This window comes from Scyliorhinus torazame, chromosome 25, assembly GCF_047496885.1.
Source record: "Scyliorhinus torazame isolate Kashiwa2021f chromosome 25, sScyTor2.1, whole genome shotgun sequence".
Classification (NCBI taxonomy): Eukaryota; Metazoa; Chordata; class Chondrichthyes; order Carcharhiniformes; family Scyliorhinidae; genus Scyliorhinus; species Scyliorhinus torazame.
Genome location: NC_092731.1, coordinates 25,432,096 through 25,576,274, shown reverse-complemented (window position 1 = coordinate 25,576,274; position 144,179 = coordinate 25,432,096). Strand labels below are relative to the sequence as shown.

General features: G+C 49.5%; 1 protein-coding gene across 2 annotated transcripts; it reads left to right on the top strand.

Annotated features, from left to right (window-relative positions):
• The first annotated feature begins 34,203 nt into the window (after window positions 1-34,203).
• On the top strand, window positions 34,204-93,786 carry sympk (symplekin). 2 transcript variants are annotated; one of them, XM_072490224.1, is made up of 26 exons: window positions 34,204-34,368; window positions 41,126-41,191; window positions 42,877-42,930; window positions 43,605-43,678; window positions 43,770-43,896; window positions 50,440-50,689; window positions 53,603-53,773; window positions 56,677-56,916; window positions 62,871-63,022; window positions 70,298-70,448; window positions 71,029-71,239; window positions 72,430-72,577; window positions 74,765-75,000; window positions 76,370-76,451; window positions 76,703-76,816; window positions 78,192-78,339; window positions 78,780-78,940; window positions 80,196-80,304; window positions 81,490-81,590; window positions 82,470-82,560; window positions 82,718-82,822; window positions 83,919-84,106; window positions 86,393-86,569; window positions 89,250-89,339; window positions 90,991-91,752; window positions 92,506-93,786. In XM_072490224.1, the coding sequence occupies exons 1-26, from the start codon at window positions 34,255-34,257 to the stop codon at window positions 92,809-92,811; spliced, it is 4,428 nt and encodes a 1,475-aa protein (XP_072346325.1). In that variant the 5' UTR covers window positions 34,204-34,254; the 3' UTR covers window positions 92,812-93,786. The 2 variants fall into 2 exon arrangements, with proteins under 2 accessions (XP_072346325.1, XP_072346324.1); XM_072490223.1 differs by having other exon boundaries at window positions 82,715-82,822.
• The last annotated feature ends 50,393 nt before the right edge of the window (window positions 93,787-144,179 follow it).

The following is a 144,179-nucleotide window of genomic DNA, read 5'->3' as shown; positions in this document are numbered from 1 at the left end:
ACACGGGCAGAATGTGCAAACTCCACAGAGACAGTGACCCGGGGCCAGGATCGAACTGATCGAATCGATTTGATGCCATGGGGCAGCAGTGCTAACCACTGCACCATATTGCCGCCTGATGAGCTAACCATCCCTGCAGGAACGGCTAATTCAGAGGTAATAGAAAGGGTGGAATTTTGAACAATCAGCATCAATAGGGAAACAGTCTCCACAAACTATTGGGAATGAAGGCAAACAGGTTCCCAGGACCTGATGGCCTACATCCGAGGGTGTTACAGGAAGTGGCAGCGGAGATAGCGGATCCATTGGTTATAATTTTCTAAAATTCCCTGGACACGGGAACTGTTCCAGTGGATTGGAAAAATGCTGAACACAGAATCCCTCCAGTGCAGAAGGAGGCCATTCGGCCCGTCGAGTCTGAACTGACTCTCTGAAAGAGCACCCTACCTAGGCCCACTCCCCCAACCTATTCCCATAACCCGATAAACCCACCTATCCTTTTGGACACTACGGGGCAATTTATCATGGCCAATCCATCTAACCTGCAGAGGTGTTCACCTACGCATCGGGCATCGCGGAGGCTTACACGGCCGGCGTGTAGGAATAGAGTGCCCCCACGGCACAGGCCCGCCCGCGGATCGATGGGCCCTGATCGCGGGCCAGGCCACCGCGGGGGCACCCCCCGGGGCCAGATCGCCCGAGGACCCCGGAGCCCACCCGTGCCGCCAGGTCCCGCCGGTAAGGGACCAACTCCAATTTACGCCGGCGGGACCTGCATAGAACAGGCGGGACTTCGGCCCATCACGGGCCGGAGAATCGCCGGGGTGAGCCCGCCGACTGGCGCGGCGCGATTCCCGCCCCTGCCAAATCTCCGGCGCCGGAGAATTTGGCAGCCGGCGGGGGCGGGATTCACGCCACTCCCCGGCAATTCTCTGACCCGGCAGGGGGTCGGAGAATCCCGCCCCCGTTGTTGTGAAATTGTTAGTACTTTCTAAAAACGTGAATCTGGCGGAAGGGCTTCTCTGGGGAGCTGAGGAGGTGAGTAGCCATTTTGCTCACAGGCAAAGAGCCCGGGGGCGCTGGGGCTTGCCAGCCCGTGCTCAGCAGTGGGTGGGGTCTCTCGGCTGGGGATGGGGGACCCTCCTCAGGTGTGGGATGCCATGGAAGGGTGGGAGAGGGGCAACCGTGCGTGGAACCTCCATGCCCACCTCACCCCCGGTCTCTTCAAGGATCACCCCAGGATGGGGGGCTGGCTCTTGAGGGGTAAGGGGTACCTGCTGAGGACCTGGCTAATGATGTCAGTACAGAAGCCGGAGACAAAAGCAGAGACCAGGTACAATGAGGCCCATGCGGCCACCCGGGCAGTCATAGAGTGATGCATTTGACTCCTCAAGATGCGGTTCCAATGGCTCGACCGCTCCTGTGGTGCACTCCAGTACACTCCCCAGAAGGTCAGCCACTTTGTGGTGGTCTGCTGTGTCGTCCACAACCTCACACAGTTGCAGCTTGGAGATGAGGAACATGTGCCCACCTCCGAGGAGGAGCAGGAGAACGAGGATGATTAGGCGGCGCCGGACCAGTAGGGCTGGAAGACGAGCCCAGGGAGGAACCAGAGAACCAGCCGGAGGCTGCAGGACAGGCAGCAGCGGCAAGGGTCGGGCAAGACCTGAGGGCCATGGAGGCCCTCATACATGCCCGATTCACTAACGACCTGGCCTTTCCCATCACCCACCCCCCATTCCCATCTCCCACCCTCCCACCCTCCCAGGGTATGTGTCACATCACTCCAGGGTGCTGGGACTGTGTCAGAACCGTCAGCAGTCACTGTCAAGGGCAGGGAGGTGATGATAACTCGCAGAGTGCTGAGAACCAGTGTTCCTCAATCTATGCCATAGTCTGAACTCCTGCCTGTCTGCTGCGTGCTCGCTCACACCCATCACCTGCCAGCAGTGTGCCCAGTGGGGAAGGGTTCTGCCTGGAGAGATGGGCCAAGGGTTCGAAGGTCGGCCTGCATTGCAAAAGAAAGTGTCAGAGGCGTCATACTGGTTGTGCTCAAGGGTGTTTAATGTGTAATACAATTCCCCACTCTCCTGATTGTGCTGCCCACCCCACTCTACCCTCACTCCTTACCGAACACCCCTCCCCGGTGCCCTCAGTGATCCTCGATATGCCTTGCCTTCCCAGCACTACCGTTATGTCTAGGTGTGACCCCAGGATGCACATCAGAGGTGGAGGCAGCCAGCTGCTTGCCACATCCCGTGGCCTTCGATTCCCCTGGCGGGCGTCCTCTGGAGGCTCTGGTGGCGGAGGGCCCCGACTCACATGTCAGCTGCACATGTGCAACCGTGCCGACCTGTTCTGGATGCTGAAGGGAGGGAGGTGTCATGTTGGGTGGAGGGAGGTGTCGTGTTGGGTGTTCTGGTCTACAAACAGGTCAACACGGCTGGAGATGGTGTAACTCTATTTTATTAACAACTCAGCTGTAATAACATACTGTAAGCTTGGGTACGTGCATTACCAGCTTATCTGTGGACCCTGTCCTATCACTATATAGGTGAGGCACTCAGCACATGGTGAATGTCTGAGAAGCAGGCTGTGAGCTCTGTGCTCTGAGCTGGCTGCTGCTAGAATCAGCGGGAACTCTGGTGTCCCCTGTCTTTATAGTGCGTGTGCTCTCACTGGTGATTAGCTGCGATGTTGTGTATGCTGGTTGGTACTACTGTATGTCCATCAGTGTGTCAGTGTGTGTGTGATTGCACCATGATATGCTGATGTATATCATGACATCCCCCCTTTTTCGCAAAGAATATGTGCCGACATGAGAATAAATAAAGTGTAGTGAGTGTGTCTGATCATGTGTGTGCATTATTTACATCAATATGTACATGTGGCTATGCTATATACACGGGAAGGTGCCAGGTGCAGAGGAAAACTATGTTACACCAAGAACAAACAAATGCTATTAACAAACGATGAAAAACTATTAAACAGTACGGCAGAACAAGTCAGTGAGTCCAATAGTGCAAGGATTATAAATCAAGTCTTTGGGGTGGGTGACAAATTCGGGTTGACCGCCTCAAGGGTGGTTCAGGATCCACCGGCTGAGGAATGGGCCGGGCCACGGTCGAGTGAGGAGGAGGCAGGGTGTCCGGAAGGTCAACAAAGTCCATTGCAGGGACAACAGGAGGGCGTGGCACCGGTGCAGAATTTTGTAGCGAGCGTGGAACCAGACGAAGAGCGCGCCGATTGCGGCGGCGAATGGAGCCATCAGGCAAACGAACCAGAAACGAGCGGGGAGCCACCTGTTTAAGAACCTCAGCGGTTGCCGACCAGCCACCCTCCGGAAGATGTATGCGGACATGATCTCCAGGCACCAGGGCAGGAAGATCAGTCGCCCGAGCATCATGAGCCGCCTTGTGTTGCTCACGCTCTTGTTGCATCCGCCGAAGTACCGGAGCATGGTCGAGGTCTGGGACGTGAATGGACAGCACAGTGGTCCTGAGGGTGCGACCCATAAGCAGTTGGGCCGGCGCAGGCCCGTGGGCAGTGGGGCCGAGCGATAGGCTAGCAAGGTGAGGCAGAAGTCAGATCCTGCATCAGCAGCCTTGCAGAGAAGCCTTTTATAATGTGGACGCCCTTCTCTGCTTTGCCATTTGACTGAGGGTGCAGGGGACTGGACGTCACGTGTGCAAAGTTGTATGCACTAGCGAAGGAAGACCATTCCTGACTCGCAAAGCAGGGGCCATTGTCTGACATCACGGTGAGCGGAATGCCGTGGCGAGCAAAGGTCTCTTTGCAGGCCCGGGTAACAGCCAATGACGTGGTGTCGTGCAGGCGTATGACCTCAGGATAGCTGGAAAAGTAGTCGATGATGATGATGTAGTCCCTGCCGAACGCATGGAACAGGTCCACGCCCACCTTTGACCAGGGGGACGTGACCAACTCATGGGGCTGAAGGGTCTCACGTGGTTGTGCCGGCTGGAACCGCTGTCAGGTGGGGCAATTGAGCACAGTGTTGGCAATGTCCTCATTTATTCCCGGCCAGTACACAGCCTCTCGGGCCCTCCGTCGGCACTTCTAAACGCCGAGATGGCCTTCGTGCAGTTGTTCTAAGACAAGCCGGTGCATGCTGTGTGGGATCACGATGCGGTCCAGCTTCAGGAGGACACCATCCACGACTGCCAAGTCGTCCTGAATGTTGTAAAACTGTGGGCATTGTCCCTTGAGCCACCCATCCGTCATGTGGTGCATTACACGTTGCAGAAGGGGGTCAGCCGCAGTCTCACGGCGAATGTGGGCAAGGCGTTCGTCAGTGGCCGGCAGATTGGCAGAAGTGAAGGCTACATGTGCGTTGACTTGGCCAACGAACCCCACTGGGTCGGATGGAGTGTCGACTGCCCTGGACAGAGCGTCTGCTATGATTAGGTCCTTACCCGGGTTGTATACAAGTTGCAAGTCGTACCTCCGGAGTTTGAGCAGAATGCATTGGAGGCGAGGGGTCATGTCATTAAGGTCCTTTTGGATGATGCCAACCAACGGGGGATGGTCGGTCTCCACAGTGAACTGGGGAAGGCCATACACATAGTCGTGGAACTTGTCAACGCCAGTCAACAGGCCTAGGCACTCCTTCTCAATTTGCGCATAGCACTGTTCTGTGGGGGTCATGGCACGTGACGCATAGGCGACTGGGGCCCATGATGAGGCATCATCCCGTTGCAGGAGGACCGCCCCAATGCCGGATTGGCTGGCGTCAGTTGAGATCTTCGTCTCCCTTGCAGGATCGAAGAACGCCAGTACCGGGGTGATGGTGAGCTTGACCTTGAGCTCCTCCCATTCACGCTGGTGGGTGGGAAGCCACTGGAATTCAGTTGTCTTCCTGACAAGGTGCCGGAGAGCTGTGGTGTGGGAAGCGAGGTTAGAGATGAATTTTCCCAGGAAGTTGACCATTCCTAGGAAGCGTAGCACCGCCCTCTTGTCTGTGGGCTTCTGCATAGCTGTGATGGCTGCACCCTTGTCGGCATCCGGCCGCACACCCAACCGGGAGATGTGGTCCACCAAGAACTTGAGCTCGGTTTGGCCAAAAGAGCATTTGGCTCTGTTAAGGCGCAGGCCCTGGTCCTGTATCCATTGAAAGACGCGTTGGAGGCGACTGATATGCTCCTACGGTGTGGTAGACCAAATAATGATATCGTCCACATAGACGCGCACGCCTTCGATGCCCTCCATCATCTGTTCCATGATGCGATGGAAAACTTCAGAGGCCGATATGATTCCAAATGGCATCCTATTGTCGCAGTATCTGCCAAATGGAGTGTTGAAGGTACACAGCTTCCTGCTTGACTGATCCAATTGAATCTGCCAGAAGCCCTTTGAGGCATCAAGCTTGGTGAAAATTTTTGCCCGAGCCATCTCGCACGTGATCTCCTCATGTTTGGGTATGGGGTAATGTTCCCTCATTATATTGTGATTTAAGTCTTTCGGGTCAATACAGATCCGGAGCTCTCCGGAAGGCTTCTTGACGCACACCATGGAGCTGACCCATGCAGTTGGCTCCGTCACCCGGGAAAGCATTCCTTGGTCCTGAAGGTCCTGCAGCTGCTGCTTGAGGCGGTCCTTGAGGTGCTGGGACTCTGCGGGGTGCATGAACTACCGGGGTGGCATCCTGTTTGAGCAGGATTTTGTATGTGTAGGGCAGTGTACCCATGCCCTCGAAAGCATCCTGGTTGTGAGAGAGGATTCAGTTGAGTTGCGCCCTGAATTCCGCATCTTGGAAGTCAGACGTGTCTTCTGGAGAGAGAGAGTGTACTCGCTGAACGAGGTGGAGGAGTTTGCACGCCTGTGCGCCTAGCAGAGAGTCCTTTGAAGAGCCCACGATCTCGAAGAGTAGGATGGCTTTACGCGAGTTGTGCGTCACTTCGAGTTGGCACGACCCCGTGGTGGGGATGACGTTGCCATTATAGTCGACCAGTTGACAGATGGATGGAAGAATTGCTGGTTTGACCCTCAGGGTTTGAAGTGCTGACCATGCGAGGAGATTTGCGGAAGCACCCGTGTCCAGGCGGAATGTGATCTGGGATCGGTTGACCGTCAGGGTGGCACACCACTCGTCGTCCAGATCAATGCTGTGCACCGACAGCGGCTGGTGCGTTCGACTCGGGGACAGCTTGTTCTTGTTGATGACAGCAATGCGGAAAGGCTCCTTGTCCTCAGTGTCACTGGTCTGTATGATGTCAGGATCGGACTCGCTGAACGTGGGTAGAATTGCCCGAACATTTTTGCGAGGCTGGTTAAACTGTTGCGAGTTGGCAGGCTGAGGTGCTCGACAGCAGGCAGCATAGTGGCCAAGCCTGCCACAGCGTAGGCATTGTCGCGCTTTAGCCGGACATTGCTGCTTTAAATGGGCAGAGCCACAGTTGCCGCACGTCATGACGTTAGTGCGTTCGTTGCGCACCGCGCATGCGCGGTGCGGTCTTCCATAGTGCGTGCCTGTGCATCGCGTTCCTCCACGTCAACGTCCCCTCTTTTGGCGCGTACAAGCGTGGGAGGCCTCGGAAAGCGCGCGAAACAGCCGCCCTCCTCCGGGCCGCCAGCCGGGAGGTACTCGATCGCCTGGACCCGCTCTGCCACGTGGGGCCCCTGCCGCGCCGTTTCAGCCGCCTGGATGTGTGAGTACCGGCTGGTGGTGTTCTCATGCAGGACGCAGGTCTCGATGGCCGTCGCTAGGGTGAGTTGCTTGATTTTAAGGAGTTGCTGGCGCAGGGTGTCCGACGTGACCCCGAAAACTATCTGGTCGTGTATCATGGAGTCAGAGGTGGGCCCATAGCCGCAGGACTGTGCGAGGATGCGGAGGTGCGCTAAATAAGACTGGAAAGGCTCGTCCTTACCCTGCAGGCGCTGCTGGAACAGGTACCTTTCGAAGCTTTCGTTAACTTCAACGCTGAAGTGTCCATCAAATTTTAGGAGCACTGTCTTGTATTTGGTTTTGTCCTCGCCGTCCGCGAATGTAAGGGAGTTAAAGATGTAGATGGCGTGTTGCCCTGCCATGGAGAGAAGAAGGGCAACCTTCCTGGTGTCCGATGCATTCTCCCTGTCTGTGGCCTCTAGGAAGAGCTGGAAGCGCTGTTTAAAAAGCTTCCAATTCACCCCGAGATTGCCAGCGATGCGTAGCGGCGGCGGCGGGTTGATGTTCTCCATGCTGCAGGATGGTGGATTGCTGATACGTTGCAGGTAGGTCTCACAGGGGCTAGTATGCGTCCACTCCTGGAATCATGTCGTGTTGGGTGTTCTGGTCTACAAACAGGTCAACACGGCTGGAGGTGGTGTAACTCTATTTTATTAACAACTCAACTGTAATAACATACTGTAAGCTTGGGTACGTGCATTACCAGCATATCTGTGGACCCTGTCCTATCACTATCTAGGTGAGGCACTCAGCACATGGTGAATGTCTGAGAGGCAGGCTGTGAGCTCTGTGCTCTGAGCTGGCTGCTGCTAGAATCAGCGGGAACTCTGGTGTCCCCTGTCTTTATAGTGCGTGTGCTCTCACTGGTGATTGGCTGCGATGTTGGGTATGCTGGTTGGTCCTACTGTATGTCCATCAGTGTGTCAGTGTGTGTGTGATTGCACCATGATATGCTGATGTATATCATGACAGGAGGGTTGGGTGTCGCATGGAGAGTTGGGGCAAAACGGTCTCTCGGTGGGCGGGCAGAGGACACGTCAGCATCTACTCACTCGTGCTGTCTGGTGTAGGTCGTTGACCTTTTCGGCACTGGAGGCCAGTCCTGGTCACACTCCTGGAACTTACAGCTGCCGCCACCCCGTCCCAGGTAGCACTGGCTGCCCTATGGCTGACCCTCCGGGACCCCCGGGGAACAGGACATCTCTCCTGGCCTCCACAGCGTCCAGCAACCTCCTTAGGTCTGCGTCCCCGAATCTTGGGCCGGTCTCCTGGGAGCCATTGTTGCGAGCTGGCTGGGGTTGAGTGAGCATGTGCTGCTCGACCTTGTTAGCCTCGGGCTGGTGAGCCTACATTTGCAGCGTGAAGCCCACGTGGCCTCATTAAGTGGACCAATTAATGTTGGCTAGCATTGCCGGCCTCGCTGGGCTGAGAGCCGGGAAGCTCGCGGTAGTTCCCACTCGCAACCACACTTAGAAATCCTTCTGGAGAATTGCACTCATTGTTAACTGCGCCAATCCAGATTTCACAAATATACAGCTGGTCAACGATGGCTGTTTCTGTGCACTGGGTGGAAATGGAAAAACAGCCAGTGGATGGCACTGACAGATAAAATATGTAAAAAAAAACCTCTCTCTGAAGCCAAGATGTGGATGTTTGCGCTGGCTGAGAATCAGCAATCTTTTGCTCTGGTGCAAAGCAGAGAGAAGACATTCCTTAGAAAGACAGGACCTGCTTCTCTATCATCTATTTGTACACAGCAAGACCCCACAATGGCAGTGATATAATGACCAGGTTTGTTTTTGTTCTCAGCATCCAATTTTTTAACTCATTGCATGTACCCAACCTCACGAAACACCCGCCCATCCGCACAGTTCAAAGATTTTTTAAAAAATCTTTTTATTCTCCACATTTTCATCATTTTCATCAAACCAACAACAGAAGAAAAACAAACAAAATAACAATCCCAAAGAACAACAGCTCCCTCAAATTTCACCTTCTCCAGGATTAGGAATTCCAGTAGGTCCCCCACCACACCGAGGCACAGGGGGGAGAAGCTGACCTCCACTCCAACAGGACCCACCTCCGGGCAATCAGTGAGGCAAAGGCTAAAACATCTGCCCCCGCACCCGCCTGCAGCTCGGGCCGGTCCGACAACAGCTCTAGTGGACCTGGTTCCAAGTCCACATGTAGTACCCCCGAGATGATGCTAAAGAGCTCCCTCCAATATCTCTCCAACTTCGGGCAAGACCGAAACATACGTACTTGGTTTGCGCGCCCCTCCCGCACGGCTCACAGACATCCTCCGCTCCCTCAAAGAGCCGGTTCATCCTCGCTTTCGTGAGGTGCGCCCTACACGACCTTCAGCTGTATTAGCCCCAATCTACAGCGTGAGGTTGAGGTTTCCACCTTTCATAGCATCTCACACCACAGACCTTTCTCCATATAGATCTCCCCCAACCGTTCTTCTCATTTGGCCTTAATCCCTTGCTTGGACACCCTGTCCTCCTCCAGAATCTTCCTGTAAGTCACCGACTCCACCCCCTTCTCCAATCCCCCTGCCGACAGTATCTCTTCAAACAGCGAGGGGGCCAGCACTATTGAGACGCTCGGAAACTCTTTCCCTACAAAGTCCCGGAGCTGCAGGTACTTAAACCCTTCCCCTTGTGCCAGCCCGCACTTCTCCCCCAATCCCTCCAACTTCGCAAAACACCACCCCAGGAACAGGTCTTTTATTACTTTGATCCCCATTATCCCCAACTCCGAAGTCTCCCGCCCAACCCTCCCGGTTCAAACCTATGATTCCCCTAATCAGCAGCCCCCAACTTAAAAGTGCTGACTCCAAATCTTCAGCGTTGCCACCACCACCCAGAGTATTTACCCGGCATCAACGGAAGCGGTGCCGTTCCCAGCACCCTCAATTCCAACAGTTACTTCCTCCATCCTAACTTCATCGGGACTCAACCCCCCCCCCCCCCCCCCAACGACCAAACCCCTCACCTTCTCTGCGTTCGCTACCCAATAGTAATGTAATACGTTTGATAGGCCCCCCACTCTTAGCCATGTCATGTACACCACACCAAACCGGACTCCGCTTTTATACAGGGCAGCTTTGACCTTCTTGATGCCGCCCGCTTCTTTGCCAGCTCCACTCCTTTTATGATGTCACGGAGAGTTCATACCGAGTTGTATCAAAGAAACTTTGGTTCATTTACAAGACATAATGTGGTAGTCACCACTAGCTGTATTATATGTATTACAGTAGGACACATATACTAGAGGTACATGGGTAAATACCTGCCTGCTGGCTCCGCCCAGTAGGCGGGGTATAAATGTGTGTGCTCGCCGGTGCTGCAGCCACTCTGGTTCCAGCTACAGGAGGCACAACATCTTTGCTCAGTAAAGCCTTGATTATTCCACTACTCTCGTCTTTGTGGTAATTGATAGTGCATCAATTTATTGAGCAAAGATTTTTAAAATGATGGATCTTCGCATCAAACCGGATAACCTGCAGCTGAGCCCTCAAGCAGCCAACGCTACGTCCACTTTTGACCACTGGCTAGCCTGCTTCGAAAGCTACCTCAGGACATCCGCTGAGGAACCCTCATACGCGCAGAAGCTCCAAGTCCTTTATTCACGAGTGAACCCTGACATTTTTCCTCTCATCCGGGATGCGCCCACTTACTCCGAAGCAATGGAGCTCCTGAAGGGACATTACGTTCGGCCAGTCAACCAACTATACGCCAGGCACCTCCTGTCCGTGAGGCAGCAACTCCCTGGTGAGACCCTAGATGATTTCTGGCGTGCCCTGCACATCCTGGGGGAGGAACTATGACTGCCAGGCAGTTTCGGCAGTCCAGCACACAGAATGGATAATCCGAGACGCCTTCTTTACGAGCATGAGGTTTGCGTACGTCCGCCAGAGCCTTTTGGAAGGGGGTACGCTTGATCTTGCGGGAACCAAGCAGCTCGTGAACTCGTTAACAATGGACTCCCGTAACATCCAGTCGTACGCCCCCGACCGCACGGCACCCTCATGGACATCGGGGGGCCCACCAGCTACCGACTCCAGCTCACCGCAAGCCTGCACCGCGCGGCAGCCAGCCAACCCCGGGGGGGCCCAAATGCTATTTTTGCAGGCAGAGCGCAACCTGCAACGGATGCGGAAAGAAGGGACACTTTGTTTCTGTGTGTCAGGCCCGGTCGGTCACCGCTGTTTCTAGGCCCAGCGTTCCTACACCCCCCACGTGCAACCCAGGGGCGCCGCCATTTTCCTCCTCGCAAGCCACGTGCGGCCCGTAGGCGCCGCCATCTTCTTCCCCGCAGGCCACGTGCACCATCTCTAACGCCGCCCGCCATGTGCGCCCAGTGGGCGCCGCCATCTTCGGCGCCATTTTGGACGGCGCCTCAGGACCCCTGCTTGTCTGGAAGCTCGTCTGGCCATTCATCACCTGCCGCTTCCTCCACCACCGCTGACCAGCCCGGGGCCTCCCAGCATCTGCCGCAGAACGCCTCAATTACCCTGGACCAGTCCCTGCCCCGCAACCTCGCGACCGAAATGACAACAGTGAAAATTGATGGGCACAAGACGTCATGCCTTTTTGACTCCGGGAGCACAGAGAGCTTCATCCACCCCACGACGGTAAGGCGCTGCTACCTCATGGTACACCCCGTTACCCAGAAAATCTCGCTGGCCTCCGGATCCCATTCCATGGAAATCCGGGGGTACTGCATCGTGACCCTCACCGTCCAAGCCGTAGAGTTCAGCAACTTCCGGCTCTACATCCTCCCCCACCTCTGCGCTGCCCTCGGCCTGGACTTCCAGTGCCACCTCCAAAGCTTAGCCTTAAAATTCGGTGGACCCCTACCCCCCCCTCACCGTATGCGGCCTCACGACCCTTAAGGTCGATCCACCTTCCTTGTTTGCGAACCTCAACCCGGATTGCAAACCCTTCGCCACCAGGAGCAGACGGTACAGTGCCCAGGACAGGACCTTCATCAAGTCGGAGGTCCAACGGCTTCTGCGGGACGGCATCATTGAGGCCAGCAACAGCCCCTGGAGAGCTCAAGTGGTAATAGTAAAGACTGGGGACAAGCACAGGATGGTCATTGACTATAGTCAGACCATCAATCGGTACACGCAGCTCGATGCGTACCCCCTCCCATGCATATCTGACATGGTCAATCAGATTACACAGTATCGGGTCTTTTCCACAGTGGACCTGAAGTCCGCCTACCACCAGCTTCCCATCCGCCCGGAGGACCACCAATGCACTGCGTTCGAAGCAGATGGCCGCCTCTATCACTTCCTTAGGGTTCCTTTCGGCATCACTAATGGGGTCTTGGTCTTCCAATGTGAGATGGACCGAATGGTTGACCGGTACGGACTGCGGGCCACCTTCCCGTAACGAGGCAACATCACCATCTGCGGCCACGATCAGCAGGACCACGACACTAACCTCCTAAAATTTCTCCAGACCGCCAAGCTCCTTAATCTCACGTACAATTAGGAGAAATGCGTGTTCTGCACCAACCGCTTAGCCATCCTTGGCTATGTCATAGAAAATGGAGTTCTAGGGCCCGACCCCATGCGCCCCCTCATGCAACTCCCCCTCCCCCACTGCCCCAAGGCCCTGAAACGATGCCTGGGTTTTTTCTCCTACTGTGCCCAGTGTCTTGTTATGCTCTAGGCGTAGCATAAGCGGCTTCCTTGTGGTGCACTTGCCAAAGGAAGGTTCAGATGTGGAGATAACTTCAACACGTTTATTAAACTATTTACACTTCTCCTACTCGGGTTCGCCACTACTGTTAATCCTTCTATAGCTACTCAGACTGACTAACCAGTTGCTGCAATCCACGTGGTGTCTCCACTGGAAAGAGGAAGATCATGTGTGTTGTGTCCTTTATATGTGGGTTGGTGGTCGTGTCACCTCTGTGTGTATCGTGAATGCCCGTTGGTCGTGTCCTATCTAACTGTTCTATTGGTTGAGTCTCTGTGTGTCATGTCTCTGGTGCTCCCTCTAGTGTCTAGCTAGTCTACATGTATTTACATTAACCCCTTGTGTCTTTACAGTGATGCATATCACCACACCCAGTGGGTCCCTAACTATGCGGACAAGGCCCACCCACACATTCAGTCCACAGTTTTTCCCCTGACGGCTGAGGCCCGCCAGGCCTTCTACCGCATCAAGGCAGACATTGCCAAGGCCACGATGCACGTGGTCGACGGGTCCCTCCCCGTTCAGGTCGAGAGCATAGCTCTGGCCACCACCCTCAACCAGGCGGGCAGGCCCGTGGCCTTCTTTTCCCGCACGCTCCATGCCTCCGAAACTCAGCACTCCTCTGTTGAAAAGAAGGCCCAAGCCATTGTGGAAGCTGTGCGGCATTGGAGGCATTACCTGGCCGGCAGGAGATTCACTCTCCTCACTGACCAACGGTCGGTTGCCTTCATGTCCAATAATACACAGCGGGGCAAGATCAAAAATGATAAGATCTTGAGGTGGAGGATCGAGTTCTCCACTATAATTACGAGATTTTGTATTGCCCCGGAAAGCTCAATGAGCGCCCTGACGCCCTATCCCGCTGTACATGTGCCAGCGCACAAGTGAACCGACTCCGGGCTCTCCACCCGGGGATCACCCGGTTCTTCCATTTCATCAAGGCCCGCAACATGCCCTACTCCATTGAGGAGGTCAGGACTGTCACCAGAGACTGCCAAGTCTGCGCAGAGTGCAAGCTGCACTTCTACCGGCCAGATCGAGCGCACCTGGTGAAGGCCTCCCGCCCCTTTGAGCACCTCAGCATGGACTTCAAAGGGTCCCTCCCCTCCACTGACCGCAACACGTACTTTCTGAACGTGGTCGATGAGTATTCCCGGTTCCCTTTCGCTATCCCATGCCCCGATATGACGTCTGCCACGGTCATTAAAGCCCTCCACAGTATCTTCACTCTGTTCGGTTTCCCCACCTACATCCACAACGATCGGGGATCCTCCTTTATGAGCGATGAGCTGCGTCAGTTCCTGCTCAGCAAGGGCATTGCCTCGAGCAGGACGACCAGCTACAACCCCCGGGGAAACGGGCAGGTGGAGAGGGAGAACGGGACGGTCTGGAAGGCCGTCCTGCTGGCCCTGCGGTCTAAAAATCTCCCGGTCTCCCGCTGGCAGGAGGTCCTCCCCTACGCGCTCCACTCCATCCGATCGCTCCTCTGCACCGCAACTAACGAAACCCCCCATGAACGTCTCTTTGCCTTCCCCAGGAAGTCCACCGGGATCTCGCTCCCAACATGGCTGACAGTTCCTGGACTCATCCTCCTTCGCAAGCATGTGCGGACCTATAAGTCGGACCCTTTGGTCGAATGGGTCCACCTCCAACACGTGAACCCGCAGTGCGCCTACGTGACGCACCCCGACGGGCACCAGGACACAGTCTCCCTCTGGGACCTGGCACCCGCTGGATCCCCACCCACGGCCCCCGACCCGACCCCCCTCCCACACCCCCTCTCCGGTTGCCTCATTCACCCCTGCATCACTACCCCTCCCCCCAGCGAACCTCACCGCAGCCCCCGCCCCAGGAGGATCCGTCCTCCCACTGGTCCCACTCAGGGATGACAAAGACGAGGACAACACGCTCCCAGAGTTAGCGGTGACCAAGTCGACGCCCACATCACCACCAGGACTGAGGCTATCACAGAGGAGGATCAAGGCCCCCGGCAGACTGAACTTGTAAAAGTTTTTTCCACCACCCCCGCCGGACTCTTTTTTTTAACAGGGGGTGAATGTGGTAGTGACCACTAGCTGTATTATATGTATTATGGTAAGACACATATACTAGAAGTACATGGGTAAATCCCTGCCTGCTGGCTCCGCCCAGTAGGCGGTGTATAAATGTGTGTGAAAAGTTTCTTCCTGTCTATTCTATCTATGCCCCTCATAATTCGCCGGTGCTGCAGCCATTCTGGGAGCAGCTACAGGAGGCACAACATCTTTGCTCAATAAAGCCTCGATCATTCCACTACTCTCGTCTTTGTGGTAATTGATAGTGCATCACATAATACACAGCTCGGCCCGATAAGTCCCAGACGGGTCTTAATAGGTCGGTGCCAAATTCTCCGACATTATACACAACATGGATTGAGTTTCCCCCGCCCCCTTAACGAGGGAGCTCATATTCTGCAAGGAACAGGGGAAGACAATCATTCCCACCCCTACGTTCCGTGTGGGTTACAACAGCTCCCATATCCTGATAAAACTTGATAACATGGCGTTCCCATTTGTAGTCTCGATGCTCCTTTGCCGATCTCAGGATCCGCTCTTTTTCTTGGAAGCTGTGAAAATTCACGATTACTGCTCGCGATGGTTCAACGGGACGAGGCTTCTGTCGAAGAGTCCGATGGGCATGGTCCAACTCGGATGGGACGTGAGTCTACCCACCCCCAGCATCTTCCCAAACATCTTCACAATATACTCTGTGAGAGTTGGGTCTTCCATCTCCTCTGGCAACCCTACATTTCATGTATTTTGCTTCCTGGAGCAACTCTCCAAATAATAATATTATAATCTTTATTGTCACAAGTAGGCTTACATTAACATTGCAGTGAAGTTACATTCACTTTGTACTTTATTCACATCAGCCATCAGAGACGTCTCCGCTTCCAGATAAGAGATCTGGTCGCTATGACTCGAAAGGTCTACCGCCATGCCTCGCCAAGCACCTTTACCGTTTTGTTGGTCCTCTCCAACGGCAAACAAATGGGAGCCAAGGCCTCTTCCATCGATTTGTGGAGGTCCTCGACACAAACTGCCAATGTTTGTCACATTCTGCTGCCAAGGTGCGAGGAAGCATTCCGGCCGTTAGTGGAGTGGCCGGAGTCACAGAGGCTGCCTCTGCCATTTTCTCCACCGACGAGCCCTGAGAGGGTCCGATTCAGTCGCTGAACTTCTACTTTCAGACTTTTCCCCCTGGGTTTTCTGGGCATTTCACCTGTGTAGGTTCCTTAGTACATTACACAAGTGGGTTTTTAAACAGAAATACCCCATGAATCTAAGTGAAATGGACTAAATGAACAGGACCTGAGCGGGAGCCACCTCGTGCACATCACAGAACCACAGAATTCCAACAGTGCAGAAGGAGGCCATTAGGTCTGTCGAGTGTGCACCAACCGACAACGCCACCGGAAGTCAACCTATTGCAAAGCTGACCAAATCCAACAACCCTACACATGTTTTCGCAGTAATCCTAACTCTAACACATTTACTGGGATGCTGAGCTATACAACTCGGTCAGTAAATTCACACTCCGATATTTGAGGGACATCATTAATCTGATCATTGTGACTAAATAAATTGGAGTGGGAATTGTGCTGGACTTACAGCTGAGTGACTCGGTCCGAGTGCTGATAGCTGAGTGCAACCTATAAAGTGACTCTGTCTCAATGTCCTCACTTCTCAGTATTTTGCTCAGAGAATCTAAGCCTACAAGCCAGAACAACAGGTTCCTCAAACCTCTCACACGTTGGCCAACAGCAAAAATATTTGAATCAGCAGCCTAGGATTCATCACACTATTTGCATTTTCTGAGCTAATCATAGCTGAGTTGATTTCCATTGGCTGAGCTGATGTGATGAGCTAACCATCTCTTTTTTTAATAACTTTAGAGTACTTCATTCTCTTTTCTAATGAAAGGACAATTAAGTGTGGCCAATCCACCTACCCCGCATATCTTTGGGTTGTGGGGGTGAGACCCAAGCAGACACGGGCAGAATGTGCAAACTCCTCAGGGACAGTGACCCGGGGCCAGGATTGAACTGGGGTCCTCGGCGCTGTGAGGCAGCAGTGCTAACCACTGTACCATATTGCCGCCCAATGAGATAACCATCCCTGTAGGAACGGCTAATTCAGAGGTAATAGAAAGGGTGGAATTTTGAACAATCAGCATCAATAGGGAAACAGTCTCCACAAACTATTGGGAATGAAGGCAAACAGGTTCCCAGGACCTGATGGCCTACATCCGAGGGTGTTACAGGAAGTGGCAGCGGAGATAGCAGATCCATTGGTTATAATTTTCTAAAATTCCCTGGACACGGGAACTGTTCCAATGGATTGGAAAAATGCTGATCACAGAATCCCTCCAGTGCGGAAGGAGGCCATTCGGCCCATCGAGTCTGAACTGACTCTCTGAAAGAGCACCCTACCTAGGCCCATTCCCCCAACCTATTACATAACCCAATAAACCCACCTATCCTTTTGGACACTACGGGGCAATTTATCATGGCCAAACCATCTAACCTGCACAGCTTTGGACTGTGGGAGGAAATCGGAGCACCTGGAGGAAATTCACTAGACGCGGGGAGAATACCAAACTCCACACAGACAGTCACCGAAGGTCGGTCTTGAACTCAGGACCCTGGCACTTTGAGGCAGCAGTGCTAACCACTGTGTCACCGAATGTAACGCCCTTATTCAAAAAGAGAGGGAGGCAGAATGTAAAAAATTACAGACCAGTTAGTTTAACATCTGTTGTTGTGAAATTGTTAGTACATTTTAAAAACGTGAACCTGGCGGAAGGGCTTCTCTGGGGAGGTGAGTAGCCATCATTGCTCACAGTAAATCCCTTGCTTGGACACCCTGTCCTCCTCCAGAATCTTCCTGTAAGTCACCGACTCCACCCCCTTCTCCAATCCCCCTGCCGACAGTATCTCTTCAAACAGCGAGGGGGCCAGCACTATCGGGAAGCTCGGAAATTCTTTCCCTACAAAGTCCCGGAGCTGCAGGTACCTAAATCCTTCCCCTTGTGCCAGCCTGCACTTCTCCCCCAATTCCACCAACCTTCCAAGGAACAGGTCTTTTATTTCTTTGATCCCAATTACCCGATCTCCGAAATCTCCCGTCCAACCTTCCCCGTTCAAACCTATGATTCCCCCCAATCAGCGGCCCCCAACTTAAAAGTGCTGTCTTCAAATCTTCAGTGTTGCCACCACCACCCAGAGTATTTACCTGGTGTCAAACGGAAGCGGTGCCGTTCCCAGCACCCTCAATTTCAACACAGTTACTTCCTCCATCTTAACTCCATCGGGACTCCCCCCCCCCCCCCACTTGCCGCCCTCTCTGCAGGACCACCTTCTTAACCCTGGCTACCTTTCCCCCCCAAAATGAACGAGGTGACCACTTTGTCCACTTCCTCAAAAAAATAACCTGGAGAAAAAGACCGGCAGGCACTGAAACAAAAACAAAAATAATGGCAACACGTTCATTTTAATCGCTGCACCCAACCCGTCAATGACAGGAAGATTGTCCCACCTTGCCAAGTCGGCTTCACCCTCTCCACTAAGCTAGTGAAATTATACCTACGGAGACCCCCCCCAGTCAGGCGCCACCTACACCCCCAAATACCTAAAGTGGGTTGCCGCCCTGCGAAATGGCACCCCTCCCCCAAATGGCACAACTCCTGCCCCCATAACTGCCCCCACTCCTGGCTGGGAAACCATAAAATACTCACTTTTCTCAAAATGTAGTTTATACCCTGAAAATATCCCGAATCTTTGGAGAAGTCCCATTATGTGCCCCACCGACATACTCAGCTCTGAAATATACAGCAATAAATCATCCGCGTACAAGTATACCCTATGTTCCCCTTCCACAGTCCCAAACTCCTTAAAGCGAAGGCCAATGGTTCTGTCGCTATGCAAATAACATGGGGGACATGGGACACATCTGCCTCGTACCCCAGTGAAAAGCCAAGTGCCCCGAGCTCATGTTATTTGTGCAAACACTCGCCATCGGTTCCCTACACAATAGCCGTACCCATTCCGTAAACCTCGGTCCAATCCCAAATCTTTCTCGGACCACTACCAAGTACCCCCACTCTACTTTATCGAATGCCTTTTCTGCAACCAGCGACACCACCATCTCCTTCCCTCGGCCGGCGTCATGATCATGTTTAAAAACCTTCTGACATTCGAAAATAGCTGCCTTCCTTTCACAAACCCTGTCTGGTCTTTTTTATCACCTTCGGGAGGCACTCCTCCAGCCGAGCCCCAGTACCTTTGACTGTATCTTGGCGTCTACATTCAGCAATGATATGGGCCTATACATCCCACACTCCGTCGGGTCCTTGACCTTTAATAACAGGGAGATCGAGGCCTGTCCCAACATTTGTGGTAGTACCCCCCTCCCTATTGCCTCCTCAAACATCCCCACAATCAGCGGCACCAACTTGCCTTTGATTTTCCTGTAATACTCCACTGGAAACCCATCCGGCCTGCCGTCTTCCCCGATTGCATCTTCCCAATTGCATCCTTCACCTCTGTTTCCTCCACCAACCCCACCAACCTGACCCTATCTTCCTCCCCCAGTCTCGGTACTCCAACCCGTCCAGGAACATCTTCATTCCTCGTTCCCCTCACGGGGGCTCCACCTCTACAGCTTTTCATGAAACTCCTCAAACATTTTATTAATCTGCTCCTGAGCCACCACTAATTTCCCCATCCTATCCCGCACCTGGACTATCTTCCTCACCGCCGCTACCCTCCAAAGCTAGACTGCCAGCATGCACTTACCTTCTCCCCATGTTCAGAAACTGCTTCCCTCACCCGCCTCAATCACCTTTCCCATAGACAACCGGTCAAAACTAGTCTGGAGTTCCTTCCTCCTGTCCAGAAGGGTCGGATCTGCACTCCCTGCATACCTCCTATCCACCTCCAACGTCCCTTCTACCAACCTTTGACGCTCCTTTCTCTCCTCTGTATCCAGCTTGGCCTTAAATGATATCACTTCCCTCTCACTACCACCTTCAGGGCCTACCGCTGTCTTTGATACTTCCCCTGCACAGTCAAATCCTCCATGCTCCTCAATCACTTTCCCGATCTTATCACAGAAGCTTCGGTCCCCTAACAACCCCACATTCATTCTCCACCCCGGCCTCTGGGCTTCCACTCTCTCCAGGACCACATCCACCCAATGTGGCGCATAGTCTGAGATGCTATCGGCGAATACTCGGATCCCCTAATTCCAGCCAACAAATCCTTCCTCCCATCTATCCTCGAATATACTTCAAGGGCAGCATGGTAGCATTGTGGATAGCACAATTGCTTCACAGCTCCAGGGTCCCAGGTTCGATTCCGGCTTGGGTCACTGTCTGTGCGGAGTCTGCACATCCTCCCCGTATGCGCGTGGGTTTCCTCCGGGTGCTCCGGTTTCCTCCCACAGTCCAAAGATGTGCAGGTTAGGTGGATTGGCCATGATAAATTGCCCTTAGTGTCCAAAATAGCCCTTAGTGTTGGATGGGGTTACTGGGTTATGGGGATAGGGTGGAGGTGTGGACCTTGGGTAGGGTGCTCTTTCCAAGAGCCGGTGCAGACTCGATGGGCCGAATGGCCTCCTTCTGCACTGTAAATTCTATGATAATCTAAATTCTATGAATCAGGGAAAAGAATGAGTACTCTCGCTCCCTTGGGTGCGACAGCCTCCAAGGATCCACCCCTCCCCTCTCCCTCATAAGCCCAGTCAGCATCTTCGCACCCCCTCCCCCCATCTCCCACCCCCACTGGCTGGGCCAGTGATCATGGTTGTGATTTGTCCATCCTCGGCTCTTGCACCATATTCCAATCTCGTCCTACTATTAGCTCGTGTGAGTCCAAGTCCAGGATGGCCCCCTCCTCATAAACCCTGCATCATCCCAGTTGGGGCCAGATACACTCGCCATTGCCACCAACCTTCCCTGTTAAAATCATATACCATATGTACCATATATATCATATAATCATATCCCGTACCAGCCTCCCCGAACAGGCGTCGGAATGTGGTGACGAGGGGCTTTTCACAGTAACTTCATTGAAGCCTATTTGTGACAATAAGCGATTTTCATTTTCATTTCATTATATCCCCCTGGTACCTTCTCAATCTGGAACCTCACTCTCTTTCCCACCAACAGCCCCACCCTGCGAATCCTACTATTGAACCCCGAATGGAATACTTGGCTCACCCAGCCCTTCCTGAGCCTCAGCTGGCCTTTCATCCTCAGGTGGGTCTCTTGCAACATGACTACATCGGTGTTTAAGCTTTTTAGGTGTGCAAACGCCAAAGATCTCTTCACGGGCCTCCCCAAACTCATCACATTTCACTTACTATTCTGATTGAGGGTCTCTCATTCCCCCCGCCTCTCCTATCCACCATCATCATGAGCTTTAACAAAGGGTCTTCTGGACTCAAAACATTAGCTCTTTTCTCTCCCTACAGATGCCGCCAGAGCTGCTGATATTTTCCAGCATTTTCTCTTTTGGTATCATAACTCTGGGCCGTGCCCACTGGGCCTGGCCCGCCCCGGCCCTTTGTTGCCATCAAATCCTTCCCTCCCTACCAGAATCCCCCTATCCATTTCCTCTCGAAAACGTCTCTCCCAGTATCGATCCCATCTCCCTACCATTCACACCACCCAGGCCCAGCGAAACCTGTTCAACCAGGCTCCAATGGCCATGGTCCCTCTCCTCACCACACTCACGTTCGCACGCCAACTTAAGCTTGCTAGTGTGGAGGCCCCTGCCCAGGCCCCCCTCCTCCAAACCCCTACCCTATGCCCAGTCCCTGAAAAGATATCCATCGGATAAACAGCTAAACAAACCCAGTGCAAACACAAATGCCAGAAAACCGCCATTGTGAAACATCCCAACTCCTACCCTTCCCAAACAGGCAACTTCACACCCTTAAATCACAAATAAAAACAAGAAATAGAATTATATACAGCCTTCCACCACCCTACGCTTGGTCCAAGACCAATCCCCAGTCCTTCTGCCTTCACAAAAACCTCCGCCGCCTCCACCCTCTCGAAGTAAAAGTCCTTTAAGTTGTAGGTCACCCTGAACTTTACTGGATACACCACGCCAAACCTCACACCACTGCTGTACAGTGCTGCCTTCACTCGACCGAAGGCCACCTGCCTTCTCGCCAGCTCCACGGGTAAGCCCTGGTATACGCGTATGCCAGCTCTTGCCCACTGTACCTCCCGCTTCTGTTTTGCCCAAATCAGGACCTTCTCCTTCATATGGTACCTGTGAGATTATTACCACCCTTGGCTAGCGGCGGCACAGTGGCTTCACACCACTGCTGCCCCATGGCGCTGAGGATCTGGGTTCAATCCCGACTCTGGGTCACTGTCTGTGTGGAGTTTGCACACCCGCCCCGTATCTGAGTGGGTCTCACCCGCACAACCCAATCGATGTGCAGGGTAGGTGGACTGGCCTCGCTAGATTTCCCCTTAATTGGAAAAAAAAGAATTGGATACTATAAATGTATTTTTTTTTAAATTAGCACCCTTTGCGGTCCATTTGCCTTCGGTTTAGGCTTCAACGACCGATGAGCCCAATCCAGTTCAAGCCAGTTCCCTCTCCCCCAGCAGCTTCGCCAACATCTTGGCAAAGTACTCAGTTGGCCTCGGGCCCTCCACCCCTTCAGGCAGACCCACAGTTCTTCAGTTCTGCCACCTAGACCTATTTTCCAGGTCGTCCACCTTCGCACTCAGTCCTTTGTTGGCCTCAACCACCCTCCACAGCTCCTCACCCATCGAGGTGAACTGGTTGCTATGCTGCGCCAAAGCCTCCTCCACCCCATTCAGCTTCTCTCCCCGCTCGCGCACCTCGGGCAATGTCTTCAACACTGCCACCTTCACCGGGGCAATTGCCTCGTCCCCCAATACCTTCATTGCTGCCATCCTTTCCTTCCTCATCACCTCCATGTGCTGGACAAACTGTTTCTCAAATTTCACGGCCATCACCTCGGTCATCTTCAGTGAAGGGCGCGGCCCCACCCAATGATCCAACTTCCACCATCTTTCCTGCTGCCGGGCTGACCCTTTCGCTTGACGGCAAACCTTCGCTTGCCCCCTTCTTCCCGACGGCTTTCTTCTGGTTTTTAGATATCTCCTTCTTTCCTTGTTCGCTTGTTCGTCTGAAAATTGCCCCTGGGACTAGGCATTAAATTCCGTAAAACCGAGCCTCATGCAGGAGCTATCCAACGTGTGACTTCCACCGACATGCCCCCACCAGAGTCCACCTATAATGGCCACGTTGATATATTTTACTGATATTAGTTGAGGGATAAATGCACCTTGTGCTGTTTGCCACTGGTACCCTGGGTTCCAGTTCAGTGCTAGAAGCAACATCCCTCAGTCATTCCTATAAATAGTGTCATTTATCTGGGCCACCAGGGAGGCAAAGGCCAGGGTGTCGGCCTCTCTCACCCCCTGGGCTCACGGATCTTCCGATACACCGACACCACCCTCACTTTTAATACCACTGATATGACATCAGCAAATCCCTGCTAGAAACCCCTCAGCCTCGGACATGCCCAAAACATATAGACATGGTTCGCAGGACACCCGCACAGCATCCACACCTATCCTCCACCTCAAAGAACCTGCTCATCCGGGCCACAGTCCTGTGGACCACATTAAACTGTATCAGGCTGAGCCTGGCGCACAATGAGGATGGGTTAACTCTCTCAGGGCCTCTTCCCATAACCCGGATTCCAATCCCCACCCAGCTCTTCCTCCAACTTTCTCTTCACCTCCCCTATTGAGGCTCCCTTCCACTCTATCAGCTCCTTATATATCTCCGAGACTGTCCCCTCTCCTACTCCTACTCTCGACATCACCTTATCCTGTAGCCCCCTGGGGCGGCAGGTGCGAAAAGTCAAAACCTGCCTCCGCACAAAATCTCTCACCTGAAGATACCGGAACCCATTCCCCCCGGCAACTCAAACTCCTCCAGCCTGGGAAACCTCATCAATAAAGAGATCCCTAAATCTCTCAATCTCCTACCGCTGTACTTCCGAAACCCCCCCACGCCCGCCCAGTCCCCAAGAGCGAACCGGTGCTTATCGCAAGTCGGTGCCCACCCCGACGCCCCCTCCAACACCATGTGCTGCCTCCACTGTCCCCACACCCTCAGTGCTGTCACTGCTACTGGGCTTGTGGAGTAGTGAGCCGGCGAGAACGGCAGAGGTGCAGTTAACAATGCCCCCAACCGCGTGTCCTTACATGATGCTGCCTCCACACGAACCCGCACTGACAACCCCCCCCCCCACTTCCTGACCATTGCAATGTTTGCCGGCAAGTAGTAATTAATGAAATTCAGAAGAGCCAGCCCCGCCCCCCCAATGACAACAGGAGTGCATACCAACCCGGAAATTCCGCCCTCATCTGTTCTACCAACTAACCCAAGTTCAGTTTATGCAGCTGCTCCCACTCCCCCACCACCTGGATACCCAAACATTGAAAGCTCCCACCCACCACCTTAAACGGTATCTCACCCAATCTCTTTTCCTGCCCCCTCACCTGGATCGCAAAGATCTCAATCTTACCCATATTAAATTTGTATCCTGAAAACTGGCCAAATTCCTTTAATACCCCCATAATACCGCCCCACCCTCCCCCCAGCGGGTCCAATATGTACAGAGGTAGATCGTCCACGTAGAGCGAGACCCTATGCTCCAACAACCACCCCCCGCCCCTGCACCATCCCCCGCCAGAACCTCAACATTCTCAATTCCAATGCCAACAGCTCTATAGCCAAGGCAAACAACAGTGGGGAAAGTGGACACCCCTGCCTCGTCTCCCGGTGCAACCTGAAGTAATCTGATCTCATCCGATTCGTCCGCACATTCGGCATCGGTGCCTGGTATAGTAACCGGACCCAGTCCACAAATCCCTGCCCAAACTGCCCAAGGATCTCCCACATGTATTGCCACTCCACCCGATCAAATGCTTTCTCTGCGTCCATGGCCACCACCAACTCCAGCTCGCGCCCCTCTGAAGGCATCATAATTACATTAAGCAATCTCCTAATGTTGGTCGCCAAATACCGCCCCTTAATGAACCCTGTCTGGTCCTCCCCTATCACCCCTGTGACGCAGGCTTCGATCCTCATGAGCAAGATCTTTGCCAATAATTTGGCATCTACATTTAACAGGGAGATAGGCCTGAATGACCCACAGTTTTCCAGGTCCTTATCCCGCTTTAAAATGAAGGAGATTGACGCCTGGGACAACGTTGGGGGGAGCACTCCCAACTCCTTTGCTTCATTGAAGGCCTTACCAACAATGGCTCCAAAACCCCTGAGAATTCCACCAGGTACCCGTCCGGACCCGGGGTCTTACCCAATTTCATCGCTTCCAACCGCTCTACTTCTTCTACAAGCCCAATTGGGGTCTCCAGGCCTTCCACCAGCTTCTCATCAACCTTCGGGAACTCCAACCCTTCCCAAAAACCACCTCATCTCCTCTTCCGTAGCTGGGGGTTCCGACTTGTACAATTTACTATAAAACTCCCTAAACACCCCATTCACCCCCGTTGGGTCCAAGATTGTATTCCCATCTGTGTCCTTCCCTTTCCCAATCTCTCTAGACGCCTCCTGCTTCCTCAACTGGTGCGCTAACATCCTGCTCGCTTTCTCCCCATATTCATATACCGCCCCTCACCCTTCTCAACTGCCCTACCACCTTATCCATAGATAACAGCCCGAATTCCATTTGCAACCTCTGCCGTTCCTTTAGCAGCCCTTCCTCCAGGGCCTCTGCATATCTCCTGTCCACCTTTTCAGGATTTTTTCCGCTAGCCTTTCTATCTCCGCCTGCTCCGCATTTTCCCTGTGTGCCCAAATCAAAATAAACTCCCCCCTGACCACTGCCTTCAGTGCCTCCCACAGCGTACCTGCCGAAACCTCCCCGTGTCGTCAATCTCAACATACCTCCGGATGGCCTTCCTCACCCGCTCACACATCTCTTCCTCCGCTAACAGTCCCACATCCAGCCTCCATTGCGGGCACTGGGGCTCCCCTTGTTCACTCGTAAATCCACCCAGTGCGGGGCATGGTCTGTCACCACTATTGCCGAATACCACCTACCATCTACCACCCCTACCAACAACGTCTTGTCCAATACAAAGAAATCTATTTGTGAGTACACCTTGTGCACATGAGAGTGAAACAAAAATTATTTCGCCCCAGGCCTCCCAAATCTCCATGATCCACCCCCCTCCCCATGTGCTCCATGAACCCCCGAAGCTCCTTAGCTGTAGCCGACACCGTCTCCAACCTCGGGCTTGACCGGTCCAGTCTCGGATCTAGGGCCGTATTAAAGTCCCCCCCCCCATAATCAGCCGATGAGAGTCCAGGTCCGGAATCTTCCCCAGCACCCGCCTCATAAATTCCACATCATCCCAGTTCGGGGCATAGATGTTTACTGACACCACTGGCATCCCCTCCAACTTCCCGCTTACCAAACGTACCTTCCCCGAGAGTCGCCACTATACTTCCCACCTCAAACTTAACCAAAATTGCCACCCGCTTTGTTTTAAAGTCCAATCCCAAATTAAATACTTGCCCAACCCATCCCTTCCTCAGCCTAATCTGGTCCCCCACCTTCAGTTGAGTTTCTTGCAGCATGGCCACATCCACCTTCAAAGGCTTGAAGTGTGCGAACACACGGGCCCTCTTGACTGGCCCATTCAATCCTCGCACGTTCCATGTGACTAGCCTGGTCGGGGGCGCCCTGACATCCCCCCCCCCCAAGGCTGATCAACCATAGTGCCTCTTGGGCCAGCCTCCAGCCCGTGTCCCGCACCTCCCCAGGCCTGCCCTCCGGCCCCATCGTCATCAATTCTCCTCCCCTTACACTTTAAAAGTCCTTCCCCTGTCGGCAGTACTTCCCCTCCCCCACAGTAGCCCAAACCTCACCCCCTTCTTATAGAGGGCTGCCTTGACCTTGTTAAAACTCGCTCTCCTCTTGGCCAGCTCTGCACCCAGGTCCTGGTACACTCGGATTTCATTGCACTCTCAGTGCAGTGCCTCGTCTACCTGACCCACCTTATTATTTGCTCCTTGTCTAGGAACCGATGCACCCGCACCACCGTCGCCCTTGGCGGCTCATTCCCCTGGGCTTCCTCATTAGCGCCCTGTGCGCTCAATCCAAAGGCCTTACGAATACACCCTCTCCTAGCAGCTTCTCCAGCATCCTCCCCACAGATGCGCCAGCATCGGCTCCTTCACTCTCCTCCGGCAGGCCCACGATCCTTATGTTCTGCCTGCGTGACCTGTTCTCTAGGCCTTCAACCTTCTCCTGGAGCCACCTCTGCTGATCTTCGCATCAGCCTCACCTCCACTGCCATTGAGGCGAACTGCTCCTCGCGTTCCCCCACCACCTCCTCCATCTTCTGGATCGCCTGACCCTGGGCTGCCAGCTTCGTTTCCAAGCCCCTTCAGAGCCCTCCCTCTCCATCCATCTCCAACAGTCAAACACACTCTAACCCAGGCTTTTAACCTTTACTGCACAAAATACCTAGAATTCAATGTTTCTGAAATTCCTACATTCATCACAAAGAGTAGGCCACTCGGCCCCTCGAGCCGGCTCCGCCATTCAAAACGTTTATGGCCGATCCTTGCCTCAATTCCTCTTTCTCGCCCGCTCCCCACATCCTTGATTCCCTGAGTGACTAAAACTCTGTCCATCTCAGCCTTACAACCAATGGATACAGGAGAGACTCCCAACAATGTCAGGGTGGTGACCTCCTCCCCTGTTGGTCACCCTGCTCCAGGGCAGCTGGTTAGTTTACCTCCTGCTGAGGGTCATTTCCTGGCCCTTTCCAAACTCTTGGAGATGAGGCTGTGGGTGGGTCAGGAGACTGAGATTCAATTGGAGGGTAAAGACATCTTCCACGTTATGTCATCCTCCCAGCTCCAGAATGTCACCATGGCAGCCGGATCAGGGAGAGCTTGCTGTTTCTGGGGCCCGGTTAGAAGTTGAAGCGATGAGAAATTGCCCTTTGCTGTCTGACCATGAGTTCATTTAAAGATGAGGTTGTAGTGAAATAAAGCAGAGTGAGGTAGCCTCTCTGCTGCTCTCACTGATTGGAGCCTGCAATGCTGGCAGTGGGAATGTTTGTTAATTACAGATACAGTAATCGCTTTTGGCTCCGCTTGTCAGGACCCTGGGGGAGACGAACAACAAGGTGGCCATTTTGATGAACTAAATAAGACTGTAAGTCAGTAGAAATAAATTAGCAGTAATTTGCATCATAGTCACCATTTGAAATCCTCATTTACGTAAACAGGGAACAGGCAGACCCAGTCATCGCCTGTCATTTGAATTTGTTATCCTGAAATACCATTGCCAATTCCAAAGTACATGGGCAGGATTCTCCATTTCTGAGACGAAATGATACCGGCGCAGAATTCGTGAAGTTCCATGGCAGCAAAACTGGCGCCTCACCTAGACTGATTCAACAGTCGTTAAAGGGCTACCTCCAGCGTCACGTGGAACACAATCGATTCCAATGAGAAACGGTGCGGGAGGCTGACAAGTTGCAGCCACATATACACAACGCACTCCCCACACACACCATCCCAGCCAACAAGATGGCAGCAAGACATGCAGCCCCAAGCTTCACAGATGCCGAGCTGGACATCCTCCTGGACACGGTGGAGCAGAGGTGGATGACCCTGTACCCCGACCCGGGAAGGAGGCTGCCAGCCGCCACTATCCACCGTGCATGGGCACAGGTGGCAGAGGCATGAGCGCCATGGGCAACGCCGTCCGGACTGGCTGGGAGTGCCGGAAAAAACTGCACAACATCCTCAGGGGGCCAGGGTGAGTAGGTAGCACTGTGCCCTGGCACAAAATCCCCTTCCAAATACTTGTAACCCTAGCCACCAACCCGGAGAGATGGGTATGGTGAATCCATGGGGCTTTCAGAACACAGGGGGAAGGGAGTATTCCTTCTTTTCACACGTCTATAAGGTGTATTCAAGGATTGATTAATTTGGAGTCGGGTGGTTTCAGTTGGGTTGGAGGGGGCAGAGTATGTGGGGATAGTTCTCTCAGATCATGCACCCCACTGGCTGGAGATTCGGTTTAGATCGGGATGAGAGCAGAGGCCGGGGTGGAGTCTTTCATTCAGGAGTAGGAGTAGGGGGGGTGGTGGTATTGATAAACAAGCGGGTGGCGTTTGAGGCGGGGGAATATAGTGACAGATTCGGGAGGAAGGTTTGTGATGGTGAGTGGGAAGCTGGAGGGGATGCCAGTGGTCTTGATTAATGTTTATGCTCCGAATTTGGACGATGTTGAGGCAAGTGCTGGGGAAGATCCCAAACCTGGATTCGCACCGGTTTGGGGGGGGGGACAACTTTAACATGGTCATTGAACCAGGTTTGGACTGGTTGAGGCCGAGGTCGGGGAAGGTGTCGGCGATGGCGAAAGAGATGCAGGGGTTTATGGATCGCATGGGGGCAGGGTGGATCCGTGGAGGTTTGGGAAGCCGAGGACGAAGGTGTTCTCGTACTTCTCCCATGTGCACAGGGTGTACTCGCGAATTGATTCTTTAGTGGTGGGAGTGGTACTTGGCGATTGTGGTTGAAGACCATGCGCTACACTGGGTGGACCTGCAAGCGGACCAGGGGGTGGGGTGGGTGGGGCCAGTGGCCACGGTGGAGGTTAGATGTGGGGTTGCTAGCGGATGAGGAAGTGTGTGAGCACGAAAGGCTGCAATCCGGGGGTACATGGAACTGAATGATACAGGTGAGGTCTCAGCTGTCACGCTTCGTGAGGCGCCCAAGGCATTAGTCAGGGAGGAGTTCATATCGATCCGGGAGCATAGGGAAAAGGTGGAACGAGCAGAGATGCCAAGGCTGGTGGACGAGATTCTGCGGGTGCATAAGAGGTACTCGGACGCCCCGGAGGCAGGTTTGTTGAAGGAGTGGCAGAAGCTTCAGATGGAGTTTGGGTTGGTGTCCATGGGGAAGGCAGTGGGGGAGTTGCGGAGGCCCAGAGGATCAGTGTATGAGTACGGGGAGAAGGTGAGTAAAATGCTGGCTCACAATGTAGGAAGCAGGAGGCGGCGAGGGAGATCAAAAGGATGAAGGACAGGAGGGGAAGAGTGGTACTGGACCGGGTGGAGGTGAATGGGGCTTCTGAGGAGATTTTTTAAGAGGCTCCATGAATCAGAGACCCCGGCCAAGGGGGCAGGGGAGGGAATGTGGCAATTCCGAGACGGGTTGGAGTTCCCCAAGGTGGAGGAGGACCTGATGGAGAGGCTGGGGGCCCCCATTGGACTGGTGGAGGTGATGGAGGGCATGGGAGTGACACAGGCAGGGAAGGCCAGGGTTGGATGGGTTCCCTGTAGAATGTTATAAGAGGTTTTCTGGGCATTTGGGCCCCCTGCTGGTAAGAGCATATAATGAGGCAAGGGATAGGGGGGAGCACTCCCTACGCAATCGCAGGCATATGCCTAATATTAAAGAAGGATAAAAACCTGGAGTGTGGGCCCTATTGCCCGCTATTATTGCTAAATGTGGATGCCAAATTACTGGAAAAGGTCTTGGCCTCGTGAATTGAAAACTGTGCGCCGGGGTGATAGGAGAAGATCAGACCTGGGGCGACATTCTCCAACCCCCCCGCGGGTCGGAGAATCGCCGGGGGCTGGTGTGAATCCCGCTGGCACCGGAGATTCGGCGGGGGCGGGAATCGCGCCGCGCCGGTTGGCGGCCCCCCCCGCTCGATTCTCCGGCCCGGATGGGCCGAAGTCCCGCCGATAAATTGCCTGTCCCGCCGGCATAAATTAAATCACCTACCTTACCGCCGGAAAAAGGCGGCGTGGGCGGGCTCTGGGGTCCTGGGGGGGGCGCGAGGTGATCTGACCCCGGGGGGTGCCCCCACGGTGGCCTGGCCCACCGATCCGCAGGCGGGCCTGTGCCGTGGGGGCACTCTTTCCCTTCCGCCTCCGCCACGGTCTCCACCATGGCGGAGGTGGAAGAGACTCCCTCCAGGCCACCTTGGGGGCACTCCCCGGGGCCAGATCGCCCCACGCCCTCCCCAGGACCCTGGAGCCCGCCCGCGCCGCCAGGTCCCGCCGGGAAGGGACGTGGTTCAATTCATGCTGGCGGGACCGGCATAAAAGCATCGGGACTTCGGCCCATTGCGGGTCAGAGAATCGCCGGGGGGGGGGGGGCGGCGTGAATCCGCCCCCCCCCCCGCCGACCCCCGGATTCTCCGGCACCGGTGGGGGCGTGAATCACGGCGTGCCGGTCGGCGGGCCCCCCCTCGGCGATTCTCTGGCCCGCAATGGGCCGAAGTCCCGATGCTTTTATGCCGGTCCCGCCGGCATGAATTGAACCACGTCCCTTCCTGGCGGGACCTGGCGGCGCGGGCGGGCTCCGGGGTCCTGGGGAGGGCACGGGGCGATCTGGCCCAGGGGAGTGCCCCCAAGGTGGCCTGGCCCATGATCGGGACCCACCGATCCGTGGGTGGGCCTGTGCCGTGGGGGCACTCTTTTCCTATGCGCGACCGTCAGCCCTCGCCATGGCTGACACGTAGGAGACACCCCCCCCCCGCGCGCATGCACGGGGATGACGTCTGCAGCCGCTGACGCTCCCGTGCGTGCGCGGACTCCCGCTGGCCAGCGGAGTCCCTTCGGCCCCGGCTGGCGTGGCGCCATAGGCCTTCCACGCCAACCGGTGGGGCACCTTTGGAGTGGCCCGACGCCGGAGTGGTTACCGCCATTCCATCCCGCCGGGACCCCCCGCCCCGCCGGGTAGGGGGGAATTCCGCCCCATATCTTTCGTTTTTAAAAATATGTTTATCCAAGGCTTTCAGCTAAATATAATCAAGATATCAAAAGAACAAGAGAGTAACAAAAGAGCATCACAACAACCCATTCAACAACCCCAACCTTCCTGTCCCTCTGACACCGACCCCTTATCACATCCCGCCTTCCCCCTTTTTAACCTCCCCTTACGCACGCCTCAAAAGCCTTACTGACCTCTCAATCCGAGTGAACCCTTCTACCGACCCCTGCAGAGCAAACCTGATTTTCTCTAACTGCAGGGATTCTGTCAGGTCACTCGCCCACACCCGTCTCTGAGTCTCTCCAACATAACAAAATCCATCTCCGGGCTCTCAGTGAGGCAAAGGCCAATACTTCCCACTTCAGCCTCTCTCCCCATCTGCACTCCCAGTTCTTCCAACACTCAAATATCACCACCTCCGGACTCGGAACCACCTCTACACCCAGAACCTTGGACATCACGTCTGAGAACTCCTGCCAGAATCTCCTCAGTCTTAGATTCACCCAGAATATGTGGACGTGATTTGTGGCCCCTCCCCTCCCCGCACACCACCCACACCTATCATCCACCCCCTCACAAAACCTTCTCATCCCCGTCATATGGGCCCTATGCACGATAAAACTGGATGAGGCTCAGACTCACACTATGAGGACGCATTCACCTTCCGCAAAGTCTCAGCCCACGCCTCAGCCCCCAGCTCCTCTCCCAACTCATCCCCCCACTTGTGCTTATCATTCTCCACCCAGGCGCCCTCCCACTCTACCAGTTCCTTGTAAATATCCAAAATCTTCCTCTCCCTATTTCTTCCTCCGTCAGAAGCTTATTTTGCAGCACCGGAGACGGCAACCCTGGGAAAGAGAGCACCGCTCTCCTCACAAAATCCTGAACCTGCAGGTACCTGAATCCATTACCTTCAGGCAACTCAAAAAATTCCTCCAACTCATCCAGCCCCGCAAATTTTCTCCATACAAACAGGTCCCTGTAATACCCAATCCCCAACTGCCGCCACCCTTGAAACCTCACATCAAGTCTCTTCGGCCTATGTAGCTGGGCCCAGCTCCGCGCCATCTGGATACTGAGGTATCTGAAGTCATCCCCACCACCCTAAATGGCAACTCCCCGAACCTCCTTTCCTGCATTGATCAGGAACACCTCACTCTTTCCAATATTTAATTTATACCCCCAAAACCAGCCAAATTCCCCCAATGCAGCTCAATGGGTCTGAAATATAAAATAGCAAATCATCTGTACACAACGAACCCCTATGCTCGACTCCCCCCCCCCCCCCCCCCCCACCGCTCAATCCCTCTCCAATCCCTCTACGCCCTAAGCGCATTGGCCATTGCCAGCAGCTCTATCGCCAAAGTGAAAAGCAGCGGGGAGAGCGGACACCCCTGTCTCGTCCCATGGTGTCACCCAAAGTACCCCAAACTCACTCAGTCCATCCGCCCACACCCCTGTCTTCAAACTCACTCGCCACCAGTGCCTGATATAGCAACCGGACCCAATCCACAAATCACTGCTCGAACCCAAACCTCCCCAACACCTCCAACAAATATGCCCATTCCACCCAATCATGCCTTCTCCGTGTTCATCGGCACAGCTTTTCAACCTTCTGCCCCCCGAGGGCATTATAATCACATTCAATAGAATCCAAACATTTGCTTACAACTGCCTTCCTTTCACAAAACACATCTGATCCTCTCCAATCAACCCCGGAACACAGTCCTCAATCCGCGATGCAAGCTCCTCCACCAACAACGTGGCATCAACATTCAATAACGATATCGGACGGTACGACCCACATTGCTCCGGGTCCTCATCCTTTTTAAGAATCAAGGAGATAGAAGCCTGCGACAAAGTAGGGGGGAGCTCCCCGCTTGCCCTCGGCTCATTAAACGTCCTCACCAGAATTGGCCCCAGCTCCGCCCCAAACCTCTTACAAAGCTCCACTGGGAACCCGTCCAGACCTGGGGCAGGCGGGGAACACTTCAGTAGTCAAGGGAATTCAGCCTCTGATCTTCGGATAAGCGTTCTTCAAGGCAGCCTTCAGGACGCGCGGCAACGCAGAATTGCCGAGAAGAAGCTTATAGCCAAGTTCCGCACACATGAGTGCGACCTCAACCGGGACCTGGGATTCATGTTGCATTACATTCATCCCCCACCATCTGGCCTGCAAAATCCTACCAACTGTCCTGGCTTGACACAATTCACACCTCTTTAACCTGGGGTTACCCCATCTCTGGATCTGGAAAGATTTAATCACCTGCTAATGGGGCAGCACGGTAGCATTGTGGATAGCACAATTGCTTCACAGCTCCAGGGTCCCAGGTTCGATCCCCGGCTTGGTTCACTGTCTGTGCGGAGACTGCACATCCTCCCCGTGTGTGCGTGGGTTTCCTCCGGGTGCTCCGGTTTCCTCCCACAGTCCAAAGATGTGCAGGTTAGGTGGATTGGCCACGCTAAATTGCCCTTCGTGTCCAAAATTGTCCTTAGTGTTGGGTGGGGTTATTGGGTTATGGGGATGGGGTGGAGATGTTGACCTTGGGTAAGGTGCTCTTTCCAAGAGCCGGTGCAGACTCGATGGGCCGAATGGCCTCCTTCTGCACTGTAAATTCTATGATGATGCTCGCATTCCAAGCATTGTCTGGCATCTTTGAATCTGTCTATATATATGTTTCTGGAACATACCTCTTCATTCACCTGAGGAAGGAGCAGCGCTCCGAAAGCTAGTGACATCGAAACAAACCTGTTGGACTTTAACCTGGTGTTGTAAGACTTCATAAAGTGGGTTGGCGTTGACCCCCGCACATGCGCAGTGTGTCTCCACACACCCAGACTCCTGCACATGCGCAGTGGGACACTGCGCATCCTGACTCCCACACATGCGCAGTGGGACTCCGCGCACCCTGACTCCCGCACACGCGCAGTGCCGTTGCTGTGAGTGGAGGCCTCGGGACTCAGGCTCTGAAATGGCGGCGAGTCTGCCGGCCGCGGAAAGCGGCTCCTCCCGCCGCTGCCTTGCTACGCAGTACTTCAACGAGGAGGAGAACAACGCGATGGAAAGCCTGACAACCAGCGAGCGGGTGAGAGTTATTGAGGGGTTTTGGGGGGGGGGTGGTGAGGGGTTTTTGGGGGAGGGATGAGGGGTTTTTGGGGGAGGGATGAGGGGTTTTTGGGGGAGGGATGAGGGGTAAGGGGGGGGTGAGGGGTAAGGGGGGGGTGAGGGGTAGGGGGGTGAGGGGTAGGGGGGGTGAGGGGTAAGGGGGGGTGAGGGGTAGGGGGGTGAGTGGTAGGGGGGGTGAGGGGTAGGGGGGGTGAGGGGTAGGGGGTGAGGGGTAGGGGGGTGAGGGTAGGGGGGGTGGGGGGTGAGGGGTAGGGGGGGTGAGGGGTAGGGGGGGTGAGGGGTAGGGGGGGTGAGGGGTATATGGGGGGGGTGAGGGGTATATGGGGGGGTGAGGGTATATGGGGGGGGTGAGGGGTATATGGGGGGGGTGAGGGGTATATGGGGGTGGGGGGTGAGGGGTATATGGGGTGAGGGGTAGGGGGGGTGAGGGGTAGGGGGGGTGAGGGGTAGGGGGGGTGAGGGGTAGGGGGGGTGAGGGGTAGGGGGGGTGAGGGGTAGGGGGGGTGAGGGGTAGGGGGGGTGAGGGGTAGGGGGGGTGAGGGGGAGGGGGTGAGGGGTAGGGGGGGTGAGGGTGAGGGGTAGGGGGGGTGAGGGTGGGGGGGGTGAGGGGTAGGGGGGGTGAGGGGTAGGGGGGGGTGAGGGTGAGGGGTGGGGGGGGTGAGGGGTGGGGGGGGTGAGGGGTAGGGGGGGTGAGGGGTGGGGGGGTGAGGGGTAGGGGGGGTGAGGGGTGGGGGGGTGAGGGGGAGGGGTACTGGGGAAGAGCATGGGATATGGAAAAGAGTGCGGGGTATGGGGGAAGAGGGAGGGAGGGATATCTTCTTCGGTGGTCACTTGCTGACCTGTGTGATTGTCCACCGAATAAACTCTGTGTTCCTGGTCTGTGGGTTCTTGCATGGCTGATGAGCCCGATTCTAGATCCGCATCTTCTGCCGCACACCTGGCAGGTGTTTCCGGGAAGTGGGATCGGTCCTTGGACTCTGGGTCGCTGGTAATCCTTTCTCAGGCTAGTTTTCTGGGCTTCCATTTGCCATTGGGTGCCCTCGAAGAATTGTGTCCCTTTAATCAGAAGGTTTCTCCAAGTGGGTCTCTTCTGAGCAAAGGTTTCCAAGGCAATGACATCAACGTTGCATTTCTTCAGGGTGTTTTTTGAAGCTCTTTCGTATTCCTACTGGTTTGGGAGCCTTCCTTGAGCTGGGCAAAGAAGGTTTGCTTTGAAAGACGGGACCCTGGCATCCGAAGCACATGGCTGGCCAGTGGAGTTGGTTTTGGATGATCATGGCGTTGATGCTGGTGCCCTTGGCACCTTCAGGGACACTGATGTTAGTACACCTGTCCTCCCAGCTTATGTGGAGAATCCATCTCAGACAGCGTTGATGGTACCTCTCCAGGACCTTGAGGTAGCGTCTGTACTTAGTCCAAGATTGTGTGCTGGATAGAAGAGTTGGGAGAATGTCTGCCTTGTACACAAGGATTTTGCTGTCAAATATGGATGGGGCGGGCGTCAGAGACCCCCGTCCTTAGGAATCCGAAGAAGTCGTTTGCAGATTGATACGATGTTGGATCTCCACATCGATGCCAGGTTTAGAGGTGGCTCCCCAGCTATTATAAATGTTCCACCTTTACAAAAGGTTTCTCCATAAATCCTGATCGAGGTAGAGACCAGATCTTGCCCTGGGAAGGGTTGGCAAAGGACTTGTGTCTTTCGAGGTTGAGACCGAGTCTTTTGTAGGCTTCTGCGAAGGTATCAAATATGGCTTAGGGATTCTCTTCTTAGAGAGTGGAAATGGCAGTGTCATCCACTAGTGGTGTCAGCGTTGCCTTCTTCTTGGATTTCAACCAGTTGAGGTTGAAAGGTTTTCTGTCCATCCTGCAGACGTTGTCTGCTTGTAAGCTTGTTCTTGACAAGGTAACGAACGGGTGGTGGCGATGAAGAAATGGGGGTGGGGGGGAAGGAGAAAAACGTGTGGGATGTGAGCTGGAAGTGAGGGGACCATTCAGCCCATCATTCAATAAGATCATGGCTTGATCTGATCATCCTCAACTCTACTTTCCCACCTTATCCCCATAACCCTGAGTCGAGGCCCAATCTACTCGATCTCCCCTCATAAGAAAATCCCTCCATAACCAATATAATCCAGTGAACCTTCTCTGCACTGCCTCCAATGCCAGCATAACTTTTCTTGCATAAAGGGGCCAAAATTGTTCACAGTATTCGCGAAGTGGTCTACCGAGTGCCTTGTACAGTTTTAGCAGGACTTCCCTATTTTTATACTCCATTCCCTTTGAAATAAAGGCCAACAGTCTTTTTGCTTTCCCAATTAACTGCTGAACTTGTATGCAAGCTTTTTGTGATTTATGCACAAGGACCCCCAAAATCCCCCTGTGCTAGCTACAGCTGTCTGCAGTCTTTCTCTATTTAAATAATCAGTCCTTTATTTTTCCTACCAAAGTGCATAATTTCACATTTCCTTCACAATTCCGACATTATATTCCATCTGTCAAGTTTTTGCCCATTCGCCCAACCTGTCTATATACCTCTGTAGACTCTTTGTGTCATCCTTACCACTTGCCTTCCCAATTATATTTGTGTCATCTGCAAACTTGACAATAATGTATTCACTTCCCTCGTCCAAGTCATTAATATATATTTTGAATAATTGTGGTCCTAGAACTGATCCATGTGGCACTTCACAAGTTACAGGTTGCCATCCTGAAATTGCCCCTCTATCCCAACTCTCTGACCTCTAGCAGTTAGCTAATCCTCTATCCAAATTGATATACTGCCCCCAACATCTTATTAAGTAGATTTTTGTGTGGTACCTTATCAAAGCCTTTTTGGAAATCCAAGTATGTTACATCTACCAGTTCCCCTTTACCTATCCTGCTCGTTACCTATCCTGCATGTTACCATCTCAAAGAATTCTAATAAATTTGTCAGGCATGATTTCCCCTTCATGAAGCCATGCTGACTCTGCTTGATTATATTATGCATTTCTAAATGCTCTGCTATGACATCTTTTAGAATGGACTCTAACATTTTCCCAATTACAGAAGTTAAGCTAACCGGCCTATAGTTACTTGCTTTTTGTCTTCCTCCTTTTTGGAATAAAGGTGTTACATTGGCAATTTTCCAATCCTCTGGGACTTTTCCGGAATTGAAGGATTCTTGGAAGATTACTACCAGTGCATCCATTATCTCTGTAGCTACTTTTTTTTAATATCCTAGGAAGCAATCTATCAGGTCCAGGGGACTTATCTGCCTTTAGCCTCATTAGTTTTTCCCCTCCCCAAGCCCCTTGATTATTTATTTGTGGAATGTTATTCCTGTCTGCCACCGTGAAGACTGAGCAAAGTATTTGTTTAACTCCTGCCATTTTCTGGTTCCCCATTATTATTTCCCCAGTCTCATTCTCTAAGGGGTCCATGGTCACTTTGGCCTTTCTTCCTTTTTATATATTTAAAGGAACTCTTGCTGTCAGTTTTTATATTAATTGCTAATTTATCCTCTTAGTTTATCTTCGCCCTCTTGATTCTTTTTTGCTCTCTTTTGCTTTTTAAATCTTTCCCAATCCCTTGGCTTAGCACTAATCTTTGCCACATATATGTTTTTTCTTTCAGTTTAATACTATCTCTCACTCCATTGGTTCACCATGGTTGATTTCCCCTTCCTAGAATCTGTCTTCCTCACTGGGATATATTTTGTTGTGAGTCATGAACTATTTTCAGAAACGACTGCCTTGCTGATCAACCGTCTTTCCTACTAAACTCCTCTCCCAGTTCACTCCAGCCAATTCTACCCTCAATCCTTTATAATTACCCTTATTTAAGTAGCACGGTTGTTTCTGACCCAGGTTTCTCACTCTCAAATTGTTGATTAAACCTGTCTTATTAAACATTACCAAATCCAAAATGGCCTGACCCTGGCTGGATCCACAGCATATTATTCTTGGAAACTGAATGCAGTAAATTAATTCTTCCTCATGGCTATCTCTGCGAATTTGATTTTCTCAATCTACACGAAGATCAAAGTCACCCATGATTTAAGTACTGCCTTTATTATGCAAGACTCATAGAATCACTACACAGCAGAAGGAAGCCATTCAGCCCATCGAGAAAGTGCACACATCTCAGCCCACGCACCCAAGCTATCCCAGTAACCCCAGTCAGTGGTATGGGGTGAAATGGGGCAGGAGGGAAGCTTGGGGTCATGGGAGGGAGGAATGGGGGTGGGAGGGGGTAATGGAGGGTGAGCGGGAGAAATTGGGAGTCGGAGGGTTGCTTGGGGTGCAGTGGGGAATTGAAGAGAGGAGTATGGAGGGCAGCATTCCCAGGGGAATTGGGGTGCAGGGGGAGGCGAGGGAATGGGCTTATGAGAGGTGGAAATAGGTGGCATGGGGAAATTGAGTGGATGGGTGCATGTGGGGAGGGAATCGGGTATCGAGGGAGAGGTGAGAGAGTTGGAGGTGGAGTACAGGGGGGTAGAGAGGTTGGGGGAAAGGATGGAGGGAAAATGACAGGGGAAGGGGCAGTGTAATTGGGGGGTGAGCAGTTGAGAGGGGAAGAGGGAAAGCAATTAATGCGGGAAGCGGGGGAAAGAGGTTGAAGGGAGAATAGAGATTGAGGCAGGAAGAAGTTGAGTGGGTGGGAATGGGGTGAGGGGAATGACCTAGAAATAAGGGGTGGAAAAAAGTGGCAGGTGGAAGGGAAGGGGCGGAACAAATGGGATGGGTTGAATGTGATAGTGGACAAAAAAGTAGAGGGAGAAAGGGGTGGAAGGGGTTGTTTGGGGGATCAGTACGCGGAGGGGGGGTGGAATGGTGAGAGGGAGGAGGATATTTGAAGGGGGGTTGGGCAAGGGAAGTGGTAGGGGGAGAGGCCTGAGGGCCAGGTTGTGGGCAGGTAAGGCATATAGGAATCAGATTGGATGTCAACCCCTCTGACCTGCTGCTGCTTTCAGTTAGATTGTGGTTCTGTGTCTGATCTCAATTTCTTCCGTTCTCCATAAACGCTAATGTTGTATCGAACAAAAACCTAACCGTGTTGTTATGTGAGAGTACCTTTAAGAAATGGGTCTTTAAGAAATGGGTGTTTATCAGTGATGTCAGAGTGTGGGAGGAGCTGGGCTGCCTATCAGCTTTTTACTTTCGTTTTAGGCTGTTTGCTGCAGGGTGTGTTTTAGTTTCGTTTTCAGAGCTGGATAGCTCCAGCCACAGCCAGAAGGGGTATTCGTCTCTCTCTCTGTAATCTAAAAACTGTAAATCGATCCTTTGGTGATTTAAAACTAATAACTGCTTTCAGTAGTGACTTTAATCTGATGTGCTTCTGTTTAGAGGTTTTGTTTAAGTCTTATGGATGTTAAAAGGACAGCTTAAGGATTACTTAGTGTATTCTTTGGGGGTTTTATTTGAATTAATGATTGCGAAGATGTTCACTGTATACTTTAAAAAGGATAACTTGAGTTCATAGAATAAACATTGTTTTGCTTTAAAAAATACTTTTCGATTTCTTCTGTACCACACCTGTAGAGTGGGCCGTGTGCTCCCCATACCACAATCTATTAAAAGTTGTGGGTCAGGTTAACTCCATACACTTTGGGGTTCTCTAAACCCTGGCCCATAACAGTGTCAATCTTGAAATCTGATTGATATCCAGCATTCACAATGTTTTGAGGAAAGCGGTTCCAGTTTTCTTGTGGGATCTGTGGAAAAGTAATGACGATTTTTCTCCTAAACTGCCAAGTTCTAATGTTAGGATCGATTACTCCCAACCCCCTCACCTTCTTTTGGATCCACTCCACCAACAACAATCTGTATTTATATGGCACCTTTAACACAAAACATCCCAAGGGCCTTCACAGGAGCGTTATAAAATAAAATTTGACATCGAGTCACATAAGGAGATATTGGTTCAGGTGATAACATTTGGTTCAAATGTAGCTTTTAAGGAAAACGAGGTAGAGAAGCGGAAAAGTATGTGGAGGATTTTCCAGGGTCTGGGGTCCAGGCGGTTGATGGCACAGCCGCCAGTGGCAGTGATTCAGATTGGGGTGCGCAAGAGGCCAGAAAGAGAGCAGCGTGGAGATTTTGGAAGGTTGTGGGCCTGAAGGTGATTACAGAGATGGGAGCGAGACCATGGAGAGATTTGAAACCCAGGATGAGAATTTTAAAATCTAGACCTTGCTTGATGGGGTAGCCAATCCAGGTCAATGAGCGCAGGGGTAATAGGGGGATGCCAGGGGAAATAGTTCATTTTTATCAGTCAATTTGGGCAGCACGATAGCACAAGTGGTTTCACAGCGCCCGGTTCGATTCCCCACTGAGTCACCGTCTGTACGGAGTCTACACGTTCTCCCCGTGTCTGCGTGGGTTTCCTCCGGATGCTTCGGTTTCCTCACACAGTCCGTGCAGGTTAGGTGGATTGGCCATGATAAATTGCCCTTAGTGACCAGAAAGGTTAGGAGGGGTTATGGGGATAGGGTGGAAGTGAGGGCTTAAGTGTGTCGGTGCAGACTCGATGGGCTGAAAGGCCTCCTTCTGCACTGTATGTTCTATGTTTAATGATTTTAAACACAATTAGATGAGCCCCAATATGTCAAAGTACAGACCAAGTTTCTGCAACCTGTCCTTATACACTAATTGTAATGATATGAAGTATTTTTAGAATGCTGTCATTTGTGAAGACTGACTCTAGAATACCTGTTTCATTTTGTGTTGCAGGTGGTGGATCTGTTGAATCAAGCGGCACTCATCGCTACTGATAACAAGATCAGTGTTCTCAAACAGGTCAGTGATGCATTTGGAGCTGGTGTGAGCCGCAGATTTTTATTTTAACCAATTTTAGTGTGCCTGTAATGTTGTTGGTGGTTAGTTGGTCGATGTGCTTTATGACAACGGTTCTCCAAGTCTTTTGCCCCATTTAAGTGGGGAGAAAAGACCCCATGGACCACCGCTAACGGTACTATCCCACTGCTTCCCACTGCAAAAATAACTCCGTTTTTGAGGCAGCAACGCGGTGGTGCCTGGTTCCAAGCGGGAGTGCATGTCAGGTTCCATGTTTAGTTGGTTCCTTTTTGTTTTCAGCCCCATGCATCAAAAGGTTGATCGTGTTATTGTATATTGTAACAGTATCATAAATCTTGCTGACGAAACTATATTGCAGCTGCACAAGCTCATGCCGACGCGTGCAGGAGCTGGTCTCGTGTGCGTCACGCAAGGTTGAGTAATTCTTCCCTCGTAGGGCATGTGGGTGAATATATGTGGCTTCTAACGTATTCATTCATACAAGCAGGGCCCTGGCCTTTGCAGACAGAAGGAGCATGTCCATACATTGTTCCTTTTCAATGAAACCAAAGCGTGAAGAACTTCCATTCCCTGGTTCATTCCCCATGGCAATGCCATCAACAATCTCAGTCATCCTGTCTGACTTGAATATGAATAAAAGCTTGGCAGTTAACTGTCCCCTGGTGCATTCTCCATGGCAATGCCTCTACCAACTCTTTTCATGCAGTATAAATTGTTCTGTTTACTATTGGTACTCTTGTGAATCTGAAGAATGCAAGACTAAAAACTTTGACAGCATGTCTTTTTCAGCAACACCTCGACATCTACTAGGTCACCTACTTGTGTTTTCTACAATAAGAATCTAGTCTACTCGAACTTGCCTTATCTGTTCAGGCATAATTTTGGTGAATGTTTTTCCACCTTCTCCAGTGTCACTATCCATTTTTGAAAAAATTCTTTGAAACAATGTGGGTGTTGCTGGGCAAGGCCAGCATTTGTTCACCATCGCTAAACCTAGTTAGTTGATCATCGCTAACCCTTGAACTTAGTGGTTTTAGTTAGGCCATTTCAGAGGACAGGTAAGAGCCAGCCACATTGCTGTGGACTGGAGTCACATATATAACAGATTTCCATCCCTCAAAGGCATAAGTGAACCAGTTGGGTTTTTATGGTCGCCATTGCTGAGGCTAGCTCTCAATTCCAGAGTTTATGGATTAAATTTAAATTCCACCAAACGGCGTGGTGGGATTTGAAACCCTGTCGCCCAGAGCATTAGCCTGAGGCTCTGGATTACCTGTCCAGCAACTTTACTGTTATGTCATGGTGTCTCCCTATCCTGTTAGATACACAATGGTTCAGTGTACTCAAAGCGAGGTGGGTTCAATAGCTCGGTTAGGGATTGCGGTGCGAGAGACACAATGGTTAGCACTGTTGCCTCAGTGCACCAGGGACCCAGGTTCAATTCAAACCTCGGATGATTGTGTAGAATTTGTACGTTCTTCCCGTGTCTGCAAGGGTTTCCTCCTGGTGCTCCAGTTTCCTCCCACAGTCCAAAGATGTGCAGGTTGGGTAGAATGACCACCTCTTATGCTGTAGGGATTCTAAGATTATCCCCATGTCCTCCACTGTTTGCAGGTAACATTGCGGATTCTGTACTTTATTTCAGTCTTTATTTGTCTCTTCCACAGGTTCAGGAGTTGATTTTGAATAAGGATCCCACACTCCTCGACAACTTTCTAGATGTGAGTAACTGGTAGAGTAGGATTCCTTTTGCATCCTCAATGCACGTTAACAACTGTGATGTTTGAATATAGCCATGAGTAGCACAGCACCCCCCCCACCGGCCGATGAGAGCCATGGGAGTTGAGTCCATTGTGAATATCCATATCTGGTGCGTGGAGTTGAATTCACTCCTGATTATCAAAGTAGCCATCCTTTGACCTGCAGGGATTGGGTGGCTTAAACTATGAACCATCCCAGCAGAGAGAGAGCTGGTTTTGAATGCAGGACTTGCATATAGTGCCATTCATGGCCTCAGGGTGCCCAGTTCCCTTTACAGTCAGTGAATGGGAGTGGGTAGCAGGGGAGGGGACATACGGTGAGGGGTCTCGATTCAATGGTACTCCCTGGGAGAGCCAGCCTGGATTTTGTGGAGTGTCTGGAAGAGGACCGTAAGCTCACAGACTCTCAGTTTTACCCACTGAGCCACGGTCGATAGCTAAATCAAGTATCATGCCACTAACTCAATAAACTATTTAATCCGCTCCCCATCTCCAGATTGCTGTTTGGGATAAAAATAAATTTTGTATTTTTAAAGTGCCATCATGACACTGGGCTGTCCCAAAGCACTTTACAGCCAATCGAGTAATTTTGAACCGTTGTAATGCAGGAAACTGACCAATCTCATTCTTCGCAGGAAATCATTGCATTTCAGTCGGATAAATCTGTCGACGTTCGTAAGTTTGTGATTGGGTTCATGGAGGAGGCAAGGTTAGTTTTCCTTTTCGATTGCCTTTTTCTACTTTGGAACACTTTTTTTGCATTACTCTTCACATCATTTCTTAATTTCCCCCCGTCTTAGTAAGCGGGATAATGAGCTGCTGCCAAAACTCATCGCAAACCTCAACATGCTGCTGAAGGATGAGAATGTCAATGTGGTGAAGAAGGTTATCCTGACCATGACGCAGCTATACAAGGTGGCTCTCCAGGTAGGTGGTATGGGTTTCCCTGAATGCGAGAGGGCAGTGTTTTTAACATCCCACCTTTCAGCTCCCAGACTGAAGTTGCACCCTCTGGAAAGCTCTACACCAGGCTTGTCCAGCACTTTTGCTTGGGAGGAGAGGCACATTTCGTGTATTTTTTTCAATCAAGGGGCCAATAAGCAAATTTTGCGAAGGTGAGACTTCTGGTGGTGACGATGTGCTGAGCGGATGCACATCAGGTGGCTCTCCTCCCAATTGGACCCAACATAGTGAATTTGGCCCAAAAAGCCATCGAAGACTCCCCCAAACATAAAAGGCACGAACAGCGATGAGGGGGAAGGAAGATGCCGACTCGAAGGGACGACGAGAAGGCAGAAGCGGAGCAAACGGGCGGGTGGACTAGCGGCCCCATGAGGCAGGGCGGAGGCCCAGGCGAACCAGGAGAGGGGAAGATCGACGACTTGAACGGCGGAGCAGGTGTGGACAACGACATGTTTCCCCCCCCCCCCCCCCCCCCCCTACATGGAGACGGATGGAGGAGCGTTTAAAAAAGGAACTGACCGCTATGAAGGAAGCGATCAAAATGGAGTTCCAGATGGTGGTGAAGGAGGTAGTGACGAAAACGATAGCTGCCCTTCAGCGCACGATAGATGGCCTGGTACGGGAGGTGGAGGTCCAGGAGAAGACAATCCTGTACCTGGCGAAGGCATCGATGGACCAGAGTGATTGGAGGCCGAGGTGAAGAGGTTGATGGCAGCCCAGGAGAACTTAAAGGGGAAGGTCGAGGACTAGGACAACAGGTCCAGGCGGCAAAATATCCGCATCTTGGGTCTGCCAGAGGGGATTGAGGGAAGGGACCCAACAGGCTACATCGCCCAAATGCTGGGCAACTTAGTTGGGAGGGAAAGCTTTCCAAACCCCCCAGAACTCGACAGAGCACACAGGTCGCTCCGGCCTAAACCCAAAACTGGGGAGCAGCCGAGAGCGATAATTTCAAAACTGCACCGGTACCAACACCGGGAAAAGATCCTGAGGTGGGCCTGACAGACAAAGTCGTGCTCGTGGGAAGGGCACAGAATCAGGGTCTATAAGACATTGGGAAGGACCAGGCAAAAAAGAGGGCCGAATTTAATAGAGCAAAATCAGCGCTCTACAAAGAAGGGGTGAGATTCAGCATGCTGTTCCCAGCCAGACTCTGGGTAACATACCAGGGAAAGGAACGTTACTTTGGCACCCCGCTGAACAACTTAGAGGAAGAACAGACGTATCAGCGGTGAAGGCAGCAGGGGGGAGAAAAGCAGAAGAAAGAGAAACAAAAGTGGACGGACCGAAAACAAGGACTTTAATGTGGACTATGTTTTTGCACGGGACTATGCTGCCTCGTTTTCGGTTTGAAGATGGGAAACGGGGAAGGGAGCGAGGATAAGGGAGGCAAGTAAGGGGGCGAGTTTGGGGATGAAGGCATGTAGGCAGCATGGGGCCAGGACTAGGTCAGCACAGGGAAGGGAGCCACTGTACTGGCGAGGAGGGCAAGCACGGGAAGACGAGGTAAGTATGCGTGATCCCGCAGGACCAGGGGGTTTCAGAAACCCCAGACCAGGATAGTCACCTGGAACGTAAGGGGACTTAACGGCCCGGTGAAAAGATCCAGAACAGGGAAACGTCTCACCCTCCACGTTTTGGGAGGCACTGAAGGCCGTGATTAGAGGAGAGATGATAGAATACAAGGTATGCAGAGATAGGGAAGAGAGGGTGGCCAGGAAGCAGCTGGTCGACTCCATTTTGGAGGTCGACAAGGTACTCTGAGACCCCGACTGTAGAGCTGCCGGCGGAGAGGAAAAAACTACAAATGAACTTTAATCTGCTATCCACCAGGATAGCAGTGCACCAACTCTGCCAGACACGGGGAACCTTCTCTGAACATGTCGACAAGGCTGGCCGCCTACTGGCTCACCAGCTGAGAAAGCAGGCAGCCACGAGGGAAATAGCACAGGTAAAGAATAGCAGAGGCAGACTGGTAGCAGAACCAAAAGATGTCAACCGATCATTCGAGACCTTCCACCGAGGGCTGTACACTTCTGAGTCCTCCGACAGGGAAGCGAGGATGAAACAGTTCCTCGACGGACTGGAACTACCAGTTGTAGGGAGGCTGGAAGCACCAATAGATCTGGGAGAAATTATGGAGAGCATCAGCTCTATGCAGGTGGGGAAGGTGCCCTGGACCCACGCCTAAGCGACATGTTTGCGGATTTGCTGGCGAGGGGCACCTTGCCTCCTACGCTGGCGCAGGCCACAATCTCATTGATACCCCAAAAACACAAGGACCCGACGGAATGTGGATCATTTTGACCCATTTCGCTGCTAAATGGAGACGTGAAAATATTCGCAAAGGTCTTGGCCAAAAGGCTGGAAAGCTGCGTACCAGAGGTGGTTGCAGAGGACCAAATGGGCTTTGTCAAGGGTTGGCAACTCACTGCGAACATCAGGCTAAGGGTTTCGACAAGAGTTGATTTGCAGTACCTCCTTGAGGTACTGGAACGGTTTGGACGAGGAGCAGGATTCACCACTGGGTGAGACTCCTATACAACACTCCCAAGGCGAGTGTCCGAACCAACACCACCAGATCTGAATACTTCCAGCTCCAAAGAGGCACAAGGCAAGGATGCCCGTTGTTCGCACAAGCAATTGAACCCCTGGCGATAGCCCTGCAGACGCGAAAAGCTGGAAGGGCATCCAGAGAGGAGACAGAGGTGGCCTGGCATTACCAAACCTGCAGTACTACCACTGGGCAGCAACGGCGGAAAGAGTGAGGGGATGGGTACACAATCCCAATTCAGAGTGGGTGCGGATGGAGGAGACCTCCTTCAAGGGGACTACCTTCCAGGCCTTGGCTACAATAGCACTCCCATCCCCCTCGCCAAATACACATCAAGCCCAGTAGTAGTGACTACACTGAAAACATGGGCCCAATTAAGACAGCACTTCGGGCTGACTAGGATGGCCCCCATCTGCGGCAACCGCAGATTCCCCCCAGCCATGCTAGACACCATCTCTACCGCTGACAGGGACCTTTCCATAGGGCACAGCTGGCGACACTGGACGAACTGACGGAGGAATGGGAACTGCTGACTTGACAGGAAATGAGACACCTGCAAATAAAGCACTTCCTCCGGAAAGAGACAGTAGGGTACCCCGGGGCCCTGGAGACTACACTATTAGAGGACATGATAAACACAGACAGATAAGAAGGGGGACTCTGTAGGAAAATGTATGGACAGCAACTGGATAGAGCCAGAGCTCCATTGGACAAAACCAGACGGAAATGGGAGGACAAACTGGGGACAGAAGTGGGGTGGGTACTCTGGAGCGAGGCACTGAGCAGAGCCAACTCCACCTCCTCCTGCGCAAGGCTCAGCCTCGTGCAGTTCAAAGCGGTGCACAGAACACACCTGACCAGAACCCGAACGAGCAGGTTTTTCCCGGAGATGGAGAATAAGAGCTACACATGGGGAAGAGGGCCGACGCCCTAGTTTTCGCTTCCCTAATCGCACGCCGAAGAATCCTGCTCGGCTGGCAATGATCAGCACCACCCACAGCTGCAGACTGCCTAGTTATCCTTTTGGAATTTCTCCACCTGATGAAGATTAAGTATGCTATACTAGGGGAGGAAGGCTTCCTAGATGCATGGGCCTGTTCCAGAACATGTTCAAGGCCAGCAACAATGAATAGATAGGGAAACAGGAAACTTCAAAAGAAAAAAAAGAGAGGAAAAAGAAAAGAAAGGGGAAACCATAGGAACGTGCAACCCGGGGGAAGGGGGAGAAAGGGCTGGATGGAGAGGCATAAAAGAGACATCCCCCCCCCCCCCCCCCCGCCCGGCCACAGGGGAAACTCCCTGTGGGGAAGTGCGAGCGCTCCTATGGGGGTGGGGAGTGCGGCGCTCGTGTTGGGGGGGGGGGGGGAGAGAGTGCGGGCGCTCATGTGGGGGGTGAGGGAGGTGCCGGCGCTCCTGTGGGTGGTGGAGGGAGTGTGGGCGCTCCTGTGGGGGGGGGGGGGGAGTGCGGGCGCTCCTGTGGGGGGGGGGGGGGGGGGGAGTGCGGGCGCTCCTGTGGGGGGGTGGGGAGAGTGCGGGCGCTCCTGTGGGGGGGTGGGGAGAGTGCGGGCGCTCCTGTGGGGGGGTGGGGAGAGTGCGGGCGCTCCTGTGGGGGGGTGGGGAGAGTGCGGGCGCTCCTGTGGGGGGGTGGGGAGAGTGCGGGCGCTCCTGTGGGGGGGTGGGGAGAGTGCGGGCGCTCCTGTGGGGGGGTGGGGAGAGTGCGGGCGCTCCTGTGGGGGGGTGGGGAGAGTGCGGGCGCTCCTGTGGGGGGGTGGGGAGAGTGCGGGCGCTCCTGTGGGGGGGTGGGGAGAGTGCGGGCGCTCCTGTGGGGGGGTGGGGAGAGTGCGGGCGCTCCTGTGGGGGGGTGGGGAGAGTGCGGGCGCTCCCCTGTGGGGGGGGTGGAGGGAGTGCGGGCGCTCCTGTGGGGGGGTGGAGGGAGTGCGAGCGCTCCTCTGAGAGGTGGAGGGAGTGCTGACACCACTGTGGGGGGTGGGAGAAGTTCGGGCACTCCTGTGGGGGGTGGAGGGAGTGTGGGCGCGTCTGTGGAGTATGGGGAAGTGCTGGGGCTCCTGTGGGGGGTGAGGTGGGGTGCAGGCGCTCCTGTGGGGGGTGATGTTGGAATGTGGGCACTCGTGGGGGTGAGGTGGGAGTGCGGTCAGGCACGTGTGGGGAAATGCAGAGCGATTGTATACGTCTGTGTATGGAGAGGAGGTGGCAAGTATTGGGGGGCGCACACATGGTGTGGTGGGCGGCAAGCAGTGAGATGCGGTGGGAACTTGCACATGTGTGCAGGAGGGGACTGTGGGTGCCGTAGGGGGAGGGGGAAGCGCGTTGGTCTGGGGTGGGGGAGCGCGGGTGTTGTAGTGGGGAGGAGGAGGAATGCGGGTGGATGGGCAGCGCGCATGGCAGGAGCCTGTGAGGGGGAGGGCACAGGCGGGTGGGCAGCACGGATTGGAGTGTGGAGTGCACGCATTTGTCTGTGTGGGGAGGAGGAGGTAAGTGATAGTGGGGGCTGCCAGCGGAGAGCAGGAAACGGTAGCACGGTGGTTAATTAACACTGTTGCTTCACAGAGCCTCGGTTTGATTCCTGGCTTGGGTCACTGGCTGTGCAGCGTCTGTGCGCTCTGCCCAAGTCTGTGTGGGTTTCCTCCTGGTGCTCCAGTTTCCTCCCACAAGTCCTGAAAGATGTGCTTCTTGGGTGAATTTTACATTCTGAATGCCTACTTGCGACTGTAATAAAAAGATTCCTATATTGTTATAAAGCGTGCGAGTGCATGTGTCCGCGATGAGAATCCTCTTTCCATCATCACTCCCATTAATAATTACAAAAGATACAACTTAAGTATTTTTTAAAAGAAAATAATTTTTTCACTATTACCATATTACTCATTCCTAAAGTGGGTATTACTTCTGGAGGCTAATGTTACAGGGCCAATGGAGGGTGGCTTGACCAGGGAATAGCAAGTGGGCCATGCAGTTATTGAATGTATTTGTGACTGCGTTCCTCTTCCTAATATAGGGTGAAGCAATGTTGTAGTGGTATTGTCACTGGACGAGTAATCCAGAGACCCAGGGTAATGCTCTGGGGTCCCGGATTGCAATCCCACCAGGACTGATTATGAAATTTGAATTCCATTGCCGATTGTCGTAAAAACCCATCTGGTTCACTAATGTCCCTTTATGGAGGGAACTCTGTCATCCTTAACCGGTCTGGCCTACGTGTGACTCCAAATCCACAGCAAGATGTTTGACTCTAACTGCCCTCCACTGCAATGGCTGAGAAAGCCACTCAGTTCACGGGCAATTAAGGATGGGCAACAAATGCTGGCCCAGCCAGCCACACCCACATCCCTAAAAAAAGAGGGAAAAAAATACAAAGAACAAGAAAAGACGTGTTTATATTTGATTGCTATGTTTGCACCTATTTTGCAGCAACAAGAGGGGTGTCGACATGAGGATGTTTGGGGTTCCCTGATGCTCTTGGGTGGTCACTTTAGGTTCTGCAACTTGAACAGTTTGGGAAACCCCGTTCTTGCACATAGAAAAGTGCCGCATAATTACAAATTTCTAGATAACTAAACAGGAGGGCTTATGGCGCAGTGGGTTAGCATCCTTGCTTCTGAGTCAGAAGCTCCGGGTTTGAGTCTCAACCCAGGACCTGATGGCCAAGGAAGGTGTGTTCATAACGCGACCAATGTATTGACTTTCAACCTGAAAATCCTTCCAACACTCGCCAATGGCAGGTGGTAAGAGTGGGAGAAATTTCTATTCGGCCATGTAACGGAAAGGATGTTGAACCCTCACTATCGATAGCGTCAGACAACAAAGCGAGTGGAAAAGTGCAGGTTGCCAGAGCAACTCGAACGTCGAATGAACTGTAACACATCAGATGTGCAGATATCCTGTATGTTTTCTTTTCTGCTGAGATTTTAACCTGTGGTGGTTCTTTTCTCCAGTGGATGGTGAAGTCGAGGGTTATCAGTGAAATGCAGGAGGCCTGCTGGGACATGGTTAGTAACATGCAGGATGACATCGTGTTGATGCTGGACTCTGACAACGATGGGATCCGCACCCATGCCATCAAATTCATCGAGAGCTTGATTATCACGCTGTCGTCTCGCACCCCAGATTCAGACGTCCCCAAGCGGCAGGAGAACGATATTAGCCTGGATCGCATTGTGAAGGATCACTCTTACATCAATGCCGGTGGGTATGCTGCAGGATAAGTTGTTACTGCTTATAAAGCAGCCATTCAAGAGGTGGGATAATGATGTCACTATGGATTCAAACCATCTACTCTTAAAATTGTTGGTGTGGATGCGAGACCCAGTTTCAATGGATGGGTGCTCAGTGGCATATTAATTCTACTTTGTCCGGCTGAGCACAGTAGTGGTTGACGGCCTGCTGGCTAATGCATCATTTAGAATTCGAGTGAGTGTCGATGGTACTAATAAATGGAGATGTTATGTGGATTATGTAGAGTTTGGAGCACAGAAATTGGCTATTCAGTTCAGACAGTCCACACTGCATTTATGCTTCACTTGAGTCTCTTTCTGTCCTCCCTTAACTGTCAACGTAACCCTTTATTCCCTCCTTAATTTACTTAACTGCTTCTCTTTAAATGCATCTGAACCATCCGGCTCAACTGTTCTCAGTGGTAGCGAGTTCCACATTCTCATTGCCACCTGAGTACGGAAGTTTCTGAAGTCCCTATTTGATCTCTTGATTACAGGCAGTCCTCGGACTTGCGGCACAGTTTGTTTAACTGATTTTTCCATAAGAACAATGTTATAAATGGTTTTTTTTTCTGAACCAAGGATAACGCTTTTTTTCACTGAAGTGTCCCTGAATTTTGTACTCCATCAATTATATATGGGATTTACCTTTTTTTTGCCGGCATTCTGGGCAGCGAAAATTTTAAGTTTGGAAAAAGAAAATGTCCGATAATGACTTCCGCTGATGATTTAAGATTTCACTGCATTCGTTGGGGAAAAAAAGTTTTTTTCCCTTGAACTCACCATGTTTAGTCTTCAAATATCTTTGAAGTTTTGAGGGTTTTAAACTTTCATTTGACAGTACAACTCTGCATATAACACACACATGAACTTTGAATCTTGATTTGCAGTGCATCAATTAATAGCCCACATCTCAAGTAATCATCTTTAAGATGCTTTTGCTTTGTTCCTGTTTTCAGCTTCTTCATGGGTTGATAACCAGCAGCCCAGGTGTTCTCACCAGCACTGCAGGCAGCTGCACAATGGAGGAATCACTCGTGCCCAGAACTCGTGACGTCAGCGCACGGGACGCGTGATCTGTCCTCTGCCTCCGCTCTCGGTGGGAGGACTCGGTCATTTTCTGAAAAAGCTGGCCCTGGATGGCACACTGACGCCACAAAGAGGCTATATATCCCACTGAGCTCCGGGCCTGCCCTTGCATGCACGAGATGGACGGCAATCTCAAAGGTCCATCGCTGCCGGCATTTTTAAAAGCTAGCTGTGGCAGTCGGGCGTTCCTCAGGAATGCCGCGACCCTCCTGGAACCTGCCCACGACTCACTTATGGGTGGCGACCCTGAGTTTGAAATCCCTGTGCTTGAGCCTTATTAACTGAAATGCAACTTTGCATCATTTATGTTTTTTAACTCCTCAGTTCCCTTCGTTGCTGTACCCCGTTTAGATTTGCTTTTTCCAAGTAATACGTAAATTTATTTTTCTTATAAAAAATCAGTTTGACAAAAGAACATTCATAGAATAAACCCTTACAGCTCAAAAGGAGGCTGTTCAGCATCATCATACCCCTGCCGATTCTTGGGAGAAGCTGTTCAGTTAATCCCACTTCTTCGTCCACCCATCTGCCCTTTCACCTTCAGGTAACTTTTCAGTTACTGTTCAATCTCCTTCACCCGGTTTTCAAGCATTGAATTTTTAAAAATTTGTCCAGAGGATGTGGGCATCGCTGGCTGGGCCAACATTTATTGCCCGTCCCTAATTGCCCTGAACTGAGTGCTGCAGTGCACGGCATTTTATAAGTCAACTACATTTCTGTGGGTCTGGAGTCACATGTAGGACGGCAGGGTAGCACAGTGGTTAGCACTGTTGCTTCACATCGCCTGGGTCCCAGGTTCGATTCCCTGCTTGGGTCACTGTCTGTGTGGAGTCTGCACGTTCTCCCTGTGTCTGTGTGGGTTTCCTCCGGATGCTCCGGCTTCCTCCCACAAGTCCCGAAAGACGTGCTTGTTAGGTGAATTGGACATTCTGAATTCTCCCTCGGTGTACCCGAACAGGCACCGGAGTGTAGCGACTTGGGAATTTTCACAGTGACATCATTGCAGATTTAATGTAAGTCTACTTGTGACACTTATAAAGACTAAAACTAGGGCCAGACTGGGTAAGGATGACAAATTTTCTTCCCTAAAGGACATCAGTGAACCCGGTGGGTTTTTGCAACAATCGACATTAGTTATGGTCATTGTTAGACTTACATTCCAGGTTTGAATTGAATTAAAACTCTACCATCTGCATGGTGGGATTCGAACCTAGGTCCCTGGAGCATTACCCTGGGTCTCTGGATTCCTGTCCAGTGACAATGCATGAGGTCACCAGCTCCTCATGAAGACCATAAACTTACATTTTTAAAAATTCTTACTTTCTTACCCATGGTTCTCTGTAAAATGAAATATGCGTATGATGTGCAGAGTTATGAGGGGAAGGCAGGGGAATGGCAATAGGTGATTTGATCATTTGGAGAGCTGGTGTACCCATGATGAGCTGAATGACCTGTTAGTGGTGCATTCCTGTCACAATGAAGTGCATGCTTTAGTTGTAAATGTACTAATCGGGGGAAAGGTTAGTGCATTATTCTGATGTATATGCAGGGACTGGTTTGCACCTGTGTGGCGGTAGGAAAACAGTCTGTACCTGTGTTCTCTGGATTAACGCATAAGCAACATGTGAATAAACTATGTTAAGGAATGACAGGCTCCAGATTGCTCCTTTGGTGGATGAGTTATAACATGCCCTCCTGTGCTGTAACAGTTCTGTGATATGACAAGCCTCCCAACCCTGGATCTGTCTGCTGAGGAAGATACTATTGCTGATACTTTTGTCGTCATCTTTTCTAGGCAGTCTTCAGGAAGAGGGTAAAATAGCACTGGAACAACTCCTGAAATTCATGGTACACCCCGCCATTTCCAGTATCAACCTGACTGCTGCGCTGGGCTCTTTGGCAACCATCGCTCGACAACGCCCCATGTACATGTCCGAGGTCATCCAGGCATATGAGACCCTTCATGGTAAGGTCATTGACAGAAAGAAAGACTCAATTGTATCATGCCTTTCATGATCTTGGGACATCCCAAGGCACTTTATAGCCAATGGAATACTTTGAAATGAAGTCACTATTGTATTATAGGCAACATGGAAGCCAATTTGCACCCGACAGTCTCCCACAAGCAGCAACATGATAACGACTAGACCATTTATTTTTAAGTGATGATTTTTGAGGGATTAATATTGACCAGGACACAGGAGAGAACACCCCTGTTCTTGTTCAGATAGTGTCATGCGATCTATTATGTCCATCTGGCAGAGCCATCAGGGCCTCAGTTGAATGTCTCAACAAAGAACAAAGAAATGTACAGCACAGGAACAGGCCCTTCGGCCCTCCAAGCCCGTGCCGACCATACGGCCCGACGAAACTACAATCTTCTACAGTTCCTGGGTCCGTATCCTTCTATTCCCATCCTATTCATATATTTGTCAAGATGCCCCTTAAATGTCCCTATCGTCCCTGCTTCCACTACCTCTTCCGGTAGTGAGTTCCAGGCACCCACTACCCTCTGCGTAAAAAACTTGCCTCGTACATCTACTCTAAACCTTGCCCCTCTCACCTTAAACCTATGCCCCCTAGTAATTGACCCCTCTACCCTGGGGAAAAGCCTCTGACTATCCACTCTGTCTATGCCCCTCATAATTTTGTATACCTCTATCAGGTCGCCCCTCAACCTCCTTCGTTCCAGTGAGAACAAACCGAGTTTATTCAATCGCTCCTCATAGCTTATGCCCTCCATACCAGGCAACATTCTGGTAAATCTCTTCTGCACCCTCTCTAAAGCCTCCACATCCTTCTGGTAGTGTGGCGACCAGAATTGAACACTATACTCCAAGTGTGGCCTAACTAAGGTTCTATACAGCTGCAACATGACTTGCCAATTCTTATACTCAATGCCCCGGCCAATGAAGGCAAGCATGCCGTATGCCTTCTTGACTACCTTCTCCACCTGTGTTGCCCCTTTCAATGACCTGTGGACCTGTACTCCTAGATCTCTTTGACTTTCAATACTCTTGAGGGTTCTACCATTCACTGTATATTCCCTACCTGCATTAGCCCTTCCAAAATGCATTACCTCACATTTGTCCGGATTAAACTCCATCTGCCATCTCTCCGCCCAAGTCTCCAGACAATCTAAATCCTGCTGTATCCTCAGACAGTCCTCATCGCTATCCGCAATTCCACCAACCTTTGTGTCGTCTGCAAACTTACTAATCAGACCAGTTACATTTTCCTCCAAATCATTTATATATACTACAAAGAGCAAAGGTCCCAGCACTGATCCCTGTGGAACACCACTGGTCACAGCCCTCCAATTAGAAAAGCATCCCTCCATTGCTACCCATTTGATAGACGCTGCCTCTGACAGTGCAGCACTCCCTCAGTACTGCGTCGGAGTGCCAGCCGAAATTATGGTGTGGGACCTGAACCCCTGCTGATTCTGAGGTGAGCTGCATGCTTGGCCACAACTGATCGAGTTCAATCTTCCAACTATCGGAGAAAGTTAACAAAAATGCAGGTTTAAACTTTCTAGGCTTTCAAGGATTTTCATTTCAAAGTCAGCAAATAGTTTTGTTTTTGTTAATTTTGCTCATGTCTGTTGTCGAATACTATTTCTCTCTGCATTTACACCACCTCATGAATCACTAGTTAGGAACTTTTGATGTGTTTTAGTCCCTCTGCCACCTGCCCAACTCTAATCTTTGCCAGCTGTCTCTGAACCAACTCCAGTGGATTCAGATTTGGTGCTGACTGGGCTCGTGGATTTGCATGTCATCCTCAAGTGGGGGCCATCGGAGACCTCTCAGTCTGCGATGCAAGACTGGCTTTGCAGATAGGCTTCCGCCCAGGGCACAATGGTCAAGAGAAAACAAGTGAGCGACACCCCGGGGTGAGCCCTTTCCACAGATAATGTAGTTCATTCCCCCTGCTCCTGCTAATCTCTTGGTGCTCTGCGTCTCATTCCGACGGGCCTTGCCAAGGTAGACATCGAGAAATTGATTCCACTAATTGGGGAATGAGGGGGCAGCAGGCTAGGGATAAGGGAATGATCATTTAGAACTGAGACAGGGAGAACTTTTTTCTCTCAAATCTTTGGAATTCTCTATCTCAAATGGTTGTGGGTGCTCCATCGTTGAATATATTTTAGACTGGGAGGTACAGACTTTTGGTGTCTCAGGGAATTAAGGGATAATGGACAGGAAAATGGAGTCGAAGTCCAAGATCAGCTAAGATCATATTTAATGGTGAAGCAGGCTTGACAGGCTGTATGATCTACTCCTGCTCCGGTCCCCGTGTTCTTGTGCTTCCATAGTGCTCCTACTCTTCCTCTGAGAACCCCCAGAACTCCTGTTCACAAGAGTCTCCTGCTGTCTCCCTGTGCCCCCACCCTCTACCCAGGGCTCCAGATTTTCCTCTCTCTCTCTCTCACACTACCTGGGCTAACCACTTCCCTAGGCTGTTGCTCCCACTAGCTCCTACTCCCTTGAGCTCCTGCTTTCCTGTTCCTTTCATTGTGGTGTCCTCGAGCTCCTCCTGTCTCGGGGCCTCTGCCACGAAGGGGCAATGCAAAGCAGGCACACTCATCTTGCGGGGGAAAAATGTTTTTGTTAAAAAACATTCTTTCCATTCAGCATTGTCACATTGAGAATTATAATTTGGACACAATGTCCACTTGCTAATCCATTTGTAAAGAGGTCCTTCAACCAAAATAGTTTGAGAACCCTTGGCCTGGAAGATGAGCCAGTGCAGTTGCTGAAAGCTGATCCGGTGAACTGGGTTCTCCTGGCTGTGAGGAATAGCTGGGTCTCTTATCAGCCCAAGTAGCTGCCATCTTTTTACACGTCCTGTTTTTCTTGATTTCAGCAAATCTTCCCCCGACACTGGCCAAGTCCCAGGTCAGCAGTGTGCGGAAGAACTTGAAGCTGCACCTTCTGAGCGTGCTGAAGCATCCATCCTCCTTCGAGTTCCATGCCCAAATCACCACTCTGCTCCTCGACCTCGGCACACAGCAGCAGGAGATTGCCCGCAACATGCCGAACCTGAAGGATGTGAGGAAACGGCACCGAGAGGAGACTGACCAGGGCATGAAGAAAATCAAAATCGGTAAGAGGGCTTTGGTGCATCCTGTAATAGGAGGCTGATTCTTGTTGAGACATTGTTAGATATGATTACATAAACGGAGGTCACCTTGATATTGCAGTGAACTTTGTTGAGGCCATGGCTGGAGTACTGTATGCAATTCTGGTCGCCGCGTTATAGGAAGGATGTGATTGCACTTGGAGCGGGTGTAGAGGCGATTCACCAGGATGTTGCTTGGGATGTAAGATTTAAGTTATGAAGAGAGGTTGCATAGGCTTGAGTTATTTTTGCTGGAGCAGAGAAGACTGAGGAGTGACCTGAACAAGATGTACAAGATTATGAGGGGCATGGACAGGGTGGAGAGGGAGCAGCTGTTCCCCTTCGTTGAATGGTTAGTTTCGAGGGGACACCAGTTCAAGGTGAGCGGCAGGAGATTTAGGGGGGATTTGAGGAAAAACCTTTTTAACCACAGTGTGGTGACGGTCTGGGATGCACTGCCTGGGAGGATGATAGAGGCAGATTGCCTCACATCCATTAATAAATACTTGGATGAGTACTTAGCAAGTCATAACATTCAAGGCTATGGGCCAAATGCTTGCAAATGGGATTAGGTAGGCAGACTCGATGGGCCAAAGGGCCTCTTCTGCACTATTTGTCTGTGAGTTTGTGACCCAAAATCAGATCACTTTCTTTGAGGGTTTTGAAAGCAAAGTACCTTTTTTGTCGCTGTCCTTTTTCATCCACCACCCTTTAGATCTGAGCTTAATTTTGTGGTTAAAAGCAAAATACTGCAGAGCGTCCAGCATGAAGATCTAAAATTCATCGAGACATTTGGAAGCAAGGGGTCGTATTAACGAGAGGCAGCATGGTTTTGTGAAGGGGTGGTTGTGTCTCACTAACTTGATAGAGTTTTTCGAGGCGGTCACAAAGATGATTGATGCAGGTAGGGCAGTGGATGTTGTCTATACGGACTTCAGTAAGGCCTTTGACAAGGTACCTCATGGCGGACTGGTACAAAAGGTGAAGTCACACGGGATCAGAGATGAGCTGGCAAGATGGATATAGAACTGGCTAGGTCATAGAAGGCAGAGAGTAGCAATGGAAGGGTGCTTTTCTGATTGGAGGGCTGTGACTAGGGGTGTTCCGCAGGGATCAGTGCTGGGACCTTTGCTGTTCGTAGTATATATAAATGTTTTGTTGGAAAATGTAACTGGTCTGGTTAGTCGGTTTGCGGACGACACAATGGTTGGTGGAATTGCGGATAGCGATGAGGACTGTCAGAGGATACAGCAGGATTTAGATCGTTTGGAGACTTGGGCGGCGAGATGGCAGATGGAGTTTAATTCGGACAAATGTGAGGTGATGCATTTTGGAAGGTCTAATGCAGGTAGAGAATATACAGTGACTGGTAGAACCCTCAAGAATATTGACAGTAAGAGCGATCTTGGTGTACAGGTCCACAGGTCACTGAAAGGGGCAACACAGGTGGAGAAGGTAGTCAAGAAGGCATACGGCAAGCTTGCCTTCATTGGCCAGGGCATCGAGTATAAAAATTGGCAAGTCATTGTCATGTGAGAGTACTTTTAAGACATGGATGTTCAAGCAATGTATATTTAAGAAAACAGTGATGTCAGAGAGTGAGTGGGGCTGAGGTCAGGTCAGCCATTTTGCAATTTTTAGTTTTGCGGGTTTTTAGTTTCAGTTTTGAAAAGAGCTGGGTGTGTGTCTGTGTTTTGCAGTGAGCTGGATCGGCTGTGATCTCTGCCATGAAAGACTATCTCTGGATCATTTGGGTGATTTAAAGTAAAGCCTTTAACCTGATGTGATTTTGTTTAAAGGTGTTAAGTCTCTTGGAAGTTTGAAGGAACATTTTAAGGAATGATTTACTGTTGCAATATTTTCTGAGTTATCTTTGAAGTAAGGGGTGTTAAGAGATCCAATGTTTATTTAAGATGTTAAGTTGAGTTTATGGAATAAACAGTGTTTTGTGTTTAAAAACCCACGTGTCCATAATTGTAATCCCACACCTAAGGAAAAAGCCGTGTGCTCAGAAAAGCAACAAATCCATTAAAGGGAGAGGTTGGTTGAACTCCATGATACATTTTGGGGTTCTGAAAACGCCTCATCCATAACATCATGTTGCAGCTGTATAGATCCTTAGTTAGACCACACTTGGGAGTATAGCTTTCAATTCTGGTCGCCACACTACCAGAAGAATGTGGAGGCTTTGGAGAGGATGCAGAAGAGATTTACCAGGATGTTGCCTGGTATTGAGGGCATTAGCAATGAGGAGAGGTTGAATAAACTTGGTTTGTTCTCACTGGAACGAAGAAGGTTGAGGGGGCGACCTGATAGAGGTCTACAAAATTATGAGGGGCATAGACAGAGTGGATAGTCAAGAGACTTTTTCCCAGGGTAGAGGGGTCAATTATTAGGGGGCATAGGTTTAAGGTGCGAGGGAATAGGCTTAGAAGAGATGTGCGAGGCAAGTTTTTTTTTACACAGAGGGTAGTGGGTACCTGGAACTCTCTGCCGGAGGAGGTGGTGGAAGCAGGGACAATAGTGGCGTTTAAGGGGCATCTTGACAAATACATGAATAGGATGGGAATAGAGGGATACGGACCCCGGAAGTGTAGAAGATTTTAGTTTAGAGGGGCAGCATGGTCGGCGCAGGTTTGGAGGGCTGACGGGCCTGTTCTTATGCTGTACTTTTCTTTGTTCTTTGATTTCGGTCATCCCCCTCTTTCCCCCCCCCCCCCCCCCCCCCCCCCCAACCCCCAACCTGGTCTGTGATATAAATGTTGCTAATGTTTGGTTGGCTCTTAATTTGGCTCTGTTTAATTACGTTTGCTCAAGAGTCGCCAGGTATCTTTCGACACCGCCACAAGGTTCAGAACCGAATACTGATCAATGACTCGATACACCAGTTAGTAAGTTCAAAAGCAATGCTCATTTATTTACACACAGTCAAATCTACTCATGCATAAACTCTACAAACTAAACTACCACTATTACTAAAGCCTATACTTAGCTTCGGGTGCCCACTCAGTCAGAGGAACAATGGACGTTGCTCGGTTCTGAGGCTGCTGGGTTGAGCTGTTTACAGGGTAGCAACTAGGAGCGTCTATCTTGTAGCGTGCGTTGACTTGGGACTTACTTGGTCTGGTGCAGCTGCTAGGCTGGTCTCTCTTCGGTGAGAGCCAAAGCCAAAGGAGGAAGTTTCTCCCTTGGGGACTATCTTTTATACTGAAAAGGGCTTTGCGTGCTTTTGGGCGGGCCTTGAACTTGGCCTCAACTAATTGGGTCTTTCTCAATCAGTCGTATCTATTTTCCTCCAATAGAGGGGTGGTTCCCTGATCGCTGGGCATGTCCTGGTGACTGTTAGTCAGCTTTGTCTTCGCCTCTTCTGGCGCCGGGGAGTCTGCCTTAACATTGTGTATCTAAATGTTTCCCTTTTGTCCCCGGAGATGGCTCATTAGTATGTAGATTGCTTGGTAGTTTCTGTTCTGTCTGAGAGTTTAAGGTTCTAATCAACAGACAGAGCTTGCACCTGCTTGTTTCTTAGCATTGTCCAATTTTCCCTGCATTCTTTGCAGGTGTCCATTTTGTAATCGGGACGTGGCCATCCCAGGTGGCTACATAAAGCAGCAAATCGTCCGCATAGAGAGAGACCGTGCTCCATCCCCCCCCCCCCCCCCCTCACTATTCCCCTCCAGGTATTCGCTGCTCTCAGAGCCATTGCTAAGGGTTCAATGGCCATGGCAAACAGTAATGGGGAGAGCGGGCATCCCTGCCTTGTCCCCCGACCAAACTCGGTTAGTTCTTACATTTGCCACCAGGGCCTGGTACAGTAGCCGGACCCACTCCACAAATCCCTGCCCAAACCCAAACCTACCTAAAATATCCCATGGATACTTCCACTCCACACGGTCGAAAGCCTTCTCCGCGTCCATGGCAACTACCACCTCAGCCTCGCGCCCCTCTGCTGGCATCATAATTACATTAAGAAGCTGTCTAATGTTGGATGTCAGGTGCCTGCCCTTTACAAATCCTGTCTGATCCTCCCCAATTATCTCCGGGACACAATCCTCTATTCGAGTGGCCAGGGTCTTTGCCAATAGTTTGGCATCTACATTCAAGAGGGAGATTGGCCTGTACGATCCCAGCTCTCCGGATCCTTGTCACGCTTCAGGATGAGAGAAATTGATGCCTGTGATAACGTTGGGGGGAGTACTCCCAACTCCTTGGACTCCTTGAAAGCCTCAACCAGGAGCAGCCCCCGTAACACAGAGAACTTCTTATAAAATGCCACTGGGAACCCATCAGGTCCCGGGGCCTTACCCGTTTGGATTGGATTTTTTGTTGTCATGTGTACCGAGGTACAGTGAAAAGTATTTTTCTGCGAGCAGCTCAACAGATCATTAAGTACATGGGAAGAAAAGGGAATAAAAGAAAATACATAATAGGGCAACACAAGGTATACACTGTAACTACAAAAGCACTGGCATCGGATGAAGCATACAGGGTGTAGTGTTAATGAGGTCAGTCCATAAGAGGGTAATTTTGGAGTCTGGTAACAGTGGGGCATACGGCATGCTTGAAGCTGTTTTTGAGTCTGTTCGTGCGTGTTCTCAGACTTCTGTATCTCCTGCCCGATGGAAGAAGTTGGAAGAGTGACTAAGCCGGATGGGAGGGATTTTTGATTATGCTGCCCGCTTTCCCCAGGCAGCGGGAGGTGTAAATGGAGTCAATGGATGGGAGGCAGGTTTGTGTGAGACTGCATCGCCCCCAGTCCATCTATCACCTCCCCAAGCCCAATTGGGGGGCCCCCCCAGGGCCTCCACCAGCTCCTCATTTACCTTTGGGACCTCTAGCCTCCCCAGGAATTGATTCATGCCCTCCTCCCCATCCGGGGGTTCCGATTCGTATAGCTGACTATACAATTCCCAGAACACTTCATTCACCGCCCCCGGGTCCGTCACCGTCTTCCCCTTCAAATCCTTTATGTTCCCTTTTTCTCTCGCCGCCTCGTTTCCTCAGCTGATATGCCAGCATCCTGCTAGCTTTCTCCCCATGTTCATATATTTCCCCTTTTATCCTCCTCCACGAAACAGAGTTAACATTTCGAGTCCGAGGTGTTCTGTTTCTCTCGCCGCAGATGCTACTGAGTTTTTTCAACACTTTGCTGTTTAAATTTTCAGTTTCTGGTTTACCCCCAGACTTTTAGTTGAGTCTGATAGAAAAGCAAAATGCTGCAGAGCTGAAATAAAAGCTGGAAATGCTCAGCAGGTCTAGCAGCATCTGTAAGGAGAAAAAAACAAATGTTGATGTTTCGGACCTTTGGTCAGATCTGGGGGAAGTTAGAATTGTAAACGGGTTTAAACAAGTGAAAGGGCGGAAAAGAAAGAACAAGAGGCAGGTTCTGTAGAAAACAGGAGAGATTAAATGACAAAAGAGTTGCTGGTCCAGGACCAAAGGGATTGGAAATGGGACAAGTAAAGAAACGAACGATGGGTCTGGAGGAGGTGTGAAGAGCAGAATAATGAACAGCTGCCATGCAAAAGCAGAAACCAGAATAAAACTGAAACCTGTAAAGACAAAGGAAAACATAATAGCGACAGGGATTATAGTCTGAAATTGTTGAAATCAATGTTATGTGCCTAATTGAAAGATATGGTACAGTTCCTCAATTTTACAGAGTCATGGAGTTTTACAGCAGAGAAAGAGGCCATTCGGCCCATTGTGTCTATGCTGGTCATCAAGCACCTGTCTATTCTAATCTCATTTTCTGGCATTTGGTCTGTAGCCTTGGACCACTGGAGTCTCGATTATATGCTTTAGTCTCTGGAGTGGGAATTAAACCCACAACCTTACTCTCATGGGTGAAAAGTTCTGACCACTGAGCCATGACTGACTGTTGCTTTTTGTCTGGATGGTTAAGTGCTGTGTCTGTTGATCGATGTCTGTTTTCCTGACAGAGCCACTGGGCGACGATGATGAAGACAAGGATATTGAGCAAGCAGCAGCTTCCACTTCTAAGCCATCTTCGTCCCAGAGCACGCAATCTGCCATTGATGTCACTGCCCAGTTTCTAATGCCGCTGCTGATGCCGGAGAACGTGGCGAACCTGGTGAGTTCTCGGTTAACCAAACCATGGTAACTGAAACACTGCTCGTCCGGGATTGTTTGGTCTCTTGGAGTGTTGCATGAGCTAACCTACTCTCAAGCCTTCTCGTGTTCTCTTAAACAGAATCTTTGTCGGAAAGGATGCCCTGTATTTGTTGCTTTATGCCATGTGGTTCATACTGTGCGGCTCTGAACTTGGGAGCTGTTAAAATATGGCAGTGCTCTGACTAGAATGGGCCGTATTTACAGAATAGCCACAGAGGAGGACAGACATTCAATCCATTAGAACATGAGAAATAAGAAGAGTAGATCATTGAATGGCTCCGTCATTCAATATGATCATAGCTGATCTTGGGCTTCAACTCCACTTTCCCACCTGCTCCCTATATCCCTCAATTTCCTGAGACCCCAAAAATATATCCCACCCTTAAGTAAATTCAATGATGGAGCATCCCCAACCCTCTGGGGTACAGAATTCCAAAGACTTAGCAACCCTTGAAGTGAAGAAATTTCTCCTCATCTCACTCCTAAAACAAATCACCCCTCTCAACCTGAAACTGTCCCCATGTTCTAGATTCCCAGCCTGGTTTTTATTGTAGATTTTGTTACCAAGGATGAAGCTAAAAAGAGAGATTGCATAAATGTGAGTTGTTTGCCTTGTAATGTAGGAGATTATGAGATGATTTGATTTAAACTTTCAAGGCATTACGAGTAGGTAGAAACTATTTCCGCTGGCTTGGAAGTCTAGGGCGAAGGAGTATCGCCTAAAACTTGGAGCCCTTTTGGATTGAAGTTAAGAAACATGTCATCATACTGTAAGGGTCCTTCCTGTTGATTCCCTTATTTCCCCTTACTTTTTTGTTCCCGTTATCTTTTTGATCGATGGATGCTTAATGGACATGCATCTTTAAGTCGAGCAGCAGAGAGAATGAGGAATTTAAAAAGTTGCAACGAAGTACATGGTGCTGGTTTTTGAACACCAGGACTCAGACTCTGTCACACCCAAGAGATGGGGTGGGACTCTGTTCAGTTGGTTGGCTGGTGGCCAAAAGGCCGTATTCTGCTAGGTAACAGGTGGTGATTGGATCCTCTCTCTCTCTGTTGTCTTTGCTGCCTATTCAATTAGTTATTAATGAATTTAATTGTGTTTAAATTTACAAACCTGGTGACTTTAATTATTGGACGGCCAAGAGCCAAAGACTTTGGGTATTTTTCGAAGAATTTTTGGTTAAGTCAATTGTTTTGTGACTCTGGGGTATGGGGGCTGGAATTGACCATGCCCTAGCTGAGGCAGTCATAACCATACAAAGGTGGTGGTGGGGGGCGGGGGGGGCGTGTTAAATGTGACAGTTATTTGTGTTAAAGCTGAGATTGTTGGGTTCTTGTTAAGCAAAGCCTTTCAGGAAAGTAGGGCAACAGTGGGTATGCATTTCAGTGCAGTCATGACCTCAATGAATGGGGTGATCATGGCTTCATTCTGTTCTCATATCCCTGAGACCCCCTCACCATTACAGTCTCCAACTGTGTGTGCCAAAGAGAAGGATATCAGGGAGGAGTTGGACCCCGAATTGGTTAAAGTGAGAGGATTTTAATAAATTAAAGCATCAAGTTGGTTAAGCTGAAGGGACAGGGTGCCAGACACTGATAGATTACATGTAAGGAACCTGTAGGAATTAGGGGAAGAATCAGGGAGGCGATGGTATAGTTGGATTGTCATGAAATGAAATGAAATGAAATGAAAATCGCTTATTGTCACAAGTAGGCTTCAAATGAAGTTACTGTGAAAAGCCCCTAGTCGTCACATTCCGGCGCCTGTTCGGGGAGGCTGATACGGGACTAGCATTGGACTAGTAATTCAGAGACCTAGGGTAATGCTCTGAGAACCCGGGTTCCAATCCCAGATGGCGGATGGTGAATTTTGAATCTGTAATTAAAAGTAATGATGACCGTTGTTGATTGTCACAAAAGCCCACCTGAGCCTTGTTCCAGAAGACTGAACGGAACGGCAAAGCCAGGAGTCTAGAATTCCTTGGTTTATTCTAGTCTATGTCGAATGTCTATGGAATCAATGCCTCTACAGTGAAGAAGGAGGCCCTTCAGCCCATCGAGCCTGCACAGACCCTCGGCAAGAGCACCCCACCCAGCCCACTTCCCCCACCCTACCCGTAACCCACCTAACTGGCACATCTTGGAGGAAACCCACGCAGACCTGGGGAGAACGTTCAAATCCCACATAGTCATCCAAGGCCTGAATCAAACCCGGGTCCCTGCTTCTGTGAGGCAGCAGTGCTAACCAATGTGCCACCGTGCCTCCCATTGCTTCCTCCGCCTTACTGCTGTGCGGGCACTTGTTAAGGGGAGACGGTTGTGTCACTAGATGAGTAATCCAGAGGCCCAGACTAATTCTGTGGGGTTCAAATCCCACCATGGCAGCTGGAATTTAAATTCCATTGATAAAATCTGGAATTGGAAGCCAGTCATGATGATCGTGGTTCACCAATCCCTTTTTGGGAAGAATTGATTGACTCTTAATTGCCCTCTGAAATGGCCTAGCAAGCCACTCAGTTCAAAGGTAATTAGGAATGGGAAATAAATGCTGGCCCAGCCAGCGACAGCCACATCCCCTGAATGAATTAAAAGACAATAGTTAAAGCCCTAGGAAATATATTTTGGGGGTCTATTTAGTGGTTAAGGACTGGGGAGCAATGTAGAATTTTCATAGGATAGTTTTAACTTCTTTGGGAGAGTACATTTTGTAATCTTTTTAACAAGGAAATTACAAAATATTTAAGTGAGACATCTTGCTGAAGCTTTTTGTCTTGCATTCATCAGGACAAATGCAAAAACACCAAATTTTAAATGCTCACAGTGATTTACAGCTGCAGGAAGAATGTTGAGACTTGTTAGCTTAGCATGGGACTCATTAAGGTGCTGCCATGTATGAAGATAAGAAAATGCAAGTAAAATCTCTGAAAAATTGGATTGTCTTTTCATTGAAACCGAAAGATGATTTAACATAGATGTTTAAAAATAAGGAATGGCACAGAATCTGATGCGACAGACTGTTCCCGTGGCTCAGGTGCTTAAGATGAGGTACAAGATAAAACGGAAGGGATTTGGGAAATAAATGTGGAGAAATCTTTTTACACGTTGTTGAGATGCTGTGAAATGTACCTCTGGAGTTAATGATTCAAGCAGATATAATTTCCGCATTTCAATAGGGATTTTGCTCTGTTATTTATTTATTTTTTTAGAGTACCCAATTCTTTTATCCAATTAAGGGGCAATTTGGTGTGGCCAATTCACCTACCCTGCACATCTTTGGGTTGTGGGGTAAGATCCACACAGACACGGGGAGAATGCGCAAAATCGACACGGACAGTGACCTGGAGCCGGGATCAAACCCGTGTCCTCGGTGCACTATTGTGGCCGGATTTTGCTCTATGTTAAAGGGGCTGGGTAAATCCAGGTTGATGGAGGAAGGGAATGTGGATGGAGCAAGAACATTCGATTGGGTGTACTATATTTTTTGGAAAATATTTTATTAAGGCGTATATAATTTAAACAATTTTCAAGAGGAAAAAACAAAGCAAATAACACCCAGCCAACATGGCTCACATACGCAATTCCCCACGCCTCCCTCTTTCCCTTTACCCCCACCCCCCCTTTTCTGCTGACAGCTTAATTTTCCCCCAAGAATTCGATAAACGGTTGCCACCTCTGGTGAACCCCAGCATCGATCCCATCAGGGCAAACTTGATCTTCTCAAGCCTGAGAAACCCGGCCGTGTCACTAACCCATACCCCCGATTTTGGGGGATCACTCCACACCAATAGGATCCGTCTCCGGGCTACCAGGGAGGCAAAGGCCAAAATATCAGCCTCTCTCGCCCCCTGGACTCCCGGGTCTTCCAACACTCCAAAAATCGCCACCTCTGGACTCTGAACCACCCATACCTTCAATACTTTTGACATGGCATCAGCAAATCCCTGCCAAAATCCCCTAAGCCTCGGACATGCCCAAAACATGTGGACATCATTTGCGGGCCCGCACACCGCCCGCACTTATCCGCCACCCCTTCAAAGAGCCTGCTCATTGGGGCCACAGACATATGCGCTCTATGGACCATCTTAAATTGTATCAGGCTAAGCCTGGCACACGATGAGGATGAATTGTCTCTACTCAGGGCATCATCCCACAACCCCACCACTAATTCCCTGCCCAATTTTTCTTCCCACTTTTGCTTCACCCCCCTATTGGGGCCCCCTCCCATTCCATGAGCTCTTTATAAATTTCAGAGACATTCCCTTCCCCCACTCCTTGTCCTGTACCCCCTGGGGTGGCAGGTGCGGAAAGGTCGAAATCTGCCTCTGCGCAAAGTCCCTCGTCTTTAGGTAGCAGAACCCAATCCCACCGGGCAGCTCAAGCTCCTCCTCCAAATCCAACAAGCACGGAAAGCTGCCGTCGATAAACGGGTCCCCAAACCGCTCAATCCCAGCTCGTTGCCACCTCCGAAACCCCCCCCCATAAGCCCCCCCCCTCCCCCCAGTGCAATCCGGTGGTTGCTACAAATAGGTGTCCATACCGACACCCGTCCATTCCTATATGCTTCCGCTACTGTCCCCACACCCTCAAAGCAGCCACTACCACCGGGCTTGTGGAGTACCAAGCCGTCGAGAATGGCAGAGGTGAAGTTACCAGTGCCCCTACACTTGTGCCCTTACATGAGGCCGTCTCCACCTGCTCCCACACCGACCCCTCCCCCACTACCCACTTCCTAACCATTGCTATGTTCGCCGCCCAGTAGTAGTTTCTGAAATTCGGAAGGGCCCGCCCCCCCACCCCACCCCCCGCCCTCGACCCAGCTCCAGCAATGCCTTTTTTACCCGCGGGGTCTTACACGCCCACACATACCCAGAGATCAATGCATTCACCCTCTTAAAGAAAGCCTTGGGGATAAAAATAGGCAGGCACTGAAATACAAACAAAAACCTTGGGGAACCGTCACCTTTACCGTCTGCACCTTCCCCGCCAGTGACAACGGAAGCATATAAGTCAGCACGGTAGCACAAGAGGATAGCACTGTGGCTTCACAGCGCCAAGGTTCCAGGTTCGATTCCCCACTGGGTCACTGTGCGGAGTCTGCACGTTCTCCCTGTGTCTGCGTGGGTTTCCTCCCACAGTCCAAAGATGTGCAGGTTAGGTGGATTGGCCATGATAAATTGCCCTTAGTGTCCAAAAAGGCTAGGAGGGGTTGTTAGGTTACAGGGATAGGGTGGAAGTAAGGGCTTAACTGGGTCGGTGCAGACTCGATGGGCTGAATGGCCTCCTTCTGCACTGTAGGTTCTATGTTCTATATCTCATCTTTTGAAGTCCCCCTTCATCTGCTTCACCAACCAAGCCAAATTCAACTTGTGTAGCTGTTCCCACTCACGCGCCACCTGGATAACCAAATACTGAAAGTTCCCTCCCACCACCTTAAACGGCATCTCCCCCAATCGCCTCTCTTGTCCCCTTGCTTGAATCGCAAAGACCTCACTCTTGCATTAATTCAATTTGTACCCTGGAAACCGGCCGAATTCCCCTAGGATCCCCATAATCTCTCCAATCCCCCCAGCGGGTCATAAATATACAAAAGTAGGTAGTCCGCGTACAGTGAGACCCAGTGCGCCACACCCCGCGCTATCCCCTGCCAGTTCTTTGACACTCTCAATGCCATCGCCAATGGCCCTATGGCCAAGGCAAACAGCAGTGGGGAGAGTGGATATCCCTGCCTCGTCCCCCGGTGCAACCTAAAATAATCCGAGCTCACTAGGTTCGTCCGCACGCTCACCACTGATGCCTGATACAGCAACCGGACCCAGTCCACAAAACCCTGCCCAAACCGCCCCACCCCACCCGATCAAAGGCCTTCTCCGCAACCATTGCGACCTCCACCTCCCTTCCCTCGGTGGGCATCATAATCACATTTAACACCCTTCTGTTCCCCACTAAATGCCTCCCCTTAGAACCCCCACCAGGTCCTGCCCCATCACCCCTGCCACATAATCCTCTATTCTCAAGGCAAAGATCTTGGCCAATTGCTTAGCATCGACATTTAGAAGGGAGATTGGCCTTTATGACCCGCAGTGTTCCGGGTCCTTTTCCCGCTTCAGGGTGAGAGAAATCGAGGCCTGTTATATCGTCGAGGGGGAGTAACCCCGCTCCCTAGCCTCATTAAACGCCCTTACCAGCAGGGGCCCCAGGACTCCTGAAAACCTTTTATAGAACTCCACTGTGTAGGGGCAGCACGATGGAGCAGTGGTTAGCACTGCTGCCTCAAGGCGCCGAGGTCCCCGGTTCGATCCCGGGGCTGGTTCACTGTCCATGTGGAGTTTGCACATTCTCCCCATGTTTGCATGGGTTTCACCCGCACAACCCAAAGATGTGCAGGTTAGGTGGATTGGTCACACTAAATTGCCCCTTAATTGGAAAAAATAATAGGGTACTCTAAATTTTTTTTTTTAAAGAACTCCACTGTGTACCCGTCCGGCCCTGGGGCCTTGCGCGACTGCATCACCCAACTGCATTGCCTCCAGCCCTTCCACCACTTGAAATGAAATGAAATGAAAATCGCCTATTGTCACAAGTAGGCTTCAAATGAAGTTACTGTGACAAGCCCCTACTCACCACATTCCGGCACCTGTCCGGGGAGTCTGATATGGGAATTGAACCGTGCTGCTGGCCTGATTGGTCTGCTTTAAAAGCCAGTGATTTAGCCCTGTGCTAAACCAGCCTACTTACCACCCCAATTGGGGCCCCTATACCAGCTGTTCTTCCACCCTCAGAAACTCCAGCCCCTCCAAAAATCACCTCATCGCCTCCACCCCGGCTGGGCGTTCCGACTCATATAACCTGCAATAAGAGTCCCTAAACACCCCGTTCACCCCCACCGGGTCCAAGATCGTATTCCTCCCTCTGTCCTTCACTTTCCCCAATCTCCCGTGCCACTTCCCGTTTCCTTAGCTGGTGCGCTAGCATCCTACTAGCCTTGTCCCCATATTAGTACACCGCTCCCCCTCATCTTTCTCAACTAACCCATCGCCTTCCCTGTAAAAATTCCCCAAACTCCATCTGCAGCCTCTGCCGCTAATTGTGCGCACTACTTGTGTAGACGGCAATACCAGCACGGATTAGTTGAGCCGAATGGATTGTTTCTGTAGGGCTGCAGGTTTTTCAGGTGCTTGACCGATCATATTGATGGCTGTGTGCATGAGCTTACCCCATCTATCTGTTTCAGGTTTTGATCAGCATGGTGTACCTCCCAGATGTGATGCCGGCCTCCTTCCAGGCCACCTACACACCAGTGGAGTCAGCAGGGACTGACGCTCAGATTAAACACTTGGCCCGACTCATGGCCACGCAGATGACATCAGCAGGTCTTGGACCAGGTAATCTGCCTTTAGTGATGTTGGGTTTGAGAGTTAAATATTGGCCAGGACTCCAGGGAGAATCCTTTTAACCAGGGAGATTCCTCCTGCTGTTTGATCTAATGCAGTGGGACATTTAACATCCACAGAGGATAGATGGAACCTGTAAGGGGGATGCTTTAGCTCAGTTGGCTGCACAGCTGGTTTGTGATGCAGAGCAAGGCCACCATTGTGGGTTCAATTCCCGTACCAGCTGAGGTTATCCATGAAGGGCCCTGCCTTTTGTCTGTGGTGTGGTGATCCTCCGGTTAAATCACCACCAGTCAGCTCCCCCCCTGAAAGTGGAAAGCAGCCTCTGGTCATCTGGGACTATGGTGACTTTACTTACAAGGTGGCATGTCTGACAGCGCAGCACTCTCTGCCATTGCTTCACTGGAATGCAACTTGGATTTTGTGCTCTAGTCTGGGCGAGCAGTAGAAACTGCCAGAATTTTGTAGCAGCGCTGGCTGGATTCACTGTGGCAGGTAAGTGACAGCCTTTCGGGTGGATTTGGATTTCAAGGAGGTGGCTGTTCCCATGATCCGCTTGCTTTTCCCTCAGGAGTTGACCAGATGAAGCTCCAGTCAGATGATGACCTGAAACATGGGAAGGATGTTAAAAGTGAGGGGCTGATTATCAAACGACGATACTCCACACTGAGGCAAGGCCAGGCTATCTCTGTTCTTGGAGCACCTTTTACGCAACCCACAAAGGAAGAGGAGATGCAAGCGAAGCGTCGGGTGGAACCCATTTTGCAGTCAAACCAGCCAAGGTAGGTGGTCAGTGCGCCAAATTGAGAAGTGGGCATTCAATCTAGTGGGTTGCGCAGGAACTTGACTATGAATTGGGATGTGTCCTACAGACGAGCCCAACAATAGCATGCATTTAGATAGCGCCTTTTAAATTAGTGGAATGTCCCAGGGGTGCTTCAGGGGAGTGTTATGAGGCACCATTTGACTCTCAGACAAGGGGACTAAAAGCTTGGTCCAAGAGGTAGGAGCACCCTGGAGGGGAAGAGGTTTATGGTGGGAATATCAAAGCCGAGACCCCCAGGCAACTGAAAGGATGGCCATCCAAGGTGGAGCAGAGAGATCTCTGAAGGTTGTAAGACTGAAGTTAAGGATAGGGTAGGCCGAGGCCTTGGAAGGCTCTTGTGCATTTGTAATACTATCTAGGGGCTGGTTTAGCACACTGGGCTAAATCGCTGGCTTTTAAAGCAGACCAAGGCAGGCCAGCAGCACGGTTCGATTCCCGTACCAGCCTCCCCGAACAGGCGCCAGAATGTGGCGACTAGGGGCTTTTCACAGTAACTTCATTTGAAGCCTACTTGTGACAATAAGCGATTTTCATTTCATTTTCATTTCATTATCGGCATGGCCTTCAGCCGCGAGCCTCCAGTCTATTGGTAGTGTTATCGGGGCGTAGTTTCTTTCCCCAGTTACGACTCACGGGACATTGAGGCCATTGCAGCTCTGGCAAAAATCAGCTAACTGAACACTGTCCTAAGAGTAACATGGTTCCGCTGTGAGCGGAAGCGTTTTGCAATCGCTAGGCAGGTTACCTTATGTGGCACGGTAGCACAGTGTTTAGCACTGTGGCTTCATAGCTCCAGGGTCCCAGGTTCAATTCCCGGCTTGGGACACTGTCTGTGCGGTGTCTGCACGTTCTCCCTGTGGTCCTCGTGCATTTCATCCGGGTGCTCCGGTTTCCTCCCACAGTCCAAGATGTGCAGGTTCGGTGGATTGGCCATGATAAATTGGCCCATAGTGCCCAAAAAGGTCAGGAGCGGTTACGGGGATAGGGTTAAATGTGGGCTTAAGTGGGGTGGTCGTTCCAAGGGTGGTGCAGACTCGATGGGCCAAATGGCCACCTTCTGCACTGTAAATTCTACGTTCTATGTATGTTTTCACCAGTACCTGGGCATGGGTCCTTTCCAGCTGATTGGATATATGTCGGTTTCAGGCCAGGGCAGAGTGGACGGAAGAAGGTTTTCCGACTGGGAGACGTTGTTCAGCAGCTGCCTGCGGATAAGATAGACAAGCTGAAGCTTGGAGCCGTGCAGCGCATCCTCAAAGCGGAGAAAGCAGTGGCGCGAGGCGGAGCTGGACCGGTATTGTGTATTTCTTCTCTTTGTTTGTGGCCTCAGCCCCTTTCTACTTCCGTGTTGTGGGGGAAAAGGGTGATAATGTTAGGATGAAGAGCAGGTCCGTGCATCCCTCTTGAGCCTACTGTGCCAGTCAATAAATTGGCTTAATTCCACTTTTCCCCATCCTGTCCAAAAATCTATTGCTCCCAATATTGAATATACTCAACAACTGAACACCTCTGCCTTTAAGCTAGAATATTGCAAATATTCATAACCATCTGAATGAAGAAGTTTCTTCTCACCTCGGGTCCAAAATGATCGACCCCTTCTCCTTAGACTGCACCCTAGTTTTCAATTTTCCAGCCAGCGAAAACAGCCTCTAGGCTGACACCTACCAAACCAGCAAAGAATTTTATACCTTTCAATAAAATCGCCTCTCATTCTTCAAAACTCTGCAGAATCTGGGCCCATGCTACTCCTCTCTCTTCAGAGCACTCCCTCTTGAAGTATATCCTTCAATGGGCAGGGAGACCAAAACTGTGCACAGTACTATTAAGTGTGGTCTTACAAGACGTGTAGACTTCCTTATTAAGCCAGATCTGGACAACACTCGGGCTTGGATTGATCGGGCAAGTAAGATTTGCGCCAAACGAGTGCCAAGCAATGACCATATCCAATAAAAGAGAAGCCAACCATCGCCCCATGACATTCAATGGCATTACCATCCCTGAATCCCCCACATTCCGTATTATGGGGGAGATACCATTTTCCAGCAACTAAACTGGACCAACCATATAAATACTGTGACAGTGCGTGCAGGTCAGAGGCTAGGAATTCTGTGGTGAGCAGCTCATCTCCTGACTCCAAGCCGAAAGTCAGGATTATGATGGAATACTCTCCAATAGCCTGGAAGAATGCAGCTCCAACAACACTTAAGAACCTAGGCACCATGCAAGACACAGCAGCCCACTTGATTGGCACCCCATCCACCACCTTCAGCATTCACTCTCTCCGTCACCCATGCACAGCGGCAGCCGTGTCTACCATCTACAGATGCACTGCAGGAATTTACCAGGGATCCTTCAACAGCACCTTCCAAACACACAACCTCTACCACCTGGAAGGACAAGGGCATTAGGTGAATGGGGCACCACCACCTGCAAATTCCCCTCCAAGCCACACACCATCCTGACTTGAAAATATATCTGCCATTCCTTCACTGTTGCTGGGTCAAAAACCTAGAACTCCTGCCCTAAACAGCATTATGGGAGCAACTACACCATATGAATTGCATTGGTTCAAGAAGGCAGCTCACCACCATCTTCTCAAGGGCAATTTGGGGTGGAGAATATATTATGGCCTAGCCAGCAACATGCACAACCTGTGAAAGAATGAAAAAGCAATTAAAGACTTTGTCGCTGTTATACCCCAAGTCTGCTTTGTTAAAAACTACAACACTCTTTGGAATAATAATGGTTTGCTGTACTGGTAACCTCTATGATTTTCATGTTATTGTTGTGCGTTCCTATTCAAGATGTTTTTATATCACTAGCCACTTAATCATACTAGGATGTACAATTGGAGCCACTGGCTATAAGACTGCAGGGTTTATGCTGGGCTGTGCAATTCAAAAGGCACAGTTCACTTGTACACTGGTCATCAGATCCCCAAACTTAATTTATGAAAATTATTTCATGGGATGTGGACGTCATTGGGCAAGAGCAGCATTGCTTATCCTTTATTATCCTTGAACTGAGTTTCTTGCTGGGATATTTTAAAGAGGCAGTTGAATGTCAGCCACATCAGTGTGGGTCTGAAGTAATATGTAGGCCAGACCCGATAAGGACGGCAGATTTCTTTCCCTAAAGGGGACAGGATTTTCACAACCATCAAAGATAGCTTCACGGACACTATTGCTGAGACTAGCTTCAGATTTTCATTCATTGAATTTAAATTCCACCAGCCTCCCTGGTGGAGCTACAGTGCATCACGTTAATGGACTTTTACCAATCCCAAGGAGGCTCGAGTGAGGACCCTGCCTGCTAAATCGCTGGCCTTGTTGGACCACATAACTTGGTTGGTAACTGCAACATTGGGAGTGATGGGCAGCAGCAGTTGTTTAGCTAGAAATACTCAGTTTGACAATAAATTCCCCACCCCGGCCAGATGCATTACTGTTACTTTGCAATGTTTTTACCTTTTTGAATCCAGATTCGTGTGAAGATTCTGGCACGCCTTGTGACGCAGTTTGATGGGAAAATGAAAGGCAAGATGATGGACTTTATCCTGGAGGACATGCGGAGCCGTGTCGACCTTGCTTTTGCCTGGCTGTACCAGGAATACAACCTGTATCTCGGCCAGTGGCCCAGTGGCAGTCTGAAGAACTACGATGAGTGTCTGACCAGCTTACTGTCGGGGCTGCAGGAGAAACCAGACCAAAAGGACGGGTCAGTAACTATGTTGGTGGAATCCACTCGTCGTCTGGTACTAAAAACCCGCTGGTTGCTTTTTCCGTTTTCTCTGTTCCTCTCAAGTCCTGAGGTGCTGAGATAATATTCTGTAGTGTTTTCTCAAGTTACCATTCTTGGTTGAGCCTGGTCAGCAAGCATCAGCGGGTTTTTTGGTTGTGGGGTGTTTTACTGTTCAGTCGTGTTCCATCGCTATCCCGAAGCTTTCCGTTGGTAAAGCTGATGGATATTGGGGATGGATTCCAGGGCCCTCATGGTGTGTGGCTCACGGGTGCAGCAGACACTGCTTATATCCCGTGAGCCTTTGGGCACTCTGTTTTAAATAGACGATGGAAGTAATCTGCCCTTTGTCCAGATGAGAACTGGGGGTGCTGGCCTGAGTAGAGCCCGTGGTTTCACTCGGAAGTGAACTTTAGAAAAACTATGACTTTGGTGATTAGGAAGTTGGATTGTACTTCATTTTCCCTCAGCTCAGTGAGTTTGTAGGAGGGGAACAGTTAGTGCTCTCCTTGCGAGCCTCCCACCTCTGAATAGTTAAGCTCATTGATAAAACTGCTGCCCATATCACAGCTCGTGCCAGCTGTGCCTTCAGCTGCCTGGGCCCTAAAGCCTGGCATTCCCTTCCTGGATCTCTCTGTCTGTTTCCCCCCCCCCCCCCCCCCAACCTCTTTGGGACAACCCAAAATTTAGCCCCTCAACCGAGCTTTGGATCAGCTTTATCCCCTTGTGTGGCTCGGTGTCAAACTTTGTGGGATAATGCTCCCGTGAAGTGTCTTGAGGCCAGTTTACTATGATAATTGTGCCATGCCAATACAAGATACTTTTAACCAGTGTTCGCACAAGTGTTGTGGTCCTGTGCTGTTTGTGCACCAGCAGACACTTTGAAAGAAACAAGTATTCATAGAATCATAGAATTTACAGTGCAGAAGGAGGCCATTCGGCCCACCGAGTCCGCACCGGCTCCTGGAAAGAGCACCCCACCCAAGGCCAACACCGCCACCCTATCCCCATAACCCAGAAACCCCAACCAACACTAAGGGCAACTTTGGACACTAAGGGCAATTTATCATGGCCAATCCACCTAACCTGCACATCTTTGGACTGTGGGAGGAAACCGGAGCACCCGGAGGAAACCCACGCGCACACGGGGAGGATGTGCAGACTCCGCACAGACAGTGACCCAAGCTGGCATCGAACCTGGGACCCTGGAGCTGTGAAGCAATTGTGCTAACCACCATGCTACCGTGCTGCCCAGTATTGGTGCATCCTTCCCAGTTCCTGCAAGTGGGAATTTTCTGCTGTAATTTATCAATGATATTTTTGTTGACTGTGCATCTTTCTTTATTAGACTGTTTACCAAGCTGGTCCTGGAGGCTCCATCTATAACTGACAGTGCGTTAGAGGTGATCCGCAGATATTGTGAGGATGAGGTATGCATCACGCTATTGACATGGATCCATTCCAGTGCAATCTGGCTTAATTTATCCTTTAATCCCATTAAACACACTGGTATTAAACAGAATAAAATTCACCACATTTCTCCCTCGCTTCAACTCCGAAGAAGGGTCATACGAACTCGATGTTAACTCGGTTTCTCTCTCCAGAGATGCTGCCAGACCAGCATTTTCTGTTTCTATATTATATTAAGAGCTCTGATGTTGACGTCTTGTCTTTCTCGCAGACTCGCATCTACCTGGGAATGTCAACAGTCCGGGATCTGATCTTCAAACGGCCCTCGAAACAGCTGCAGTACCTTCACGTGCTACTTGATTTGAGCTCTCACGAAAAGGATAAGGTGAAGATACAAAATGCCCCCATCTCCCTGGACGAGACTCCTTCCCACTTCCAAAATTAATCTCCATATCTGTTATCCCTTCTTTCTCTGCCCCACTTCACTCCTCATGCTGTCTCTCGCTGGGTGGAAGTTCAATGGACTCCCTCCCAATAACCACCTATGCAAACTTACCGGTAAGGTAAAGCCGCCATAGTTCCAGATGACCATAGGCTGCTTTCCCCTTTGAGGGGGAGAGCTGACTGGTGGTGATTTAACCTGAGGATCACCATACCTCAGGCAAGGGGCAAGGGTGAGAAGGCGGGATCTTCACGGATAACCTCAATCGATAAGGGAATTGAATCTGCGCTGCTGACCTCGCCCTGTATCACGAACCAGTTGTCTAGCCAACTGAGCTAAACCGCTTGGCATTGGGAGAACAATGGAGCATAAATCTTGGCTAATGTTCTTCTTCCTAACCCAAGAGTACTGAGGTCAGTTGTTCACCCTTTGGCTGTTGCACGGTCTCCGATTGACTAATACAAAACCGTTGAATGAGAGAACCCGGGCCTGATTTGCTCCAGAGCTGTGGCTCACTCTTGCCTCTGAATCAGAAGGTTTTGTTTTTCGGATCCCAATCCAGAGATTTGAGGACAAAAATCAATTTAATTCTAAAGTGCAGTAGTGTGGGAGTGTTGCACTGTCGGATGTACGTCTGTCAGTTAAATTGAGGATCTGTAATTCTTTTGATACGGAAGCTAAAGATGCAATGCTACTTCCTTGAAGAAAAGCAGGGTGCTTTCTCGCGTTGTCCTGGCCAATATTTAATCCCACAACCACCATTGAAAAAGCAATCCAGTTATCTTATTGTTGTCACCATACTGCTTGTGGGATCGTGCTGTGTATACTTTGCAGCGTTAGAACAGCGGCTCCGCTCTGAAAATGCTTTGGCACATCCCGAAAGCTGTGAAAAGCAGAGTGTAATTGCATGCTCTTTCTATCTATTTCTCACTAACCAGGAAGGCAGAGCCCTGTTGTAGCCGTGACTGCTGCATCACCAGAGATTGACAAGCGCCACAAGTGGGCAGTGTCTTTAAGACAGAGATAGATAGGTCCTTGATTAATAAGGGGATCAGGGGTTATGGGGAGAAGGCAGGAGAATGGGGATGAGAAAATATCAGCAATGATTGAATGCCGGAGCAGACTCGATGGGCCGAGTGGCCTAATTCTGCTATGCCTTATGGCAGCTGGGACCCTCCTGATCTATAGGATTCTGTATTACAGCTGACGGTCCATTTACCCATTGGAAAATCACTGCAATACAAGCTGTGGGCATCTAAAATAGGCACTCGGTCGCCTCCCACCAAGATTCTCACCGTCCGGTTTCTTTTATCACCAGGTTCGCTCGCAGGCGCTGATGTTTGTTAAAAGAATGTACGACAAGGAGCAGCTTCGTGAGTATATCGAGAAGTTTGCCCTGAATTACTTGCAGCTTCTGGTTCATCCCAACCCGCCCTCCGTCCTCTTTGGTGCTGACAAAGACACAGGTAAGTGCTCACACTGCAGATGTGCAGCCTTCAGAATGTAGGGTCGCTGAATGGGGACTTTTGGGGTTGTGCCTATTGTCTGTCAGGCGTATTGTATAGCAGCCTGGTTGGGTGTGAGGTGGGTGCCTGGGTGTGCTGAGTATGGACAGTGTGGATTGGCTATCTGGACATTGTTTTCTCTGGGTGGGGTGTTGGCGAACTGAATTGGGTTTGATTTAACTATATTGCCGGGTGCCATGAGTGGGAATTGTTGGTGTGCCATCTGTAGAAGCCTAAGTCAGCTGGTTGAGTGAGGGTGTCTAAATATTGTGTGTGGGTCAACTGTCAGGGTTGAAGGGGTGTCGAGGCAGTGTCTGGATCAGTTGCCTGGGTTGGGAATATGTCTGAAGAGGATCTGTAACTTCTCTGTTGAATATCTTTGTAATTCCTTTGACTGACAGAGGTGGCAGCCCCTTGGACGGAGGAAACTGTGAAACAGTGTCTGTACCTGTACCTTGCTCTGCTTCCCCAGAACCACAAACTCATTCACGAACTCGCTGCTGTTTACACAGAGGCCATCGCTGATATTAAGCGCACTGTGTTGCGTGTCATCGAGCAGCCGGTGAGTACAAGGCCCCTGAGGTGTCGGCTGTTGCTCAGTGGGCAGCACTCTTGTCTCTCAGTCAGAAGATTGCTGGCTTAGTTTCCCCCTCCAGATGCTTGAACATACAAACTAGGTCAACATTCCCAGTGCCGTTCTGAGGGGGTGCTGCACTGTCTGCCCCTCACAAATTGGCCATAGGTTTCCATGGCACTATTTCAAAGAGCATGGGAGTTCTCCTCAGTGGCCTGGCAAGGATTTATACCTTGACAGACATCATTAAAACTGATTATCTGCTTAAAATCTCATTGCTGGTGGCCAGCACTGGGTGTCAGACTCGCCAGTGCTGCAGGTGAGGACAAAGGCACATGTCTTGGCCTTCACTTCGCTAATAGCCCGGAGGCGTGTCTTGCTTGGTAGAGGCCTCTGGTGCCACCTAAGGCTTCAGCCTGGTTAGGGGACCGGATGGAATTTCTGTACCTTGAGAAGATCAAGTGTGCGATGAGGGGGTCGGTGGACTCGTTTTACTCAAGGGGGCAGTGGAGTTGATGAGTCCAGTGGATTCGGGGGGGACCTGTGGGGGGGCGGGGTAGTCTTGTCATAAAACTGGGTTGGGATGTGTTGGGGTTATTTTTGTAATATTGAAAATTATGTTTGAATTCATTTTAAAAATGTAATCTTGTTGATGTTTGTTGGATCTGGCTGTGTACTAATTGGCTGCATTTTTTAATTTCCCACTTGAAGAAGTTCTGACAGCTGAAATTGTGTTCCAGTCTCTAGAGTGGGAGTTGAACCCATAACACCTTAATTGGCTGTCAAGTACCTTTGAGGTGTCCTCGGGTTGTGAAAGACGTCATATTCTTTTTATATATGGCAACTATTTTTTAAATTATTTATTCATTTACAGGATGTGGGCATCACTGGCTAGGCCAGCATTTATTGTCCATCCCTAATTACCCTCAAGGTGCTGGTGAGCTGCCTTTTTGAACCGTTGCAGTCCATGTGGTGTAAGTGCACACACACTGCTGTTAGGGAGGGAGTTCCAGGATTTTGACCCAGCAGTATGTTGCATGGCTGGCCCGAAGGTTTCCCCAGGCCCTTTCCCGAGTCTCTTGATCCCTGCCTGTTGGTCCTGCCCCATGTTCCTGGATTGAGTTATGCGGCAGGATTGGCAGTCAGTGGTGGAGCTGATGGTGTGATGCAGGAAAAAGTCTTGCGAAGAGCATGTGTCCATGTGGTGTGTGTTTGCACTGTAACTTGTTTTGCGTTACTTCAGATCCGAGGGATGGGGATGAACTCGCCTGAGCTTCTCCTGCTGGTGGAGAACTGTCCAAAAGGAGCAGAAACCCTTGTGACTCGTTGCCTACACATCTTAACGGACAAAGGTAATCTTGGGGTTTTATGTTGCTCTCCACCTCTTTCGGTTTAAAAACCTTGTCCACAGGATGCAGCTCCCTTTTTCTCTCTCGTATTTTAACAATACGTGGTTGAAATATTCTGTCATCTCCATTCTGTACAGAGAACATTTTGAGCTGCAGAGCACCGAGAATCTGTCCGATACCGGACCCATTGCCTAAGCCCCATCAGGCAATGTACCCAAGTGTGCCACAGGATTCTCATAAAGAAACTCTTTCCCCTTCTGACGTGCTTGTCCTTTTTTAAAATTCATTTTACATGATGTGAGCTTCACTGGCTAGGCCCAGCAATTGTTGCCCATTCCTAATGCCCCTTGAGAAGGTGGTGGTAAGCTGCCGACTTGAACTGCTGCAGTCCATCTGTTGTAGGTACACCCACGGTGCTGTTAGGGAGTTCCAGGATTGTGACCCGGCGACAGTGAAGGAGCAGCGATATATTTCCAAGTCAGGATGCTGAGTGACTTGGAGGGAAAGTTAACGGTAGCGGTGTTCCCATGGGTCTGCTGCCCTTGTCCTTCTAGATGGTAGCGGCCTTGAGTTTGGAAGGTGCTGCCGAAGGAGCCTTGGTGAGTTCCTGCAGTGTATCTTGTAGGTGGTACACACTGCTGCCACTGTGCGTCGGTGGTGAAGGGAGTGAATGTTTGTGGAAGGGGTGCCGATCGAGTAGAGCTGTTTGTCCTGGATGGTGTTGAGCTTCTTAAGTGCTACACTCATCCAGGAAAGTGGAGAGTATTCCATCACACTCCTGACTTGTGCCTTGTTGGTTGTGAACAGACTTTGGGGAGTCAGGAGATAAGTTACTCACCACAAGATTTCTAGCCTCTGATCTGCTCTTGTAGCCAGTTTTTATGTGGCTAGTCCAGTTCAGTTTCTGGTCAGTGGTAACCCCCAGGATGTTGATTGTGAGGGTTTCAGTAATGGTAAAGCCATTGAATGTCATGGGGCGATGGTTTGATTTTCCCTTATTGGAGATGGTCATTGCCTGCCACTTGTGTGTTGCGAATGTTACTTGCCACTTGTCAGCTCAACTAAGTCCAGTTTTTACTGCACTTGCACGTGGACTGCTTCAGTGTCTGAGGAGTTGTGAATAGCCATTGGTTAAAATTCTGCTTTAAGAGCCCTGCCTGTTGTCAAATAATGCCACTGTGTTTCCAGTTCCTCCATCACCCGAGCTGGTAAAACGAGTCCGTGATCTCTACCACAAGAGGGTCCCGGACGTCCGCTTCTTGATCCCCGTGCTTAACGGCCTTGAGAAGGTAACAAATCATGTCATTGTGGTAATATCTGCTGCTGATGTCATCATGTTGAGGGAAGGGGTGGTCAGGAGTAGGAGAGGGGAGTTGTACCTGATGGGGTCTGGTCAAGGGGAGGTGGGTAGCGAGGAGAAATGAGATGTTGGGTGGGGAAAAACTCTGGCCCATGGTGGGATATGGAGGGGGAGGGTGCGAGGGGAGATGCGATGGGTTAGGGTTGGCGGGGGGGGGTTCCCATCCCTGACACTGACAGGTTGTGAGGAGAGAAAATTTCCACACTTGACAAAGTGTGAAAGGATTGGGGGCTGATTCCTGTTCTTGACTGGGTATGATGGGGCTGAATGAGATTCCAGTCCCTGACTTTGTGAGGGGGCAACTTCGCTTCTTTGGCTGGTGTGGGGTGCAAAATAACGTCAACAACAGGGGCAGTGAGGGGAAGGAAGAGGTGGAGAATCTCACGCCATGAGCCTGATCCTGACCTTGCACGCATCTTTCGAACAGGAGGCTCCGGGTGCTGATCAAGGGAAGGAACCCTGGTTGATATGACCCAACTCCTTAACCCAATGGCATGGTCAAACTATGGCAAGACCTGCTACTACCTAACTGGAAATAATTATTTTGATAAACTGGGACCTGGCCCTCCTTGGTTTATGTGGTGAAGCAACACACTGGGTGATGTATGTAGCCACTAAACTTTTAAGCAGAGGCTGAAGCAAGCTTGCTCCACCTGCAACCCCTCAACAAAACAGTGGGAGGAAAGGCAAAGTCCCTCTTTCTATAAAACTGATGGAGCAGCGGGACTGGAATGTAAACTTTCTTTCATTGTGCCTCTGTATAATGTTTAAACTTAAGGTTAATTAGCATCTTGACTCTCTTCCACAGAAAGAGGTAATCCAGGCACTGCCCAAATTGATTAAACTCAATCCCATTGTGGTGAAGGAGGTTTTTAACCGGCTCCTGGGGACCACACACGGTGAGTTGTGGTGCCATTTACAATGGATTTGCAGATGGCCGCAATAGAATACTACCTGGTGGAGACAATGGGATGTTACTGGGAGGGAGGTTCTCATAATTTCAGTATTTCAAAAACTGGGCATACTTGCAATGAGATAATTCTTTTCTCTCAGTAGGTGAGGGTGTGTCGGCGGCAATTTCACCTCTGACCCCAGGTGACCTGCTGATAGCGCTGCACAACATTGACTCAACAAAATGTGACATGAAGTCAATAATTAAAGGTAACAGATATCTACAGTAACCAACCTCCCTCACATCCCCCTCCACACTCCTCAACTCCATGGCTCTGACCGCAGAGCCCCCAGGAAGGAATCCGGGAGGCCTGTATTGGTGGTCCAAGGCCCAGTGGGTTGGATGTGGACATGGGAGGAAACGTTAATCAGAGGGGTGGTTGTTAGATTGGCTTTTCAAAGTCTGAGAGTTGTAGGAGGAACAATTCTGAGATGGAGGGTGAAACTCCACAGGGGTAGGGAAGAGCGAGCTTGGGAAGGGGATGGGCAGGTCTTGAATTCCACACAAGGAAGAGCACCTGGTATCTTCAGGATGGGTTGAAAATCAGAACAATTGTTCATGGGAGTAAGTGTGTGTGAGAGGTTGGAGATCTGAGAGAAATCTCAAATTGGGTGACAATGTTTCTCTTTGATGTAAATGTGGAAGAGCACAGGTTGAGATTTTGATAGATTTGTCTTTTATGGACAGTCATCAGACCTTTATGAAAATCAACGGCCACCTCATCTATGTGATCGGTTGAATGCTTTTATTGTATTTAAAAGAACATTCTGCATTTCACGTTGCTAGCCAGTTGAGCAGAGTTGGGACAGGTTGTGTTCCATGCAGCTTAAGCAGATGACCGCTTCTTTGTGGGTGGGGGAGGGACTACTCTGAGGATTGTGGAATCAGGAGGAATCCATTTGGCTCATCATGCCTGTACCAGCTCTTTGGGAAGACTATCCAATTGGACCCACTCCTCTTATGGGGCTTAAATTTATATAATGGCTTACCATGTCCTTCCTTAGTATTTGAAAGCTTTTCAATGAGTTAGTGTTAGATCGATAAATGTGGCTTCAATGGTATATTGACATTTTTGAATTCTCCCCACAAATTCTCCTGCCTCTCTGTCCTCCTCTTAAGACGCTTCCTAAAATCTTTAACCAAGCATTTAGTTGCCTAGGGTAATATCTCCTTACCATGGTTCGGTCTCAAGTCTGTGAAGCACTTTGAGTTGCTTTATTATGTTAAAAGGTGCAGAGTAAATGTGCCTTGTTGAAACATTGGTCCCTTGAAGTTGATCTGACTGGCTGACTTTTTTTTTTAAAGCTACAAACCTGTGCTTCGCAGAGAGGAATGTGTACACGTCGGAGGTCCTTGCTGTTGTGATGCAGCAGCTGATGGAGCAGAGTCCGCTCCCCATGCTGCTGATGCGGACAGTGATTCAGTCGCTTACTATGTACCCTCGGCTTGGGGGTTTTGTCATGAACATCCTGTCCCGACTCATAATGAAACAGGTAATGAGAAGGAAAGAAAGCTATGTGGCAGTGATGCTGAATGTACTGTTTCTAAATGGAGTGAGTATGTCAACCAATGAGTTTGGAGCTGGGTGGGGGTGGGTGGGTGACAGGACTCGTGGCAGGGCACACAGCAAGCAGTCGATTTAACCAGAGACTCTACAAACCACAGCTAGCTGGGTCTGTATAAAGAGAGCCTTTATGAATTACAGTACCACTTTCCAAAAAAGTGTAGTGCATGGAAGATAGTTACAGCAGACATGTTATGAACGCAAAATCAATCAGTCACAGCAGCACAGTTTCAAGTTAAGATTGACGGAAGTATTAGTCTCTTGTGACGTGAGGTGTCACCATATGAAAGTATTGTTCGTTAAGTCTCCGAATACGGGAAAGCACTAGCAACAGTGAAAGCACTAGCAACAGCGCCACTCCCGATACCTCCGGGGAAATACTCAGGGAGGCCGGTAATAATAGCTTCATTGAAAATCTGAGGCAGTTTCGCCAACACTTCGGGTTGGGGGCAGGGTCAAGGGAAATGCCGATTCGGGGGAACCACAGATTTGAGCCAGGGAGGTGGGATGGAAGTTTTCGGAAATGGGAAGAGAGGGGGATTAAGATGCTAAAAGATTTGTTTCTTCGGGGTCGGTTTGCAGGATTGAGGGAGCTGGAAGCGAAGTATGGGCTGGAGCAGGGAGAAGTGTTTAGGTACATGCAGGTTTGGGATTTTCCCAGGAAGGAGAGACAGCTTCCCAGAGGAACCGGCCTCTACATTGCTGGAGGAGGTGCTGATGACAAGGGGACTGGAGAAAGGGGGCAGTGTCAGCGGTGTACGGAGCTATTTTGGAAGAGGATAAGGCACCACTGGAAGGGATCAAAGCAAAGTGGGAGGAAGAGCTGGGAGAGGTTATAAAGGAGGGGGCCTGATGTGAGGTGCTCCGGAGAGTGAATGCCTCCACCTCCTGTGCGAGGTTGGGGCTGATACAGCTGAAGGTGGTATATAGAGCGCACCTCACGAGGACGAGGATGAGCCGATTTTTTGAAGGAGTAGAGGATGTCTGTGAACGTTGCGGGGGGCGGGGGGTGGCGCTAATCACGTTCATGTGTTTTGATTCTTTCCAAAGCTAGGGGAGTGCTGGAAGGAGGTGTTTAGGGTAATTTCCGAGGTGGTGCACGTGAAACTGGTCCCGGGAGGCCATATTCAGGGTGTCGGGCCAGCCAGGGTTGGAAACGGGTGCGGCGGCAGATATCATAGCCTTCACCTCGTTGATCGCCCGAAGGCGGATCCTGCTGGGATGGAGAGCAGCCTCTCCACCCAGTGCCCTGACGTGGCGGGAGACCTGTTGGAATACTTGACCCTTGAGAAAGTTAAGTTCGAACTGAGGGGTTCTACAAGTCATGGGCACTATTTATTATGCACTTTCGAGAACTGGATAACATCGAATATTAGTTGGGGGGGGGGCTGTGTATATTAAGGGTGACTATGGGTAATCCTTGATTCCTTTTTGTCATTTGTTTGTGTAAACATGCGGGCTGATGTTTGGGGGTTGGTGGGAGGATGGGAGCGTTACTGTTATGGGGATTGACCTATCTGTTGCTGGTTATTGTTTATTGTTGGTGGGTGTAAATGTGGGAGAAAATGTGAAAAAGGAGAATAAAAAAATATTTTTTTTTTTAAAGTTCCAGAATACGAGAGTCACTGGTTGGGCCAGTGTTTCACTGCCCTTTCAATGATGCTAGTGAGTATTCTTCCTGAACCTCTGCTGTCAGTGTGGTGAAATCACTCCCACAGTGTTGTTACGTAGGGCATCTGACCCAGCAACAGTGAAGAAGCATCAAAATGTTTCCAAGTTAGAATGGTGGTAGGATGCCTAGGTAAGAATTATCAGCGAGTCCCAGCATGGGGACTGCATAAAAAGGCATTGGGTAGTACTCTCTGCTATCATCTCTGGGACCAAGACTTAGATTAACGTGCCCTGGGAATGTTTGATAGCCCAATGTAGAGACAGTTTTACTTGCAATCTAGCCTGTGCTGCATCTCTGGCAGTGTTTGGGGAAGTACGCGAGGGATCTACTTTGTATCCTACCTATGTTACCTTGGAGCATTTGATGTGGGATAGAGCGGTTCTCACTCTGCATGTAACCTGATAACTTTGCTGGCTCGTTGGTGAGCTAGCTGATAAGGTAACAGTACAATTTAGCAAACTCTGATTATAATTTCCAATGTTTCTGGTGCTGTCTCTTCACGGGCCTCTCTATAACAAGGTTCTCTTGATTATGCTGCTGCAGGTTTGGAAATATCCCAAGGTATGGGAAGGCTTCATTAAATGCTGCCAGCGAACGAAACCTCAGTCCTACCAGGTGCTGCTGCAACTCCCACCCACTCAACTCGCTAATGTTTTTGAGAAATGTCCGGAGCTCCGTGAACCACTCTTGACGCATGTGAGATCTTTCACACCCCACCAGGTATGTGGTTGCTGTGGGCGGAATGTACATCCTTCCCGCTTAATCAAGTTCTCACCTGTCCATTCACCATCAGGTTTCCCATGTCCATTCAACAGTGATGTCTTGGAATGTCACATTGCATCCCCATTGGATGGTTATAGTCATTACAACACAAAAGGCAGCTATCTGGCCTACCCAAGTCTGTGCTGGCTCTCTATTGAGCAATCCAGTCAGTCCCAGTGCCCTGCAGATGCTTTCCCCTCTCCATCCAATTCATTTTTAGTATTATTGATTCTCTCTTCTTCCACCACCCTCTTGGTTTTGGGTTCCAGGCCATTGCTATACGTTGCATTTTTTAATAAAATGTTTCTCGCCTCATCCCTGTATTTCTTGCTCAAAACCTTAAATCTGTGTCCCCACTCATCCTTGTACCATCAGTTAATGGGAACAACTTTTCCTTGTCAATCTTACCCAAAGTTGTCATAATCTTGTTCACCTCTGAACCTACTTTGCTCCAAAGATAACAACCCCCAGCTTCTCCATCTTTAACCTGGTAGCTAAAATCCCCTCATCCATGGAACTATTCTGGTAAATCTGCTCAGCACCCTCTCAAGGGCGTTGGCTCCCTTCTGCACGGATGCGTTGGCAGTGCCTTCTGTGGACCAATTCTCCATTGCAGCATGAATTAGGTCATAGAAGTTGCAGCACAGTTGGCCGATCGCACCCATATAGCCGTTTGCTTTTCATTTGGAGCTATTAATCTAATTGTTTCCCTGTTCTTTCCTCATTCCTTAGAATTCGAAGAGGAAGAAAATGGAATTCCCTTTTTTAATTGACCTAATTCCTCACTTGGGCCAAAGCATTTCAAGTTTGAATACTCCTTTTTTTAAAAAAAAAAAACATAGTCTCTGACTTCTGTCTCGTTTTCCATCCATAATCTTCAGAATATACTGCCATGTTACTGGTCTGCCAAGCATGCAAACCATATCTTGCGATTTTCCCTCTCAAAATATGAACATTTTAAAAGTTTCATGCCCCGCAACCAAGACTTGCCTCTTACAAGTGGGATAAACAACATTATTTTTCAAGGCAGTATCCTTCCAATAATGTTATACCCGGATTAATATGCAGTAGCTGAACAAATACCCTTCTGCACATTCAGCATAACTTCCTTGTTTTTATATTTGGAACTCTCTATGCATAAAATCCAGTCACATTTACCACAGATTTACTCCTCACTTTAAAGATTGATGTGTCTGCACCCTTGCATCTCTCTCTGCTCTGTACTGTGCAGGGACTAATTCCTCTTCCTCTTGGTTTCCTAAAATGTGCTATTCCTATTTTATTAACCGCCACTTGAATAATTTGAGATGTGATCTGTGGTAGCTGTAATGTGCTTGGAAGAGAAACCGTGATTTTAGACTTAAGCACTCTATTGCTGCGGTTTACTTCGTGTCATGTTTGGATTCAGTTTGGATTAATTAGTTGCTATGATTAGTCAACTCCAAAAGAGATGCATCAAGTGTGGTTGACAACTCCTGAATGATACAAGATCAACTAACTGGGTTAAAGACCAATTATATATTCCATTTCTGGAAGTGCACTTGCCACCTATCTGCTCCCCCATCCTTCACTAATCTTTTAATTCTGTTGCAATCGCTTGTATTTTTTCTGGGTTATTCCAATTATTCATTCTTAGAATGGAGGCTGTGGCCAGCATTTGATGCCCATCCCTAATTGCTCCTGAGAAGATATTGGTGAGCTGTTGCCTCAAACTACGGCAGTCCATGTGATGAAGGCGCTCCTGCAGTGCTGTTAGGCAGACAGTTCTCAGGATTTTGACCTAGCCGCGATATAAAGCAATGGCAACGTATTTCCAAGTCAGGATGGTGAGAGAACGGGAAGAGAAAGTGAGCAGGTGCCTTTGCCCCCTCGGTGATAGACGATGATAGGGTGGTGCTCTCTAAGCCTTGACTCGTTGCTGCATCTTGGAGATCTGAACATTTTGAGCCGTTTGCTTCATCCTCCAGTGTGGCATCATTAGACAACCACAGTATTCTTACTGGAATGTACAGGCTAATGAATCACAGCACAGAACCCAGATTTCATCACCACCTACAAAGGGCCAATTCCAAATACACCCTTTACCCTGTTTCTTTTTCTGTACCCAAGCTATTCTTTCATGCATTAAACAATACATATTTGGGAGAGAAACCTGAACATGAAACCCCTCTCGGTGCTTCACAGAGGCACTCTGAAATAGTGTAATTCCCTGGAGTAAGGAGGGGTTAGGTGAATGAATGCATTCCTTGGGGCATGTAATCTATGGGCTTCTCCCACCCCCTAACTGGCTCATTTAGAAGTGAATGATTCGAGTTTGCAGGTTGTGAGTTCTCCTGGGGCGGGGCCGGGTCTTTCTTTGGTTGGGGAGGGGCAAACTGGTTGATGCAGTGGGGGAGTGCTTGCGTTAACAAACTTCATTGTAGACAAGAGATCCAGAAAATATGGTCAGGACGTGGGTCTAATTGTTGAGTAACATGGAGGATAGGCAGAAACACAGGACCGATAATATCACTGCTGACAATTTGAACTGATCAGCTGCTAGGGACAAGCCCCAGGTTTCGGTGGCAGTGTTTATCGGTTACACAGGCTGCTGCTGTTGAAGAACCCACTTTTCACTCCTTTTATCCTTCATTTCCAGCAAAATCACATTCCGAAGTCGATAATGACTGTGCTGGAGGTCAACTCAAAGCCAGATGTGGAGTCAATGGAGCCTAAGCCAATGAATGAGGTATGTGCTGGACAAAGTTTTATTAACTCGGCCTAACTTCCCTAAAATAATTAAATGAAACTGGATATATTATCCTGACTTTGCCAATTCCCATGAATAGTCATGCGCTGTTCGGACGGAGTGCTGGGACAGTATGGCACTTGAACCCCTCGGCATTTTATAATTTTTCCAAAGTTTCAGACAAGATGGCTGAGGGTCAGTGTTTGTTGAAATAGTTAGAAATTGAATACCGGTGCGGGTACTTTGAAAGGGTGACTACGGAAATGGGCTGAGCAGAGTTGGATATCCATTATTATCATCATCACCTTGAGGCCTAACCCACAGAACAGTTATCTTCCCCAGGGGTAGGGCAAGGCAGCAGGTCACAAATCCACCCCTACTATGGATAGTGACGGTAGAGGCACCGCTTTCCATCACATGGCTGACCAGGAATCTCTCCTGCTTGCCATTGGTATGTGTTAGAAGGATTTGTATGTTGATGCTCTGTCTTCTGGCCGTGTTATGTACACAACATTCTTGGCCGTCAGGTCTGACTCAGAGGCAGGGTCGCTACCCAGTGTGTCACAAGGCCACCTACTCAAAGGTCCATGTACATGGAAAGAATTGGAGTCCGAGACAAAAACACTTCCTTCCGTTTGTTCTGTTTAGACTATTCAAAATAATTCAGTCACAACTAACGTTTACAAATTCAGCCACTTCTGCTGTTCTTTTAATTCCACCTAATTTTAAATGGTTATTTATCAGGTCAATGTTTCTGGCAACACGGTTCACACTTACAGAATCCCTACAGTGCAGGAGGCCATTCAGCCCATCGAGTCTGCGCTGACCCTCTGAAAAAGCACCCTATCTGGGCCCCATCACCCCACCTAACCTTTTTTTGGACACCAAGGGGCAATTTATCATGGCCAATGCCCCTCACCTGCACATCTTTGGACTGTGGGAGGAAAATGGGGCACGCGGGGGAAACCCACGCAGACCCTGAGAGAATGTGCAAATTCCACACAGTCACCCAAGGCTGGAATTGAAACCGGGTCCCTGGCGCAGTGAGGCGTACAAGGGGCTGTAACATTTTTTACATGCCATCAGATTCTGAGTTTTCATGCGTTGTGTATGAGGGACTGTGATACTTCACGCTCTGGGTGTGAGGGGCAGTTAGATTTCACACTCGGCAGTGTGAGAAGCTGGAATGTTCCATTCTGGATGTTGGAGAAGAACTTTTAGTTTTGACCATATTATTTTCTCAAGACAGCCAAATATATTTCACAACTAGTGAATTACTTCTGGAGTGCAGTTGCAGTTATCATCAATAAATGTGTCTATATATAATGTCTCATTGAAGGACAGTGCCTCTGGCTGTGTCGCATTCCATCAGTACTGCACTGAAGGTCAGTTAAGATTTTATGCTCTAGTCTCTGGGATGGGAATTGAACTCCGAAGCATCTGACAGTGTGTTGTACATTGAGCCAGGACAACATATACAGTGGCCCAGAGGTTGAGTTAAAACCTCACTATGACAAGTTATGAATTGAAAAAGACATGACTATTGTGTGTTGAAGCCAGGAAATAAAATAATGACATTTTCCTCATTGTCGTTAAAACCCAATTGATTCTTGAATGTCCTGAATTTGGGCTGTTACTTGCTGTGTTACAGGAGGAAGTGCAGCATTTGACCATTGCTCATACACAGAAGGATCTGATCACCATGCGCCTGGCACAAGAGAAGGCCTTGAAGAGAAAACTGGAGGAGGAACAGAAACTCAGACAACAGCAGCAGCTGGCTTCCCAGACTGTCCCGGCCCCCCCTCTCAGGACTGTCACAGAATCACCTCTCCGGACTGTCCCAGAACCCCCTTTCCAGATTGTCCCGGCCCCTCCACTTCAGACTGTCCCGGCCCCCCCTCTTCAGACTGTCCCGGCCCCACCTCTCCAGACTGCCCCAGCCCCCCCTCTCCAGACGGTCCCGGCCCCCCCTCTCCAGACGGTCCCGGCCCCCCCTCTTCAGACAGTCCCGGCCCCACCTCTCCAGACAGTCCCTGCCCCACCTCTCCAGACGGTGCCGGCCCCCCCTCTCCAGACTGTGCCGGCCCCCCCGAGCCTGATTGCCCCGGGGACCTCCAGCCAGTCTGCTTCTAAGTCTCCCACCCAGTCTATTTCAGCCCCCCTAAGCCAGGCTGTCTCCAAGTCTCCCACCCAGGCCATTTTGGCCACCCTCAGCCAGGCAGTCCCAAGTCAACCGATCACAACCTCTGCGGTAGCACAAAAGGATGAACCAATGGACGTCAGCTGCAGTGTTTCAGATCCAGCTGTTAGCAGAGAGACCGAGAACCCGACAATCATCATCAATGTGAAGGATGAGGAGGAGGGACCGATGGCTTTGGATGAGACATCCCACGGGATGGTCATCATGGATAATGTACGTGAAGGACAGATTGTAGTTCAGATAACAGCACTTCGGAAAGGTGGTTGTGGTATTGTCACATGACAAGTAATCCAGAGACCCACTGCAATGCTCTGGGGACCCACGTTCAAATCCCACCATGGCAGCTGGTGAAACTTGAATAAATGTTTTTTAAATCTGATACTAAAATCTAATGATCACCATAAAACCATTACCAATGGTCCCATCTGGTTCACTGATTTCCCTTTAGTGAAATCTGGTGTCCTTGCCCATTCTGGCCAAATGTGACTCCAGTCATACAGCAATGTGGTTGACTCTAAAATATCCCTCTGAAATGGCCGAGAGAACCACTGAGTTCTAGGTCAACTAGGGTGGGAAACTAATGGCTTTGCCAGTGATGTCCACTTCCCATGAAATAATTTTAGCACATTCCTGTGCAGTGTGATAGGCAGGCAATGACGGTCAGCTTGATTCCAGGGATGCATACCGCAGTCTTATCAAAAGGGCAGCTCAGTCTGCTTTGTTTTAGCGCACCTCTAGGAAATACTGTTTGACCCCTTGTGCTTTCGCAGCTCAGTCTGGGGCAACTTTATACCTTCTGTACTGGGATGTCGCCTGGGTTATTTCCAGGCGCTGTGTGGTGCTCGCTGGGAGGGGGTTTGTTGCCTGGGATGTGCCCAGGGACGGCGGGTGGTACTTGAGTTGCGATCGGGAAGCAGGGAGATGACTTTCACAACTTGGTGACGCTGTTCTTTGCTTCTAAAACAGGATTCGGTCACAGGAGAGCGCACCGGTCACCAGCCAGTACTCCACGAAGTGGGACATCTGGTGGCACGAGACCACGGGGACATCACCGAGCAGGTGATTCTGGTCCGGGATGAGCCAGTGCCGGCGGACAAGCCAGTGCCAGGCACCGATCAGTCGGCTAACCCACCAGAGGAGCCGATGGAGCAAGGCATTGAGGGTGAGATGTCTGAGGAGAAGGTTGTCGAGGACTCCGAGGAGCAGGCAGTCGAAAATGATGCCCAGCTGCCCATCACCAAACGCAAATCTGCTTTGCGGAAAAGCAACTGAAGAAATTGACCAGAAATTTCAACCATTAGTGTTTACATAGTTGCCTCATCTCAGATCGTTTATTGATAGCACCAAATATTGGCTGAGACAGTTAAACCCCACACTTTGAGGCAATTGAAACCTGTGATCTTAGTGAATCTTCATTTTCCCAGACTTTAATCAATGCAAGGACCAATTTAAGTTTTTATTTTTTAAAACAACAGCTAGGTCCAAACGGCAGCAGTTAAATAAATGTCTGTCTGTTTTGATGGTGTTGGTTGAGGGAGGATTGTCTTCCAGTACTGTTCCTCTTTAGATGGCCTGAAATTGTTCACATCAACGGGACAGGCTTCTTTAACACTGCGACACTCCCTCGTCACTGCACCCAAGTGTTCTGATTACAGGTTTGGGACCTCCGGAATGGGGGCTTGAACCCACAACCTTTCGACTGCCATCACCCAGTTCACTCTCGATGCCCTTTGAGGCTGATTGTGAGCATGAGCCCTCTTTGAAATGTTGGACTGGCTCTATTCCCAGAGGATTCCAGTCGACTCGATGTGGGTGATCCCACCAAGCCGATTCTCAGCACGTCTACACCAGTGCAAAATGCAGAACTGATCCTGGTGGTTGTTGGGAGTCGGGATCAATTCTGGATTAAACATGCACACCAACTGCTTCCGAATTCCTCCTGTTATGTTCAGCCTGATCACTTTGTGTTCTGCCCACTCTGGAGCTGGTTATATTCCATGTGCATTTGTAACCGATTTAGCTAAAACCTAGTGCAGTTCGATCCTAAAATGTTTGTGAAGAGTCTTGATTCCTTTTAAACTCAAGTGAAAACATTTTGTTTTTTATTTAAAAATATAAAAAATTGAGGGGAGGCTGGTTTCAGTTTCTGTCAAATCTGTGGAGTGAGACCAGTGTGCTGTCAAACTTTACATCTGAAGCTGTAAGAATGTGAAATGAATAAAAGATTGGAGTGTTCGAATTTCCAAATGGAAGTCAGTGTCCGAATTTAAACATGTGTGGACTGTATGTCAGAATGGTGATGTTGGATTGCTGATCCCTGGCCTCCCCTCCGCCCCCCTCCCCCCAGGCCTCCCCTCTCCTTCCCAAGAGGGAAAGTGGGTGAAGGGTGCGTGAGGGAAGGAGGGTGAAAGGGGTGTGAGAAAAGGATGGTTAAGGGTGTGAGGGAAGGAGGGCAAAGGGTGTGTGAGAGAAGGAGGGCATGAGGGAAGGAGGGCAATGGGTGTGTGAGGAAAGGAAGGCAAAGGGGATGTGAGGAAAGGAAGGCAAAGGGGATGTGAGGGAAGGCGGCGAAGGGGATGTGAGGGAAGGCGGCGAAGGGGATGTGAGGGAAGGAGGGCGAAGGGAGTGTGAGGGAAGGAGGGTAAAGCAGGTGTGGGTAAAGGGGATGAGGTGTTTTTTTTTTAATAAAAACACTCAATTTGGAAAACTTAAAGCCAATTACATCAGTATGAAGGGAGCAAAAACAGAAATTACCAGGCAATCACAGCAGGTCTGACAGTATCTGTGCATAGATGAGAGAGCTGACGTTTCGGATCTGGATGACTTTGTCAAAGCAGTATGAGGGGAGAGCTGACTCAGGTGGATTGGTTAAATAGACTAAAAAGGTATGGGGATGAATAAACAGTCAGATTCACTTAAAGAAACAATCCAAAATGTAAAACAAAATTACACCCACGAAGAAGCAAAATAAACAGCAAAAAACATCCATCCATGGCTTACTGAGGAAATTGTGAATAGTACTAGGTTAGAAGAAGAGGCTTACCATGTTGCAACAATTACTAATGAGTCTGAGCCTGAGGATCGGGAATGTTTTAGAAACCCCTAAAAGGCCATTAAAAAATTGATACGGAAAAATAGAGTACGAGACCCTTAAGGGTCTAAAATCTGAAAAAAAAACAGGACTTGGTCTGTATGGAGTTTGCACATTCTCTCCGTGTCTGCGTGGGTTGCCTCTTAATTGAAAAAAATAATTGGGTATTCTAAATTTATTTTTTAAAGCTCCCAGGACCTGAGGTTATCATAAACTCTCCTCCCTGTGTCTTACATCTCCCCGAAGTCTATTGAATCCCTACAGTGAAGAAGGAGGTCATTTGGCCCATCAGGTTTGCGCCCACCCTCTGGAAGGCTACCTCGGCTTGTTCCCCCCACCCTATCCCCATAACCCCACCTGTAAATCAACCGAACCACACATTTGGACACTGGGGCAATTTAGGATAGCCAATCCACCTAACCACATCTTTGGACACTAAGGAACAATTTAGCATTGCCAAGCCATCTAACCTGCATATCTTTGGATACATAGAACATTACAGCGCAGTACAGGCCCTTCGGCCCTCGATGTTGCGCCGACATGTGAAACCACTCTAAAGCCCATCTACACTATTCACTTATTGTCCATATGTCTATCCAATGACCATTTGAATGCCCTTAGTGTTGGCGAGTCCACTACTGTTGCAGACAGGGCATTCCACGGCCTTACTACTCTGAGTAAAGAACCTACCTCTGACATCTGTCCTATATCTATCTCCCCTCAATTTAAAGCTATGCCCCCTCGTGCTAGCCATCACCACCCGAGGAAAAAGGCTCTCACTGTCTACCCTATCCAATCCTCTGATCATCTTGTATGCCTCAATTAAGTCACCTCTTAACCTTCTCTCTAACGAAAACAGCCTAAGGTCCCTCAGCCTTTCCTCATAAGATCTTCCCTCCATACCAGGCAACATTCTGGTAAATCTCCTCTGCACCCTTTCCAATGCTTCCACATCCTTCCTATAATGCGGCGACCAGAATTGCACGCAATACTCCAAATGCGGCCGTACGAGAGTTTTGTATAGCTGCAACATGACCTCATGGCTCCGAAACTCAATCCCGCTACCAATAAAAGCTAACACACCGTACGCCTTCTTAACAACCCTCTCAACCTGGATGGCAACTTTCAGGGATCTATGTACATGGACACCGAGAGATCTCTGCTCATCCACACTGCCAGGAATCTTACCATTAGCCCAGTACTCTGTCTTCCTGTTATTCCTTCCAAAATGAATCACCTCACACTTTTCTGCATTAAACTCCATTTGCCACCTCTCAGCCCAGCGCTGCAGCTTATCTATGTCCCTCTAACTTGTAACACCTTCCGCACTGTCCACAACTCCACCGACTTTAGTGTCACCTGCAAATTTACTCACCCATTCTTCTACGCCCTCCTCCAGGTCATTTATAAAAATGACAAACAGCAGTGGCCCCAAAACAGATCCTTGTGGTACACCACTAGTAGCTGGACTCCAGTCTGAACATTTCCCATCAACCACCACCGTGTGTCTTCCAGCTAGCCAATTTCTGATCCAAACTGCTAAATCACCCTGAATCCCATGCCTCCGTATTTTCTGCAGTAGCCTACCGTGGGGAACTTTATCAAATGCTTTACTGAAATCCATATACACCACATCAATTGCTTTACCCTCATCCACCTGTTTGGTCACCTTCTCAAAGAACTCAATAAGGTTTGTGAGGCACGCCCTACCCTTCACAAAACGTTGTTGACTATCTCTAATCAAATTATTCCTTTCCAGATGATCATACATCCTATCTCTTATAAACCTTTCCAAGATTTTGCCCACAACAGAAGTACGGCTCACTGGTCTATAGTTACCGGGGTTGTCTCTACTCCCCTTCTTGAACAAGGGGACAACATTTGCTATCCTCCAGTCCTCTGGCACTATTCCTGTAGACAAAGATGACTTTAGCATAGCCAATCCACCTAACCTCCCAAGGATGTACGATATATGAGCACCGAGGCAGTTGCTGCCTGTTATCCTGTTACGGTGACATGAGATTTGTGCAGTATTTACCTAGTTTTCTTTTTTTAATGTTCTTTAACCCTTGCATTTACAAAGCGGGCGTACGTTTTAGGTACCCGTCACTTAATTCATAGAGAGGATGAGTAGCGCCACATCACAGTGACGAGAGGATAGTTTGGTATGACGTTGGGTGGTATGGCAATGTAAGTCCTCATTGTGGGTGAGGAAAGCCCCCAGTTAGAACCATGTATTTTCTTTCTATGTTAATTTAGGATTATGGAATCGTTGCTTATCTCCTATAAACGTCTGGACAGATCATAAATCCTAGTAAATACTGGGTTTGTTATGATTCTTCTTTGTGGTTGGCGTCTCGTGTTGTTGGAGTCAGGGGAATTGTATAATGGTGCATGCCTGGGTGTAGCTGGTTAATATTTTAATTGACAAGTCTTCCATGGGTTGGTCTTCAATATTCACTTGGCTGCATGTTGGCACAGTGATCAGCACTGCTGCCTCACAGCGGCAGGGACCTGGATTCAATTCCAACCTTGGGTGACTATGTGGAGTTGGCATGTTCACCGCATGTCTTGCATGGGTTTCCTCCCACAGTCCAAAGATGTGCAGGTTAAATTACGTGGCTAGGATGGTAGAGTGGACCTTGTAGGGTGCTCTTTCAGAGGGTCGATGCAGTCTCAATTGGCCTCCTGCATTGTTGCGGTTCTATGCATGGGTAGTGTCAATGGTCACTTGATTCGGTAGGCTAGAGCAGAAGAAACCATGTTGACCTGGGTCAGGTGGAGGTTATGTTGGGTGGTGGAGTAGGTTGTCTCCTTTTGGGGCTCCAGGACTGCTGCTCTTCTCAAGCTAGGGAGGTAGTAACCTGTGGGCTTCAAGGCCTGAGTGAGAGTTTGAGTGCTGTGGATCAGCATTGTTGGAGATTTTCTTTGGTTGGAGGAAAGGTTGAGTGGAGGAGTTTGGCACCCTCTTCCAAGTTGTCTTAGGGACCTCGAGATTGCTGTCCTCCTTGAGGCCTGGGCCCCCAAAGGGAGAGTGTCCCGTTTCAGGTGAGGGTTTGCTGTTCTGCCTTGGTGTCCTTTTTGCGATGGTGTACAGCAATGGGCCTGGTCTGAAGTTATTTAGTTAATCCTGGTGTTCCTCCTTTCATGGGGTTACTTGCTTGGGTGAGTCGGTCGCTGATACAGATGATGTAATGTACCTCGAGGTGTTCCCTACTGTGTTGAGGGGTGAGAGCAGGCGAGAATAGTATCCATTCTAAGACGCCCAGTTGGTGGGTATTTCGACAATTTTTCTGCTCGTTGGTGGGGTTATCTCAGTGGAGGATGGTGTAAATCTTCCAGTGTCAACAGGGCTGGAGGTTATGTTGGGTGGTGGAGTAGGTCACCCTTCCCCATAATATGGCTGGTGAGAAGTAAGTTGGTTGTGTAGCGAGTCTTGCTTAGGTGTGGGTATTCTTGGTGTGCTGGCTCCTGCATACGAGTGTACAATGCCAAGACATGTCTTGTACTGAGGGCAGCATTCTGTCACTCCCCTTTGGTTGGGATGTACCTTCTTGGCCTGGATGTCTGGGAGGTGGTGTGAGGTTTTGAATGAGCAGCCTTTTCCTTTTTTGTCTTGTGAGGGGCATGCAGCAGGGGACAATATGCTCATGGCTAGAGATTAGAAAGCAAAAACCACATCAGCTGGGTTTAAACCCCTCAGATCTTTTTCTGAAAGGCTTTCGTTCATATCAGTAGGAATTGGTTTTAATAGGCTGTGATTGACAGCTTGCTCACAGCTCGTTGTCTGGATTGTTTAATTTCATTTCCCTTCCAGCGAGAATGGACCTCAGCTGTGAAACTAACCACAATGTTTCTAAACACTGGCGATGATTGACAGTAATTGGACCACATTAAAGGCAGTTAAGTGCTCTCACTTCCTCTTTCTGTGTAGGAAGCACTTAGTTGCCTTTGATGTGGTCTATCATTCTGGACAGCTTCCAGGCAGGGGTCTCTGTATGGATGGTCTTTGATGGGGGCCTCTCTTATGGGGGGTTCTGATGGGGGTCTCTCATGGGGGGGGGTTCTGGTAGGGGTCTCTCTTATGGTGACATTTTGTTGGGGGTCTCTCATGGGTAGCGACAGGTGGGGATCTCTTATGGGTGTTCCGGTGGGAGTGCGTCAGGATTTGCATGTGGTGGGGGGGGGGGGCCTTGATGGACTTTGGGGGCAATTCTCTTAAACAGTTACTCCCTTGACCCACTGCGAGATCCACTGCACCAGAGCCACGGTCAAAAATACCTGCACCAAATTTAGCCCAAGTGAATTCCGCCCAAAAGAGCTGGAGAATCATGCGGGCCTGTAGAATCGAGTTCCCAGCCGATCCCATTTTTGGTCAATTCTGGATTCCCCACCGCATTGGGAGCTCAATTAGTACATACACGGAGGCACCAAGTTAGAATCATCAGAGAATTATTCTAGTTCAATGATTAAGTTGGACCAACTGCATTGTTCTCCAATTTTTTTCTGTATTTATGGACAAACGTTTATACTGTGCTGTACCAATCCTGAGGATTTATTATGTTATTTTAAAAAATGGAACATCTCTAATAAAAATATTTATATTTTAAAAAATAACATCCTGTCCACTACAAACCTGGAACGTTACCCACACCAAACGTGAAGAACTGCCCACAACAAAGTATATCTTCAGCAGTCCCGAGAATGTTACACAAAGGTTTACTTTGATAAACAGAAGTAAAAGCCGCAACATGACATAGCACATACATCCCGTCTGGGACTATCGATCTGCCCGGTCCCAATCCAGGCGGGCTTTTAAGTACAAAATTCATGAGCCCCAGCTGCTAGGTCTCTGCCTCTCAGTGGGGAGCTGCATTGCACGAGTCCCACAGAGAGTCAGTTAGGTCATTCCTGTGGGTCTCAGGATTATTACACAAACAAATCACAAAGCTCTGAGATGATGCGCATTTTGAGTGGCCAATGGCAGGAGTCTGGGGGAGGTGCAGTTGAGGGTAGGAGGTGATGAAATCTGGATATGTCCAGTCAGAATTGGTTAGCCCTATAAAGACTCCCAATCATTGAAGACAGCGATTATGAGAGACAGACTTTTATTTCAATGGACCAAATCGTCTGAGAAATGGCAATCACCGGATTGCCACTCCACTTGTATTTACTTATTCTGAACCAAGCTCAATATTTCTTGCCAGGAATTCCGAACTGGGCCTCCCAGGAAAAATGGAACTGGAGTTGATACGTCATGGCGGAGGAGCATCGGTGAGAACCAAGGGTCAAAACAGCGAGGAGCCTTTCCTGGTGAGTTTCAGCTTGGCAGCAAGAAATCACTCTATGTGAGGCCTCGTCAGGGAGAGTGTTATGGGCCAGGGTTTAGAGAACCCCAAAGTGTATCATGGAGTTCATCTGACCCACAACTTATAATAGATTGTGGTATGGGGGGGCACACGGCCCACTCTACAGGTGATTGATGCAGGTAGGGCAGTGTATGTTGTCTATATGGACTTCAGTAAGGCCTTTGATAAGGTCTCTAATGGCAGACTGGTACAAAAGGTGAAGTCACATGGGATCAAGGGTGAGCTGGCAAGATGGATATAGAACTGGCTAGGTCATAGAAGGCAGAGAGTAGCAATGGAAAGGTGCTTTTCTGATTGGAAGGCTGTGATTAGTGGTGTTCCGCAGGGTTCAGTGCTGGGACCTCCGCTAGTATATATAAATGATTTGGAGGAAAATGTAACTGGTTTGATTAGTAAGTTTGCAGACGACACAAAGGTTGGTGGAATTGCGGATTGCGATGAGGACTGTCAGAGGGTACAGTAGGATTTACATCGTTTGGCGACTTGGGCGGAGAGGTGGCAGATGGAGTTTAATCCGGACAAATGTCAGGTAATGCATTTTGGAAAGTCTAATGCAGGTAAGGAATATACAGTGAATGGTAGAACCCTCAAGAATATTGACAGCCAAGAGAGATCTAGGTGTCCAGGTCCACAGGTCACTAGAAGGGGCAACGCAGGTGGAGAAGGTAGTCAAGAAGGCATATGGCATGCTTTTGCCTTCATTGGCCGGGGCATTGAGTATAAAAATTGGCAAGTCATGTTGCAGCTGTATAGAACCTTAGTTAGGCCACACTTGGGAGTATAGTGTTCAATTCTGGTCGCCACACTACCAGAAGGATGTGGAGGCTTTAGAGAGAGTGCAGAAGAGATTTTACCAGGATGTTGCCTGGTATGGAGAGCATTAGCTATGAGGAGAGGTTGAATAAACTCGGTTTGATCTCACTGGAACGACGAAGGTTGAGGGGCGACCTGATAGAGGTCTACAAAATTATGAGGTGCATAGACAGAGTGGATCGTCAGGCTTTTTCCCAGGGTAGAGGGGTCAATTACTAGGGAGCATAGGTTTAAGGTGTGTGGGGGGCAAGGTTTAGAGGAGATGTACGAGGCAAGTGCTTTTACACAGAGGGTAGTGGGTACCTGGAACTCGCTGCCGAAGCAGGTGGTGGAAGCAGGGACGATAGTGACGTTTAAGGGGCATCTTGACAAATACATGAATAGGATGGAAATAGAGGGATATGGACCCCAGAAGTGCAGAACATTTTAGTTTAGACGGGCAGCATGGTCGGCACAGGCTTGCAGGGCCGAAGAGCCTGTTCCTGTGCTGTACTTTTCTTTGTTCTTTTTTGTTCTTTGTGTGGTATAGCAGAAATCAAAAAGTATTTTTTAAAGCAAAACAATGTTTATTCTATGAACTCAAGTTAACCTTTTTAAAACATAGTGAACGTCTTAGCAACCATTAATTCAAATACAACCCCCAAAGAATACAACACTAAGTAATCCTTAATAAATTCCCAAACAACATCCAGAAGACAAAAGACCCTTTTAACACAGATCAGGTTTAAATTCTCTATTGAGAGCAGTTATCCCTTTGAAATCACCCAAATGAACACTCTTTAGCTTGTAGAGATCCATGCACATCTGCTGGCGTTCACTGCCGCTCTTCTCTGAAAACGAAACTTAAACCTCACTCTATAGCAGCCTGCTCAAAAACGAAAGTAAAGCAGACAGACAGCCCAGCTCCACCCACTCTGACATCACTGCAGTAATAAACACCCATTTCTTTAAGGTACACTGATTACAGTTATTCGATAAAGAAACACCAATTTCTTAAAGGTACTCTCACATGGCACCTCCCCCCAAGAAAAAAAACCCCATCAACTTCAAGATGGTTTCATTTTTCACCTTTTCACTATCCTTCAAGAAATGCACACCGTAAATATACTTTTTCGTTTAAAAAAAAAACACATGCAAACATGTACAATAATATCGTCCATTTTTGTTCTTCTTCCTCCAACTGAAATCCCTCTCGATTGACAGTCTCTTTGAACAAGAAGGTCTCTGCACGATCCAGCCATTTCTCAAAGCCTTAGCATTTCTCTTTAAAGTCAGATACTTTAGTTCAATTTGATCACAGATTCCCTTGTAATTCTCCAACACAGGAGCATTCGCTATCACAGCTTACAGGCCATAAAATGCCTGTTGAAAGTCCGCTGTCCACTGAAATTTTTGATGTTTCTTCAGCAAGTCCATCAGTGGAGCAACCACGCTACAAGAATTTGCACAAATGTACGATCAAATCCACTCATGCCAAGAAATCACATTATCTCCCTTCGTTTTGAGGGTATCGGAAACTCCTTAAGGAAAGTGACTTGGGCTTTTCCAAATTCACTTTTGGCTAGGTTTACACTAAACCTGCCTCCGGAAGTCGATCAAATAACTCCATCAGATGTTTTAAATGTTCTTTCCATGTCTGGCTGAAAATTACCAGATCGTCGATGTATACCGCACAATTGGGTAATCCTGAAACGACTTTGTTAGTTAACCGTTGAAATATGGCTGGGGCGATTTTCATGCCAAATGGCATAACTTTGAATTGGTATATATTATCTGGAGTCGCAAAAGCTGAAATCTCGCCCTTTCGGATAAAGGTACCTGCCAGTAAACCTTTAAGTAAATCCAATTTGGAAATAAAAGCTGATTTTCCCACTTTCTCAATGCAATCCTCCAAACGTGGGATAGGAGAAGAGTCCGTTCTTGTAACTGCATTAACCTTTCTGTAGTCCACACACAACCGTTGGGTACTGTCTGGTTTAGGTACCATCACTATGGGTGAGCTCCATTGACTGCAACCCCTTTCAATTATGCCATTTTTAAGCATATTCTCAATCTCTTTTTTAACTTGTGCCAATTTTAAAGCCCCTGTCTTACTAAATACCCATTTTAAATTCACTCATAACCTCAGGTCATCTCGAAACACACAGCTTACAAAACAGCATGACACAGCACAAATTCTACAACATAAAAACACATAATTCAACAGAAACACAGAAGCACCTGATAGATTAAAACAAACACTTTGACAAGACACTGTCCAAGGACAGGGCAGGCTCTGTGGCAACAGCATAGCAACAGCGTAATATCAAGGGACCATTGTTCTCAATGTTGATAACAGCTAAGTCAGCAAGAAGTCAGTTCACGCCAGTCGCGATAACAGCATAGAATTGCATTCCATAACACATACAAGAATTAATTTATGAAACATTGAGTTAATGTTGCACATTAAAGACTTGACAGCTAACCATCAAATCAAACTCATTTGATTTTAACCCAAACCAATTAGGATTACATAGGGGTGTAGATAGATGGCTAAAAACTGATATGATTTAGTATAACCGTGATAGTTCATCCGTACATCTTTATTCTGGATCATTCTATACTTTGATCTAACTTACTCACTGTCTCTATTTTTCATATTTTCACTTTTCCACTCTAACTCTTGAAGTAAATGCAAGCTGTTTGCCATAAGCAAGAAAATCATTTCTGTATCATTTGAAAGTTAAATTGTGTACAAATTACTTCTCTTTGAGTTCTTTTGCATGCCGGACTTATTAGAGAATAAGATTTAAGTGATTCTCAATTGTGATCAAATAAAAGACAATAAACGATTCTTGTTTGCACCCGAGAAGTATTAACTCAAATTTCTACTGAGTTTTAGTGTTCACAAGTGCCACTAGATTTAGCACACAGCTAAATCACTGGCTTTGAAAGCAGACCAAGGCAAGCCAGCAGCACGGTTCAATTTCCATACCAGCCTCCCCGAACAGGCGCCGGAATGTGGCGACTAGGGGCTTTTCACAGTAACTTCATTGAAGCCTACTTGTGACAATAAGCGATTTTCATTTCATTTCATTTCATCCGCATGGTAGATCTCTACATGCTTTCACATGACAACAATAAAATGCTGTTGAATAGCGTGGTGTTTCTCGGCACCTTTTGTTGGTCAGAAGATTCCAGGCAGATTCTGCTCCAGCGTTATTGTGCAGTACACAATGGAAAAGACCAATCTCCTTTTAAAAGCCTCGATTATTTTCATTTACATAGGGGTCCTCACGTCAGAAGCTGCAGTTTAATCCATTTAACAAATCTCATTGTGGGAGAATTTTGTTTTCCACCAGAGCTGTGTGCAGGAAAGCACCCAATCCTCCAAGGAGAAGTTTGGTTGAATGTGCCATGGCTTAACCGCACTTGCATGCAACCTTGCTCAACGCTGATTGGTGGTTTACCGATTGGCGGAATCTTGTTGTCATCCAGAGACAGATTCTGTTCCGGGCCCATGTGGTCATGGGGGTAAAATCCCCTCAGTAACCCCACTAAATTATCCCCATTAACCCCTATAAATTACCCCCATTAACCCCTATATATTACCACCATTAACCCTGATAAATTAACCCCCATTAACTCTTATACATTAGCCCCAGTAAATCCAATAAATTACCCCCAGGAATGTCTATAAATTACAGAATAAATCATGCTCAATTTATAAGATTGTGAGGGATGTTTCTTCCGGAACTGCACTGGAACCCAGGGTATCAGTGACAAGCAGCACAATGTGTATTTATCCCCCTACCAACATCAGTAAAACAGAGCAACCTGTTCATAATATCACAGCTATTGTGGGATCGTGCTGTGTACAAATTGCATTCTACCTGGAGGTAGTGATAAGGACCATAGAGAAACAAGTTCTGTTTTTCTAAGGAATGTCTTCTCTCTGCTTTGCACCAGAGCAAAACATTGCTGATTCTCAGACAGCGCAAACATCCACATCCTGGCTTCACGGAGAGAGTTTTTTTACACAAGTATCGTCTCATTTTACCTGTCAATGTCATCCAATGGCTGGTTTCCATTTCTTCCAAACTTACAGAAACAGATATAGGTCACCCATTGTATATTTTTGATTGGCGCAATGAACAATCTTTTTGAAAAAAAAACAAGCCTCTTCTGGTAATTGTAATGCCAGGAATCCATATCGTTTCAAGACAACCCAAAAACACATCATACCAAGAAAGCTCTGAATCAGAGTGAGCAGGTAGACAATTTAACAAGACGTGGATTGAAAATAGAACAACCTGCAAATGAATAATCGTGAATTCAGCAGAAATTGTATCTGAGAAAATATCATTGGGCTTGAGGAGGTAAAGTGAACTGAATATTGAAAACGTTCGCTGCCTCCTGTGTCAATGAGACTGATGGATTATAAGCAGCAAAACATATTAAATCCATCATATTAAACATTCCCAAGACAGGTACAGCACGGGGTTAGATTCAGAGTAAATCACCATCTACACTGTCCCCCAACAAACACTCACCTGGACAGGTACAGCACAGAGTTAGATACAGAATGAAGCTCCCTGTCTCCATCAAACACTCCCACATCATGGGCCATAGCATCCAACTTGCGTCGTAAGGTGTTGGGACGCTGGAATTACAAGACTTTAATGTGCACTTACCCGCTCTTGAAAACTGCGCTGCAATCTCCAATGGTTGGAGCATTGAAAGAGTTCACGTAGGCTCCAGTGTAATCAAGTCAGATTCAGGAAGTCCACACTCACTTTAACTACCGCAAAGCAGGTAAGTTTAAAGTTTAAAGGGCCAGTGAAATTGACAGCTCAGGGAGACTGTATGTGTCCTAGCCAAGTGGATGAGATTTGGGTGGGTGGACTGGAGTATGCGGGAAGATGGTGTTCGAGTGGGGTGGCAGGAGAGGTCGGGGACGAGGGGGTGGGGAGAACAGAGGTTGGGATGGCAGGGGGATTTGCAATCTAGTTCGGGTTTGGGGGTCTGGTTGGGTCGGGGGGAGGTTCGTCAGGGGGGTTTTGGGTTGGGTTGCATGGATTGGGTCAGGTGAGGTACTCGCCACCAAACGTGTCTATGAATGCAACAACTAGCCAATCGCAATCAATCAGCAACTAACCTGAAAGTAGTTAGTGATCCCATTAAATAGTGTTGATGTAGATTTCCTCTTCCGCGAAACACATGTTCAAGCTATGGAAGGTTAAGACGGGTCATTAGCTGGAGATTCAAGCTCTGAAATGGCATTAAATCAACAGTACATACTGAGGTGATCTCACGATTTACCTCCTCAGCATTCTTCTAACACATGCTCCCTGTGTGTGGGCATATGCCCTCACCAAGAAGGTACTGGCACCTCTGTATGCATGGGTGTTGAGGATGCCAAGGGCATGCATAGTGCTTAAAAGGGGGGGCACTGACCAACTGAATTTTGGGATCCTTGAAGTGATAGGATTGATTGATGTGCATGGAATCAGAATGGTTACAGAACAGATAATTACCTGATTTTTTTAAAGGCCTCACCTGAATCTTCCTCCTCCACACTCGGGAGAGAAATCCAGATCCTAACCACTCACTGCGCAAACAGCTTTCTCCTCATATCGCCATTGTGTCTTTGGTCAATCGCCTTAAATCTGTATCTTCTGGTACCATGTCTCGATCCCTCAGGATTATGAACACCTAAGGGCGGCACGGTAGCACATTGGTTAGCACTGTTGCCCCACAACGCAAGGGTCCCAGGTTTAGTTCCCGGCTTGGGTGCCTGTGTGAAGTTTGCACATTCTCCCTGTGTTTCCTCCAGGTGCCCCGTTATCCTTACAGTCCAAAGATGTGCAGGTTAGGTGGTTTGGCCATGATAAATTGCCCCATAGTGTCCAAAAAAAAACGTTAGGTGAGGTTACGGGGATAGGGTGGAGCTTAAGTAGGGTGTTCTTTACAAAGGCCGGTGCAGACTCGATGGGCCGAATGGCCTCCTCCTGCACTGTAAATTCTATTTTTTTTAAACCAAAATGAGCTGAGTCAATAGAGCCGTGGAATAAATTTAAAATGCGCTTCATGAAAGGGGATACTGCATCAAAGCAAACAGAATCCCCTGGGCTGCGTGAGGGCGCTTCTCCGGGTGGACTTGGTGAACACGGAGTTCGTGCCACCAGCCCCGCGCTCGAGCTTCGCCAAGCCTCAAATCCCAGCACCGCCGGCCTGGGGTGTCACTCAGGACCCTTTCCCCCCGCCCCCAACCCTCCCCGCCGCCTTCGGATTGGTTGTCCCCCGGGGCGGATGACGTACGCGCTCCCCCCCTCGCGTGGCCTCTCCGCGTGGCGGAAAGGTCGTTGGCGGTTGAGTTTCGAAAAGGCGGGAAGGTGCCGTGCCGGCCGTTGCTCCGGCGGCGGTTAGTGCGCAGGCGCGGGAGCCCCGGCTGCGCGCGCGATGGAGCCGCGCGCCCCGCCCTCGACCAGGCGTCCGACCACAGGTCGGCTCTCAAGATGGCGAGTATCGTGCCGGCCGGCAGCAGGTAAAGAGCTGCGCCGCACTCACAAGAACGTAACTGGAAGCAGGAGCCGGCCACCCGAGCCCTCCTAGCTTCGCCATCCGATAAGATCAAGGCTGATCTTTTTGGGGTACCTCAGCTCCGCTTATCCGCCCGCTCACCGTCACCCTGAATTCCTTTAACTGTTCAAAAAATCCGTCTATCTTTGCCTTAAAAACCTCGCCTCAACAGCTTCACTCAGTCCCCGGGTAGCTTCAAACTACGGGGAAGTTTGACAATACCCTGCAAGCAATTGGGGATGGAAGGGGAAAGGTGCTGTGTTTGGGTTAATTCATGCCCATCAGAGCTGAAAAACAAGTAGCAAAACCCTTTAATGCCCCCATGTTGGGCATCAAGAGGTTATTCATTAAAACTTTTTCAAACTTTTTTTCCGGGGACCCATTTTTACCAACCCGGCCGACCTGCGCGACCCAACCCAGCCCGGCCGACCTGCGCGACCCAACCCAGCCCGGCCGACCTGCGCGACCCAACCCAGCCCGGCCGACCTGCGCGACCCAACCCAGCCCGGCCGACCTGCGCGACCCAACCCAGCCCGGCCGACCTGCGCGACCCAACCCAGCCCGGCCGACCTGCGCGACCCAACCCAGCCCGGCCGACCTGCGCGACCCAACCCAGCCCGGCCGACCTGCGCGACCCAACCCAGCCCGGCCGACCTGCGCGACCCAACCCAGCCCGGCCGACCTGCGCGACCCAACCCAGCCCGGCCGACCTGCGCGACCCAACCCAGCCCGGCCGACCTGCGCGACCCAACCCAGCCCGGCCGACCTGCGCGACCCAACCCAGCCCGGCCGACCTGCGCGACCCAACCCAGCCCGGCCGACCTGCGCGACCCAATCCAGCCCGGCCGACCTGCGCGACCCAACCCAGCCTGCGCGACCCAGCCCGGCCGACCTGCGCGACCCTCCATTTTCTCCTACCTTGTTTGTTGCTGCCAAAAATGGAGGAAAAGGTTTTGGGTCCCTTTGGCCCCCCAAACTTGATAAAAAAAGGCTGCGACCATATAAAAAAAATGCGGCCGCACTGCGCATGAGTGCCCAATCATCGGTGGGCATGCGCAGAGTTTTGCGCATGAGCACCGATGATCGGGCACAGATGCGCAATGCGGCCAAATTTTCTTTATCTGTTCCTGGCCATTTTGAAGGCCGCTCGCAGCCAGCATTATTAAAAGCCGGCTGTTGCGTGCGGACTTGCGCGATCGGGAGCACCACGACGGAAGACTCCGTGACCCTCTCAAGAAAAAGAGCGGGCCCTGAGATGGGCAAAGGAACATTGCGACTACAAATGGGAAGTCCACTCCATCAGGTTTTATCAGATGTGGGAGCTGTCATAACCGCACAGAACTTATGGGGTGGAAATTATTTTCTTCCCCATGTCCCTTGCAGAGTACGAGTTCCTTCGTTAAGGTGGTGGGGGAAACTCAATCTATGTTGTATATAAGGTCGGTCAATTCGGCACCGACCTGTTGAATCCCAGCTGGGACTTACCAGGAGCTGTGTATTGTGGCCTTGTAACAAACTAACGTTTCTTTGATACAACTTGGTATGAACTCTCTCTGACATCATAAAAGAAACGGAGCTGGAATAGAAGTTGGCCCCGTTCAACAAGGCCAAAGCCGCCCTGTATAAAAACGGAGTGCGGTTTGGAATGGTGCACTTGGCACGGCTAAGAGGGAAAATACTATATTTTTGGTGTACTGGAGGAGGCGATTTCCTTTCTAAAGAAGCATGGGCTTGGCACGGGATGATAGAAGTTTTGAGATATTGGGGATGGGCATGTTGATATGTGAAAATGTTTTTTTTCTAAATATTTTTTGTAAATATTTAGCATTTTATACAAGATTACAAAACACAAAAAACATTCTTCACAACACACAAATCCCCAACACAACTTTTCAACCCGTGAAAAACACAAAAAAAAAGAAACACCCTCCTACTTTCTCACCCCTCAACTGCTAAAAGACCAAGTCTGAAATACAATATAAACGGCTGCCATCTTGTAGCCATGTAAAATGGCTGCGTTCCGATTACATAGAACATAGAACAATACAGCGCAGTACAGGCCCTTCGGCCCACGACGTTGCACCGAAACAAAAGCCATCTAACCTACACTATACCATTATCATCCATATGTTTATCCAATAAACTTTTAAATGCCCTCAATGTTGGCGAGTTCACCACTGTAGCAGGTAGGGCATTCCACGGCCTCATTACTCTTTGCGTAAAGAACCTACCCCTGACCTCTGTCCTATATCTATTACCCCTCAGTTTAAGGCTATGTCCCCTCGTGCTAGCCATTTCCATCCGCGGGAGAAGGCTCTCACTGTCCACCCTATCTAAACCTCTGATCATTTTGTATGCCTCTATTAAGTCTCCTCTTAACCTTCTTCTCTCTAACGAAAACAACCTCAAGTCCATCAGCCTTTCCTCATAAGATTTTCCCTCCATACCAGGCAACATCCTGGTAGATCTCCTCTGCACCCGTTCCAAAGCCTCCACGTCCTTCCTATAATGCGGTGACCAGAACTGTACGCAATACTCCAAATGCGGCCGTACCAGAGTTCTGTACAACTGCAACATGACCTCCTGACTCCGGAACTCAATCCCTCTACCAATAAAGGCCAACACTCCATAGGCCTTCTTCACCACCCTATCAACCTGGGTGGCAACTTTCAGTGATCTATGTACATGGACACCTAGATCCCTCTGCTCATCCACACTTTCAAGAACTTTTCCATTAGCCAAATATTCCGCATTCCTGTTATTCCTTCCAAAGTGAATCACCTCACACTTCTCTACATTAAACTCCATTTGCCACCTCTCAGCCCAGCACTGCAGCTTATCTATATCCCTCTGTAACCTGCTACTTCCTTCCACACTATCGACAACACCACCGACTTTAGTATCGTCTGCAAATTTACTCACCCACCCTTCTGCGCCTTCCTCTAGGTCATTGATAAAAATGACAAACAGCAACGGCCCCAGAACAGATCCTTGTGGTACTCCACTTGTGGCAGAACTCCATTCTGAACATTTCCCATCAACCACCACCCTCTGTCTTCTTTCAGCTAGCCAATTTCTGATCCACATCTCTAAATCACCCTCAATCCCCAGCCTCCGTATTTTCTGCAATAGCCTACCGTGGGGAACCTTATCAAACGCTTTGCTGAAATCCATATACACCACATCAACTGCTCTACCCTCGTCTACCTGTTCAGTCACCTTCTCAAAGAACTCGATAAGGTTTGTGAGGCATGACCTACCCTTCACAAAGCCATGCTGACTATCCCTGATCATATTATTCCTATCTAGATGATTATAAATCTTGTCTCTTATAATCCCCTCCAAGACTTTACCCACTACAGACGTGAGGCTCACCGGTCTATAGTTGCCGGGGTTGTCTCTGCTCCCCTTTTTGAACAAAGGGACCACATTTGCTATCCTCCAGTCCTCTGGCACTATTCCTGTATCAATCTGGCCAAAACCCAGTTTAAAATGGCTAACCCGAAAGACTGCTGGGAAAAGCAGCCAAGAAGACACAGGCAGGCAGCTGCAGACAGGTTTGCATATTCAGCTCTGGGAACGTAGCCCAAATCGATACTCAGGGCTATCAACAGCCCTTCAACCCAGGTATCCGCAGTTTCATTCAGGACTGTTTACACCTAATCAACTCAGACATCCACAGTTAAATCGGCTATCCCCGGGAACAATTGCAACATATTAGCAATTGAATACCGGGCCAGACCTGTCGGCGCCTGCAGTGGCTGAAACAAAGACAGGTGAGCGACCACCCCCCGATCAAGGAATCGCCTCACCATTGGACACATCGACCCCAGAGACTGGGGACAGAATCCAATCACTTGGGACTCAGGGTCAAGGGCCGCCCCGGGAGGCGGGAAGCCCCTGGGCCCTATAAAAGTAAAGGTCCAAGTTCAGATCGCCCTCTCTCTCATCTTCACCTGCTCGAAACCTTCGGAAGACCAGCCACAGATAGCAGTAAGTGTGAATCCAACGATCGCTATCCGGTAGAGACAGCTAGCCACCGACCTGTAGCAGCCTCTTGAATCCCGCGGGCCAGATTTGATTGGACAAGCCATTCGTTTCCCTGACCTGGTGGGCTCTTCCTAAGTTAAGTATTGGCCAGTAGTGATAGGTTTATTGTATAGAAAGTAGTATTAGGGTATTAATATTGCTTGTTGTATATAATAAATGACCGTTTTAATCCTTACTAAGCGGTGTGCTGTGTTATTAATCATAACCTAAACTTGAACCACGTGGCGGTATCATAAAGATACCTGGCGACTCATGAGCAAAGGTGACCGAAACAGAGCAAATAGAATAAAGCTAGAAAGAGCAACAATCTCCAGTTGAACCCTTCAATCGACCTCCTGACGGTGTGTGTGTTTGACTTTCTCGAGTTGCAAAAACTCACATCAAATCCCCCAGCCACGCCTAAGCACTCGGCGGTGTTGCCAACCTCCAGTCCAGCAGAATACGACTGCGTCAGTACTGAGGCGAAGGACAGGACATCCGCACTCGTCCGCAGCTGCGGCACATCCAAAACTCCCAAAATAGCCACCAAAGGGCCGAGCTCTAATTCAGTATTTAGGATCGCTGACGTGGTGTTGAAAAAGGACGTCCAGAAACTCCAGCTTAGAACAGGACAAAAACATGTGTTTTGTGTGCAGGCCCCCTTGAGCAGCACTCGCACCTGTCCTTCAACCCCTCAAAAAAAGATATCCTCGCTCGAGTGAGCTGCCCTTGAAATGCTACCTTCAGCTGGATAAAGCTCAGTATCGCACACGATGTGGCGTTTACCCTCCGCAGCCCATCATTCCATCCCTTCAGCGTTTGCCCCAACCGCTCCACCCATTTAGCCTTCACCCCTTCTGAACTCTTCTCCTAAGATCTGTTCAAACACGCCGGACGTACTGCCCTCCTCCAACCCCGAAAAAGAGAAAATCCTCTCCAATAAGGACGATGGCGGCGGCACCAGGAAATCAAAAAACACCTATTAACACAGCTCCGCGCCTAGAAATACTGTTACAAGACCCACGGTCAGTTCCAGCCCCACAAATCTCAAGAGTCCCAACACAAGTGAATTAACCAATAATTTGTCTGTTTTCCTGAGATCTTTATCTCTTGGCTGCTTCAGTGAGTTACAGGCACCACATTTAACGATAATAATCATTATTAATGTCGCAAGTAGGCTTACATTAACACTGAAATAAAGTTACAGTGAAAATCCCCTAGTCGCTGCATTCTGGCGACTGTTCGGGTACACTGAGGGAGAATTCAGAATGTCCGATTCACTAAGTGAGCACGTCTTTTGGGACTTGTGGAAAGAAACCGGAGCACCCGGAGGAGAATGTGCAGACTCCGCAAAGACATTGACCCAAGCCGCGAATCGAACCCAGATCCCTGGCGATGTGAAACAACAGTGCTAACCATTGTGCTACCGTGCCACACAAGTATAACATTTAACATACATTTATGAATAAAACATTACCAAAAGTTTATTTATAAGGTGAACATAGGGCTGGTTTAGCTCAGCGGGCTCGACAGCTGGTTTGTGATGCAGAACAAGGCGAGCACCGCAGGAAAAGTTTAAAAATTAACAGGGATTAAGAGATAGGAGAGATTTTATGATCTCTGCTGAGGTTGCGATGTCCGCCGATGTCAGTCTTCCCCGAATGCGACCCTCCGGAGGATTGATTAACACACAAGATTTTGGCCGGTGCAATTCCACTCTTCAACTACCAGATGGAGCCTTACACAGGAGATTCAGGTCAGTGCAATTCTTTCCTTCGACTACCGGATGGAGATATTACTGAAGTTCTATACCTGAAAATTGACGGACCTTTCTGCTGGTCTGATAGCAGTGAAAAGTTTCTGGCTGTGTCATGAAGAGAGTCCTCAGTTTGGATTTCCACCAACCATTCAGTCAGAGGATTAAATTTATCGACCTGGTGGCGTGCTCACCAACTTTCACTCCAATAGTTCCCTTCAAGGATCTGACTGCTGTCTGCAGTCTCCTAAATAGCAGTGCCTTCCCAGGTCTGGCTGGGAGCCCCTTAAATCACCTGGCAGAGAGTGCCTTCAAGCTGCTTCCTGGCAGAATCTCTTCACAGAACTCCAGACAAAATGGAGTTCTTCACCTGACTCACCTTTCCTCCAGAATGTTCCGAATGGCTTGACCAATCGCAAGCAAGAACAGACGATGCCTCAGAATCCCAGACTCACCGATTGGCTACTTGCCAAGTCAATCAAACTGACATCAAGGGCTCTGCCACAAAGCATAAAGAGTAAGTCCTGGGTTCGTTCATGAGACTAGGGGTGTTCAGTTGTCTAAAGTCTTTAGCTTAAGCAAAAATCCCAATGTTGCAGCAGCTAGCAAGAAAACCATCGATTAACTGAAGCCAGCAGGACAGGAAGTAAAAAAGAAACAGAACGGAAGAGGGTTTTTGGCAGGATCCTTACAGTACCTAATCATGTTCAAGCCTTTCAGCTCAAATTTCTCTGCAGCTCATCCAAACTAGGGAATCGCCCCTCCAAGAAAAGCCCCCTAGCCCTTTCTCTCTCCATGCACCAAATGTGGCATCTCGTCTTGCCAGCTCAAACAGGTGGTTAGCACAAATGGGAGCCAGCCTTGAAGCTGCCCCAAATTAAAATGCTGGCAGAGTTGCCCCCATATTTATAGCATGGACACCACCATTGGGTTCGCTGAGTACCTTCACGGTGCTGATATCAGTGCTGCCTACATGACCCCGACTCCATCTGAACCCAGAAAACCCCAGGGTCCCCACATCATCACAACACCTTTTCTGCGTTGGCCACCCAATAATAGTACAGTAAATTTGAGACCACTGAATCGCACCCATTGATTCTGGATGATGGCCGTGAAATTTTCTAAGTGTTCTGCTAGAACGGACAAGACCATCTGGCTGTTCACGTTGGCGGGATATTCCGGTCCTTCCCGCTGTTGAGAAACACCGTGGGGAGGCGAGAGAATCTTGTCCAATATCTTTAATAATGTTTCTAACATTTTCCCAATGACAGATATTAGGCAAACAGGCCTGCAGTTTTCTGCTTTCTGTCTTCCTTTATGAATAAAAGAGTTTTCCTATTTTCCGATCAAATAGAATCTCTCCCAATCCCCCCCAAGTGAATGTTGGAAAATTAAAACCAATTCATCAACTGTCTCGCTAGTCACTTTTTTCAAGACCTTGGGGTGAATCCTGGAGATTTAGTAGCCCCCAACCCCAACTATTTTCTCAATATAAATTCCTTGGTGATAGTATTTTTTCTGAATTCCTTCCTCCCTTCCGTTTCCTAATATTTCTGCGATACTACTTAGAGCAATGGAATTCCCACAGCCATTTGGCCCATCGAGTCTGTACTGACCATCTAAAGAGCAACCTACCTAGGCCCACTCCCCTGCCCTATCTCTGTAACCTAACCTGTACATCTTTGGACTGTGGGAGGAAACTGGAGCACCCGGAGGTAACTCCACACAGTCACCCAAAGCCGGAATTGAATCTGGGTCCCTGGCGCTGTAAGGCTGCAATGCTAACCACTCTAACACAGTGTCCTTAGAGAAGACCAATTCATTGGCTAGCTTCTATTTTCCACTTTCAATTCCCCAGGCACAATTTCTTTAGGACCAACACTCACTTTGTTAACTTTTATTAAAGTATCTAGAAAAACCCGTGCTAGCTGCCTTTATATTACTAGCCAGCTTTCTCTTCTACTCTAATTTTTCCTTCCTTATCAATCATTTTGCATTCGTTGTTGTTACCCAGCTTTGTGCAATTACATGCTTTTTCCGTTATTTTTTTTCTTTATTCCTTCATGGAATGTGGGTATCGCTGGCTGGGCCAGCATTTGCTGCTGTGGGTCTGGAGTCACATGTAGGCCAGACCAGGCAAGGAAGATAGATTTGCTTCCCTAAAGGACATGATTGAACTAAGTGGGTTTTTACAACAATCGACATTGGTGTCAGGCGCCATGGTAGACGGTCAAGACATCCGGTTGCGGCTATGCGGAGCTAAGCCGCACATTCGGTGGTTCCCGCTAAAACTGACTTTTGGGCTCTCCAGAGGAGCCCCAACGACAATTTTTTCGACGACTTACAGTGTGGGAAGGTGAGCAAGGTCCCCCCTCCATAGTATATGGATTGGACCAGGTGTGGAGCGGTCAAAAAAGTGTTTTTGGAGCAGAGAAAAGTGCGAGGGAGAAAAAACAAGATGGCGGCGGGCGGAGATCAAGCGGCATGGGTGCAGGAGCAGCAGCAGTTTCTCAGGCGCTGCTTTGAGGAGCTGAAGAAAGAGGTGCTGGCGCCAATGCTGACAGCGATCGAGGGGTTTGTGGAGACCCAGAAGGCCCAAGGAGCGGCGATCCAGGAGGTGCGGGAAAAAGCATCGGAGAACGAGGATGAGATCTTGGGCCTGGCGGTGAAGGTGAAGGCACATGAGGCGCTGCACAAGAGGTGGGCGGAAAGATTTGAGGAGGAAGAATCTTCGGATTCTGGGTCTCCCTGAAGGAGTGGAGGGGGCCGATGCCGGAGCATATGTGAGCACGATGCTCAACTCGCTGATGGGGGCAGGGGCCTCTCCGAGTCCCCTGGTGCTAGATGGGGCTCATCGGGTCCTGGCGAGGAGACCCAAAGCCAACGAGCCGCCAAGGGTGGTAGTGGTGAGGTTTCACCGTTTCGTGGATAGAGAGTGTGTCTTGAGATGGGCCAAGAAAGAGCGGAGCAGCAGGTGGGAGAATACGGAGATCCGAATCTATCAGGACTGGAGTGCGGAGGTGGCAAAGAAGAGAGCTGATTTTAATCGGGCCAAGGCGGTGCTCCATCGGAAGGGGGTGAGGATCGGAATGCTGCAGCCAGCGTGATTGTGGGTCACATTTAAGGATCGACACCACAACTTCGAATCGCCTGAGGAGGCTTGGACCTTTGAACAAACTGAAAAGTTGGACTCAAACTGAGGGTTTGTGGTTGTGGGGGGGATGTCGGTTGTAGACAGGGTTTTAACTATGCGTAGAGAATGTTCCACGGGTTGGGTGATGGATGGGGATAGGGAAGAGATCTGATGGGGAGACTGAGAGAGTGTGTGGGCGCCGGTGCTGGAGGGAGGGGAGGCCCGGGGATGGGGGAATTGGGATAAGGCCGCAACACGAGCGCCGCCAGAGGGGGCGGGGCCGGCTCAGGAAAGCGTGGGCTTTTTCCCGCGCTAGAGGACGGAGGGGGGGGTGTGGAGGAGCACGCACTGATTACTGATTGCTGGGGAGGGGGGATTCCCACACGGGGCGGGGGGCAGCTGATAACTTGGAATGTGAGGGGCCTGAATGGACCGGTTAAGAGGGCCCGAGTGTTCGCGCACTTAAAGGGACTGAAGGCAGACGTGGTCATGCTTCAGGAGACACATTTGAAGGTGGCAGACCAGGTCAGGTTAAGAAAGGGATGGGTAGGACAGGTATTCCATTCGGGGCTGGATGCAAAGAACAGAGGGGTGGCAATACTGGTGGGGAAGCAGGTGTCGTTTTAGGCCAAGAAGATTGTAGTGGACAATGGAGGTCGATACGTGATGGTGAGCGGTAGGTTGTAGGTGGCGTGGGTGGTATTGGTAAACGTATACGCCCCGAACTGGGATGATGCTGGATTTATGAAGCACATGTTGGGGCGAATTCCGGATCTGGCAGCAGGAAGCTTGATAATGGGGGGGGGATTTCAACACGGTGTTGGACCCAGGATTAGATCGCTCCAGATCCAAGACGGGGAAGAGGCCGGCTGCGGCCAAGGTGCTTAGGGGGTTCCTGGACCAGATGGGGGGAGTAGATCCGTGGATATTTGCTAGGCCTTTGGCCAGGGAACTTTCTGTTTTTTCTCACGTACACAGAGCCTACTCCCGGATAGATTTTTTTGTTTTGAGTAGGGCGCTGATCCCGAAAGTGGAGGGAACGGAGTACTCAGCCATAGCCATCTCAGACCACGCCCCGCACTGGGTGGAGCTAGAGTTAGGAGAGGAGAGGGACCAACGCCCGCTTTGGCGTCTGGATGTGGGATTACTGGCGGATGAGGAGGTGTGCGGGATGGTGCAGGGGTGCATTGAAAGGTATTTGGAGGCCAACGGCAACGGGGAGGTTCAGGTAGGGGTAGTATGGGAGGCATTGAAGGCGATGGTCAGGGGAGAGTTAATCTCCATCAGGGCTCACAGGGAGAAGAGAGAGGGCAGGGAAAGGTTAGTGGGGGAGATCCTAAGAGTGGACAGGAGATATGCAGAGGCCCCCGAGGAGTGACTACTTAGGGAGCGGCGAAGTCTCCAGACGGAATTCGACCTGTTGACCACGGGGAAGACAGAGGCACAGTGGAGGAAAGCACAGGGGGCGACGTACGAGTATGGGGAGAAGGCGAGCCGGATGCTGGCACATCAGCTCCGTAAGAGGATGGCAGAGAGGGAGATAGGTGGAGTCAAGGATAGCAGGGGAACTACGGTGCGGAGTGCGGTGAAAGTAAATGAGGCATTTAAGGACTTTTATGAGGAGCTGTACAGATCTCAGCCCCCAGCGGGGGAAAAGGGGTTGCGAGGATTTCTAGATCAACTGATGTTCCCGAGGGTGGAGGAGCAGGAGGTGGCTGGTTTGGGGGCGCCAATTGGGTTGGAGGAGCTGGTTAAAGGACTGGGGAGCATGCAGGCGGGGAAGGCCCCTGGGCCAGATGGGTTCCCGGTTGAGTTTGACAGGAAGTATGCGGACCTGTTAGCCCCGTTGCTAGTGAGGACTTTCAATGAGGCAAGGGAGGGGGGGGACCCTGCCCCCGACAATGTCCGGGGCGCTGATTTCTCTGATCCTGAAGCGGGACAAGGACCCACTGCAATGTGGGTCGTATAGGCCGATTTCGCTCCTCAATGTGGATGCTAAGTTGCTGGCAAAAGTGCTGCCTACGAGAATTGAGGATTGTGTCCCGGGTGTGATTCATGAGGACCAGACCGGATTTGTTAAGGGCAGGCAGCTAAACACCAATGTGCAGAGGCTCCTAAACGTGATTATGATGCCATCGGTGGAGGGAGAGGCGGAGATAGTGGCAGCTGTGGACGCGGAGAAGGCCTTTGACCGGGTGGAGTGGGAGTATCTCTGGGAAGTGTTGCGGAGGTTTGGGTTTGAGGAGGGGTTTATGAGTTGGGTTAAGCTCCTTTATAGAGCCCCGGTGGCGAGTGTGGCTACGAATCGGCGGAGGTCGGAGTATTTTCGGCTGTATTGAGGGACGAGGCAGGGGTGACCCCTGTCCCCCCTGTTGTTTGCATTAGCAATTGAGCCTTTGGCCATGGCATTAAGGGAGTCCAGGAAATGGAGGGGGGTGGTTCGAGGGGGAGAGGAGCATCGGGTGTCGCTGTATGCGGACGACCTGTTGCTGTATGTGGCAGATCCAGTGGAGGGGATGGTGGAGGTCATGCGGATCCTAAGGGAGTTTGGGGACTTCTCGGCCTATAAGCTCAATGTAGGGAAAAGTGATCTCTTTGTGGTGCATCCAGGGGACCAAGGAAGAGGGATAGACGACCTACCGTTGAGGAGGGCGGAAAGGAGCTTTCGGTACTTGGGGATCCAGGTAGCTAGGAGCTGGGGGGCCCTGCACAAACTTAATTTGACGCGGATGGTGGAGCAGATGGAGGAGGACTTCAAAAGATGGGATGTGTTGCCACTCTCGCTAGCGGGCAGGGTACAGTGGATTAAAATGATGATCCTCCCGAGGTTTCTTTTTGTGTTCCAGTGCCTTCCTATTATGATTACCAAGGCCTTTTTTAAGCGGGTAGGTAGGGAGCATCAATGCTTTTGTGTGGGCAAACAAGACCCCGAGGGTAAGGAGGGGGTTTCTGGAGCGTAGTAGGGACAGAGGAGGGCTGGCGTTGCCGAATCTGGGTGGCTATTATTGGGCAGCCAACGTGGCGATGATCCATAAGTGGGTAATAGAGGGAGAGGGGGCGGCATGGAAGAGGTTGGAGATGGCGTCCTGCAAAGGAACGAGCCTGAGGGCGCTGGTGACGGCACCGCTGCCGCTCTCGCCGACAAGGTACACCACGAGTCCGGTGGTGGCGGCAACGCAAAGATCTGGGAGCAGTGGAGACGACATAGGGGTGAGATGGGAGCCTCGGTGTGGTCCCCGATCCGGGAGAACCATCGATTCATCCCAGGACGGATGGATGGGGGGTTTCGGAGCTGGCATCGGGCAGGGATCAGAAGGATGGGGGACCTGTTTATAGACGGGACGTTTGCGAGCCTAGGGGCGCTGGAGGAGAAGTTTGGGTTACCCCGGGAAATGCATTCAGGTATATGCAAGTGAGGGCGTTTGTGAGGCGGCAGGTGAGGGAATTTCCGCTGCTCCCGGCACAGGGAATTCAGGACAGGGTGATTTTGGGTGTATGGGTCGGAGAAGGCAAAGTTTCGGCGATATATCAGGAGATTAAAGAAGAGGAGGAGGCTTCGGTAGAGGAGCTGAAGGGCAAGTGGGAGGAGGAGTTGGGGGAGGAGATTGAAGAGGGTCTGTGGGCTGATGCCCTGAGTAGGGTTAATTCCTCTTCCTCCTGTGCCAGGCTCAGCCTGATACAGTTTCAGGTTATTCACAGAGCGCATATGACAGGGGCGAGGCTGAGTAGGTTCTTTGGGATGGAGGACAGATGCGGGAGGTGCTCGGGAAGCCCGGCGAATCATGCCCACATGTTCTGGTCGTGCCCAGCACTGGATGGGTTCTGGAGGGGTTTCGCGAAGACTATGTCCAAGGTGGTGAAAGTCCAGGTCAAGCCAAGTTGGGGGCTGGCATTATTTGGGGTGGCGGACGAGCCGGGAGTGCAGGAGGCAAAAGAGGCCGGTATTCTGGCCTTTGCGTTCCTGGTAGCCCGGCGGAGGATCTTGATCATGTGGAAAGACATGAAGCCCCCCAGTGTGGAAGCCTGGATAAATGACATGGCAGGGTTCATTCAGCTGGAGAGGATAAAGTTTGCCTTGAGAGGGTCTGCGCAGGGGTTCTTCAGGCAGTGGCAACCGTTCCTAGACTATCCCGCGGAGCGTTAGATTGAGGTCGGTCAGCAGCAGCAGCAACCCAGGGAGGGTGGGGGGGGGGATACTTGGGCGGGCGGGGCAGGGTTTTTTCCTAGGGGTACTTGTAAAAAAAAAAGCATATGGGAGGGTTAATATGTGCGGGAGAAACCCATTGTATAAGTTCTGTATTATGTTTGATTGATATGTTTATGTTCTGTTCTGTTTTCTCTTTTTCTTTTCTGTTACGGGGGGGGGGGGGTTTAATTGGTTGAAAATTTTTGTTGGAAAAACTTTGAATAAACATATATATATATTTTTTAATGGTAGATGGTCAATTCCAGATCTTTATTGAAATCAAATTCCTCCATCTGCCCTGGCGGGATTCGAACCCATGTCCCCAGAGCATTCTCTGGGTCTCTGGATTACTAGTCAAGTGACAATATCAATACACCACTGCCTCCCCATGATTTGATACTATCTTTAACTTTTGTTTGAACAGCTCTTTCTGGTAGACCTTTCCCTTGGAATTTTCCTTCCTCATTGAAATGTGTCTATTCTGTGTATCCTGAATAAATCTTTTAAGTGTCTACCACTCAACCTCTTTTGACTTACCCCTTAAACACATTTGCCAGTTCACTTTAGCTAGCTCCGCTTTCTTGCCCTCACAGTTGCCATTATTTAAGTTCAAAATACTAGTTTTGGACCCACTTTTCTCTCCCTCGATCTGAATGTAAAATACAAACATATTATGATCGCTGCTACCAAATGGCACCTTCAATATGAGGTAGTCATATCTCGGGTTTTTGGGAGCCAGAGGTGCAATTAAAACATTGTAAAATTTTTGTTCATTTTCCCCCCAAATTTTTAAAAAAAATTTTTTTATTCTCCTCCATTTTCACATTTTCTCCCACATTTACATCCATCAACAATAAACAATAATCAGCAAGATATGTCAGTCCCCATAATAACAATAACAATCCCATCTACTCACCAACCCCCAAACCTCAACCCGCATGTTTACATAAACAAATGACAAAAATAAATCAGGGATTACCCGTAGTCACCCTTAATCTTACAAGCTCCCACCCCCCCACCCCAGGCCTCCAGCTCCTCCCGTCCACTGCCTCTTGTAAAACTCCTTCCCCTACCCTCGGTTCCTTCCCCCCCAACTTTCCACCTTGGCTAGACCACTCGGACCCCGTTCTGCCAGGCTCCGATGGCCGCAGCCCCTCCCCCCACCTCACTCCCGTTCACTGGCTGGCACACACCAGCCAGCGTGGAGGCCCCCGCCTGGGTCCCTTTCCCACTTGCCCGGCCCCAGGAAAGCCCAAAGATCCCCTTTTAGCACACAAACCCCGCGTATACACCTACACCCCAAAGAACTCTCATTTCGAGTGAAAGTCCCGTCCCTTCCCTCGTCCAAATATATACCACCTTGGCTCCTTTAATCTTTACACCCGCGCGCAGTGATACAAAAAAGAAATACAGTCATGAGGTTACATCGGCAAATGGCCATTCCTCAGTTTGTCAGTTCTGCCACAGTCCTTCTGCTTTCGCAAACTCCTCCGCTGCTTCCGCCGTTCCAAAATAAAAGTCCCTGAGCTTGTAAGTCACCCTCAGCTTTGCTGGATATACAATGCCGCACCGCACCTTGATAATGTACAGTGCCCTCTTCACCCGGTTGAAGGCAGCCCGCCTGCTTGCCAGATCCACCGTAAAGTCCTGGTATACATGTATACCAGCTCCAGCCCACTGCACCACCCGCTTCTGCTTGGCCCAGCTCAGGACCTTCTCCTTCACCCTGTACTTACGGAAGCACAGAGTCACTGCCCTTGGCGGCTCACTCGCCTTTGGTACAGGCCTCCACGACCGATGAGCCCGATCCAGTTCATATTGGGAGGGGTCCTCCCCCTCCCCCAGTAGTTTTGCCAGCATCGCGGCAAAATACTCAGTCGGCTTTGGTCCTTCAACTCCTTCGGGCAGCCCCACAATCCTCAAGTTCTGTCGCCTGGATCTACTTTCCAGGTCTTCCATTTTTCCTCGCAGATCCTTGTTAGTATCCATCACCTTCCGCATCTCTTTCCCCATCGAGGCAAGTTGATCACCGTGCTGCAATAACGTCTCCTTCACTTCCTTCAGCGCCTCCCCTTGCTCTCGCACCTCCGCCACTGCGCTCGCCACCTCCATCCTCACCGGGGAAACTGCCTCCTCCACCAGCACACTCAAAGCCTCCCTCATCTCCTTCCTCACCGTCTCCATGCATTTCGCAATCTGCGCCAACTGCTTTTCAAATTCCGCAGCCATCACCTTGGTTATTTCTTCAGCCGTAAGCAGTGCGGCCTTCCCTGGTGCTCCAGCCTCCATTTTTCCTGGTGACCCCGCGGTGACCTTTCCACTCCCCGACGGACCTCCAGCTGTTTTTTTTCCGGCCGTTTTTCTGCTCACCCTCAACATTTTTCTTTGTTCTTTTTTTTCCCCCCCTCCTGTGTCTTCTCAGTGCCTCCTTCCGTGCCTTCTCCCTCCTTCTGCCGCCTCCGCGGACCCTGGGACCGGGCTTAAAGCCCCGAAATTGCCGTTCCCGAGCGGGGGCTCTCCATTGTGCGGCCGCCTCCCGCCCGCCGTCACCGGAAGCCCTTTTTTCCAAATTTAAAGTACCCAATTCTTTTTTCCCCCAATTAATTGCAATTTAGTGAAGCCAATCCACCTACCCTGTTCATCTTAGGTTGTGGGGGTGAGATCCAGGCAAACACAGGGAAAATGCGAATTTGACACGGACAGTTACCCGGGGCCGGGATCGAACCAGGGTCCTCGGCGCCATGAGGCAGTAGTGCTAACCACTGCGCCACCATGTCACCACAAGTTTTCTTTAGATTGACAGGGTTCCCTGTAGAGTAGTTATTTATAGAAATTTGGCGCAATTCAGTGACCCTGTTGAGCAAGGCGCAGGTGTGGGCACAATGGGGAATTGCATGTGAGCCCCAAATCAGGATGCGCGCTGAGTGCCGGGTCTATCTCGACTTGCTCTGCCCAACGTGATCTGGATCTCGCCCTCGCTGGACAAGCTCCAGATCTGCATATTTCAATGAGCCTTATGGCTCATTTAAACACCAGGACGCCAGATTCACCCGACATCTGAGATTCACAGGCCCCATCTTGGAGGATTTTCCAGGGTTCCATTTAGTACTGGTCTACACAAACATGGACCAAGCGTAATGGCACCTGGTGGTGTCTTCCAGGCAATTGGAGGCCCCCGGGTATTCGGGAGCGGGCAGGGTGACACTCCCCCTGGAATCTGGACATCCTGGCACTGCCAGCTGGGCACACTTAAGTGCCACTGGGCACCCTGGAAGTGCCACCCTGTCACTTCCAAGGTACAAGGCTGGCAGTGCCTTGGTGCCAGGTTGGTGACCGCGTTCTGGTCCGTGAGGGCCTTGCCAGGTAAAGGGGGGATCGGGAGGAGGTTCCAAGGTTGCAGGGTGAGGGGGCATCACAAAAACAGGGGGAGCCTGAAGTGGGGTTGGAAATTGGGACAGCCTTCCAAAATACCAACCCGGTCTGCAGCAGAAAATCACTCCAAGTGCAGCCTCGGTGGAGAGAAACCCCACGAGGTCAGAAAAAACAGCAAAGTGCCATTGACTAGGGATGTTTCTCGGCACTGCAGCCGTCGGGAAACTCCCAGTAAAACGGGCCGTTCACCGGTCTTCAACTTGAGTCCACTGAATTGCACCCATTGTATTTAGTTTAGTGAGATGATGCAGTTAATGGAGGAGCTATGGGTTAAAGCAGTCAGGTGTTGAGGTTCAATTTTAGTCTGTGGCTGGATGGTGAGCCAGAGATTTTCCATTTTTCAGACAGGGGATCGGATCTCTATCTTTAAGTAATCCCAAAAGATCTGTCTTTCTCAAAGCGGAGTATCCAAGACATCTCTGTACACGTATTCCTGAGTCTGCTAACTGTATTTAAAAGTGGATTGAAATCTGAGGTGGCTTTGTTGTTTGAGTGGGAATAAAGATAGCAGTTAAGGGTTATTGTGTCACTATATTGTTTAACATTGTTTTGGGGGTAATTGTAAGCTATTTTCTGGTGTGATGTTAAAGATATTTTAATACCGTGTTAGTAATAAAGTTTGTTTTAATACACCACAAACCAATTTGTTTGTGAAATCACTCCTGAAGCGAGATATCCTTTCCTCACAGTCTTACAAAATTAAAATTAAATGTTGAAGATTCTGTCCAGTATCCAAGCCACTATTGGGGTCTGGTCCAGATTCATAGTACATGTTTCTGTAATGGCTGTTAGATCGTACTTATTAATTTCTTTATTTTCCTTCATTTCTATTTGCACTATCAGTTCATCTTTTATATCTGTTGTATGTGCATTTTGATTCATAGCCATTAGATTTGTCCTTTGTAAAGGGCAGCACGGTGGCGCAGTGGTTAACACAGCTGCCTCATGATGCCAAGGTCCCAGGTTCGATCCAGGCTCTGGGTCACTGGAGTTTGCACATTTTTCCCGTTGGTTTCGCCCCACAACCCCAGATGTGCAGGGGGTTGGATTGGCCACGTTAAATTGTCCCTCAATTGGAAAAAATTAATTAGGTATTTGTCCTTTGTAGAGGATTCACTCTGAATCTAACCCCATGCTGTACCTGTCCTCAGCGTGTTTGATGGGGAGTGTAGAGGGAGTTTTACTCTGTATCTAACCCCGTGTTGTACCTGTCCTCGGTATATTTGATGGACACAGTGTAGAGGGAGCTTTACTCTGAATCTAGCTCCGCGCTGTACCTGTCCTGAGAGTGTTTGGTGAAAACAGTGTAGAGGGAACTTAACTCTATATCTAACTCTGTGCTCCACCTGTCCTGGGAATGTTTGATTAGGACAGTGTAGAAGGAGCCTTACACTCCATCTAACCCCATATGCTGTACCTGTCCTGAGAGTGATGGGGGAAACGTGCAGGGTGCTTTTACTCTGTATCGAACCCCGTGCTGTACCTGTCCTGGGAGTGTTCGTAGGCGACAATGTAAGGGAGCTTTACTCTGTATCGAAGTCCGGCGTCGGAAAGGTGTACTTGTCCTGGGAGTGTTTGTGAAACATGCTGCCAAAAGGAATGTTTGATGTGAATATTATTGATGACTTTGAGGGGAAGCTCAGTGAGTACATGAGGGAGAAAGGAATAGAAAGCTATGCTGTGAGCTTAAGTTGAAGAGGGTTGGGAGGAACCTGGTGTGGAACATAGACAAGGGGCATGATTCTCCGGTCGGCAGAATCGCGTTCGCCGATCAGCCGGAGAATACCCGTCTCTGACCAAATCGGGGGCGATACCACTTTCAGAATGCTCCATCCCCTTCAAAGCGGCATTCTCGTCAGAGTAGGCCCGCCGCGTGCCTTATTGACAGCCTCAGGACGTTGCCTGAGGCCCACACCCCGATGATCTGCCCCCGACCGGTCAAATTTCCGACGGCGTCAGTCGCGTGTGCTATCATCCTTTGGGAACTCGGCGTGGCAGCTGCTGATTCAGTCCAAAGAACAAAGAACAAAGAACAAAGAAATGTACAGCACAGGAACAGGCCCTTCGGCCCTCCAAGCCCGTGCCGACCATGCTGCCCGACTAAACTACAATCTTCTACACTTCCTGGGTCCGTATCCTTCTATTCCCATCCTATTCATATATTTGTCAAGATGCCCCTTAAATGTCCCTATCGTCCCTGCTTCCACTACCTCCTCCGGTAGCGAGTTCCAGGCACCCACTACCCTCTGCGTAAAAAACTTGCCTCGTACATCTACTCTAAACCTTGCCCCTCTCACCTTAAACCTGTGCCCCCTAGTAATTGACCCCTCTACCCTGGGGAAAAGCCTCTGACTATCCACTCTGTCTATGCCCCTCATAATTTTGTATACCTCTATCAGGTCTCCCCTCAACCTCCTTCGTTCCAGTGAGAACAAACCGAGTTTATCCAGCACCGCCACAGTCAGGGGAGGTACGATCCGCGGGCAGGGGAGCTTTGTCGGGCTGGGAGCACTGTTGGGGGATGGTCTGAGGTTCGTGAGCCGGTCAAAGGGGGGGCACTATTTTGCAGGCCGAGTCCGCGCGGGCCGACGCCGTATTGTATGGCGCATCCACTGCAGGACAATTCTCCAGGCCGTATCGGCAGCTAGAGCGGGTGCTCTACGCTGCCGGCATGCTAGCCCCCACCCAAAAGGAGGATCGGTGACTGTTTTGCGCCGGATTTTCAGGCGTAAAGCGTCACCTTTCCCATGCCGGAGTGAGGACATAGCCTCAGAATCGGAGAATCCAGCCCAAGGAATTTTAGACCGAATTGCATGTTTTTGAGACTCAATTTCCGCTGCATTCACAAATATTCTTTTACATGTTATTCTGGTTTTTGAATCCTCATCTTGTTAAATTGTCTTCCTGCTCACTCAGGGCTTTCCTTATTATTTTGTTGTTGTCTTATAGCAATGTGGATCCCTGCACAGTGAGTTGGATTCAGGGCTGAAATGTGGAACTTTGCTAAAGTTGTTCGAGGCACCAATTGAAGTGTAAGAAATTTGTGTCTTTTCATAAACTGGAATGTTCTGTATACGATTGAACTCTTTTGAGATTAGCGAAATAGAGTAGAATCTCACTCTGCAAAGCCAATTTCTACCAATTTCAACTTCTAAATGGGCTCCAGAAATAGCAAGCTCTCTCTGAGCCGGCTGCCACGGTGACATTCCGGAGCTCGGAGGATGACATCACGTGGAAGATGTCTTTACCCTCCAATTGACTCTCAATTACCTGACCCACCCACAACCTCATCTCTGCAAGAGTTTGGAAAGGGCCAGGAAATGACCCTCAGCAGGAGGTAAACTAACCAGCTGCCCAGGCAACGTGCCTCAATGACTACCGTCCAATGGCCCTGACTTCAGTCGTAATGAAGTGCTTTGAGAGGTTGATCATGAAGCGCATCACCTCCATACTCCCAGAACGCCTTGATCCACTGCAATTCGCATACCGCTGCAACCGGTCCACATCAGACGCCATTTCCCTGGCCCTACACTCATTCTAGAGCATCTCGAAAACAAGGACTCCTACATCAGACTCCTATTTATTGACTACAGCTCCGCCTTCAACACCATAATCCCAGCCAAGCTCATACCAAAGCTCCAAAACCTAGGACTTAGCTCCACACTCTGCAACTGGATCCTCGATTTTCTGACCAACAGACCACAATCAGTAAGAATGAACAACAACACCTCCTCCATAATAGTCCTCAACACCGGGGCCCCGCAAGGCTTCGTACTTAGCCCCCTACTCTACTCCCTGTACACACACGACTGCGTGGCAAAATTTGGTTCCAACTCCATCTACAAGTTTGCTGACGATACGACCATAGTGGGCCGGATCTCGAATAACGACGAGTCAGAATACAGGCGGGAGATAGAGAACCTAGTGGAGTGGTGTAGCGACAACAATCTCTCCCTCAATGCCAGCAAAACTAAAGAGCTGGTCATTGACTTCAGGAAGCAAAGTACTGTACACACCCCTGTCAGCATCAACGGGGCCGAGGTGGAAATGGTTAGCAGTTTCAAATTCCTAGGGATGCACATCTCCAAAAATCTGTCCTGGTCCACCCACGTCGACGCTACCACCAAGAAAGCACAACATCGCCTATACTTCCTCAGGAAATTAAGTAAATTCGGCATGTCCACATTAACCCTTACCAACTTTTACAGATGCACCATAGAAAGCATCCTATCGGGCTGCATCACAGCCTGGTATGGCAACTGCTCGACCCAGGACCGCAAGAAACTTCAGAGAGTTGTGAACACCGCCCAGTCCATCACACAAACCTGCCTCCCATCCATTGACTCCATCTACACCTCCCGCTGCCTGGAGAAAGCGGGCAGCATAATCAAAGATCCCTCCCACCCGGCTTACTCACTCTTCCAACTTCTTCCATCGGGCAGGAGATACAGAAGTCTGAGAACACGCACGAACAGACTCAAAAACAGCTTCTTCCCCACTGTCACCGGACTCCTAAATGACCCTCTTGTGGACTGACCTCATTAACACTACACCCTGTATGCTTCATCCGATGCCAGTGCTTGTGTAGTTACATTGTATATGTTGTGTTGCCCTATTATGTATTTTCTTTTCTTCCCTTTTCTTCCCATGTATTTAATGATCTGCTGAGCTGCTCACAGAAAAATACTTTTCACTGTACCTCGGTACACGTGACAATAAACAAATCCAATCCAATCCCTGAAGCAGGGTGACCAACAGGGGAGGAGATCACCACCCTGACATTATTGGGTGCCTCTCTTGTACACATTGGTCATAAGGCTGAGATGGACAGAGTTTTGATCACTCATAGAATCAAGGGATGTGGGGAGCAGGCAAAAAAGAGGAATTGAGGCAACGATCGGCCATAATCGTTTCGAATGGCGGAGCAGGCTCGAGGGGCCGGGTGGCCTCCTCCTGTTCCCATTTCTCATGTTTTTATGATATTCAACAGTGTCTCTGGTAAGAAATTCCTGCAGCGGACACAGTTTGGTCTCAAATTGCTAAAGAATTAACACTTTGCAATAACTTGGGCAGGAGTCTGAATGAATGAGAGATTTAACAATATTTCCTGGGGGTAATTTTGACCCGGGTGTGATAGCCCACTTTATATCTCTCCCAATTTTTATTTATACTGATTGTGGCAATGTCGAAATTACCCCACAAGTTGCAGCATTTGGCTCAATGAAGTTGGCAGTTTCAGACTGACACCAGGGGTGCCTCTATCATCATTTGAGAGCAGAGACGTGACGACTGCTGCTGATGTTACACCAGTAGGTGTCAGTGTCGCACCATGAAGTACAAAGAGAACAGCAGGATCCCATACTGTCTGTGAAAGATCATAATGTCTGTGCAGAAACTAATTGGACATGCCCCCTATCTCAACAATGAATAAACACTCCCACTCCCAGCATTGCATGCTTCAATCAGTGTGTTTTATTTCACCAGAATTGTAAAGTACATTTTAAATGAATTAAAGTAAAAACAGCAACAAAAGCAAGATCTGAGAGACACTCAGTGAGCAAATAGAAATCGGTGAGATGGCAAGAGAGAGAAATCCCATCAATCACACCCGGAATATTCAATTGGAGAGATTCTTGTCAGTGTGACTCTCGGTCACATCACCATCGCTTTATTGCGAGCTGGAGGTATGGGATGGTCTTACACAGGGTTCAGTCATAATCCACAAACATTGGGTTGAATGTGTCTCTATGCTCCTTGATGCACAGGACAACTGCACCATCACAGTTGCACATCTTTTTACCACATTCTGTGTTGGAATGTGGCAGCCACGACTCAGCTTAAAAAGAGGAGAAAACTACCAATATACAGTGTAAAATGTGTACTGCAATGTATACATGGATACACACACTCAAATATACACACATTAATGTATACACTAATGTGATGGGTGGGGTTAAAGATGTTAGAATCCGCAATGCTTTTAAAATCTTTACGGACTCAACAATAATATCGTGAGTGATTCACAATTGTTTGGGGCTCGATAATCTACTTGAAGCTTCGTAATGTACGGGTCAGTCAATGTCGTAGGGCGGAATATTAGTAAGAAATGGCAACCTGTCAGTTGGGCATGTTCATGACCCCCCCCCCCCGGCTCTGCACTTACCTTTGAGCCCATGGAGGGATCCCGTCAACTGCCTCATGCCTGATCAAAAAGGGCGCCGGCGCCAAATCACAATTCCATGAGGGAGGAAGGTCTGGAGTACTGGCTAATCACATGGTAATGTATTCAAATGAGGTTCCCAGCTCCCGTCAGGTGATTCTCATTACTCCACTGGGGCGGAGTGGGGGCAGGTAAGATTCCTAAAGTCAATCACTCCAGAGAGAATCATGTTTTACGATTTTCCGGATTTTGAGCGATCGCCGTTATTTTCACGAACTGAGAGGGAGGGCTCCGAATCACCCCGTAGAATGGCCCGAATGTTGTGTGAGTGGCCGCCCTCAAGTTCTGGATGGTCATTAATTTTTAATCTAATACTTTGGTGCTGGGGGGTGGTGGGAGGTCTGAAGCTGTGGAGAGTCTTTTAACGTGGGTGAGGAAGGGGTGGCCTGTAATCGTGTTCTGTGGAATCTGTCCTTGATGTTGGCAGGGGCTCCTTAATATTGTAAAATTCTCTAATGCTGTCAGTGATGGCTGCATTCCTTTAATGTATTTTTTTTTAATCGTTCATGGGATGTGGGCATTGCTATCTGTGCCAGCATTTATTGCGTATCCCTGAGTCAACCACATTGCTGTTGGCCTGTGGGCCTGGAGTCACATGTAGGCCAGACCTGGCAAGGACGACAGATTTCCTTCCCTAAAAGACATTAATGAATCAGATGGGTTTTTATGACAATGGTTTCATGGTCATATTTAGACTTTTAATTCCAGATTTTTTATTACTTGAATTCAAATTTCACAACCTGCCATGGCGGGATTCGAACCCAGGTCCCCAGAGAATGACCCTGTGTCTCTGGATTACCTGTCCAGCGACAATACCACTACGCCACTGCCTCCCCTCTATTAGGGTCCCTAATGTGGTGATTTATATGGGTGACATAATGAGAGTCACACCACAGCGAGAAGCAGCAAACTCTAAAACCTTGATATCGCCGTGAAAGTTCACAACCTTGAATCTGGGGAATTGTGAAATATCTCAGCAATATTTCTAAACTTGAAACCCGAATTAGTTAAACAAAGTCAAGGCAGGTGATGTCTGATCCACAGCAAGCACACCGTCAGAAAATGTCTCCTTGAGAAATTGTGGCCCAGAGTGAATGAGCTGGACTCTGACCGGGCAATGGCATGAGGGAGAGATAATGTTCCCTGGACACTTTGTTGCATCACTTAGCTTAGCGACACAGACAAGTGGAAGGAATGTAAAGGAATGGAATTGTAGCAGGGGACAGTATTGTTAGAGGGATAGACAGTGTTCTCAGCAGTCAGGAAAGTGAGCCCCAAAAGCTGTATAGGCAGACAGGGTTAATAACTTCAAGTGGAAGATTTCAGTTGCCGTGGCACCGATGGGTACCAACCAGTCCTTAGCAGATAGGACTGTAGCCACCTGGGTTGGCCAAGTCCCAATTTAAAATGGAAGAACAGCAAAGGCTGATGGGAAATTCAGCCAACACAGGCAGAAACTAGCAGGTGCAAGTTACTGTGTATTAAACTCTGCAAAAGCCCAGACAGCATTGATACAAGCAGCCATCTGCATAATAATGTAGCAGCCATCTACATACTAATGCGTGATCCCCAGGTACAATCGAAACATTTGGGATAAACAAAGCCAAGCCAGACTCCTCGGCGCCAGCAGGAGCCAACACAAAAGAGGTTAACGGACACCTCAAGACCACCCATCGATCAGGGAACCGCTCCAGTATTGGAGAAATCGAACCAAGCGATTGGAACAAAGTCCAATCACTTGGAACCAGGTACAGGGTCCGCCCCGAAAGGTGGGAAGCCCCTGGGGACTATAAAGTTAAGCCCCCAAGTTCAAATCGTCCTTCTTGACAGGGTCACTCAGCAACGCGAACCAACCCTTGAGAGTGAACTGTCCAAGCTGCCGCATCACTGAAGTAAGTCTCAAGTTGACGCTCGCTACGAGATAGGCGCTCCTAGCTACCAGTCCATACTGGCTTTGAATCCCGCAGTTTCATAATCCGAACGAAAGGCCATTTGTTCCCGTGACCTGGTGGGCCAGTCCGAAGCTAAGTATAGGCCTGTTAGTTGTAGAAGTAGCTTAGAAGTAGAATTTATGCATGAGTAGCAATTTACTGTGTATAATAAATGTGCTTTGATTTGAATCTTACTAACTGGTGTGTTGAGTTATTGATCATTACTTGAACTTGAACCTCGTGGCGGTATCATAAAGATACCTGGCGACTTGAGAGCAAAGGTTATAAAACAGAGCCAATTGAACCAACCAAAAGTTAGCAACAGGACTAAGAAAGAGGCTCTGATGAAATGAAATGAAATAAAAATTGCTTATTGTCACAAGTAGGCTTCAAATGAAGTTACTGTGAAAAGCCCCTAGTCACCACATTCCGGCGCCTGTTCGGGGAGGCTGTTAGGGAATGAGGGAGTTTGAGAAGCTCAGGGCTCAATTAACAAACGGAACCACAAAGGCAGCAATCTCTGGATGATTACCTGATCCACAGACAAATTGACATTGGGTAAATAAGATCAAGAGTTGAGGTGGATTAATAATGCAGAGACCCAGACTAATGCTCTAGGGACACAAGTTCAAATCCCGCATGGCAGCTTGTGACATTTAATCATTCAGTTCATAATTTTTAAAACACGAAAAGTGAAAGCTTGTCTCAGTAATGATGACTGTGAAACTATCATTTATTCTCCTAAAACTGTTAGGACACTTGTAAAACCTTTGTCTGTTCTGTGTCTCCTGTTAACCCTTGTCGTGCTGCCTGCCTTCAATCTACTATCTTCTGGTTAGCTGCTGCAACATTGCTGTACCATTTGGGATTTCTGTTTAAATTACAGACTTTGGACAGACTGAAACACCCCTGGTTGGATGGACTAGTCAGGACTTCCTCTTTGGGTTCTATGGCAGAGCCTGTGATGTCAGTTTGATAGACTTGTCAAACGGCAAATCCGCTCATTGGAAATCCGGGCTTTATACTGATTCTCGCTTGGGATTGGTACAGCTTTTCAGAAACTTCTGGAGCAGGATAGGCCAAGGCCATTTTATCAATTCTGAGAAGACGCAGGCCAGGAAGCATCAGAAAGGCACTCTCGGCGGCTCTCTCTCTCTGTGCCAGGTGATTTTAAGAGGCATCCTAGCTAGATCTGTGGAGACTCTCCTGGTTAAAAGAAACACAACCATCAGAACTGTGAAGGGACACTTGTCGGTGGAACATTGGAAGTAGTTTTTCAGTCAGGTCTTTAACTCTCTGAGGGGCTGGGAGAAGCTCAAACTGACAACATTCTTTCAAGTACAACCTGAGTTTCTGTGCAGAGATCAGACAAAGAGGGCAAAATTTGTGTTTAGGAAGGAAGATGTAGTAATTCATCTGGGAGCCGGAGCTCCATCTGTTGGCCAAGGGCCAAAATTGCATCGACCTGAACATTCTGTACATAGCTCTATCCCATGGTAGAAGGGTAGAATTGTACTGACTTGTAACTTGTTGTTTCAAGTGGTGTTCCACAGGGCTCGGTGTTGTGACCCTCACTGTTTGTTTTATATATTAATGATTTGGACGTGAACATGGGGAGCATGATTGGAAATTTGTAGATGACACAAAGATTGGTCGAGTGATGGACAGTGTAGAGGATAGCTATAACCTTCAAAACAATATAGATGGATTGGTGGAGTGGCCGATAAAGTGTCAGATGGAATTTAACACAGAAGTGTGAGGTCATGCATTTAGGGAGGTCAATAGTTGTAGGGAGTACACAATAAATGGGAATATACTAAGAAGGGTAGATGAAGTGAGAGATCTTGGCATACAGGTACACAGGTCCCTAAAGGCAGCAGTTCAAGTAGACAGGTTGTTAAGAAAGTGTATGGAATGCTCTCCTACATTGGCAGAGGTATAGAATGTAAAAGTAAGGATATAATGTTAGAATTGTAAAAAACACTAGTGAGGCCACAACTGGAATAGTGTGTGCAGTTCTGGTCGCCACATTACGGGAAGGACGATATTGCTCTGAAGAGGGTGCAGAGGAGGTTTACAAGAATGTTGCCAGGGCTAGAAAAGTGTGGCTATGTGGATAGGTTGGGGTTATTTTCCTTGGAACAAAGAAGGCTGAGGGGTGACTTGAAGTGTACAAAATCATGAGCAGAAGAGATAGGGTGGACAGGATAAAATTATTTCACCTGGTGGAGAATTCTAGAACAAGGGGATGACAGTCAAGATAAGTGGCAGAAGGCGTAGAGGGGACATGAGGGAAAACTTTTTTACGCAGAGGTTAGTGGGAGTGTGGAATTTGCTGCCCGAATTGGTGATGGAGTCAGGATCCTAAACACTTTTGAAAAGTACCTGGATCCGCACCTTAAGTGCTCCAAGTTACAGGGCTATGGAGTGGGTGCAGAAAGATGGGATTTGAAAGGGCACCTGGGTGTCCTAGGGCTGGCATGGACAAGGGTGACCAAATGGGCTCTTTCTGTGCTGTAACTTTTCCATGATTCTCTAATTCTTGTATAAAATTGTCCTGTCTTTTCTTTATATATTCATATATTTTTACCTTATTAATAAACAGTTTATTCATGTTTTACTGATACATTTATTTGGTGTCTAATTCATTGAAGCAGTGGAGGGTTAAAGATCTCAGGAAAACACAAATTTATTTTTTAATTTTAGAGTACCCAATTAATTTTTACCAATTAAGGGGCAATTTAGCGTGGCCAATCCACCTCTCCTGCACATCTTTTTTGGGTTGTGGGGAGAATGGGCAAATGCCACACGGACAGTGACCCAGAGCCGGGATCAAACCTGGGACCTCGGAGCCGTGAGGCAGCAGTGCTAACCACTGCGCCATCGTGCTGCCCAGGAAAACACAAATTATTGGTTAATTCACTTATGTTGGGACTCCAGGGTCCAAGGGGTTGGAACTGACCGCGCACTCGCCCAGGGTGTCATAACAAAACCCAACTGGTTCACTAACTACCCCTTTGAAATGTCCTAGTTAGCCACTCAGTTCCAGAACTGGGCAAGGACAAGAAATACTGGCATTGCCAGTGATGCCCACGCCCCATAAAATAATAGAAAAAAAATAAGCGTACTCTTGCAAATACTGCCAAATGGTGAAAAGACAATATTGAAGCCATCACAACATGAATGAATTGATTGCAGAAATACAAATAAACGGATATGATATGTTCGACATTACAGGGATGTGGTTGCAAAGTGACTAAATCCGGTAACTAATTGTTCAAATGCATTTGACATTCTGGAAGCATAGGGATGAAGTGGGATGGATCTGTTAATAAAAGACGAGATCAGTGCAGCAGTGAGGAATAATCTTGGCTTAGAAGAATGCAAAACTTCTGTTTAAACGAGGAGGGACTCAAAAAGCAGTGAGCCATAGGCCCTAGAATGCTGCAGTATAGAGGGATCTGGGTGTCCTTTATATGAATGAACAACATGGCAAAGGGAAAGTTAGTTTCAGACCTTCTAAATTAGATACTTTGAACATCCCCAATTTCAATCGCTCCACCTTTCCGCCTCTATTGAGACATTCCTTAAAGCATCTTTAACCAAAACATTTGGTCATCTGAAGCCACTTTGGATTTTTCACTACTCTAAAGGCACCACATAAATATAAGTTGTTGTACATTGCTGTTGTTACCTTGTTGAGGGGAGAGAGAGGATAGGAAGTCAGTGGAACTTCCCAAGGTCAAAATCGATTTTGGTTGGCGTTTTACTTACTGTAATTGGGGAGATCCTTTTCACAGATAGCAACGTACGTTGTAGACATCAGAGAACATCCCATTTTAGCGTAACAGTCTTCGTGCACTTGACAACATCTGTCGACAAACAAGAGATATCATTTCAGATGTAAGTTTTTCATGGAGAGACTGAAACTCAGTTAGGGGCTTAATGATTCCAAACAAGCCTCAGATTGGGTTCCCCAACTCTAAAGAATTTTCCTGGAGTTTTCAGGAACTAAAGATTAATCCTGAGGGAACTCATTTCACATAACTGAGGGGATAAGGCCGTTGCTGCACTTTAACAACACGGTGTTCTCCTATTTTATTTTAACGCATTTGTTCATTGGAGAGAAACTGGTCGTGGGAGGGAAAAGCTGTTTCTGAAAAAACACCCAATCAGATGACAAAGAGTCTGTTCACTTTCCAATTGGTTAGGAAAGGTGGGGCACCCCGAGAGTGGACATGTCAGACCAATGGCAGCATGGAGGTGGGATGTTTGAAGTGGGAGGTGATGTCATGAACACTCCAAGAATATGTAGAATTATTTGTGGTATCAACATCATCAAACCGAAATTTTGAGAAAGAACATGGAGCCCTGCCCACAACAAGGATGGAGGCTGCCCATAACAAAGATGGAGGCTACCCATGACAAACATGGAGGCTGCCCACGAGAATCATGGAGGCTGCCCATGACAAACATAGTTCTGGATTCTCTGTCCCGCGAAGCCGGAATAGCGAAATGCGCTTGGGCAGAGAATCGCATGTGAACCGAAAATCATGGCAGGCGCCGGGCGCCCAACAGAATGGCATACTTCTTGACAGTACCATCAATGTATTCTACTCCGCACGTACAGTAAACGCAATTGGCATATCATTAACGAGCTTGACCCAGTATTCACCGGGGCATCCGCGATGCTCCGCATCAGCCAGGTAGAATTAGCGATGGCAAGATTCACGTGTGATTTTTGTTATGGGCCAGGGTTTAGAGAACCCCAAAGTGTATCATGGGGTTCACCTGACCCACAACCTTTACTAGATTGTGGTATGGGGAGCACACAGCCCACTCTACAGGTGTGGTAGAGCAGAAATGGAAAAGTTTTTTTTAAAGCAAAACAATGTTTATTCTATGAACTCAAGTTAATCTTTTTAAAACATACAGTGAACATCTTAGCAACCATCAATTCAAATACAACCCCCAAAGACTACAACACTAAGTAAACCTTTAAGCTTTCCTTTTCAACATCCATACGACTTTAAACACCTTTTACCAGAAGCGCATCAGGTTAAATTCACTACTGTTATTAGTTTTAAATCACCAGGATCGATTTACAGTCTTTAGATTACATACACCTTCTGGCTGTGACTGCAGCTATCCAGCACTGAAAACGAAATTCAAACACACCCTGCAGCCTGTGGTGATATACATCACTGCAAGTACACAAAGGGTTAATGTACATACACTACACCTAGCTAGACACTAGAGGGAACTCTAGAGACATGACACACAGGCAGTCAACCAATAGGTCAGTAAGATAAGACACGACCAATGGGCAGTCACGATACACACATATGTGACATTACCACAGGAGGGCATTACACCAACCCATATAAAGGGACACATCACACATTCTCAGTCTCTTTCCAGTGGAGACACTCAGTGAGTACAGACACAGGGTTAATTGACTATCACTCCCACCACGTGGATTGTAGCAGACTGGTTAGTCAGTCTGAGTAGCTATATCAGGATTAACAGTAGAGTTGAATCCAAGTAGGAGAATTGTTGATAGTTTAATAAACGTGTTAAAGCTATCTCCAAGTCTGAACCTTCCTTTGTCAGAGGGCACATCAAGGAATCAGCTTATGTTACGTCAAGAGCATAACAAAACATGGTTCCAGGAGTGAACTGTTAAGTCCATATAGCTAAAACTCATCAAACAGTGACAACCAGCAACAGCAGCCAGGCAAGATGATGTTCGAGATTCCGGTCCCATAGCAGCTCAGGTACCAAGGCAATCTCAGTGAAAACTGGCGCTGGTTCAGGCAGAGATTCGAGATCTACCTGGTAGCGTCCGACCGAGATGGCGTGGAGGATGCAGAGAAAATAAAGCTTCTACTTACCATCGCGGGTCCAGAAGCAGCTGAAATCTTCCAGACCTTCAAATACTCCAAGGGGCAAAACAAGAGCGACTTCCAGGCAGTCCTGGACAAATTCCAAGAATTCTGCGAGGAACATACAAGAAGAAAAGGTAAAAGAGGCGGCAAAACTCACCGTGAGGTAGGCTTGCAGCAACGAACGGCAGTTTTGAATTGCAGCCATCTTGGAAAAGGTGCTGCATATGCGCGAAGAGCGCACAGAACGGGAAGGTCCGTTTGCGCATGGGCGAGAAGCCGCGCATGCGCAATTGAGAACAAGGCCCCAAGTACAGGAACAGCGATCTGCGCATGTGCAATCGCTTCCTGCGCACTACGTCACACGCTTCATGACGTCAGAGGCCCCGGACCATGCCCACTTAAAGGAGAAATGTTCCAAAACACGGGGGGAAAAATTTAAAGCCTCAAAACCAGATTCCTTCACCTGGAGCATCCACAAGCCAAAGATGATTCAAGTAAGCCGAACATGACTCCAGACGGGGAGCGCCGCAAACTCAGTGACGGCACACTCAAGGAAACAGCAGATGCCACAAAGGACGCTGACACGAGTAACTGTGTGAAGGACTCGTATTATACGCAGAGTGTGGTCCTTGAGCACAGCAAACACGACAACAAAACCAACCAAAACAACAACATCAAAGACAATAGCAAGAAGCGTACCAAAGGCAACCACGTCGACAACAAGCACGACGAAAATAACACCAATGGAACTATGACTGGTAAAGCTATCTTACGACATGGTACAACTCTGCAAATGAGGGACACTCTTACTGCTCAGCTCAGTACAATGACATGCCATGGCAGGATGATGCATCTTACCAATTCACGTTTGCTGCACTACCAACGGGCAACCTGGCTTTCAGGACAGATGCCATCAAGCATTACCACCACAAGCATCGAAAGAAAGAAAAAAAGAGTCCAAATCCGACAACGAAGTTAATTGACCATGTCTTGGTTCCTTCAGCACAGGGACACTGATGGCATTTACAATGCAATGCCACCATCAACATCACCAACTAAACAAGAAAGCTACTCGACCATAATAATTAATGAACTTTGGACTCATGCATATGATTTGGACTTATTGTTTAATGATCACTGTTATCATAACTTGTACAGAGTATCACTCATCTACCTAGTTTGTTCAATTTTCTTTAACACTGTACAGAAAATATGTAACACGTAAAAAGGGGGGATGTGGTGATATACATCACTAAGTACACAAAGGGTTAATGTGCATATACTACATCTAGCTAGACACTAGAGGGAACACCAGAGACATGACACACAGGCAGTCAACCAATAGGTCAGGAAGATAGGACACAACTAATGGGCAGTCACAATACACACAGATGTGATGTTGTACGAATTAAGTAATGGAATGATGGGAAAACTGGTCAACTATTCGGTACAATGTAAGAAAAGCTGACCTAGCCATTTCAATGTACCAGACCCCTTTGTAAGAAATGCTGATCTAGCCATTCCAATATACCAGACCCCTTTGTAAGACCAATAAGGCTGACTCCGCATAACCTAAAGCATGAATAAAATCAGAGAAGGTCAAGCTATTCCAAAATGCCTGACCTCTGTAATTTCTGATAAGACTAACTCGTCATAACCCAGGGCGGTATGAATAAGACAAGATAAGGAATGGATGAGTCTCCTCCGACCTTTTAATGTTCTATCAAAGGACAAGATAATGGTATGAGGGATGAGACAAAGAGTCTGAGAAGATCAACAGGTCAGCAGGTTTATGACATTGCTTCCGTTTCTATTTCCGATCGAATTCCTGACTAAGCTGTAGTCACGCAATCTTGATAATGATAATGTATAAATACTGAACTGATTTGCTGTAAAAGCGCAGACTTGAGTAGGAATCAGCAGTGGTAGTAACTGCTCTCTGACCTCAAGTTTCAGCCAAAACTGCATGCGGTCGTTTCGTAAATAAAGCATTGTTATTTTAGCATAACAATCTATTGTCGAGTCTTTACCACAGTCAAAGAAGCAGGAAAATATTGACTTCTACACAGAGGTGACACTACCACAGGAGGGCATTACACCAACCCATATAAAAGGACACATCACACATGCTCAGTCTCTTTCCAGTGGAGACACTCAGTGAGCACAGACACAGGGTTGATTGAACATCACTCCCACCACGTGGATTGTAGCAGACTGGTTAGTCAGTCTGAGTAGCTATATCAGGATTAACAGTAGAGTCGAGTCCAAGTAGGAGAATTGTTGATAGTTTAATAAATGTGTTAAAGCTATCTCCAAGTCTGAACCTTCCTTTGTCAGAGTGCACATCAAGGAAGCAGCGTATGCTACGTCAAGAGCATAAGAAAACACAGCCTGCTCAAAAACAAAAGTAAAAAGCTGACAGACAGTCCAGCTCCACCCACTCGCTGACATCACTGCAGCAGTAAACACCCATTTCTTAAAGGTACTCTCACGACAGATATTTATATACACATCCATTTATAAACACCCATTTCTTAAAGGTACTCTCACATGACACCGTGTCCTGGGTGTCGGTCCCCTGCGTCCTGGATCTCCATGTTGGGCGCTGGGCCCAGCTGTGACAGCTGCCCTCCCCGTCATTGCCTGCGTCCCTGGGGGACACCAGCCCTGGCATTGGCTGGGGGAGGGGGTGCCGGATGGGCCGGGGCCACCCCCGGTTGGTCCTGTAAGGCACAAGAAAGCATGTATGGTTAGCCAGGCGGACGAGGATGGGCTAAGGGGCTGGGGTGAGAGGGTGGGGTGAGGGGGTGGGGTGAGAGGGTGGAGTGAGGGGCTGGGGCCAGGCAGGGGGTCTCACGTTGTGGCGCGCCTCCGATCTCGCAATCGGCAACCTCCCGGTCCTCGGGTCCACCAGTGATGTCCACTGCTCTCTGCAATACAGGTGCACCCCTTCTGGTTTTCTCCCGCTCCCTGCAGTTATAGGCCTTCTTCTCTTGTGGAGGGGCACACAAACATCAGCAGGGTTAGGCGGTCCGACACATGCAGCCCAGCGGTTGGGTCTATGATGGCTTGGTACACATGGCACCCGGCCAATGCGCTGGCATGGGTGGGTGCAGCCATGTGGGTCAGGGCGGGGGCTGGGTTACTCACCATGGCTGCCCTGAGTAGGTCATGCAGCTTCTTACAGCACTGGTCCTCTGTCTTGGGTGTCGGCCCGACGGCGCTGATGGCCTCACCCACCTCCCTCCACAAATGCAGAACGGTGTTGCGTAGGATCCTGCGGCCTGGTCTGGGGTACAGAGCCCCTCTGCTCCACGGTGTCCAGGTCGGCATCCCAGAACCTTGGCACTGTACGGCAGGCAGCCAACTTCCCAGCATTGGCTGTGTGTGGGGAGTCGCGTTATTTTATTGCGACGCGGCACTGCGTCAATGACGCGGCCCGCGTAACGGATACCAATCTCAGGCCGATCCCTCGCACTTCTCGTGGCGCCCTGCTGGCCACTTGTGGGCCACAGAATCGATGCACTATGGGGCCCGTTGACGCCATCGTAAAACGCTCCGGTATTTACAAAGCCGTCGACACTTAGCCCCATTATCAGAGAATCCCGCCCGGAGAAGGCAGCGGCAGCAGCGTTTGCAGAGGCAGTATCGCAGGTGGGGGGTTCCAATGACAACTCACCCGTGCGGCCTGGTGGATGTCTTTGACCTTCCATCGGCTGCCACTTTCTCCCAGGCAGCACTGACTGTCCTGTGGCTGACCTAACCTCTACAAATTACCCCCAGTGACCCCTATAATTTACCCCCAGTAACCTCAGTAAATTACCCCAGTAACTCCTATAAATTACCCCAGTAACCCCTATAAATTACTCCAGTAACTCCTATAAATTACCCCAGTAACTCCTATAAATTACCCCCTGTAAATGCTATAAATTAACCCAGTAACTCCTATAACTCCTATAAATTACCCCAGTAACTCCTAGAAATTACCCCCAGTATCACCTAGAAATTACACCCCCCCACCCCCCCAGTGACTCCTATAAATTACCCCCAGTAGACTTCCAGTGACAACAATGTGCTGAGCAGTTGCACGTCAGGTGGCTCTCCTCCCGTGAACCCGTAAAATAGCCAACTTTCAATGAAAACTCGCCAAAAACGCAGCAACTCATTCCCCAACCTTAGAAGACAGAGAAAGGAAGAAATAGAGGGGGGATATAAGAAAAGATGCCCAGAAAAATCCAAACTAGGAGCCGAACAGAGACCAGTATCTCTATATCTAGAGATAGATATAGGACAGATATCAGAGGTAGGTTCTTTACTCAGAGAGTAGTAAGGTCGTGGAATGCCCTGCCTGCAACAGTAGTGGACTCGCCAACACTAAGGGCATTCAAATGGTCATTGGATAGACATATGGACGATAAGGGAATAGTGTAGATGGGCTTTAGAGTGGTTTCACAGGTCGGCGCAACATCGAGGGCCGAAGGGCCTGTACTGCGCTGTAATGTTCTATAGGAGTGAAAGGGTCCAGGAACGGCAACATTCTGACGAGCCAACCACCACACGAGGCGGCAGAGCGCAAGTTTCACCGGAGCAGGAAGGACAGGGCAGCCGAGAACAAACCCCTCTCGCACCAGGGGGCTAGCTGGAAGGCATCCTTCACGGAGGCACTATGGGAGCAGCAGCAGGAGATAAAGGCTGGTATTAAAGTGGACATGCAGGCCGCATTGAAGGACCCGGTGGCTGACACGGGCCCAAAGACCTCGAACATGACGAAGGAACAAAGAACAAAGAACAAAGAACAAAGAAATGTACAGCACAGGAACAGGCCCTTCGGCCCTCCAAGCCCGTGCCGACCATACTGCCCGACTAAACTACAATCTTCTACACTTCCTGGGTCCGTATCCTTCTATTCCCATCCTATTCATATATTTGTCAAGATGCCCCTTAAATGTCCCTATCGTCCCTGCCTCCACTACCTCCTCCGGTAGTGAGTTCCAGGCACCCACTACCCTCTGCGTAAAAAACTTGCCTCGTACATCTACTCTAAACTTTGCCCCTCTCACCTTAAACCTATGCCCCCTAGTAATTGACCCCTCTACCCTGGGGAAAAGCCTCTGACTATCCACTCTGTCTATGCCCCTCATAATTTTGTATACGTCTATCAGGTCGCCCCTCAACCTCCTTCGTTCCAGTGAGAACAAACCGAGTTTATTCAATCGCTCCTCATAGCTTATGCCCTCCATACCAGGCAACATTCTGGTAAATCTCTTCTGCACCCTCTCTAAAGCCTCCACATCCTTCTGGTAGTGTGGCGACCAGAATTGAACATTATACTCCAAGTGTGGCCTAACTAAGGTTCTATACAGCTGCAACATGACTTGCCAATTCTTATACTCAATGCCCCGGCCAATGAAGGCAAGCATGCCGTATGCCTTCTTGACTACCTTCTCCACCTGTGTAGCCCCTTTCAGTGATCTGTGGACCTGTACTCCTAGATCTCTTTGACTTTCAATACTCTTGAGGGTTCTACCATTCACTGTATATTCCCTACCTGCATTAGCCCTTCCAAAATGCATTACCTCACATTTGTCCAGGTTAAACTCCATCTGCCATCTCTCCGCCCAAGTCTCCAGACAATCTAAATCCTGCTGTATCCTCAGACAGTCCTCATCGCTATCCGCAATTCCACCAACCTTTGTGTCGTCTGCAAACTTACTAATCAGACCAGTTACATTTTCCTCCAAATCATTTATATATACTACAAAGAGCAAAGGTCCCAGCACTGATCCCTGTGGAACACCACTGGTCACAGCCCTCCAATTAGAAAAGCATCCCTCCATTGCTACCCTCTGCCTTCTATGGCCTAGCCAGTTCTGTATCCACCTTGCCAGTTCACCCCTGATCCCGTGTGACTTCACCTTTTGTACTAGTCTACCATGAGGGACCTTGTCAAAGGCCTTACTGAAGTCCATATAGACAACATCTACTGCCCTACCTGCATCAATCATCTTAGTGACCTCCTCGAAAAACTCTATCAAGTTAGTGAGACACGACCTCCCCTTCACAAAACCGTGCTGCCTCTCACTAATACGTCCATTTGCTTCCAAATGGGAGTAGATCCTGTCTCGAAGAATTCTCTCCAGTAATTTCCCTACCACTGAAGTAAGGCTCACCGGCCTGTAGTTCCCGGGATTATCCCTGCCACCCTTCTTAAACAGAGGAACAACATTGGCT

Coding starts and splice junctions, on each gene's coding strand:
- sympk (XM_072490223.1), top strand. CDS start 34,255: ATGGCGGCGAGTCTGCCGGCCGCGGAAAGCGGCTCCTCCCGCCGCTGC. Junction 56,917..62,870: donor CATGAAGAAAATCAAAATCG/GTAAGAGGGCTT, acceptor TTTTCCTGACAG/AGCCACTGGGCGACGATGAT. Junction 82,561..82,714: donor GCTCCTGGGGACCACACACG/GTGAGTTGTGGT, acceptor CTTTTCTCTCAG/TAGGTGAGGGTGTGTCGGCG.